At 41.7% G+C, this 112,391-nt stretch overlaps 1 protein-coding gene and 1 long non-coding RNA gene across 6 annotated transcripts; one reads left to right on the forward strand and one right to left on the reverse strand.

Moving 5' to 3' along the window:
* Positions 1-10,191: 10,191 nt before the first annotated feature.
* Positions 10,192-17,120, reverse strand: LOC311518218. Of its 3 annotated transcripts, none has more exons than XR_014710924.1 (3): positions 17,073-17,120; positions 11,677-11,756; positions 10,192-10,753 (listed from the first exon to the last, which is right to left on the reverse strand). It is a non-coding gene; the product is annotated as an uncharacterized lncRNA (long non-coding RNA). The 3 variants fall into 3 exon arrangements; XR_014710925.1 differs by having other exon boundaries at positions 17,058-17,109; XR_014710926.1 differs by lacking the exon at positions 17,073-17,120 and adding an exon at positions 16,814-17,051.
* Positions 17,121-17,219: 99 nt separating this feature from the next.
* Positions 17,220-104,209, forward strand: PPP3R1 (protein phosphatase 3 regulatory subunit B, alpha). 3 transcript variants are annotated; one of them, XM_084623824.1, is made up of 7 exons: positions 17,224-17,371; positions 19,786-19,821; positions 66,740-66,779; positions 92,574-92,750; positions 97,168-97,227; positions 98,453-98,637; positions 102,032-104,209. In XM_084623824.1, the coding sequence occupies exons 1-7, from the start codon at positions 17,369-17,371 to the stop codon at positions 102,077-102,079; spliced, it is 549 nt and encodes a 182-aa protein (XP_084479950.1). In that variant the 5' UTR covers positions 17,224-17,368; the 3' UTR covers positions 102,080-104,209. The 3 variants fall into 3 exon arrangements, with proteins under 3 accessions (XP_084479952.1, XP_084479950.1, XP_084479951.1); XM_084623826.1 differs by lacking the exon at positions 19,786-19,821 and having other exon boundaries at positions 17,220-17,371; XM_084623825.1 differs by lacking the exons at positions 17,224-17,371; positions 19,786-19,821 and adding an exon at positions 64,762-64,803.
* The last annotated feature ends 8,182 nt before the right edge of the window (positions 104,210-112,391 follow it).

Here is a 112,391-nt window from a genome sequence, read left to right on the forward strand (position 1 = left end):
TGCCCTTTTCTGTACTGTTCCCAATGCTAATATATCTTTTTTGAGCTGGGGTGACCAGAACTGCATGTAGTATTCAAGGTGTGAGCATACCATGGATTTATAAAGTAGCATTATGATATTTTCTCTCTCATCTGTTTGCTAATGGTTCCTAACATTCAGTTATTTTTTTTGACTGCCACTGCACATTGAGTGGATGTTTTCAGAGAACTATCCACAATGACTCCAAAATCTTTTTCTTGAATGGTAACAGCTAAGTTAGTCTCCATCATTTTGTATGCATAGTTGAGATGTTTTCCGATGTGTATTACTTTGCATTTATCAACACTGAATTTTATCTGACATTCTGTTGCCCATTCACCCCGTTTTGTGAGATCCCTTTGTAACTCTTCGCAGTCTACTTTAGACTTAACTAGCTGAGTGATTTATTATCTGCAAATTTTGCAACCTGTTTACCCCTTTTTCCAGCTCATTTATGAATATGTTGAACAGCATTGGTCCCAGTACAGATCCCTGGGGGGATACCATTATTTACCTCTCTCCATTCTGAAAACTGAGCACTTACTCCTACCCTTATTTTTTCTTTTAACCAGTTACTGATCCATGACAGATCCATCCCTCTTATCCCATGACTAATACTTTGCTTCACAGTCTTTGGTGAGGGACCTTGTCAAAGGCTTTCTGAAGTCCAAGTACACTATATGCACTGGATCACCCTGGTCCACATTTGTTGACCCCCCTCAAAGAATTTTAATAGATTTGTGAGGCATGATTTCCCTTTACAAAAGCCATGTTGACTCTTGCCCAATAAGTTCATCTATGTGTCTGATAACTGTGTTCTTTACAATAGTTTCAACCAATTTGCCTGCTACTGAAGTTAGGTTTCCTGGCCTGTAATTGCCAAGATCGCCTCTGTAGCCTTTTAAAAAAAAATTGTGTCACATTAGCTATCCTCCAGTCGCCTGGTACAGAGGCTGATTTAAATGATAAGTTACATACCACAATTAGTAGTTCTGTAATTTCTTATTTGAGTTCCTTCAGAACTCTTGGGTGAATACACCTGGTCCTGGTGACAATTTGTTCCAAAACCACCTCTATTGACACCTCAATATTGGACAGTTCCTCAGATTTGTTACCTAAGAATGGCTCAGGTGTGGGAATCTCCCTCACATCCTCTTCAGTGAAGACCAGTGCAAAGAATTCATTTATCTTCTCTGCAATGACCTTATCTTCCTTGAGTGCTCTTTTAGCATCTTGATCGTCTAGCTGCCCCACTGATTGTTTGGCAGGCTTCCTGCTTCTGATGTACTTAAAAAAACTGCGTTAGTTTTTGATTCTTTGGCTAGTTGCTCTTCAAATATTTTTTGGTCTGCCTAATTATATTTTTACACTTCACTTCCCAGCCTTTATGCTCCTTTCTATTTTCCTCAGTAGGATTTAACTACCAATTTTTAAAGGATGTCTTTTTGCCTCTAGCTACTTTTTACTTTGTTTAGCTATGGTGGCGCATTTTTTGGTCCTCTATGTTTTTTTTAATTTGGGGAACATATTTAATCTGAGACTCTGTTACGGTGTTTTAAAAAAAGTTTCCATGCAGTTTGGAGGTATTTCACTTTTGGGAGTGTACCTTTCAATTTCCGTTTAACTAGCTTCCTCATTTTTGTGTAGTTCCCCTTTCTGAAGTTAAATGCTACTGTGGTGGACTTCTTTGGTATTTCCCTCCCCCCACACAGGATGTTTAATTTAATTATGTTATGGTTGCTATTACCAAGCAGTTGAAGTGGCTGAAATTTAGTATTTGTTTATGCACTTCAGTTCCATTATGGCCCATAGAGCCTCTTTTCTTGTGGGTACCAGGAAGAAACAAATGTAAACCCTTAACCCCTTCCTGCTCTGGGATTTCCCCTGTGGCTCCTATGTGAAGGAGAGACACAACTTCAGCCTCTAGCAATGTTTCATAAGAGGGATCCCTGAAAAGGATTAAGTGACAGAATGGACTTGGTTCCACAGAAAAACTCTTCTCTATAATCTAAAAGCTGTTGGTCCCCAGTAATTCCATTTTATGCCAGTAGGGAAAAGGAAAGGTAGTTGCCAAAAGGGAAAGAAGAGGGAAAAGCATTCACAGGAAGAGTTAGTTTGAGGCTCCCAAACCTCAGATATGGTGCAACCCATCAGATTTGGTGAATTTCTCCAGACATTGTGGAAGCTGAACAAGCTGAGGCACAGCCCATCCTGTAATAAAACCTGCTCTTTTGTTCAACTATGTCTGCTTCCAAGTAGAATCCAAGAGCTGTCTAAAGAGTCCCGGCCTTTGGGAATGGAAGATGGTAGAACATCTCTTAGCAGAGAAAGTATATAGTTGCAGAAATCTTAAAGGAGCCCTAGAATCCTTCTCTTTTTTGGAGTGAGTTGTCAGTTTTTCCACTAAATAGGTCTGGGTCTTAAAAATGCAGATCTTCAATGATAGTCGCTACCTCTGTAGGAAGAGAAGACTTCAGGAATTAAAAATCTTATCATGATCACAGCCTTTGCCTCTGATTTTGGAAACATTTAAGTGTCCCTAAGTAAATGTTTTGCTTGCCCCTTGTTACAGAAAATAGCCTTGGCCTTCTAGTTGGGTTTAGTGTATACAAGGTTGGGTTGACAAAAGTTGCCTTGTGTCAACCTATGTGTGCATGGTCTACTCTTGAACTTGTCTCCTGCCAGCATAAATGCCCCACAGACAGTGACACAGTAATACCACCTCGCCAAATGGTGTTAAGCCGTGGTCTACATAGTGTGGTTGATGCAGTTGGAGGTGACCGATGACAACCCTAACAATCCTTTTGCAGCTATCCCATAATGACAGTGACTGTTCTGGTTATGCTCGTAAACTCCACTGCCCAGGAGATACATAGACTAGAAGCCATCACCCCTTTTCAAGCCCTTGCATATTTTTGAAATGCTTTTTACTGATTGCCCACCTTGGCAAACCACACCAAGGCGCTCTCTCCCTTGTTGTATGCAACTGCCCAACCGACTATGCCAGCTCTATGCTCTAAATACACTCCTGTCTGGAGTAGAGATGTGGTATTGGATCTCCTGGGCTGGTGGGGAGAAAAGGCTGTGCAAACACAGCTATGGATCAGCCATAGAAAGGTGAACATTTATAAAAAATATTGCACAGGGGATGCAGGCGAAGGGGTATGACAGGGATCAGCAGCAGTGCCACGTGAAAGCGAAGGAACTGCAGCAGGTATATCTGAAGGGCAAGAAGGACAACAGTCAATCTGGTGCTGACCTGCAGATCTGCCACTTTTACAATGAGCTGCATACCATACTTGGTGGAGACCCCACCCTCCTCTCAGGAACCCAAGACACAGATCCTTGCTGTGAACAGTGAGGAGGAGGAGGAGGGACAGGTGCTGGTGGGGGTCCAGCTGTGCCACAAGCCAGGATCTTTTTTGAGACTCCACCATAGTCTAGACAATCCCGCCACCTGAGCACAGACGAGCCCAATCCAAGGGAAGGAACCTCAGGTAAGTGTGTGCAGCAGTCTCTTTAGATGTGTAAATGTAAAGATGGCGCCCAGCCCAATCCCAAATTAGCAGGATACAAGTATCTACTTTTCATTGCTTTAATCACAGAAGAAGAGGTAGTGGTCCAAGAAACAGACGCAGACTTATGTGCTCTTCATTTCCATGTAGGGTCAGGCAGTTTATGTACAGAGTGATGTCCCTTGTATTCTCCTGAGAGATCTTGATGAAATCTTCGAGGTACCCTGTAATCATCTCCCAAAGGCTTCTAGGGATGGCAGCCTTATTTCTTCCTCCATAGTAGGACACTTTCACATGCTCCTCCACAATGACTTCAGCAGGCAACATGGCAGCAAAGGGGCTAATGGTTTGGGTAGCTTTGGGACGCCAGCAGCAGCTGTGTTCTCTGTGCCTTTGTGACCCTCAGGAGAGAGAGACCAGCTAAAAACACCACCACCTCGGGAAAACGGTGCCAGTCCTCAGTGCTACTGCCTTGTTCTCAGATTCAGGGAAACCGTGGCCTAAATTTTATTGTTCTATGCAACTGAACAATCCCCCCATTTCCCTGCCCCTCAGCAGGCCATACACACTGTGGCTGTCGCTGGAGAGTGGTGCTGTGTAGAAATACACCAAAACCGAAGTGTCAATGAGCGTGCCTTATTAAAAGCTTTGAGGGAAATAAGGTAATCCTGAAACTTATGTTTCGCTTTCCATTGTGACTGTAAACACAATACATCTGTCTGTTTTAGCTGTAGCTGGTGCTGTTTCAGCTTAGAGGGGTGCCCCTCCACACCTGCAGAACACCTGACCCTGATGAGGAAAAAGAAGCCGACTGGGGGGATATGCTCACAAAGATCCTGCAAGCCACATCAGACTGAACAAAGGGCCCGGGAAGAGTTGGAATCCATACAAACAAAGTTCAAAGAACAATGCATATTATTTTCTTACCACTCATTTTGGCCTCAAAAGTGAGATGCAAATATTATCTTTGAATATTTGCATGGTAATCACAGAAATAAGCAAGGTCATGTTGTCACTTCGTTGTTGTAATGCTTTCAAAGAAAGTGAAATACTGCATTTTTTAAATGGAAAAGATAAGAATGCTGGCACTATGAATGGAGACTTGTAAACTATATGAGTGTTGAGGCCTTAGCAATCAAAGTAATGAGGAAATGGAAGACTAGCATAGATTCACAAAACAGGCATGCAAATACAGGATATTTACTATACTATATAATAGATGACATTCATTAATGGGCATTCTAATATATTTGCTAATGAGGATTGCTACTATATTACACCAAAATGCCTTTTAATACTTCTCTATTTAAGTCAATGCAGTACTTATTTTTCATTGATTTCCAATTAAGTTGCCTGCTGGTGTATCTTTATTGAAGTCAATGGGCTTCCATCAACTCAAATGTATTTTTACTAATTTCCATTATTTTGAATCAGTACTAATCAACTGCTATTCTGGGCATCATCTACAACTGCCTCTTCTCTATTTTATATTTAGAAGCATCTTTGTGAGATTGTCTATTCACTGGGTTCAGCAACTGATCACTCTGCATTATTTCACTTCAAATGGTTTACAACCTCTCTTCCATTCCCTAGAAAGCAAAAGAAAGGTTTTCAGTTTGTTTGCAGTCTTAATTTTCCCCTTTTGGAATAGCTTCAACTCAGCTTCCACAATAAACAAAAACTAAATGGTTGGTATTTGTCTCACTATCTCCTCAAAACTTTGGACTGTCTGGAACTTAATCAGTCAGCTGATACAAGTAGCAGTGGCCAGATCCTAAGAAACAAGATGTAAAATGCCATTTTAAAACTCAAATTGTTTGTTTGGGGAGGGGGGCAAGACTGGTGAGGAGCATATATTGAAAGTCCACTAGTGGTTTGCAGTGCAAGAGGCCTACCTCTACTGTGTGGTCAGTTGTTGTAGGCTAAGATTTAGCATCTTCTGACTTAAACCCAAGATAAATGGTTTATCACAACCAGAGTCCAAACACAACCACAAAATAAGAAAAATAAGATGAGCCTCTGCAGGTAACACGTAAGAGCCTGGCTGCACTAGCCAAGCACATTGGTGAAAGGACAAAGAGTGAACTTCTGAGTACAACATTTGTCCTATCAATTTTAGAAAAGTGCTTGTGTTCCGTTCCTCTGCGATAGTACTAGGGTATTGAGAAACTCCCACAGTTCTTGGCACAGCTCTCCAGAAGAGGTGCTTTTTGAAAATCAGCAAATTATAACTGGCTGCCCACCAAAGATGTGCAAACAATCACCTATTATTATAAGCTGGTAGGCAATTGAAGCGGTCACAATATCAAGCCATTATGCCACCAACAACCCAGCCTCAAGTTTAATTGAAAAACTCAATGGTTTCTCCAAAGCATTGTTTCCACTTGTTTGTTCTGTGGAACCAGCTCTATATCTTGAGGTGCTATACCCACACACAGCTGTGGGGACAGGAGTGGAGGGTGGGAGGAGTACTTTTCTCACCCAATTGATTTTAGGCAATTCTGAAGCTGTGTTTAGGTTAGATACCTGAAACAGAAGCTGGTCAAAGGTTCTAAATAAAGAGTCTTAAAATTAGGACAGGAAAAGGAGGAAGTGGGGGGCAGGTAGAGATAGCAGGATGGATTTAGTGAAAACCCTGTGCAGCTAAGCCAAGTAATAGTTTTGTTAATATACCCCCATATATTTGGAACACCTATGCTCCCAACATCCATTATGAATGAATCTGGAAGGGAAACAGTGTTTCCCCATTTTAAAAAAAGCCATTTTAACAATGACCCTGACAACAAAACTGGGATACATACCAACAGTTTATTAGCAGGCAACCTGTTGTAGATTAGGGTTGTCTCATCCTTCCTCTTCCCGAACTCTGGATAGAATTTACACAACCCAAAGACATTCACAGAGCAACCAGCAAAATATTAGGACTACATTTTTATTTCTCTCTGCCAAAAAGAACAGATAAAAGCTGATATTTGAGATAAATTTGAGCAACCTTTTATTTTCAAGTCCATTTGTGAATGCATTTCAGTCAGCATTTATACTGTATATTTATATTTGTTTTATAATCTATTAATTTCATTTACCTAAATTGGATTTGTAGAAAAATGGTTTGTCAGTTTTGATGACTGAATGCATGGGAGCTACTTTCTAAATGCACTGAGCTGTGGCTAACAAGCCAGCACCAATGTTTATACTTTAACAATGGTGCCATTTCTCACTTCAATTAGTAAATGCTCTTTCCCTGGGAAAATGCTGCCTTATATTTTAGCTGGTAGATAAAGAACAATTTCCTTCAAAGCTGTTTGCAGTAAGATGACTAATTGATTCTTATACAAGGGTAAAGGAGAACAGTAATGCTTACTAAAAATAACTATAACAAGCCTTAAAAGCCAGTTACTGAGAACATGTATATTTTTCAAAATGATAGACATTTTAGAACCTAACTGCAATGCCTCAAGAGTTCACCTGCTTTGCTGAGGAAAGCTTCTTATAGGCCTTTAAGGGTCGGAAGTGAAAATTATTTAATTAGATGGAGTCCCAGGCCCTGGGTTAACTGACAACTGAATGATCCATGAGAGGCAGTTTAGTGACAGTTGTGAATGAGGTGTGAAGAGACAAAATACAGGGTAAGATAGATGCCCTATTTTTATCCTGATTTTTGGTTTTTAACTGATAATCAATAAAACACCACAAATACCAAAAAACCCAAAACAATAAATCAGAAATTGGTGTTTAACCAATAAACACAAAAACACTGAAAATATTTACTTGTGTCTAACTGCTTGTCTACACGGAGCCACAATGCCAACTATGGGGGTGCAATTTCTAACGTGCACTAACATATTGTGCATTAATTTGTTTGTGTAAACTCTCCTGGTGTGCACTAAACGTTCCCTAGTGCGCTTTAATGTGGTGCTGTTTGAAACATTACATTGGGAACATTACAAATATTGCTCCATTACAGCGGTGTATACCATAATGAGTAATGTATAATATACTATACATTACTCATTACACTACAAAGAGAAAGCCAAAAAACCCTGATTTTTGACATTACATAAAATGTAAAAATTGCTAAAAATAACCCCTCAAAAATGAAATACACATCAAGAAAATAGAAGCCCAAGATAAAAAGGATCTGCTCAGAACACAGAGGGACCAGTGTAAACATTGGACTTTATTCAAAAAAGTTCAAAATTTATATACTGAAAAAACACCCCAAAGTAAGTTAATTAAGGAAAAAAATTCAGTTATGTAAGGAAAAAAATAGAGCTAGATTCTAGTTAGATAAGCAGTCAGGAAGATTTATAGGGTAGTTTTAATTAAAATGGATATCCATGTTTTTCTGTTGTATAATTTATTAAGTTAAATTTAGTAGGCAACCTTTCTGCAAACTGCACCTTTACTATTAATGTTGCTGAGGAGCCCCAATAAGCACAGAGTTAACTTTAATTTTATCTGTGTGGATAGACATTTTGGTTAGAGGATAAAATACATACTTATTCTAGTTTGAACTGAAGTAATTATGCTGCAAAGAAAACTTACTCAAGAGCCAAACAGGAAGTGTTAAGCAATGAAATTTTCTGAAGCTTGTTCTAAAAAAATATTTTAAAATAAATACATTTGCAAAAATACTACGCCAGACTGACATTCAGGCACAAAGGAACAAATGCAGTGAAGAATATTAATGAGTACTATTCAGTGTTTAGTACACAGTGTTACAAGCATGTGCACCACCAGTAAACACTGGTATTGTATTTTTAACATCTTATAAAAGAATGGTAAGTACACCAGAGAAAAGCAAACCACTAAAAGAACTGTAGGAAATAAGCAGGTAAAAATAGCTAGTATGGCTCAACACACAATAGCATAATAGAGAGATGGTACTTCACAATTAGTTCATTTTAGTGTGTCCTCCCATTTGTCTTTGGGTATGTCTACACTATGAAATTAGGTCAATTTTGTAGAAGTCAATTTTTAGAAATCGATTTTATACAGTTGATTGTGTATGTCCCCATTAAGGGCATTAAGTCGGTGGAGTATGTCCTCAATACTGTGGCTGGCATCGACTTATGGAGCGGTGCACTGTGGGTAGCAATCCCACAGTTCCCGCAGTCTCTGCTGCCCATTGGAATTCTGGGTAAAGCTCCCAATGCCTGATGGGGCAAAACATTGTTGAGGGTGATTTTGGGTACATGTCGTCAGTTGCCTCTCCCTCCCTCCATGAAAGCAACGGCAGACAATTGTTTCATGCCTTTTTTCCTGGGTTACCCGTGCAGACGTCATACCATGGCAAGCATGGAGCACGCTCAGCTCACCGCTGTTGTTGTGAGCATTGTAAACACCTCACACTTTATCCTGGAGTATGTGCAAAACCGGGCTAAGAGGACGATTGTGATGAGGACACGGACACAGATGTTCCTCAAGCACGGGCTGTGGCAATTGGGAGATTGTGTCAGCAGTGGGGCTGGTTGATACAGTGGAACGCTGATTCTGTGCCCAGCAAACAAGCACAGACTGGTGGGACCACATAGTGTTGCAGGTATTGGATGATTCACAGTGGCTGCAAAACTTTTGTATGCGTAAGGCCACTTTCCTCAAACTTTGTGAGTTGCTATCCCCTTCCCTGAAGTACAGGAATACTAAGATGAGAGCTGCGCTAATAGTTGAGAAGCGAGTGGCAATAGCCCTGTGGTAGCTTGCAACGCCTGACGGCTACCAGTCAGTCGGGAATCAATTTGGAGTGGGCAAGTCTACTGTGCGGACTGCTGTGATCCAAGTAGCCAATGCAATCACTGACGTTCTGCTATCAAGGGTAGTGACTCTGGGAAATGTACAGGTGATACTGGATGGCTTTGGTGCAATGGGGTTCCCTAACTGTGGTGGGGCGACAGATGGAACATATATCCCTATCTTGGCACCGGACCACCTTGCCAACCAGTGCGTAAACTGCATGGGATACTTCTCTTTGGTGCTGCACGAACTGGTGGATCACAAGGGATGTTTCACCGACATCAACGTGGGATGGCCGGGAAAGGTGCATGACGCTCACATCTTTAGGAACTCCAAACTGTTCGAGCAGTTGCAAGAAGGGACTTACTTCCCAGACCAGAAAATTACCGTTGGAGATGTTGAAATGCCTACAATTATCCTTGGGGACCCAGCCTACCCCTTGCTCCCATGGCTCATGAAGCCGTACACAGGCAGCCTGGACAACAGTAAGGAGCAGTTCAACTATAGGCTGAGCAAGTGCAGAAAGGTAGTAGAATGTGCCTTTGGACGTTTAAAAGCTTGCCGGCACTCTTTGCTGACTAGGTTAGACCTCAGCGCAACCAACATTCCCATTGTTATTGCTGCGTGCTCCATAATATCTGTGAGAGTAAGGGGGAAATGTTTATGGCGGGGTGGGAGGTTGAAGCAAATTGCCTGGAGGCCGATTTTGAGCAGCCAGACACCAGGGCGATTAGAAGAGCACAGCTAGGCACGCTGCACATCAGAGAGGCTTTAAAAACCAGTTTCATGACTGGCCAGGCTACAGTGTGAGAGTTGTGTGTGTTTCTGCTTGCTGCAAACCCACCCCTCTTGTTGATTTTAATTCCCTGTAAGCCAACCACCCGCCCCACTTCGATCACAGCTGGCAAAGGAAATAAAGTAACTATTGTTTTGAAACCATGCATTCTTTCTTTATTAATTAAAAAAAGTGAGATAACTGACAAGGTAGCCTGGGTGGGGTGGAGTGAGGGAGGAGGGAAGGACAAGGCCACATTGCTTATTGTAGCCACACTACAAATCAAAACTGTTTGAATGACAGCCTTCTGTTGATTGGGCCATCTTCTGGAGTGGAGTGGCTGGGTGCCCAGAGCCTCCCCCCGCACTGTGTTCTTGGGCGTCTGGGTGAGGAGGATATGGAACTTGGGGAGGAGCGCAGGCAGTTATACAATGGATGCAGCAGGGGTTTGTGCTCTTGTTGGCTTTCCTGCAGCTCCAATAGATGCTTCATCATGTCCCTTTGCTCCCCCTTTAGCCTCAGCATCACCTCCTGCCTCTGCTCTTCATGGTCACTTAATGCTTTCCTGGCCTCTGCCACTGAATGCCCCCGTCAGTGCAGGAGGACTGCACGAGCTCAGAAAACGTGTCATTGCGAGTGCGTTTTTTTCGCCTTCTAATCTGTGATAACCTCAGGGATGGAGATGATAGGGGGAGCATAGAAACATTAGCTCCTGGAGTGGGGGGGGGGGAGATAAAAAGGGAGAGTAAAATTTAAGAAGATACATTTCTGAGAACCAAAGGGAGACTCTTTCACAGTGAATCAAGCAATTCACAGCAGACAGCACATGTGCTTTAGGTACAAGGTCACATTTTGCCTTTTATAATGAGCGCCTGCCGGCATGGTGACATATCACAAACGGCTGGTCAACAGAATTCAGTTTCCAGGCAGCCATGGTAAGCCTTTTGGTACGCGGGTTTGGCTTCTTACGCCTTCAACACATGTGGGAATGGTTTAAAACTGCAGCACCATCCTTTCCCATAGCAAGCAATGCCGGTTGGGTTTCACGTTTAAAAAGAGGGGATGCGGCACAGACCTCTCCCCACCCCACCGCGTGGCTATTCTCTGGGATGATCCCTTCACCCCTCCCCCCGCCGCATAGCTATTCTCCGGGATGATCCCTTTTTGCCAAGGGCAAATAACCCAGCATGAACGGGGTCTTTTTACTGTTCCCTTACAAAAATCCCCCTATTTCAACCAGGTGACCATGAATGATATCACTCTCCTGAGGCTAACACAGAAAGATAAAAGACTTAATGTTGCTTGAATGCTACCAAAACCCAGGACCATTCGCTGCCATGCTTTGTGCTGCAATGATTCCAGACTACTTGTTACTGGCTTGGCATGGTAAAGTACCATGGTAAAGTACTGTGGAGGGCACAATAAGGAAGCCCTCCCCAGAAATCTTCTGCAAAGGCTTTCAGAGTACCTCCAGGACAGCTTCATGGAGATGTCCCTGGAGGATTCCTGCTCCATCTCCAGACACTTTTCCAGTAGCTGTACTGGCCACGAATGCATCCCAATTCTTCAGGGCAAATCAAACATTAAACACTATTGCTTTTAAACCCTGTACTGTAGTTACAAACGTGCACTCACCAGAGCTGCCTTCTCCAGCTTCAAGGTCGGAGATCCCGCCTTGGGAGGGTATTGGCTCCAGGGTGATGAAAAGGTCCTGGCTGCCAGGAAGAACAGATTTACCACTTGTCTGCTGAGCATCCCCCTCCCTGTTGTGTGAGACTCCACCCTTTCAGGTGTCCATGGACAGTGGTAGCATAGTGGTGTGATCCCCCCCAGAATGCCATGCAGCTGATCATAGAAGCTGCATGTATGGGACTCTGACCCGGAGTGACTGTTTGCCTTCTTTGTCTTTTGGTAGGCTTGCCTGAGCTCCTTGACTTTCACGCAGCACTGCTGTGTCCCCCTGTTTAGCCTCTCTCTACCATGCCCTGTGCGATTTTGGCATATATATTAGCATTTCTTCGTTTTGATCGGAGTTCAGCCTGCACAGATTCTTCTCCCCATACAGCAATCAGATCCAGTGTCTCCCTTTCGGTCCATGCTGGAGCTCGTTTGCGATTCTGGGGGGACTGCATGGTCACCTGTGCTGCTGAGCTCACCATGCTGACCAAACAGGAAATGAAATTCAAAATTTCCTGGGGCTTTTCCTGTGTACCTGGCTAGTACATCAGAGTTGAAAGTGCTGTCCAGAGCGGTCATATTGGAGCACTCTGCGATAGCTCCCAGAGGCCAATACCATAGAATTGCATCTGCACTACCCCAAATTTGACCCAGCAAGGGCTATATTAGCGCTACTCCCCTCGCTGGATTTTAAGAGCCCTTTAGGTCGACAGAAAGGGGTTGGTTGTGTAGATGCATTCATTTTAAAATCGATCTAAGGTGACTAAATTCAACCTAACCCCATAGTGTAGACCAGGGCTTTGTGTTGAAGAGCTTCTGAACTATTAGCTATTGTACTACAGGATAAAAATGATGTATTTGGGGGAAAAAAAGTTGAGCTGTTTCGTTAGCCTTACATGAATAAGGTTAAGAATTTTAAAGTTAGTGCATTCTTTCTCGTTAATGCCATTTGCTTCTCTCTCATTTCATTCAGGTTGGGCAATAAAATTAGACTAGTCAGATTCATTTTCAGTTACAGTCAACATCTAGTCAATTTCACTTCCTGGTTCTCATATACTCAGTAGGGTTGCAGCCTTAGGGATGCAAACACAGCAGAATTTTAAATTGAAGCTATTTTTTTCCTTTGGAATTTTAAGAGTCATGGAAACATTTCGGTTGATCTTAGGTTTTGTAAAACAAGTCTGGGGCCTAAATGTACATGGCAATGCTGCCCCTGAGAAAGCTGTATTTTGAGTAATAGCATCACTAGTAAAAGTTAAGACTGTTTTATTAGCATCTGTGTTATAGAGTTTGGATTAATTTACAAGAGCACAGTTACACAAGCATACAGTATCTATTATCATGGCAATGAATGTGTGACAAAATATGAATACAGTAACTCCCATACCAGAGCAGACTAGTGATCCACCTCGTCTAGTACTGATCTTTGACAGTGGCAGGGCCAAGATTCTTTAGTCATTAAGGTACTTCTTGATTGTTTGCTGTTAATTTAGCATTCAGAAATATGTGACTTTTTAAAAATTGTTTCTTCCACTGTGCATTATCTTGCATTTATCAACAGTGAACTGTGTGTGTCACCATACTGTTCATTCACCGTTGTTAGGTCTTTGTCAATTTCTCCAAGTCAACTCAAACTCAGACTAACCTCCAGAACTGAGTCATCTACATTTTGTCACCTCACAGTTCACCATATTTCTCAGATATTTCTAACAAATACTAAACATCATGCCTACTATGGAACCTACAGTACTCCACTCTTCATCTTTTGCCATGTTGAAAACTGTCCATTTTTTCTTACCCTGTCTTTTAGCCAGAAGTTTCTAATCTGTGATAAAACTTCACGTTTCACCCAGTGATCTAGTTTCCTCAAAAATGTTAATAGCCTCTTTCAGGGGATAGCTGACCCTTAGTTCCTCTTTTACTGCCTTTGCTCACTAACACCTGATTTCAAGAGTCTAGTTACTTCTTAGAGAGTTGACAAGTTGGCCCCAGGCACAAGCAGAAAGAGTGACCACGCAGGGACCACTGTTCTTGTACTAAGAAAAGGAGTACTTGTGGCACCTTAGAGACTAACCAATTTATTTGAGCATAAGCTTTCGTGAGCTACAGCTCACTTCATCGGATGCATACTGTGGAAACTGCAGAAGACATTATATACACAGAGACCATGAAACAATACCTCCTCCCACCCCACTCTCCTGCTGGTAATAGCTTATCTAAAGTGATCACTCTCCTTACAATGTGTATGATAATCAAGTTGGGCCATTTCCAGCACAAATCCAGGTTTTCTCACCCTCCGCCCCCCCCCCCCAAACTCACTCTCCTGCTGGTTATAGCCCAGATAAGCTATTACCAGCAGGAGAGTGGGGTGGGAGGAGGTATTGTTTCATGGTCTCTGTGTATATAATGTCTTCTGCAGTTTCCGCAGTATGCATCCAATGAAGTGAGCTGTAGCTCACGAAAGCTTATGCTCAAATAAATTTGTTTGTCTCTAAGGTGCCACAAGTACTCCTTTTCTTTTTGCGAATACAGACTAACACGGCTGTTACTCTGAAACCTGTTCTTGCACTGAGTCATCAAGTCGTAAGCCAGCTCCGTCTCCCACTCAGATAGCAAGACAAGAGTGGGGGGACAATTCACTCCTTTGATAACAGGCTAGAAAGGGATGAAATTCACAGTCCAGTTTGGGGACCTTTGTTCTCAATGATAAAGCTGGAAACGATTAGCTTAGTGCTAAATTAAATGATTTCCCCTACTCCTCCCCCCAAAAAGCTATCATCCTGAATTTGGTAGGATTGATTTGTCAATAAAATGTCATTAAAAAATCAAATGCCTGCAAAATGACATCAGTGTAACTGTTTCTGCATGATTATTCTTAAGGGATATCAACATGGTAATATTTTATATTTATTTTCATCTCTCTACCTCATTTATCAGAACCGTGTCATATTGTATTGATAGTCAACACAAAAAGTTCTGATCTGCACAGTAAATGCCATAAGGTGGCAGTTGTAACCTACAGCCGCTAAAGGAATGCAAAGTAAAACCACTTTTACTTAATATTTCACTTTACCCTTCATAAAGTCTTTCCTAATAAAGCATCTGCTGGCCTACTTACCACCTTACAGTATAAATAGGTCATTTTCTGAAGGCCGATCTTACTCATGCCAGCAATTACTGTCCTAAAAGCTAGCCCTGAAAAGGTACTCAGGCTCCATTCCCTATATTATTTGCACTTATATAGCACCACTTCTTATAACTAATTTGTAAGCGCTTCAGGGCAGGGAATGTCACTTTGTAAAATGCCATATATATGTTAGTGCTATATAAGCACTTTTAGGCAGAATGCCACTATCCAGTAGCTCAATAATATTGTCTACAGCCTAGCTCTACAATACAACCGCATTTGCTCCAACCCCTCAGACAGAAACAAACACCTACAAGATCTCTATCAGGCATTCTTACAACTACAATACCCACCTGCTGAAGTGAAGAAACAGATTGACAGAGCCAGAAGAGTACCCAGAAGTTACCTACTACAGGACAGGCCCAACAAAGAAAATAACAGAACGCCACTAGACATCACCTTCAGCCCCCAACTAAAACCTCTCCAACGCATCTTCAAGGATCTACAACCTATCTTGAAGGACAACCCATCACTCTCACAGATCTTGGGAGACAGGCCAGTCCCTGCTTACAGACAGCCCCCCAACCTGAAGCAAATACTCACCAGCAACCACACACCACACAATAGAACCACTAACCCAGGAACCTATCCTTGCAACAAAGCCCGTTGCCAACTGTGTCCACATATCTATTCAGGGCACACCATCATAGGGCCTAAATCACATCAGCCACACTATCAGAGGCTCGTTCACCTGCACATCTACCAATGTGATATATGCCATCATGTGCCAGCAATGCCTCTCTGCCATGTACGTTGGCCAAACCGGACAGTCTCTATGTAAAAGAATAAATGGACACAAATCAGACATCAAGAATTATAACATTCAAAAACCAGTCGGAGAACACTTCAATCTCTCTGGTCACTCGATTACAGACCTAAAAGTGGCAATTCTTCAACAAAAAAACTTCAAAACCAGACTCCAACAAGAGACTGCTGAATTGGAATTAATTTGCAAACTGGACACAATTAACTTAGGCTTGAATAAAGACTGGGAGTGGATGTGTCATTACACAAAGTAAAACTATTTCCCCATGTTTATTCCCCCTGCCCTCACTGTTCCTCACATGTTCTTGTCAACTGCTGGAAATGGCCTATCTTGATTATCACTACAAAAGGTCTTTTTTCTCTCCTGCTGGTAATAGCTCACCTTACCTGATCACTCTCGTTACAGTGTGTATGGTAACACCCATTGTTTAATTTTCTCTGTGTATATAGATCTTCCCACTATATTTTTCACTGAATGCATCCAGTGAAGTGAGCTCTAGCTCACAAAAGCTTATGCTCAAAAAATTTGTTCGTCTCTAAGGTGCCACAAGTCCTCCTTTTCTTTTTGCGGATACAGACTAACATGACTGCTACTCTGAAACCTGTCAATAATCTTAGTTTTGCATAATTAATTGCATTAACATCAAAGACACACTGAAAGCACTTGGCTAGAAATGATAGAGGTAAAATATTATTTGGGGGCATTTCAGCATGAAGACTCCAGTGAAGTGATACCACAACTGGTGGAGGGTAGCAGCCAGTAACACAGGATCGGCTCATCCTACCCAGATCCACACACAGAAGGTAACCGCCACAATCAGATCCCTCCCCATGTGCACTTAAGCGTGTGGTGGGGTAGCCACCTCTGCAGCCCTCTCTGGGGGAATCCAATGAACAAAAAGGCTGAGGAGGCAAGATAAATCATCAAGGGGGCAGGTGGTGATGGTTGTAGAGAACATCACTTTGTGCGAAACACGGATTATTCCTTCCCTCCCCCACGTTAACCAGGGCATAAGACAACCCAAAAGGAAACAGCTTTAGCCCCAGTGTCTCTAAAGGGCCCCAGGCAGACGGTTTGGGCAGGGACAGGAAAGCCTCCCCCCAGGGCAAAGAGAGAAAAGGAGGCAACACAGTGGCACAGACCTCCCTGCCTGTAGGGGGCTCCTGCCCCCCAGCCGAGGGAGAAACGAAGCTTGGGAGAGGGAGCTGAGGGTGGAAGTCGACGGGGGTCCGGAGAGGGGCCCCATGTGGGGCAACAGGCCCAGGAGAACCAGCCCCCAGCGGAAACTCCCTCCACGAGCTACAGGAAGCAGGGGCCGAGGGGACCCACTTCCCGCTCCGCGCGAGGGCTAACCCAGATCCGGCCGGCAGCCGCCATTTTACACACCCCTATGTGACCAACCTCCAGCCTCCCCCGGCTGAAACGACAGAACGTCCCGCGCGGTCTCCCCCGCCCCCCGCACGTATGCAAATTAGCCCCTGGTGGCGGGGGTGCCCGGATGTTGGCTGCTCCGCCCTGTGCTGCCGCTCTTCGCTCGCTCTTCTTCCCTCCCTCTCGGTGAGGTTGCGGGTCAGCGCGAGCCACTGCAGCGAAACCGTCAGCGGCAGCGCGGCGGGACTGAGCGGGCGCGGGCGGCTACTGAGACCGGCACTCGGCGGATCCAGCTGCGGGGAGGCTCCCAACACCCACCCGCCACCATGGTGAGCAGCCCCCGCTTCCCCTCCCCCGCCCGCCCGCCGAGCCCCCTGCACCGGGCCCGGCAGAAAATTCCAGACCCAGCCTGGTCCTGCGGGTCTGGGGCAGAGATCGGGAGGGAGCGGGGACGGCAACGGCCCTTAGGAGCCGCCCCCGTCCTGCTTCCCGCGGGCCCGGGCCCTCCCCTCCGCCATGCCCGGGCCGCCTCCAGATATCCTCGTCCCCTCCCCACCCCCGTGTCCCGGCCGCAACCCCAGCTACCTCCGTGCCTGGGTCGCCTCCAGATACCCCGGTCCCCTCCCCTGGGCCGCCTCCAGCTGACCTCCCGCCCCCCGGCGGCCTTCAGCTACCCGTGTCCCCGTCCCCGCCACGCCGAGGCCAGCTCCAGATACCCCCTGTCTCGTCCGCCTCCGGATTGTCCCGCCCTCCAGGCCCGCGCCGCCTCCGGGTACCCCCGCTGCGCCCCCCAGGCCGCTTCCAGATATCTCCTGTCTCCTCCCACATGACCCCCTACAGTCTTTTCCTGCCACCCTGTCAGTAACAGCCCATCCCCCCGTCCTCAGACCCCGTCATCCCCCTCACCTACCCTTCCCCTCGCTATCGTGTATCCCCACGCCGCTGCTCCTCTGCCTTTATGCCCTCCCCTCCCCTGCCCCCAACCTCAGCGTCCCCGGGCCCCCTCCCATCTCTGAAACAGGATTGAATCCTAGGCTGCTCTTCATCTGTTTCCCAGATGTAGTCCTGCGTTTCTCTGCCATTGCTCAGTGGTGCTGTTCCGTGGTGGTTATTTTGCAGTCTTGCAGGTTTTTTTTTTTTTTTTTTTTGCGCTTTGGTGCAGCAGCGTTTGCTTCTCATGTGCAGACCCGGAAGGCTACAATGTACGTCGCCCATGGCAGACTTTATTGCTCAGAGTTTGTAAATCTTACAGTAACTGTGATCTGTATGTAGATTTTTGGATGTTGTAAGAAGGTTTGCAGTATATCACGGTGTGCATGAAGGGGTTGTCTTTTTAAAATCATAGCGATTTAAATTTCCCTTTTACTGCCGTAAAATTAATCCAGACATATGGTATTCTATGCTGTAGTATTTTACGTCGACACTAGGGGTATCTCCTGCTTACCACTCGTGCCAAGAAATCAACGCCCTTTTTAATAAACATTTATTTTATGCTAAATTATCCGATACCCCTGGCTGCAGGGTGACTTCTGTCAAAGTTTCAGTTTTGGAATTGGGAAATGTATACAATTGGAGCTATTCATTCCCAGCTCTTCTTCCCTTATGTGCAAAACCAGCTGTTTATCACCATTACATGTTAAGTCTAGCAGTGCGTGTGAACCAAAAATGGATTTCCTTTTGTTTTTATTTTTAAAAACACAATTGCCAACTTTCCTTTTTACTGTGCAGCAAAGCTATGGTAAAATATTATGCTGCATGTTTTGACTGATCTTGTAATTGTACCTTTACTTTCTGTTAGAAATATTTTGTTAGGGAAACATTTTAGAGGCTTGCTTTGTTTTGAATTGTGGTTCTGGAAAGCTACTGCCAAACATTTGAAATACATAGAAAACACTAAGGCTATCAAATCCCTTCCCTGTTCTGAAAAAGTGGTAATAAAATCAGGACTTAAAAACAAAACAAACCTTTACTATTTGAAGCCATGTTACCACTGCAGTGCTTCCAGTTGTTGTATGTACATCTAATAACTGAACGATATGTAGCTTTCATTACATTATAATTACATTAATGCAGTCATTAGCCAAGGTTATATGAGAAGAATTTCTTGAAGGTTTCTCTGATGCTTATTAATGTGCACAAATTACAAGAAAGAGTTCCTGAACGGTGAGATGTATTTTTGTGTGTCTGTGAAAGGTCTTTATACTCACCCTAATTTTTCACTGCCTTGTGAGAAACTTTTGCCAGCATAGTCATATTGGGTGAAGGTGTCTTTTTTACAACATTTCTATACCAGCAAAAACCTTAGTGTATACACAGCTATGCTGTTAAAAATACTTTTGTTGGTATAGTTTATTTTGCTGGGGGAACTAATATAATACGCTATACTGGGCAAAAGCGTTTTTATTATTTATTTATTTATTGCCAGGATAAGCTGCGTCTACACTAGCAGTCTCTGAAAACCTTTTCTGATGTAGACCTGACCTTTAAGTCTGAAATTTGGATAAAATTTAAGAATAGATTAATTTGAGAAATTAAGATCAGCATAATTTAAGCTGCCTTTCATTTTTAGGAAAAATTGAATATACTTTGTGCTAATTTGGATGCTTTCACTGCAAGAGACCAGTCTCAATGTGTATAAACTAAGATCAAATCTTATTTTTCAGTTCTAACTTTTACTTTTTTGTTTTGTAATAGGATGATGGTTTTCGGAGTTTGAAGTAACATTTCTCTTGTGTTCCTGCAGGACCAAAGTACTGGCAGTTATAGTAAACGAGCTGAGGTGAATGTATTGTAGTGTGCATGATAGGTAGATTTATTCTAAGATTTCATAGATAGTAAGGCCAGAAGGGACTGAGGTGATCATTTAGTCTGATCTCCTGCATAACACAGGCCATTGGATTTCTGTGAATTAATTCACATTTGAACTAGACTATATTTTTAGGGGGAAAAAATCCAGTTGTGATTTGAGATGTATTCTGAATATAAACATTAGTGAGAGTGAAAATAGAACCACAATTCTGAGGTACATTGAACTTGTTAGTATACTTATTTAAATATTTTTCTAATGGGCACCTAAATACTAAGGTGATGGGTGCATTACAGATTACTTGAAGCAGTGTACACACTTTATTTATCAGAGTTTGATCTAGACAATATGGTCTAAGGGAAAAATTACTTTAATCAGAGGGAAACTTACTGGGGAGTTCTATAAAAATAAACTATGTTGGTTTTGGGCAAACATGTTGTTGGGACAAATTATTTTTGATAGCTTCTTTCCCACTGGGACATGGTTTTTCTAGCTAGTTTTGAACTTTATACCTGGAGAAAAGGAAATATAAGAATTCAGCAAGAAATCTTTTAACTGGACGTAACATAATATATATGTGCTTTTAGTGGGGGGAAAAATTCAGGGCATTGCAGCAGATTATTAATTTAACTCTTGCTTTCTGTAAAATCGGGACCTCATGATTGTCTACTCGGAGATTATGCCTACCTTTACTCTGGAGGTGATGTGTCTACTATAGACCATCGCTTGAATATGCTGGCTAGTAATAGAAGAGACTCAATCGGGAGGGGGGTCCTAGAGTACATACAGTGAAAAATGGTAAGTTTAAGGTTATTTTGCTTAATAACTTAGACTTGTGTGAAGGCATTTGCACTTTTTATCAAAGGATTCTTATTTTGAAGATTACATTTAAAGGGCATATTGTCTCAGTTTTGTGACTAGAAATTAAATTTTGCAAAGGAAAGAAAATGAGGATTATGCTCTTTACATCATGATGTCCAAAGAAGGTATGAAGACTTGACATTAAAAGAAAAAAAGTCAACTTTTTTTTTATATTAGAAATATGGGTCCTGTCTAGGCTGGAACATTTTAATGACTGTAGAGCTAACAAAATGGTATCATCACAAAACCGAGGAGAGTAAAAGCTGAGCAATTGCGGGAGAGGGATTTTAAGTCAGTGTTTGAACCTGTTAACTTTTAACACTTATTTAACTTCGATGGCTGATAAAACATTTTTAAGTCTGTGATTTAAAACCCTCCTTCAGTTAAGGTGTTAGCAGGTACAGTAAACATCCATAAGTTCTGCAGCAAAATCAGGGGAGGACAGACTTGACACTCCAGATATTTCTAAGGCTCAACGGGGAGCTATTCAAATCAGGGAAGCTTTAAAGGAGTATTTTGACAATGAACCACAGTAATGTATGTTTCTGTAATGCACTGAGCCAGGCATTGTTTTCTTGCACTGTGGTATGAACCCTCTCATGATCGCTGTGTGTGCAGTAACAATGCAAATGCACCTATTTGGCATTGTCAACTTAAGTTACATCAACGTTCATCCACCACTATAATTAAACTGCAGTTGCATGTCCACACAATGCTCCTTGTGACGGTGGAGCGTGTCCACAGTAGTTACTCTTGCATTGACAGAGAGCAGTGTGCCGTGGGTAGCTATCCCACTGTGCAACTTGCAACCATCTTCCCCTGGATGTTCTGGGAAAGGGTTTGCAGTGTCTCACGGGGGCGGGCTGAGCGTCCCATGATGCAGTTTTCTCCCTCCCATGAATCCACGGGTTTCCTAGTACATTTCACGCCACTTGTCAACAGATCCTGTAAACACATGCCTGCCATCTGTCAGAAAGCATGGATCCTGCAGTGCTCTCCAGTATTTTGGTGAGCGTTATGAACGCAACACAGTGGTGACTCTGATCATGACACCATGGTATCTGCCCTGTTGTGTGTGCCATGGACAGAAACAATTCAAGATTGCCGTTGGCATTCATGGAGGAGCTGCACGTAGTGGACTGTTCGTTCCGGGCCCAAGAAACAAGCATTGAGTGATAAGATCGCATTGTTATGCAGAACTTTTGGATGCGTAAATCCACCTTCCTGGAAGCGTATGTGGTGCTCATCCCTGCTCCCTATCACAAGGACACCAAAATGAGAGCTGCCCTAATGGTGGAGAAGCAATTGGCAATTGCAGTGTGGAAGCTGATCATTTGCTAATCAGTTTAGAGTGGGGAAGCCCACCATGGGGGTTGCAGTGATGCTTGCAAGTGTGCATGGCCATTAATCACCTCCTGCTGTGAAGGACTGACACTCTGGGCAATGTGCGTGAAATAGTGGATGGGTTTGAGGCAATGGGTTTCACTTACTGCGGAGGGGCAGTGGTGATATGCGTGCTATCTTGCGATGGAGTACATCAACAGAAAGGGCTACTTTTCTATGGTATTGCAAGTGCTGGTATATCATTGGGGTTGTTTCATTGATATCAACACGTGCTGGTCAGGGAAGGTGCATAACAAGTGCATCTTCAGGAACACTGGACTGTACAGAAAGTTGCAGGCAGGGACTTTCTTTCCAGACCAGAAGATTTCCATTGGAGATGTTGAAATGCCAGTAGTGATTCTGGGAGATTCAGCCTATGCCTTGCTCCCATGGCTCAGGAAGTCTTACATCAGCAACTTTGACTGCAGCAGTGAGTGCTTCAACAACAGGCTCAGCAGGTACAGAATGACTGTTGAATGTGTCTTTGGCCGCTTAAAAGGTTGCTGGTGCTGCCTCTTTGGCAGGTTAGACCTCAGTAAGGAAAATATTCCCATGGTCATAGCAACCTACATTGTGAAGCTAAGGAGGAGAAGTTTCTGTAGGGGTGGAGTGTTGAGGTGGATCAGCTGGCTTTTGAGCATCCGATACCAGGGCTATTATAGGGGCTCAATGTGGCTTTGGTTGAATCAGGGAGGCTTTGAAGGAGTATTTTGATAATGAGCCACAGTTATGTATGTTTCTGTAATGCATTGAGCCAGGCATTGTATTCTTGCACTGTAGTATGAACCTTGTAATGATTGCTATGCATGCAAGAATGCAACAAAGCAAATGCACCTTTTGGCACTGTCTTAGAATTTTAGCAGCAACCACCGTATGTAAGAGACAAATAAAGATTCATTTACTTTCTATAAGTACATTTTTATTCAACAGTCATGCAAACATTTCTATCTTCTGGAAGGAACACATTTGCCAATGAGGCTCTCACAGCTGGGTGTATGTCCAGCTGTCATTGTAAACATCCCTTGGGGTGGAGTGCCTGGGGTACTGCGACGACCCTGGAATATGTGAGGAATGTGTGGGGAGAGCCTGGAAGGCAGTTCTGCATGGGCTGCAGGGGTAGGTGAGCACGGATGTGTTCCGCCTGAAGTTCAGTCAGGGACCTCAATATCTCAGCTCCCTGAGCTCCTGCCTGTGTTTCCTATCCTGACTATCCATCCGCAGTTTGCTTTTGATAGCCTCTCTCCATGCTCTCTACTTGCAATACAAAGCACCAGAGGATTGCAGCGCTTCCTGGAACATGTCTTCCTTACTCCTCTTGTTTTGTCTCCTTATGAGCCTGACTCACTCAGCTGGTGTGCAGGAGGATATCCTCAAGGGCATGTCGGCAGATGGTAAAGAAACAATAGACAGAGGCATTATTGTGAGTGCAGTCACACTCTTGATCCAAACAAGTTAGCAATACAACTTTCTCACTTTCCCTTGGCAGGCATACATCACGGTGGGAGCCCCAGCCCTGGTGAGTTTGGCCTGGAGGGTAGGGGGTTTAAGTGGGGTACTTCAAGCTGGAGTGATGGGACTAGCTATATCCCTCCAGAGTCAAAAAGTGTTCCTGGCTTGCCACACCACTGGATATCCCTGTTACCTGTCCCCCATCCTCCTCCACCAATTCCACATCCTCATCCACCACGTCGTTCTTGGGGTTCACTCCGCTGGCCACTGTCTACGAACCCCCCTGAACTATCCACAGGACTTGTGGAGGTGGGGTCACTGCCAAGGATGGTGTGAAGCTTCATATAGAAGTAGCATGTCTTTGGCGCCACACAAGAATGACTGTTGGCCTCCCTTGTCTTTTGGTACGCCTGTCTCAGCTCCTTGATTTTTTTGCACAGCACTGCTGCATGTCCCTATCATACCCCTTCTCCTCCATGCCACAAGCAGTCGGCCTGTAGATATCAAAGTTCCGGCAGTTGGAGCGGAGCTGTGACTGCACAGTCTCCTTTCCTCCACAGACCCAACAGATCTACCACCTCCGGTGTACTCCAGGCAGGAGTGCATTTGCTGCGGGGAGCCAGCATGGTCAGTTGGGCAGATGATATGTGAGCTCTGCACGCTGAGCAAACGGGGAAAGCAATTTCAAAAATTCCTACGGCTTTGAAAAGGGAGGAGTGCATACCTGTGTACAAGGCTCCAAGGCAGCAGAGTTCAAACCAATGACCAGAGCAGTCATGATAGACATTTTGGGATACCACCTGGAGGCCACTTAAGGAACATAAACAATGCAGTGTCTACGCCGACACTGTGTCGCTCTAACTATGGTTCCCTAAGTGCTATGCATCTCGTTGAGGTGATTTTATTATGTTGGTGTAGCAGGAGAGTTAAACTGATGGGAGGAGCATTGCAGTGCATACACTTCCATAGTTAGGTCCACGAGGGAAGCTGCCTTACATTGACTTAACTTTGTAATGTAGACAAGCTGTTAGAGTAAAAAAAAAAAAGGGGGGGGCACAGAAAAATAGCTACTTGTAATTCCTTCTCCTCACTCCTGCTTTTCTAATCTTGATCTATCATGAAGAATCTTACAAAAAGGGTGTGGGGGGAGACGTATCCAGTTGTTCAAAAATCCTTTGCAGGTCACCTTCAATTTATGTAGTGCAAATTTTAAAAGGAACTAACTTGTAAAGATGAAAGTTTTGTAGCTTCCATCTAACTTCAGACTTAATTGGATGTTTGAGCAACACTTGTCTGGAAGGATTGTAGAAATGAGAGGATTTTTTTGGTTGTTTGCTTTTTATTCAAGGGCTGATTTATATTATGGTGACTAGCGTCCACGAAGCACAGGATTTTGTAACTCTGGCGTGATTCACTATTAGTAAGTAATTTTTTTCCTGTGGTTTCCTCCTATGATTTGTTGAGTGTTGCTAAAGAAAATAGTAAGAGAATAGTGACTTAATGCAGATATTAAGCATAGGTGATAGGCAAGCTTTTGATCCATTAATCAAAGTGCTTACAGGTTTCCTTTCCAGTGAAATAAAGCAAAACTTTTGCCCATAGTTTAAATTAATTTTTTTTTTAAAGCACTGTCCACAATTCTAATTTCAGGTTGGGGAGTCTTGCATTCTTGATTCTCCTGACCCCTTTCTCTCCTTGACCCTACTTCTTGTGATCCCATTTTGTGAATTTCTTGTGTAGGAGAGTTAGCATAATTGATCTCTATGATCACGCTGTTCTTTGTTATTTAGCAACCAGTTCACTTAGTGGTATGCTTCCCCATTTTTCCACCCTTTCTCTTGTTGGTTTATACGCATTTACCAGCCCCCCCCCCCGACGCCTATTTATCTATTTATTTCTGTGTGTTAGCTCTCCCCACAGAAAGACCCCAGAAGCAGAGGTGGTTGATTGTGCTTTGCTTCCTACACACTAATCCTTCCTCAAAAGCATCAGCAGGCGCAGGGAAAGCATTACTGTGCATGAAGCACAGCCATAATCAAAGTCCTTTGCTTTTGGAGGAGTTCTGGGGGTAGAAGAAAAGACTGAAATTAAGGTTGAGGGATACACTAAGGCAGAGATCTATATGTTAACTAAAAGGAGAGAGAGAAATAGAAGTGTTGCTGCTCATTGGATGTATAGTTGAAAAAGTTCAAGCAAAATTTCTTCATGAAACAAATGTACTGTATTAAATGCGGATTCTTTTCCATCCTTACACCTGTATCATCAAGAAGTATTTTAGTAAATATCACAAAAAGATTTGTACGGAGTATAGTTGTAGCTGTGTTGGTCCCAGGAGATATTACTTCATCTACCTTGTCTCACAAAAATGTTTGACATTTATACCTCTGGAATTTGAGAGATCTGATGCACTAGACTTAACAGCTCTATTTCTTTTCCAACTACCATACAAGCTAATCTCACAACACTCCTCTCAGTTTTGTAAAAATTGTCCTCGTTTTATAAATGAGGAAACTGAGGCAGAGAAGCTAAGTGACTTTTCCAAGTACTTAGAAATAACTGTTGAGATGTGTTGAGATGCATTTCCCAGCTCTGGGGGAAAAATAGCAATGCTAAACCAAATGGCCCAATAAGAATTTGAGGTCTCAGAATTTACAAATCATGAGGGCTAAAAATGCAACTTTTGTACCATTGGAAACCTGTTGTTCTCTGCTTCCCAGTGGCACCAGACATGTGACAGGCTGTCAAATTTTAAAATAATATATTTCGTACTTCATTTTTTTTCATTTTACACCCAACATGGCTACCACATAAAGTGGCCACTTTCTTGAAAGACAAGATATAGAAACTAGTGTTTTACATTGTGTGAAAGCAATTTTGTATCCAAGTTGCCAGTAACCTAAAGAAATGATAACTCTGGCAGTGTAAGAGGTCTGTTTAAAAAAACAACAACAACAAAAAACAAAAACACAAGTGGGGAAGAAACAGAACTAGATGAAAGCCAAAATATGTAAATTTAAGGTCTGATGTCTTGTGACCTCCCATAGCTAGGTATACTTCAGTTGGACCAGTGACCTTTACTGTTGTGGACCTGGAACGATGATTAGAGAATTTAAATTTTCTGTCATAGCAGGATTAGATTTCATGATGTCATGTCTTCCAGTCTTGCACTTGGATCACTGGGTCACACCATATATCGTAGAGAATTTATGGATTATTTTGGTCACCAGAAGAAACAGATATGCATGATAGCAATAGAAATACTGAATATCAAGGCAAATTTAACTGATAAAAATGTATTTGAGCTAAAGTGCAAATATTGTATCTTTGTTCTTACCAGAGTCTGTTAACATACGTAATTTCCTAATGGGACTAAATTTACTTTATTCTGTGTGACAAAGTGGAAACAAGCATTTTTCTAGATTACAGCCAAAAGTGTCTTCATGAACAAATCAATATTGCATTCTAGGCGTGGGCTGTCTGGGAGTTCTTGATGAAGATATAAGGCTAAAATACGTTAAATAGGAATGAAAAAAGCCACCAAAAAAAAGAAAAGAGGAAAATACCTGTGCACCTCAATATTAGTGAATTAAAAATACTTTTAAAAGTGTTAGCTGCCTAGTGTCTAAGTTGAAAAAAAAATCAAAACAAGCAAACGTTATGCATAAGAGAAGAGAATATTTGCAGATTTGAGATATTGCAGTTTTCCTCTCATTCATGCTAACTTTAAGACCATAGAAATTCTCCTATCCAGTTGCCCAGCTTTTTGTCCAGCTTAGCTCCACAGCAGTTTCTCATATCAACTTGCTTCACACAGTTCCTTTTCCTTCAGACAAGAAACATTTAAAATGGTCACCGTGTTCTTAACTGATCTGGAAATGCTGATGTGCATAAAATAAGTATTCTTTCGCTTCTTCTGAATCTCATTTTTCAACCATGTATTTTCTGAAACTTTCACCTATGATTCATTTTTTCTGTTCTTAGTGTTTTGTGTGCATGCACAGTTTAATAAAAATGCTTAATCTGTTTTTGAGTAAGAGTGGAAAAAATATTCCTCCCAGTAGTTTTTTTAACAACTGGACAGTCAAAATGGTTGGGGGTAGAAAGCTAATTTTTGGTGTTTATGCATTTCGCATCAAAGATAACTTTTTGATTTTCATTCAAAAGTTATAACCCATTAAATTTCATATTGTGGATGCGCAATAGAAATTACACTGGACTTTTAATGCACTTTTAGACTATGCAGCTAAGGAAAGCAGTGCTGTGTGTTAACATGGCTAACTTAACTGTGGGTTATTGACAGTTGTTTGACTGTGTGGTTAGTTAAGGCTCTACATTGTGAATAGAGAGGAATCCTCACAATTATAAATAATACTTCAATAACTGATCACCTTAAATAATACTTCTATAGCTGTGTTAAAGAAATCTTGGAAATCCTTTGAATAGGCCAGTATTGCTCCTTAACAGCCAGCAAGAATCTTAGCTCCCAAGCTACAAACGAGCTGTCCTAATTAGTAAATCAAATTTGTGAAGCAGTTTGTGTGGATGGTCGTTTTTAAGCTAAATTATATTAAATGCAGCTAAAAAGCCAGAGACTAAAAACCCAAGTCAAGTAAGCAACGTGACCATTTCTAAAACTTTCAGCACAGTCAAAAGAAAATTTTGAGCCACGTAAGCATTATTGCATTGTGTCAAATAGGTAAATCAAAGGAGTTGAAAAACTCCAATTCCTATAAGCCACTGCCGTAGAATGATAGTTAGCTAAAAATACAGTGGTGAAAGGCCCACCAGCAAGGTCCATGGGCAAATGTCCTGCTGAAAAGCCCAGCTACTGGAAAGGGGATTTTACTGGGATTTCTTGCAGAATATAGTCTTGGGACCCAGTGACCCAGATGCGGAGGTTCATCTTTTACATCTGCCTTTGGTTTGATATGAGTATATCTCATTTAAACTTAAAACTCCACTTCCTCCCCGTCACCCATGTTGGCTAGGAGGGAGGAGACCCTTGTCTCTTCTCCCTGCTTCCAGAATGTCCTAGCTGCTATGAGTGGGGCAGGCCTCTGCTACTGTATCCAGTTTCCATTCTCCCCACTTCCCAATGAATAACGCCACTGAGCACCACTGATGTTTCTCCTGGCATTTCCAGACAGCAGTGGCAGGAAAAGACTGACACAACTCTTGACAGTTTCACTGGTGACTGGATAGCAGCATTGAAACTGAGTCTAGTCGTTTTTTTTTTCTGGTGAGTAAAGTTATGAACAGCAGCAGCAATGTTGAAGTTTTCTTTTTAAGTCTTGCTGCATTCATTTTAACGGAATATATGGGCCCAAGGAGTCAAATATATTAATGTGACCCTGTCATTGTCTAGCATTAAACAATGTTAAACAAGGTTTTGGGTTTGGTATACAGAGTGCCCCTGAGGGAATTGTGTGCCAAAAAAAAAAATTCTGCGCACAATATTTCAAAATTTCTGAAAATTTTATTTATCAGTAAATAAAAGGTGGAGGCTCTAGCATGGCAGTGGGAAGCACAGGGGACTGGCTGCACGGAGGTGGGAGATCACCATGCAGACCCCCCCATGCCCCCAACATAGACTTGGCTGTGAGGCTGAACCTGATCCTGACAGTGCAAGGGCCAGGCCTGCCTCAGAAATACTCTGTGGCCCTGCCCCTCCATACCAGGTGTGAGCAGGTAGGCTCAGCCTGGCAGGATCTTAGTGTGGAGTGAGAGGATTCTGTGTGGGGGAATCTGGGTGCAGGGGGGATCTGGATGCACTGGAGCTTGTTGAGGGGTTCCGGGTGCAGGGGCAATGGGACTCTGAAGGGGGGGGTCTTCACCTAGGTGAAGGTGGTTGAGGCTGGGGGGGAGGTCTGGGTGTGGAGGGATGGGGCTCGGCGGGGGGGTCTGCGTGTGGGGGACTTGATGGGAGGTTCTGGATACTGGGGGAGTGGGGGTGGGTGGAAAGGGGGTCCAGGTGTGTGGGGGCTTATTGGGGTGGCCCACGTGCAAGGGGCGTTGAGTGTGGGTGCTGAGTGGGGGGTGATCTGGGTGTAGGGGTGGGGGTTTGGATGCAGGGGGTGGGGCTCAGCATGGTGGAGGTTCGGGGATGGGGTGGTGAGGGTCGGCAAGGGGTTCTGGGTATGGGGGGGGGTCTAGATGCCTGGTGGTTGGGTGCATAGACGCTGACTTCACGGGTGCTCCAGTGCATCAATGGAAAAAAAAATTAGTGGGTGCTGAGCACCCACTGGCAGCCAGCTCCCCTCTACCCCTGCAGTGCCTCACACCCACTTGCTGCCTCGCTGATCAGCGCCTCCCTCCCTGCCAGCATGTACCACCCGCCACGATCAGCTGTTTCGTGGTGTGCGGGAGGGAAGGGGGAACGCTAGGGGGAGGGAGAGGGACAGAGGTGGGAGCTTGGGGAAAGGGTCGGGTGGGGGTGGGGCCTGAGGTGGAGCAGAGGGTTGAGCACCCCCCGGGCCCGGAGGAAGCCAGTGCTTTTGGTTGGGTGGATGGGGGAGCAGCTACCCATACAGTGACCCCTTCCCTTGTGGCTGAGGAGTGATGGGCTCAGGAAGTGGCGGGAGTGGAGAGCTTCCTGCAGCCAGGGAAGGATTTTGGGGGTGGGTCTTGTGTGGGAAAAGGAAGTCCTGTCCTTCCCTGCCCAGCCGGGACTAGCAGCTGAGCTCAGTGCAATATAGGAGCCATCAGACAGGGTGTCCCCAGCCCCCTTCCCTCCTCCTTCAGTGATTTACCTCTCCACCAGCTGCTCCGGGCACACGAAAGGACGTGGTCATGCTGCTGTGGAGGGGTGCATAACCACTCTTGTGGCTTCCCTTTGCTTCCCTGTCAGAAAGTCATATTTCTGCAGGGAAGCAAAGAAATCTGTGGGGGACATGAATTCCCCCAGGAGTAAAAAGACCTCAGCCACCTTGGTACTGTGGCATACACACCATTAAAATTGTTTTCATCCTTCTATTTAAGATATAGAAAAGATGAGGAAAAACATTAAAGCATTTGCAATATAAAGTATTAAGTAAGGCTTTCATTTTAACAACATCCATTGTTCCTCTTCCGTTAGCTGGAAAGAGGTTTTATTAGGAGCCCCCTTCCCTTGTTTGACAGTCTCCTAGATGATTATAATTGTCCATTTTGGGGAAAAGAATTTAGTTGAGCTGGCCTCTAACTGCTGCTGCTGTTACAGTTAAAAGTCCAATCCTGTTTCATATTGGGTGGGTTTGGGATTTAGCCAAAGCAAGTGGAGATGGTAATGTCGTCTTGGCCTGGTCTGATCCGGACATTTTTAGGATGAGGATGGGAAAGACCAAATGATGTCATGGTAGATCCCACAGTCCCATGTGACAGTGAGGTTGCCGTTCATGACATTGAAGTTTTCTGTAGTCATTGTTGACGGACATCTGCTGAGTGAAAGAAGAAATTGTGTTAGTTTGGTCTCTGTTAGTTTTTACCCCCAGAGTCTTTCTTTGAGGACCCCAAAAGAGGATGGTAGGCAGAGTAGCCCATCTCCTCATTATTTTCTTCTAGGCCTGATTAAACCTAATTTCTGACACACCAATATTGGTTTATTGATTTCTGGTCCCACATTTATCTTGTTTACCAGACATGATCTTAACAGAGTGTCCTTGAATTATATTAGTGGCCTTTTTGTTTGGTTAAACCTAGCCTTTTTGTTTCCTCTTTGCCATTAACATTTATTGTTATTTATTGTTGCCAAGAAGGCCAATGGCATTTTGGGATGTATAAGTAGGGGCATAGCGAGCAGATCGAGGGACGTGATCGTTCCCCTCTATTCGACATTGGTGAGGCCTCATCTGGAGTACTGTGTCCAGTTTTGGGCCCCACACTTCAAGAAGGATGTGGATAAATTGGAGAGAGTCCAGCGAAGGGCAACAAAAATGATTAGGGGACTGGAACACATGAGTTATGAGGAGAGGCTGAGGGAGCTGGGATTGTTTAGCCTGCAGAAGAGAAGAATGAGGGGGGATTTGATAGCTGCTTTCAACTACCTGAAAGGGGGTTCCAAAGAGGATGGCTCTAGACTGTTCTCAATGGTAGCAGATGACAGAACGAGGAGTAATGGTCTCAAGTTGCAGTGGGGGAGGTTTAGATTGGATATTAGGAAAAACTTTTTCACTAAGAGGGTGGTGAAACACTGGAATGCGTTACCTAGGGAGGTGGTAGAATCTCCTTCCTTAGAGGTTTTTAAGGTCAGGCTTGACAAAGCCCTGGCTGGGATGATTTAACTGGGAATTGGTCCTGCTTTGAGCAGGGGGTTGGACTAGATGACCTTCTGGGGTCCTTTCCAACCCTGATATTCTATGATTCTATTGTTAAAAGTTATTGTAATCAGGGTGGATTTGATTTAAATTAAATTGATTTTAAATCATGATTTAAATCACCAGTCAGGAAGACTCGAATTAATCATGGATTTCTACATAAAAGTGCATTCTTGTTGGTGGTTATAACCTTAATACATACTCATCACAACTCAGAGATGGATGTAGATTTCATTTTTAAGTGATTTATTTTGAAAACTTTTCAGATTAGTTTTACAACTATATCAGAAAATGAATGATTGTTTGGTTATTTCATTTACCAAAGATAACTGAAACATATTTATGAAGTCTTTGGGAGGTGAACTCTAATATTTGGAGGATTTTCATGCCATGCTGTATTAGTAGGAGAACATCACCAGACAGATATTAAAATTGTTTTATTTAACTAAAACAACAACGTTGTCTATTCTCGATTCTTTTCTTCAACAGCAAACATATTTTAACAAAACAAGCATATGAATTTTTGAATTTAAACATTTAAGTTTTTTAAAATCAGGTTTGTTTTTGTTAAAATTGTTTTTAACTAAAATTTTAAATGAAATATTAAAAAAAATAGTCGAGTATGTCAGCCAGGTCAACATGAGAAACTTAAAATATTGGCTTCTGCAGCTAACTCAGTCATCACCACCTTCATTTTCCTGTTTGTTCATAATCTGGAAAAGAAAAACAAGCTTTCCTGCTTTTTCACGTCCCAAACGATTTCTCAATTTGGAATGAATTAGTCCAAAGGAAGAAAATATTCTTTCTACGCTGTCAGAAGAAGCTACTGCTGTTAAAAGTGAGATTATCACTTCAACAGTCTCTGAATCCAAGTACTTACATGACTTCCATCAGTTCACTGGTGTGACTTTCTTTAAAACATCATCAGCAAACATATATTTCTTGAATCATTCTTATTCCCAAACTGGTTCTCTTTTACAGTCTGCTGCCATTATAAGTTTTCCCTTCTAGTTAGAGAATGGTATGATAGATCTCAAATCAATGAAGGCTACACTCAGAAAGACCTGAAGACTTCTGGAATATGCTGCTTAAACAGTTTCACTTTTGTTTCTACTGCCTATCCCTCCCTTCTCACATTTATCTCCAGACTTCTTCTCCTTGCCCAGATCTATTTCATCCCAACAATCTTCTGTTCAGAGAACTGTTTTTTAAACTTCTCACTTTTAGAGAGAGATAAGGGATTGACTCTGTGTACAGAAATTTGCAGAGGGACAATAGGGTTGAGGTCTATTGTTTCTCACCTCTCTCTCTATATTTATGTATTTAAAATCATTTTTGCTGTTAACAAGCATGTTATCTCTGGAGACACAAATCTACAGTTTGAGAACTGCAAAACTAAGCATCTCTGATGGTATCTTCTAGACTCAGCACTGAGTCCCATTGGGTAGATAGAAAGATTAACCTAAATAATCTATACAGAAGCCCCTAGAACCCCATAAGATTGGGTCCATAATCCATGAACTATGGGAACTCATTTACAAAATTTTTCTTAAACATTACATTAATATATTGTCTCATACTATAGAATTTATAATCCCTATTCTATGATGAGATATCTTTGAGCTATAATGTATCTTAAAGCTATCTTTAGATAGGTTTTTTCCCTCAAAAAGCATTTGATCAAAAAAATCAGAGTTTAAATAAAAAAAAAATCACCAGCTATCTCTGGTGACTTACTTGACTAGTGACTTATTTGATTGCTACCAAGTGGGTGCAAAAGAGTTAAAAAGTGCTGTTGGGGAAGAGCAGGAGGCACAAGGGGTGTCTGTGTCTGTGATGTAACTGTCTAGGTGGTATGAATGGGTCATTAAAGGACTTGATGAAGCCAACCCGTATCAATGAAGGATTCATAAAAACAATGGGAATTCCAATGGCTGGGATATTCATGCTTTGTAACCAATAGCCCAGAGGAAGATGGTTTTTCCCCACCTCTTCGCAGGGAAGCAGAGCCAAGACCCTGCACTGGGAACAAAGGGAAAAGGTGTCAGGTAGCTATGTTAAGAGCTGGCCTTTGGATAGATACAGCTGCTCACATCTGGGACTGAGACACAAAGGGCATGTCTACATTACAAAATTTAAATTGACTTAAGTTATGTCACCATGCAGCCACTGCAGTAATTAAATCTGTTTTGTATGTCCACGTTAGCTCCTTCTGTCAGTGGTACACGTCCTCATCAGAGGTGCTTGCACCAACTGTCATTGTGGGGCACGGACAGCTAGAGCCCCGCCACTCCAGCTCTGTGATGTGTCTACATTGACACTGCATTGTCTACATTGACACTGCATTGATTTAACTACACTGACCTAAGCATTACACTTCTCTCAGAGGTGGAGTTATTAAACCTGTGTAATGGGTGTCTTACGTTGGTGAGAGCAACGTTATAGGGTAGATGGTTACCAACCTAATTCTGTAGGGTAGACCAGGCCAAAGGGACAGATACAGAGAGGAAACCAAGATGGTTACTACAGCAGCATGGCTCAAGGGAGCCCTGGTTTGGTCAGTGTTGGACTATTCTTAACCCTTGCTTCTCTGTGCTAACCTAAGGACTTCCCAATATTGTATTCCGTTTGACACAGGCCAGATATGTACTTCAAAATGCGATTGACCTTATTGTTCGGGGCTTTGAAAAATTGTGTGCCTTGTCTGATGTAGTTAGGTAGACATAGTAACTGCCTCTTGGAGGTACGGATTAACTACACTGACAGCAAAACTTGTGCTGCTATAGTGTAATATAGACATACTCTAATAAACCCTACTCTGTTTTGAAAATGCTGTTTGCTGTCACTGGAAATACTTGCTGAAGTAGCAATGATCCCTGAAGGGGGCAAAAAGTCTCTGAATAGGCATTTATTTCAGTTAGACTCACTGGGTAGAGGTCACAGTGAAACAGGATTGTTGGAGCCCAGAGGCTCAGTCTTGGAGACGTTGAGGCCACGTGGCCCATCCTTGTCAAAAAGTGGGACCCCTTGGGGGGGTCTTTCACACTGAAGGGGTTCTTCCAAGCAACTGTTTTAGAGCTGGTGGGTAGCTTTTTAATAGCCCTGTTATACAGAGCCACTGAATCGGTGTTATATATAAAATGATACGCTTGAGCAGTTTAATTTAATATTTAGGAGCTATCTAAGTTGCTTATCACTTCGATATCTCAGTGTTTGTGAAGCAGGCTTCACTAGTAAAACTAAAGGGCCACCCATGTGGTTCCTCTGGGATTTCAGAGGTGAACACGAGCTTTTGTGGATCTGTTATTGAATCTAATGTCTTCCACGGTCAGTTCAGTATCTAGTGGCAACTAGAAAAACTATTAGAGTTTGAGTCTCTGTGAATAAATTTGAGGATATTTCGTCAAAAGGAAAATACACAGAGATGAGTTACTAGTGTTTTCCATAGAAAGACTTAAGTACAACCTGAAAAACTTTTGAAATATGTAATTTTGAATACTGCTTTTCTTTTTGACTCAGGAAAGGAAAAGTCATTATCTTACATTCTATGACAACCTCTTATTTGAAGTGGATCCGTTCAAATGTCTTACCAGGACTTGTTCTTATAAATTTCCAGTTGGATCTCAAACAAATGGCTGAAGGAATGTAAAAAGTTATTTACCAATTTATTTTGAAACATAGATGTTCCAGATAATAGTTAAAGAAGTTTGACCCTCTCAAATACTGAAGTGTATCAGAACATTTAATTCTTGCTACCATTTTGAAGTAGACTTAGAATGTGGACAGAGTATTGAAAATTAAATAGGATTAAGTATATGATTTCAGATGGAAGGAAAATAATTTGGGTTAATGGGCAACTTTAATTTTGTAGTAGTCTGGTACATCAAAGTTCTACTGAAACCAGGCACTCATTAGGGTTTCAATAGAGATTCTAGATAAGGCATTTATATTTGATTTTCAATATTAAATATTTAGACCATTGCACCCATAAACAAAAAATAAGTTATAGTAAACGTAGGTTTTAAATTCTTTGGGGCAAGGGACCATCTTCCTGTTTGGGGTCCTGATCCTTGTTTACAAAAACAAACAAACAAAAGCTGAATTTGTTTTAATGGTACAGATTAACTGAGAAAAAATACTGTTTCAAGTCTCAAGGATGGATATCCTTCAGTAGTACATTTTCATATGAAAGCAATCTATTTTTGTGTTGTTTTTCTTTATGTAGTTCTTTGAATTTTAAGACTCTGGTAATTAAAGTAACTAGAGCATTTTAGAACTTTGCAACAAACTCTTTTTCAGTTCATTTAAAAGTAAATTTAAAACATCAGCTTGCTTATGTACAGTTACTGTTAAAAAATTGAGTCCAAGAGTTTCTTCAGAACTGAGGATCTTGTTGAAAGGCTTTTGTAGCATTTTGTTGGTTCCATAGAAAGTTGCAAAGCTCTTGTTTGAAATTTTAGATTTCTATAATCTTGATCCACCTATGCTATCTCACTTAATGTCAGGAACTATTTTCATACCCTGTGACTCATCTTTATCCTTTGCAGACTTAATTCTTCTTGCATCTTCAGCCCGCATTAACTAATCCACAACTTGTTAGAATGACTCAGTTAAAATGGCTGACAGCTTTAGTTCTAATAGATTTATTTTCTCTTTGCAGAAAGGAACTAAGGCCTGCTCAACACCTAAACCTTACATAGCTAGATCAACCTAACTCAGAGCTGTGAAAAATTTCACTCCCTGTGATCTTCTGTCAACCTAGCTACTGCTTCTCGAGCGGGTGGACATACTACAGCAATGGAAAAACCCCTTCTGTCACTGTAGTAAGTGACAGGTTTCAGAGTAGCAGCCATGTTAGTCTGTATTCGCAAAAAGAAAAGGAGGACTTGTGGCACCTTGGAGACTAACAAATTCATTTGAGCATAAGCTTTCGTGAGCTACATCTGATGAAGTGAGCTGTAGCTCACGAAAGCTTATGCTCAAATACATTTTAGTCTCTAAGGTGCCACAAGTCCTCCTTTTATTTTTGTAGTAAGTGCTTACGTTACCCTGATGTAGCTGCAGCTGTGACTCTAATGCTTGTAATCTAGACATACTCTGAGTATCAAGATCTATGTTAGCTGTTATGGAGAGCTTTAGTTAAATAAATGTTAGAATACACACTCAAGCTCTCCTTTGCGTCTTACACAGCTTCACTGTGCATGTCAGCCATTCACGTTTAGGTTCTTTCTGATTTGCTAATTCACATCATGTTCATGTCTACTCATGTGACCTCCCAAAGTCTCTTTCTTGAACTTGTCTATACCAGAAATCTTGTCTCTGACCTGACAGACCTCTGCTGGCTTCCTGTCCGCATAGTTACCCTTTGCAAAATTCTTTGCCATTCTCTGTAGGGCTGTGTTGCTTTTTGTGCTCTGCCTTTTCTGACGTGTGTACCCATTTTGTACCTTCCAGGCATAAGACTCTATAGAGCTTCCCCTTTCAAAGAGAGCTCAAAATCCACTTTTTCTCTGCCTAATGTTAGTAAGCAGTCAACCATTTCCTTAAATAGGCACTCTCCATTATCAGCCCTCCACAACTCTTTCAGTTATCCTCACCTCCTTTTATCCTCTTCTTAAAATGCTTTCATTGTTTTAACTACTGTGCATTGAAATGTATGAATTCCTGAATCTTAATTGTACCATAAATCCTGGGAAACAGCCTATATGAACTGGCAACAGTAGGTACTTGACTCACATGCCTTTAGGAGGAGAAAAAATCATATTTGCTTTAGATTATTGCCTGACAGTTATGTGTAATAGGACTGCATCAATTTCATCTCTTTTCTCTCAGTGGTGCTATTTAGGGTCTGTGAGACACATTGGAAAATATCTATGCTGCCATGTCCACGAAAGCCACAACCCTTGCAATTTAAAGGGATAAAAGTTGCGTACTATATTTAATACCTTGCTAATCAACCTTTTTAAAAATGTAACTACTAGAACTTGTAAATTAGCAGAAAGATCAAATTGGATATATTTGATTAATTTCACTAGTATTATCTAAATCAGTGGTTCCCAAACTTGTTCTGCCGCTTGTGCAGGGAAAGCCCTTGGTGGGCCGGGCCAGTCTGTTTACCTGCTGCGTTCGCAGGTTCAGCCGATCGTGGCTCCCAGTGGCCGCGGTTCGCTGCTCCAGGCCAATCGGAGCCGCTGGAAGCGGCGACCAGTAAGTCCCTCAGTCCACGCTGCTTCCAGCAGCTCCCATTGGCCTAGAGCAGTGAACTGCGGCCACTGGGAGCCGCGATCGACCAAACCTGCGGACGCGGCAGGTAAACAGACCGGCCCAGCCCACCAGGGGCTTTACCTGCACAAGCGGCGGAACAAGTTTGGGAACCACTGGTCTAAATATATTTGTCAAATAGTATTTTACAAATTCTTCAATTTTTTAATATAATCAGTCAGATGTACACATTGATGAATTTTTCAAGTATTCAGAAACAACATAATCAGAGAATAATTGAATGTTATGCAACCAGACCTACTTAGTAGTAGTCTTTCTTTTTTTATACCTTCTTTCCTTTCTTGTCTTCACTCCACTTTTTCTTTCCTAAAAATGGTTGTTCTCAAGTATCTGTTTTTCTCTCTCGCTCCTCCTCTTATATCTAGCTAATGAGCCCTTTTCTTCTCCCACTGCTGTTCCCCTTGCCCCAGAAACAATTCTGCCATACTTGTTTCCAAACTTATTAAATCAACCTTCCTCTCTGTACTTGCACCGGTCAATGCAATACTCTTTCTGCTTGGAAACTTTAACAAATACTAGTCAGAATTAAACATACCTGATTAAGATTCATTTGAAAGATTGGGGCACCACTGTCGAAGGATACCACCTTGGTGATTAGCCTCACTCTTCAGGCATTTAGAAAAGCATGGAGAGTTTGGTAGAGTTCCATTTAGCCTCTGGCTAGTAGGTATCTGATCAGTGTGGAACCTTTTCCCACCCCTCTGAGGCTGCAAGAAAGGAAAAAGAGAATATTTGTTTTGTTCTCCCCACCCAGAGCCTCCTAGCTGCCATGAGTATGATTAGTGCTGATTAGGAGAGATCTACACTTCCTTCTTCGAGTGGTGTCCCTATGGATGCTCCACTGTAGTGCGCTTGCATGCCTGTACTGCTGATCAGAGAACTTTGGTAGCAGTGTCCATTTAGCCTGCATGTGTGCTGTCATTCCTCCTGCCCCACCATGAGGCTAATGGCACCTGCAGGCGAATCCCCCCTCCTCAGTTCCTTCTCAACTGCCACTGGCTAGAGATGGAGCCATTAGCAGTCCACTTGTGATTGTTATCTTTGTTGGCATTTTACTAGCTAGTTAAACTTCCTCTTTCATAGTTGTAGATTTTCTTTTATTTTCTTCATTTTTTCTCTTCAAAAAATCAAACAAAAAAGCCCCCCTTTAATTTCTCCCCTTTGTCAGAGACCCTTTCCCCCAGCAGGGTATGCCTGCCACTGGGATTCAAGAAGTGGCTCTCCTGTGAGGAGGCCATCCTTGTGGAAAATAAACATTCTCGCTGCATACACTGTCTTGGGGAAGGCCATATTCCTCAGAAGTGAGGTCTCATTCAGCAACTGAAACCCATGTCTCAGAAGGACAGGGAACTGAGACAGAAAATCATCCTGATGGAGGCAGCCCTTCAGCCTTCTCTGGATCCACATCAAGAGTCACCCAGGAGGCGCAAATCTTCCCCACAACTCTTGACATCCTGGGACTATGAGTCAAAGAAATTGGTCAGAGACCCTTCATGTAAGGCATCAAAAAAGAGAGCTGTGATTCCTCAGAGTGAGCTGTGAAAAAGGTTGCCAGCATGCTCAGTATTGTCAGTACAGAGACAGTCCAAGTATGGTACCCATGGCTTATGAGAGTCTACGTTGATGCTCCTAAAGACCTGATGGGCCCAGGCACCAAGCCAGTGGTATCGGAGGGGATAAGGACAGGAGCAGGGAGCATACCATTAAGAAGATGCTGCTGGTATGAGTGGGACCTTCGGTGCTGTCAACTGAGAGACACCTTTCACCCGAATGCTTGGTACTGATGAGATCGCAGACTCCCTTTGTACTGCCATTGGCTCTGGGTTGGCCAGCACCACGGGAGTTCTGGCACTCGAGAACTCAGGGTATCGGATATACCAGAGACTCCCCTTCCCGGCACCAGGGCTCCGGTACCGAATCTCTTCCAGACGCAGGAGTCTTCTCCAGCACTGTGCTATGCACCTCCACTTTCTAGTGGTGACTCAGTGAGCCAGAGGAGGTAGTCTCTCACCACTCTTCTCATGCTCCCTATAGTGCCCATTATCAAGGGGCTCCTCAGTCATACCTTCAGGCTGCTTCTCCACCACCATACTACCGCTAGCCATGGGCATGACCACCAGGCTCTATTCAGCTGCCCCAGAGGCCCTATTGGGATCCCTGGGCAGCATATAGACTTCACCCCTCTCAGGCTTCCGGCCTGAGAGATTCTCCCTCAGCCCAGTATCCAGAACCTTTGAACCTCCAGAGGAGATCATGAAGGAACAGGAGGGCAGATTAGAAGAGCAAGTGACACCAAGAACCAACATCTCTTCTTCCTCTCTAGACAAGGCAGTGATGCTGCCCCTCCCCCCCCTTCCCCAGTCCTTGGTTGATGATTTTTGGCTTTTCCAGGACTTGGCTAAAAGGGTAGCAACCACCCTGCAGATACCCTTGGAGGAGGTAGAAGATACCAATCACAAACACCTCAACATGTTACACTCTCCCTCATCCTCCAGGATAGCTCCTTCCCATCACTGAGGCCCTTCTAGACCCAGCCAAGACTATAAGGCAAACCACTTGCTAACGGGCCAATAAAAATATTATGTCCCGGTTAGGGAGACGGAATTCCTTTTTTTTTTTTTTTTTTTTCACCCTCCCCCTTATTCTATTGTCATGGACAAGGTAACGCCCAGGACCAGGACCAAATGAGGTACACCCCATATGATAGGAATTGGAAATGCCTTGACCTCTTTGGGGAAAAAAGGCTTACTCCTCTGCCACATTGCAATTTAGAATTGAAAATTATCAAGTATTAATGGTGAAATATGACTATATCAATTATACAAAGCTCAACAATTTTATTGATCAGCTCCCAGAGTTACATCATGACCAGTTCCGAGCTGTTATCCATGCGGGACAATTAGTGGCCAAAACAGCATTCTAATCAGCCCTTGATGCAGCTGACATAGCAGCCTGGTCCATCACCACTGCGGTGGTTATGTGACAAGCGTCTTGGTTGCACCTATCTTGCTTCCCTAGGGAAGTGCAGATGACTGTAAAAGACCTTCCCTTTTGAAGGCACCAAATTGTTCCCCAAAAAAGACTGACTCGTCCCTCCATATCCTAAAAGATTCTAGGGCCACTTTCCACTCATTAGGAATCTCTACTCCTGGACTAAAAAGAAAGTTTAGTCCACAACCTCAACACAAATCCCATACTTTATAATTCCCAACCCAACATTTGTGTAAGACTCGGAGAAAGAAATCCAGATTCTCCAAATGTAAATCATCAGGCCCACAGCCTTCCACGTCACAACCATCTACCTCAAAACAGTCCCCTCAACCACTTCAGCCCACCAACCTATTACACTTATTTGGTTACCGACTTGCCCCATTTTGCAGCTCCTGGGAATGTATAACATCAGACCGATGGGTTCTGGAAATCATCCGCAGTGGGTACGCCATTCACTCCTCCCTCCCTCCCTCTTCCCATAATATACTTCTGACGAGAGTCTGTTATGACAAAAATAGATCAACTCCTCTGGTTAGGAGCCATAGAACCAGTTTGTCAACTTGTGCAAGGCAATGGTTTTTATTATTATTTTCCTGATACCCAAGAAGAAGGGAGTTTGGAGACCCATACTCCACCTTGGAACTCTGAACAATTTGTCAAAGCTTAAAAATTCAGGATGGTCACACTTTCTCTGGAACAGAGAGATTTGTTTTCAGCCCTCGACCTACAGGATGCCTATTTCCACATATCGATCCTACCTTCACATAGATGTTTTCTCAGAAATATCTGGAGTCAGGACCACTACCATTACAGAGTACACCCCTTTGGCCTCTCATTGGCTCTGAGAGTATTCTCCAAGGTCCTCTCTGTAATGGTGGCTCACCTACGCTCTTGGGATCATGATTTCCCCCTATCTGGACAGTTGGCTCTTCAGAGCCCACTCCTTCAGTGGGGCCATCTGGGTTACCAAAATCAGTGGACTCTTTCATGGAACTGGGTTTACAAATAAACATCCAAAAATCAGCCTTTGCCCTTGTACAGTGCTACAGTTCATAGGGGCAGACTTAGGCTCCTTACAGGCCAAAGTACTCCTTCCACAGCACAGATTCCATACCTTGAGCCATGCTCATATAGACAGTCCAAAACAGTCCTTAAATATCAGCCAGACACTGCCTCCAACTCCTGAGGCATATGGCAGTGGGCACAGCGGTGATGCCTCATGCCAGACTTCACATGCAGTGCCTCCAGATGTGGTTCAGCTTGGTCTACAGATCAAACAGAGACAGATTAGACAAACCTCTGTCACTATCCACTAAGGTCAAAGACTTGCTGGACTGGTGGAAAAATCCAACCAATATTTGCAAGGGGAGTCCCTTTTTGCAAACTTCTCCATTGTTACTTCTCACCACCAGTACATCCCTTATAGGATGGGTACACATCTAAATGACCTTAGAGCACAAGGCAAGTGGCCAACCATGGAGAATGTCCCACCACATCAGCCTCCTCAAGCTCAGGGTGGTCAGGAATGTTTGCACCCAGTTCCTCCCACTGATCAAGGGAACATACACAAGAGTCTTAACAGATAACAGGCAACGTATTTACTACATAAATTGGCAGGGAGGAGCCAGGTTGCCCTTCCTTTGCGCACGAGCACTATAGTTATGGAACTGGTGCATTTTCCACAACTTCACACTGTCAATGACCTACCTTCCAGGAGTACAAAACTCAATAATGAACAGTCCAAGTCACAAGTTCCCACATGACCATGAATGGGAGAAAAACTCAGCAGTGCTTCTTGACCTATTCAGGTGACGGGGGACAACAACCACAGACCTGTTCGCTACTTACCTGAACAGGAGATGTCCACACCACTGCTTTAGGGTAGGCATAGGAAACGCTTCTTGGGCAATGCTCTCCTTCCATGGGACAGGGACCTTCTCTGTGCCTTTCCCTGTTTCCACTACTATCGAAAGTCCTGTTAAAGATAGAGAGAGAGAGAGCAAATGTCATATTCATTGGTCCCTCCTGGCTGAGACAGACGTGATGTCCTTCCCTGGCACAGCTGGTGACCTCCTACTGATCTCTCTGCAACCCGCTCCATTCCTCCTATCCCAGAACAAAGGGGACACTCTCCATCCCAACTTGTGGATATTTTACCTCAAGACCTGACTCCTTCATGGTTCCACCACATAGAAGGATCCTGTGCTCAGGAGGTACAGGAAGAGTTACTGCACAGTAGAAAATCCACTACATGTTGTACTAACCTACAAAAAAGTCCAGGTTTCAGATTTGGTGATTCCCTACAAATTTTGCCAATATCCACTACTCTCTGAATGGTCCTAGATTACATACTGTCTCTCTCAAAAAAAAATCAATTCACTCAGTGTTCACCTAGCAGCTATCGCGGCATTCCGTTGACAAGTAGAGGCATACTCAGTGCTTTCACACCCAACCACAAAACAATTCTGGGTATATTAAACCTTTTTCCCCAACCCAGACACTCCACCCTGTTATGGGACGTAAGCCTTGTGCTAAAGAGTCTGACTAGACCTCCCTTTGAACCCACGGCCACTAGTTTGCTCACACAACTGTCAGTGAAGAGAGCCTTCCTGGTGGCTATCACTTCAGCAAGGAGAAGAGGGGAAATAGCAGCACTGATGGCGCACACACCATACAATATTCTTTCAGGACAAGGTCACCCTCAGACCACACCCGAAGCTCTTCTCCACGGTGACTTCCCTCTTTCACATAAACCAACTGATTCACTACCTGACTTTTTACCCTCACTGCAACAGAGAGGCTATACGACACACATTAGATGTTAGGAGAGCTCTGGCCTTTTATCTGGATAGGATGAAGGTTTTCAGCAAGTCTCCTGGGGTGTTCCTTTCTTTTGCAGAGAGATCCAAAGGCTCAGCTATATTAGCCCAGAGTCTCCAGATGGGTCTCGAACTGCATTAAGTAATGCTATCAGGCTTGCAGCAACACCTCTATCTGGTGTTCACATTCACGCCACGAGGTCGGTTTCCTTCTTTGTTTCTGTCCTCAAGAATGTCCCTATCTCAGAAACCTGTAGAACAGCAACCTGGGCATCTGCGCATATTTGGCAGAGCATTATGCAATTAGTGGAGACTTCTCTTCCAATGCTATCTTTGACTCCACAGTATTGTCATCTGTAACTGACTCGACTCCAAAGCCCTAGCCCTCCAGAGGGGATACTGCTTGGGAGTAACCTACAGTGGAGCATCCATAGTGACACAACTTGAAGAAGATGACGACGACGTTACCTTGTGCAGTAACGATGGTTCTTCGAGATGTGTCCCCCATGGGTGCTCCACAGCTCACCCTCTTCCCCTCCACTTGGGAGTTCTTGTCAGGGACTCTGCAGTAGAGAAGGAACTAAGGGGGGTTCGCCCTTCCATGCGGGTTAGCCTCATGGTGGAGCATGGGGAGAGACAGCACATGTGCAGGCCTAATGGATACTGCTGCCAAAGTTCTCTGATCAGCAGCGCAGGGATGCAAGCACGCTTATAGTGGAGCATCCATAGGGGGACACAACTCGAAGAACCATCATTACTGCGCAAGGTAACTTCTGACCATCTCTTGGAAAAATTCCAGATTATTATACGGGGGGAAAAAAAGGATGAACGTGTTTATATAATGAAAGTGCTTTTCTTTATTGTACAATTTCTCTTACATTGGATCCACTACTCTGAACAAAAATCATAATTAATCAGGATTTCTGTCTCATCTAGAGAAGTAGAGGAGAGTTTTTTTCCTTTTGAAATTGAAAGTTCTTCCTGCTGTTATGTTTGCAGAATCTACCACATCCTCCCACTGTCTCTATTTTCACAGAGGATAGCATATGTTTTCTCTCTTGCTGTCTTAGAGTCTTTTGCAAAAGGTTTGTTTTCCCTGTGAAACAGTTCCCTCCCCCCTCAGGAGCTCTGTATTTGAAATAAAGTGCAGTGTTTGAGCAGACTCTTGTCACCAGAGGTTTTATCCGCCACCATCAGTATTCAATGTCCTGTTTTGTGTTCATATAGCCAAAAGATTGTCACTCCAAGGGGTATAGCAAGACACTTAACACAGACTTCTCTCTGCTTCATCATCATCATCGGCCCTACATTAGTCTTCAGCACTACCAAACTGCTCTCCATGAAGTTGCATAATTCAACAAAGCCTGCAAGCAAGTTCCTTGAGTGGGTTCCTACCCAAGGACCATAGATTTCCATTTGTTCTGAGATCTACATTTTCATAGGTGCTCAACACCCCTAATTGGGGTCAAGTTATTAGGAGACCTAAGATCCCATTTATGCATTAAGTGAATTGGGATTGTTTAGTCTGCAGAAGAGAAGAATGAGAGGGGATTTGATAGCTGCTTTCAACTACCTGAGAGGTGGTTCCAGAGAGGATGATTCTAGACTATTCTCAGTGGTAGAAGAGGACAGGACAAGGAGTAATGGTCTCAAGTTGCAGTGGGGGAGGTTTAGGTTGGATATTAGGAAAAACTTCTTCACTAGGAGGGTGGTGAAACACTGGAATGCATTACCTAGGGAGGTGGTAGAATCTCCTTCCTTAGAAGTTTTTAAGGTCAGGCTTGACAAAGCCCTGGCTGGGATGATTTAATTGGGGATTGGCCCTGCTTTGAGCAGGGGGTTGGACTAGATGACCTCCTGAGATCCCTTCCAACCCTGATATTCTGTGATTCTATGAAGGGGCCAGATTTTTCAAAAGTGCTCATCCCCTGGTAGCCCTCATTGAGCTACTTGATGCTGAGCACTTTTGAAAATCTGGCGCAAAGATTTTAGAATATCATGTTTACACTAATTGGAGTGATTCATGTAATCTGCAAACTGTCATGGCCAGAGTGTGCTGTCATGCTGTCAGATACAACTATTTGCTTTAAACTCAAGTGAAGTCTGAATACTAGTACACTTGCCTCAATAAACAGAATTCAGGTAATCCTTTGAGATTAATAGAGAAACTTGTCAGATCCCTGCTCAAACTTTGAATTATCTTATTGAGTTCAGTAGAAATCTTGAATGTTTTTTGAGAAGGCAGCAGTTGCTTGTACTTAAATTAGTGCTTTAGCATAGGTTTTTTTTCTCCCTCCACCTACTGTTTAGCACTGTTTTTTGGATTGGGATAAAGAAATGTAGCAAATAACTATTCTGTGATTTTGTGTACTGCAAAGAATTGGATACTGTATGTAGACTAAAGATGAATAAACTAGTTTAGGCAAGATTTCAAAAAGCTACCTAAACTGTCTCCAATCATTCAAAACCAAAACTGTTGTTAAGATCTGTTCAGATAATTAATCAGCATTTTTATACCATTTTTCATCTGAGGATTTGCTATATTTCTACCAACACTAATTCTCAGCACTCCAGTAACTCTACTCTTACTCCTTTATCCCTTCTCTCTCTCTAAGGCCTTGTCTACACTACAGGGTAAGTCGACCTAAGCTATACTACTCCAGCTATATGAATAACATAACTGGAGTCAACATAGCTTAGGTCAGCTTACCACAGTGTCTTCATTTTGCTGCGTCGATGGGAGACACCATAGGCACCGGCTCCATGGGTGCTCCGGGGCTGGAGCACCCATGGGGAAAAATTTAGCAGGTGATCCACACCCACCGGCAGCCAAGGTCCCCCTGCCCCACCACCTCCTCTTCCTCCCCCGAGCTCACTGTGTCCGCACTTCTCCCCATCACCTACGCTCTTGGGATCATGATTTTCCCCCTATCTGGACAGTTGGCTCTTCAGAGCCCACTCCTTCAGTGGGGCCATCTGGGTTACCAAAATCAGTGGACTCTTTCATGGAACTGGGTTTACAAATAAACATCCAAAAATCAGCCTTTGCCCTTGTACAGTGCTACAGTTCATAGGGGCAGACTTAGGCTCCTTACAGGCCAAAGTACTCCTTCCACAGCACAGATTCCATACCTTGAGCCATGCTCATATAGACAGTCCAAAACAGTCCTTAAATATCAGCCAGACACTGCCTCCAACTCCTGAGGCATATGGCAGTGGGCACAGCGGTGATGCCTCATGCCAGACTTCACATGCAGTGCCTCCAGATGTGGTTCAGCTTGGTCTACAGATCAAACAGAGACAGATTAGACCAACCTTTGTCACTATCCACTAAGGTCAAAGACTTGCTGGACTGGTGGAAAAATCCAACCAATATTTGCAAGGGGAGTCCCTTTTTGCAAACTTCTCCATTGTTACTTCTCACCACCAGTACATCCCTGCGTAACAGCTGTTTGGCTGCGTTTAGGACTTTCTGGGCGTGAGGGGGAGGAGTGAGGATGTGGTGCCCTTGAGGGGGAGGCAGTAAAGAGGTGGGACGGGGTGGGGACTTGGGGGTCGAGCATCCACGGGGCAGAGGGGAAGTTGGCGCCTATGGGAGACACTCTCTCTGATCGACTTACCTTACATTTCTCGGGGAGCTGGCGTACCAGAGTTGACCGGAGAGCACTCTGCTGTCGATTTAGTGGGTCTTCACTAGACCTGCTAAATCCACACCTGCTGCATCGATTGCAGCTGCATCAATTGCAGCAGCATCTATCTCCCCGGTAGTGAAGACAAGCCCCAATTCTGAAGGTTGAGGGTCCAGTAGAAATGATTACCTCTCAGTTGAGCTCAGGTCATACTCTGCTGCTTTGGGGCTTCCTTATGGCTTCTTAGAATAGCTACTTGACTCAGATGGCCCAAAGCCATTCACATTTCACTTTTGAGTACAAGTAGTTTGGTGGTGGAAGAGACCCCTGAGCAATGTAGGATGTAAATAGAGCGCGGCAGAGACTACTGGCCAGCTGCCAGCCAGCCGGACATGCAGCTTCTCCCTTATGTTGGCTACTAAATCCTAAGCACAGCTATGACTGAACTATGGATAATGACCAGGGAGAGAACTGGAGCCTTTATTTTTGGAAAAATGTTAGGAGGAACCGTCCCTGTAGTAGTGTCACTAGGAGTGAGGAAACCCTAGAGTTTAATAGGTATTCAAAAGGCTAGATTCCTATCAGAACCGCTAACTATTTTGGCACATGCCAATCACTCTTAATAGATACATTAAAACTAATAGTCTAGTGGAGGAAGCAAATAAATAGTCTTGTTCTATGAAACGTGCTAAAACAGCTGTAGCATTTTTTTAGTGCACTTGCAAAGAGCAACAATGCCAGAGTGCTGTAACAGCTTTAACCTGACTTGATCCTGACTATAATCCTAAATCCTGCAATCTCCTTTGCCTTGGTTCATTATCTCTGATGTCTGCAGTTAAATGCTCTGTTCAAGAGATATTAATCTTTAGTTGAATACCTTCAGTACTGAAGGTCACTATTATATTATAGAGAGTATAACAAACAAACTTAGGGTACTCTGAGGATGGTAACCCTTTTACAGCTGAAATCTTTTATTGCTAAGGATCAGTTAAAAACAAGCTTGTCTTTCCTGACAAAGGTTTCCTCTTTGCCCCCAATTTTGTAAGCCTCCTTGATTTTTGCTATTACTCAGTACTAAGAGTTGAGATCCACATTGTCTCATGTGAGAGACCCTTGAAAATAAGTGTCTCCAAAAAAAGGGAAGAAGTGAGTGTCTATATGGAATGCTATCAACAACAAAACTATACTTTAACCCATTTCTTGTAATTTTTTAATTGTTAGCTTGCATCTTTGAGATAAGATTACAGATAAAAGCTATTCAAAACAGCTTAATTTATATTTGGGTATGCTAAGAAGAAACTCAAAGGAAACTAGATTTACAAATATTACAGAAAACGTTATGGCAACAAAGAATTTAGGGTTAAATCTTCATCAGCTCTGTGCATGCATAGAGGAATCTACATGTTCCTGCTTTTCTGTGCTCCAGAATGGTGTCTGTTATCAAAAATTCTGTGGTTATGTGGGCAGGCTGACATTGCAGTCTGTTTTTGGCTCATGCAAATTTTGGATGTGGTCACAGCAGAAGTTAAGATCCTTGGGTGTGTCCTGCTAGTCTGTTTCATCTTCTTGAAATCCCTGGCTGTCCAGATTGCAGCAAAGGCATCCCTTAGCTCTGTTGAAATGCGCCATAAGTAGCTTGGAACAGCCATACATCTTACTGAAGAAAACTTTACTAACAATTTTTTTTAAAAACAATTCGCAAACCAAACTACCCATTTTCTCCCATATCTTCCCCCCAAAAAAGATAAGCAACATCTTGGGTCACACAACTGAAAACGTAAATAGAGGAAAGAACCTTAGTGAATGTTTAAACTAGTGACATTGTAGCTAAATAGATACATTTCATTATGTTAAACTTCCGTCCTCCTACCCCCACTGAAGAAAAAATCCAGTTTACCCTTCTGTGGAGCTTTAAGTACCACTGATTCTGCCTTCTCTGTTTTCTCCAAGGACCTGTGTTGTCCTTTAGAAATTACTGCTACATAAGGAACAGAGAGGATGGGGAAACTGGCTAGGCAAGCACCAGTTCCCTTCACAGTTTGGCTCTAGTCACATCCAAGTCTGGATCCTAGAAGGAAGCAAGAAGAAAACTGTTAATGGTGAGAAAATTCTCACAGTATCCAGCAGCTTCAAACACCCTTGACCTTTTTTTCTGGGTATCGACTTGGTTTGGTAAAAAGACTGTCCCTGTGTGTGTTGATCATCTCCTAGTGATGGCCAAAAAACAAGTGTCCATTCTGATATTACTAGATCTGGTAATTGCTTTCAATACTGTTAATCATAGAATCTCATAGTGGTGTTTACTCCGTTGTGGTCACAGGCAAGAATGGGTCGAGTTGCTTTTGAGTGGTTTTGCTCTTTCGTAGCTGGATGGTCCCAAAGAATTGTATTGGGCCATTGCTTATAAATATCAATCTTGTGGAGTACTTCAGGGTTCCAGTTTATTGTCCTCCTTGTTTCACGTATATATGAGGCATGGGAGCAGGATTCAGTGATGAGACTTGGGCTACAGTGCTTTCAGAATGCTGAGCTCAGCTTTGTCACCATCTTGGCTGCCCAGCAGGAGCCGCTGAAAAGTTTCACCCAAGTTTCACTCTGATAGAGATTGGGTGCTGGCTGAAGCTTAATTCATACAAGACAGGTGATTTTGGTAAACTGGAGAAAACAACCAGAAAATTTGGCAGAAGTTATATTTGCTCCTAGGATTGATGGCATTCAGCTGCTATTGATAATCCAAATTTATACTTTAGAGGGTCTGACTAGACAAACTGCTGCCTTTAGGAGATCAGGTAGCGGCCAGGGTAGAGAAGGTATTTTACCATCTGTGCCTGTCCAGAAGGATACAGCCTTATCTTTTGAATGCAGGTCTTGCTGCTATAATGTATGCCTTTGGGACTTTAAGATTGGACTATTGTGACATCCTCTACTTAGAGCTACATCATGTATGTTTAGAAGGTAGAACTAGTCCAGAAGGTGCTTGGTAAGCAGAGGAATCATGTATAGAGTAAATGACACCTATTTTCTGATATCTGTATTGGTTACCTGGGAGCTTCTGAATATATTTTAAGTTGCTTTATGTAAATATAAAGCACTAAATTGTCTGGATTATCTGAAACTGCTCTTTTCCTGTGATTATACCACCCTATTTTCAGTTAGAGGGGGCACTGACTCTAGATCCTGCTTGAGATAACGGAGAGGGGGCTACTATTCTCGAGAAGGGTCTCGGGCTCTGGAATGTCTTGCTGTCCCTGCTTCAAGATAGTGAATGGAAGGCAAATCTACGCTATCTCGAGCTATTTACAAAATTGTGTATTCCCCAACTTCTCTATGAATTAGGGAAATATAGTTGTCTTTTATTGATGAGAAAATTGAAGTATGTAAGAATGACTTGCCTGTATCACACAGGAAATGAGTTGCAAAGCTGGGAATAAAGATCGGGTCTTCTGATGCCAGTTGTGCTTCATCTGCTCTTAGAGCAAATCTGATGCACTGCTGGTAGCCAGTCTACCCTACCTTCAGCCTCAGTGTGAAGACCTTTCAGGTATCATTCTGAAGCCATGAGTCTGAAGAATAGACTCTAGTGTGAACAGAAGATAGTGTGGCTAGGATTAATTTGTGGTCAAACCTTTTCAATGTCGTGATCCAGATGTTGTGTGGCACCCTCCACATACTGAAATACATGCTCTATAAAATGGCATCCTCTGCATTCCTGTCGAGATTGTCAGCATTGTAGATGGATGATTGCCTGATTTCAGCCCCAGACTTAAATTTTTATGCACTCATGGTATCAACCTGTTCACTTACTTCTGGAGTCTACCACTGAAGTTATGGCTGCATGAGCACTTACTGCACAGCAAGCTAGGGAGTAAACCTAGAACGCTCTGTGTGCTTTGCACTCTGTCCACGTGGACCCTGCAGCTATGCACTAAAAATGGGTCACTGACATTCTGTTATAGTAATGTGCACAGTGTTTTCTTTTAGTGAACAGCAGCAGGGTCCACATGGACACTTAGTGTGTGTCACGCTGGAGTGCTCTAGATTTATACCCCAGCTTCCTGTGCACTGAGTTCTCATATAGAGGAAAAAATATAGTATTACAATATAGAGTACACTCACTAAGTTTGTTACATAATACTGGACTGGAAATGGGATACCGTCTTATTCCAAGGATGATCTCGCAATCATTCTTCACAACTGACAGAAAAGAAAGAAGCAATGTCTTATTAAAGTCCTTCAAAACCATAAAGTTATAAGACTTTGTCAGAGAAGTGTACAAACATTTTTTTCAAGGTTTTTGATGGAAAATTGGAATTGTGGTAGCAAGTTATTCTGCCTTTTGGTGATGGGATATTAAAAATAATATCAATTTTAAAAAAAACCTTCAAACTTTTGTAAAATCCTTTTGTAAAATATGTGGTACATACAAGATAGTGTGGCAGGAATTTTTTATTGGCACTCAGCTGGGGTGACTTCACATGTGGCTGCTTCATCCTGAAATGGTGCTTACACACCATGGGACAGATCCTCAGCCAATGTGTAAATTGTCTAGGTCCACTGAAATCAATTAGCAACTTAAACCAACTGAGGATCTACTCCCCTATGCTTTCTCACTCTGTCATGAGACTATGGACCTTTTGTGCTGACGGTCTGGATGTCTCAACATGCACTATATTTGTAATAGTAAGCAGCACTAAGTGAAATGTTTCTTTAGGGAACATGCAAGTAGTTTATTAATTTAATAATCTAAGATTTTTGCATTCTTGAATATAAAATATACTGCTAGGATGTCTAGAAGAATGGGGGTTTTAAGATGAAGGTCCAGCTATATCCCTAAATTCCTAATAGAAAGGCATGAAAACATGATAGAACTCTGATGTGGGGATCATTCCTCAGCTTCTAGCAACTGAGAGCTGTTTCTTAAATATTTATATTTACTCCTTTTAGAGATACTTGGGCCACACTTACCACAAAGAATCTGCTATTCCAAAGTTATAGCTACTCTGTTAGATCTGCCATGAATTTTGGTGTCTCTATGGCTATAAATAGCATGTCACAAGTATTGCTGTTCAAGTTAAATGCCTCACTCAGCTGTGCAGCTGACTTTCTGCTCATTGCTCCTTGTGGATTTTGACACAAACTACATAAATACAATAAATTTCTTTATTTTAGCAGGCTACTGGGACACTGTAGTGGCTGTAGGTTTCTGTTTCTCTTCTTGCCTCAGCAATCTGCCAGACCACCAGAAGAGAGAGTGGCATTAAGACAGGTTAATTTTGCATTTTCTCAGGCCTGCAACCCAGAGGCTTCAGGGAGGTTTTCAGTTTTGTTTGATGTGTTTGTTCTTGCCTGTCAAGAGACGTCAGTCAAACTGTGAAAGGTTGGGTTTTTTAATGGGTTTATAAAACTGACCTGACTTCCTACAAAGAGCCTGACTTTCAGAAGTTGGGATGTCTGAGGAAACTACAAGGCAGAAATACTTATGTAAAGCAATATTTTTTTAGTGCAGGGCTTCTCTTAGACACTGTAGTGGGGTCTGTTTACAAAACTACCCATCTTTCTTGATGACGAGTGAATTCCTCCTTATTTTTAGGGAGACTGTCAACTAATTTTGGCCTCACATGCAGATTTTGTAAAATCTAGCTTTTGCAAAACATACCTTCTTTAGGTGATATTTCTCTCAGGCAGTTTTCCTGTGTTCTGTTTGGTAATCTATCTTCCACTTGCCTTTCTAACCTGAAAAGTGACTAAAAATGGCATCACCATGGGTGTCATGTTTCAGTGATTTTCAGTTCCAATTTAAACATACAAATATTTTTCAACTAACACTGTAAACTTAACAAAGGATCTGAAAGTCAAGATGTTTCTGTTAGTTCCCACACGCAGTACAAATTGTGCAGGCCAAATTATGCCTTTGTTTACATCCATGTCACATCATTACTCTTCAGTGCAGCTGTACACTGTACTACTGATTTAATTTGAAGGCAGTTCAGCTGGGCTGTACAGATGTTACTAAGGGCATAATTTGGCCTTTGAATATTTTTATGGAAAAAGGAAAGAACACAACTTGGCCTTCAGTTCCCCATGGTGAGTTTGCAAAACTAGTAGCCTGATGAAAACAAGTGTGCTTAAACATAGAACCCTAACAGATAGTAAGCATGCTTAAACCAGTCCTTTTCTTCATTCTCTCAATTTGTACCCTCTCCAAATGATGATATGTCTAAATATTCAAACTGTAGAAGGGGGCCTTTGAGTCGCAGCAGGAATTTTCTTCCTCATTAAACTGACTCTGAGACTGCCTGTTTTCAAGAAGGACACACAGCACTGAGAATTAAGAAAATTAATTCCAAACTGGAGACTCCAATAGGGATCTTTTTTTTGTTTGTTAGTTTTTTAATGAAAAATCTTAAGGGGGAATAACTGCCTAGGATACCGTTGAATATTAGTAGGCTCATAGTAAACGAGTAAATTAGTAGTAAATGAGTCATATTGCAGTTTTTTGTTAGGATTCGTTAAGCATCAGTATTTCAATTTACTAAAGTTATATCAGTGCTCTTAAAAGAAGCATAATCATCTATTACTTTTGATGTAGTTTCTGTGGTAGCAGGATTAATTCATGGATTAATAATTTAGCTTCCAATGGCAAATCCAGATCCAAAGATCATAAATGTACACACATTACTCTAAGATGCCACATATAATAATTCAAACATTCCTTTCCTATGTATTAGTCATATAACACTTATTGTATAACATCTCTCCCCTAGGCCTTGTCATGTAAAGTTCTTCAATAACCTTTTGATGATGTTGAATCTTTAAGGGAGGCCCTTTAATGAAGCTATTACAAAAATTTGACCCTAAGTTCAGATATCCTCTCAGTAAAATAAACAGCCCCCTTTCATTCCTTTTATAACTTTAAACCTAAGAACTGCTTCTCCTTCTAGCCCCATCAAATTGAGTTTGAAGATCAATTTCTCCAACAGTAGGAATAGTTAATTGGTTAGTCTGATGGTTAATGCATCCGAACAATCATAGGTGAAAAACCTGAGACTAATTTTAAAGGTGTAGAATGAAGGAGTTCAAAACAAATTTGCCTTCCAGATTATTTTCAAATGTGCCTGATAATTTACCACAATGCCTCTTAAATCCACTCCTTATCTCTGGGTACACTAGAAACTTGGTTTTTGATACTGCCTTAGAACTGTGGACCATAGATAACATTACTACAATGCTTAATATGTGGTGTAATTTCATCTGAGTATAGGATTACATTTATTATCTGTCTAGGTGTTCATGCTACACCCATCACTGTGGCATCTGCCCACATTTCTTTGGTGGACTAATGAAACAGATGAGGGAGAAACCTCTGTAGTTTAAAAAGTGCCGTGGTCTGACCACTTCCTAACACAGGAACACAGTTAGGTAGTAACTAAAGGCTTGCTATTTGAGTCTTTATTGTCACGTTCGGCATTTTTACTTCTCCCCTTGGGCGCTATCTACTTCTGTCCTCTCTTATTTTCCCCACTATCTTTTCATTATCTCCTTCTTCCCTGATTGTTATAAGGGTATGTCTACACTGCCCAAGTTACAGCACAGCTGTGGTAGCCCTGTGACATGGGCAGTGTAGTCATGGTTTATTGTCCTGCGGGAGCTCTCCCGGTGATTAAAAAATAACCACCCCAAATGAGGGGTGGTAGCTTTATCCCCGGGAGCGATAAAACGACTAAAGTTTTAACACTGAAAGTGGCAGTGTAGACACAGCCTAAGTTGTCTTTGTTCTCTCCTCTGCATTTCCTTCACTGCAGCAATTCTCACCACCTTGAGGGCTTCACATCTCTTCCATCATTTCATCTGCTAAAATGATTAAATAGTTAATGTTGACATTATCATTGGGCTTCTGAGTTGGCACTTTAGGTAGTTCTCCACCCTCAGTGGTATAGTATTGGGCTGTCTGCAGACTCAGGCAGACATCCGTATGTTGGCTTACGCTAATTTTCATGTTTGGAAGACTTTCTTCACAACCATGACAGCTAAAGACTTCAACAAAATCAAAGCTGAGATTTGGGAAAATATGAAAGTCGTGTGAACCACATAAATATCCATCATGTAAGCTGGATCCAGATAATAGGTCATATATTTGATACCCTTGTGCTAACATCTTGGTTTTGGGGATAGAGAGGAAGGGAAACATTTTTGGAAATGTACTTTACAAGACAAGGATCAGGATTTGCTGAGGGCACGTATATAAATAAGAAATACGAAAGGGCACCAAAATTGTGAGGCTGGGTAAAAGGAAGGCTAGGGTAGGTACACCGGTAGAGTGTGAGGAGATGTCTAAATCAATGAGAGTATTGAGTTTGAGGGGATGGTAGATATCCGGGAGATATTAGAGATGGCTTTATTTATTGCTTACAAGTCTAAGATGTACCTTGTCAAGCAGTTTGTTAGCAAATCCCCTTAATTCTCCCCCACAGTATGTAATTTTAGAAGCAAGATTCAGGACAAGGAGGCTTGGAGCCTTCCCTCTGCTTCTACAAATTGGCAGGATAGCAGAGAAAATAAGCTGCTGGAACAGTCTGTGTTTCATAGACCTATATTGACTATGCAGACCATAGTTCTCACTTCATTCATGTCAATATTTAGGGCTAGAAAAATTCACTCTCCAGTCTGGTGGGTGGGTAATTTTTCTGAGAGAGCCTGGAGAACCTGAGACATCCATTTCTGAATGCATCCGATGAAGTGAGCTGTAGCTCACGAAAGCTTATGCTCAAATAAATTTGTTAGTCTCTAAGGTGCCACAAGTCCTCCTTTTCTTTTTGGCAATACAGGCTAACACGGCTGCTACTCTGAAACCTTCAGAATTTAAGCTTCTGTTTTTAAAAAGTGAAGTCTGTAGCCTTTATGGTTGCAAAAGTAATCTTCCAATGTGAACTGAAATTAAATTGATACGGTGTTCTCTTCCAGAATCTCCAGACAGCTCCAGTGCTGCTTAAACTTTGCAAAGCAGCAACAGACCAAAACTAAGAATACTACTATTCAGAACCTTGTGGTCAAGTAGGAAAACTGTCAATGTCAGTCTGATGCTTCTGCAGCTGCTTTGGAAAGACAGTGAGAAACAGCAGAAGCATGTACTAGTTATTGTGGGGGAGGAGGACTCTGGACGGTCTGGAGGAGAGGTGGAATAATGAAGATCCACCCTTCATAGCAAAGGGAAGGCTTTTAATAGTAAGAGAGCAGGCAAAGTTTTTCTCTATTCTAGTAGCTAGAGTGTATGAGGCTTCTCAATCTGCTGGCCAGAAGTTGATACAAAAGATGGAGTCCTTAGGTAGAATCAAGGGTAGCGTTCTACTGGAAATCCCTGTGGCTGGGAGTGGCAAGGTGACTGGGCTTCTTACAAAGGTGTAGCTTCTGGGTCTCATTAATGAAGGGGTCTTCCTGTGTAAACCCTCCCACCCAAAAGATTTCATGTTTTATCTCTGACTAATAGGTGTCCAACCTTTTTGATCCATGTCTTATTCAGTATTCTAACTCTGGATATGTAATAGATGCTCTGAAGACAAACTCTCATTTCTCCTTTGTGTAATAACCAGAAATCAACAGCTGTTTCCATTTTAAATTCCCATGTGATTTCAGAAGGACTGGGATGGACAAGCTTGATTAGCTTTGTTTGACTTCACTCCTGGGGAGACTTTTAGAGATCCAGATATGGTTGAGGTTCATAATATATTGGACTCAGTGTAAAATAGTCAAAACCATGAAATGATTTGGTACATATTTCACCAGAATCAGGAACATAATTTCCTCAATAGTGTCTACAGGATAATAAATAATATGCAAAAGTTAAATGAACATTGCAAGGCAATGCAACACAAAATGTGTGGTAGGAAGGATGGCTGTGTTAATGCATTGGGCTGGGAGATGCTGTTTCCTCCTCTGTTACACAACTCCTGATGTCATTGGCTAATTATATTTAATCTCTCCATGTCTCAGTTACATCATATGAATGTTGTGTGTTTAAATTTATTAACACTGGTATGGTTGAAAAGTGTCAAGTGCAAATGGTTGTTACACTAACATTAATTTACAATTAAAATTGATTTCTTTAAAACCTGTGCTATGGAATGTCTCTCAAAAAACTGGCTCTGCCCACATCTGTGTCCAGAATATAGAAAAACCTTTATCAACCTTCTGATCTGGATATTGCAAACAGCGGATTAAGCATAGATGATCTTTACATAGACATAAATATAAACATAAGGAATGGATGTTTTCAGATATATACAGCCTTGTCTAAGCATTTGTGTAAAACTGTCTCGTGGATCTGATGTCTACAATGTACCTTATGGTAGCCATGATAATGTCAGTATACCAGTTGTAACAGCAGAAATTGAGGACAAACCTAAACTAATTTTGAGCAGATTTTGTTGAATACATTTGTGATACAAATAAAATATATATATAAATGTAACTAGGTGTAGGGCAATATTACCTAATATATGTTGAGAGCATAACTCTGTATCAACTACGGAGTACAGTTATCAAGCTGGAACAGAAAGCCTTGACTCTGATATCTATAGATATAGATATGAAAAAACCCAAAATAGGCCATGCTGACTAGTTAGTAATATTCAACACAAAAACTGAGATGACAGACAAATCAGGGAGTGGATGAGGTGGGAGGAAAATGTCCTGTACACTGCCTGTTTCTCCCCAAATTATAGAAATTACTACACTGCCACTGAATCACCAACAGAAAGCTCTAGAATAAAGCTTTTATAACAAGTGATAAGAAATAGGGAATGTCTCTGCATAAATCAAATGGATTTGTCGGCCTTCCCTTAATTGTACTGAGAGAAAATGCAGAATGAGATAGCATTTGGAGCAGCGTCATTTTTCCCCATGTTTGGAACATTCTTTATGTGCAGGAAGTATTTATAGCCCTTTTGCTTGGAAAGCATAGATACTCTGCTAAAACTCATCACCATATAACATTGACTGAATACACAACTTTTTTTTTTTTTTCTTTTCAAGAAGCGAAGTTTCTAGCCCTTATGGTTGCAGTGGAAAACTTGAAATGTAACCCTAAAGGCATAGAAACTAGAGGACACAAAAAATGAAACCATTTATTATTTTTGAAAAGTCTCGAGATTTTTGGATGCTTGGGGGTTGGCAATACCAAAAATCTTGCATTGGGACTTTCCCTATACAAATGCATTAGCACCCTAGTCGCTCCATCTCCAATACAAGTCTGGTGTATCATGGTAAAAATACATCCATGTTGGTATCCAATATGTCTCTTACATGGTTTGTATTAGGAATAACAGATCTCAGATTAGTGGAAGCATGGATATTTCTAGGAATTATATTCTTATGGATTATTGATTTTATATTGATATCATGTCTCCAACTTTCCTCAGGTCAGACTGTGGCTTCTCTGTACTGAACAGTTTGTAGATGTTGGAAACCATATGATCAGATTTACCTGTGCTATTTCTGGGTTGGGTGGTCAGAAATGTTGCCTAAAGATGTTCATTTCTTTCTTCCTGCAACCTCTTAAGTGCAGATACCTTTACATCTGATGAGCCAGATTCACTGTGTACTTTCTAGAACAGGGGTGGGCAAACTTTTTGGCCTGAGGGCCACATCAGGGTTGCAAAATTGTATGGAGGACTGGGTAGGAAAGGCTGTGCCTCCCCAAAGAGCCTGGCCCCCCGCCCCCATCCACCCCTCCCACTTCCTGCCCCCTGACTGCCCCTGTCAGAACCCCGACCCATCCAACCCCCCCTGCTCCTTGTCCCCAGATCGCCCCCTCCTGGGACACCCCACCCCTTATCCAACCCCCCTGTCCCCTGACTGCCCCACCCCTATCCACACACCCCCTGTTCCCCATCCCCTGACTGTCCCAACCCCTATCCACACCCCCCCCCCCGTCAAGCCCCCCCGGGACTCCCACGCATATCCAACCCTCCCCATCCCGTTCCCTGACCGCCCCCCTCCCAAACTTCCGCCCCATCCAACTGCTCCCTGCCTCCTGACTGCTCCCCGGGAACCCCTGCCCCATATACAACCTCCCTGCTTCCCTCCCCCTTATCATGCTGCTCAGAACAGCAGGAGCTCGCCGCCATGCTGCCTAGCAGGAGTGGTGGGCCAGAGCACTGGCGGCGAGGTGAGGCTGCGGGGGACGGGCCAGTGGCTAGCCTTCCCGGCCGGGAGCTCAGGAGCTGGGCAGGACGGTCCCGCGGGCTGGATGTGACCCGTAGGCCGTAGTTTGCCCATCACTGTTCTAGAATGACTTTACAGGTCCAGACATACTTACTCCCTTTTCTTTTCACTTTTGTGTGAATCATAATTTCCTGTTTTTAACTGTTCCATTAACCCACATGAATGTGTGGGCAAATTACTGTGGATGGGACTTCAGGATATTGATGTTCTTTAACTACTGGGTACTAATTACTACTGGGTTATTTAGGATACACACAGAGTACTGTAAATCAGATTGGCTTTTGTAGATGCTGTTGTAATTTTGCAGATTTTCACTGGTGTCTAGTTCACTTCTTGTCAGTCTGGATATAAATAAGTTTTAAAGTTACCAAATTTTTATTCAAGTTGTGACATGGTTCTCTCCACTCTTCATATTCACACACTATGGTAAACACATGATTCCTAACTATGCATGTGTTTGACTTTGCTTGTTATCAAGGCTCAAATATGAATGTTTTACCAGGCATGTATGGGGCAATAATGTCTTCACAGCAGTAACCAAGTCTAGGCTTTTAAAACCAGCCTGCGACTTCCTGCTTAACCATAGCAAGCCTCATTATGCCACTTCAGTGCATGTTTTGCTGGAGAGTAGAAATCTTGTGCTAGTTATTACTAGACTACTTATCTGAAATGGAGAGATCATGAGCAAGCAAAGAATATCCAAGCGCATCTTGACTTGACAAATCAAAATCTGAAACTGTCAGTATGACCTGGATCAGTATCCCCCATTGCCAAGGAAAAAAGGAGGCAGTCAAAATCTGGTATTGCCATGTACAAGAGAACCAGAGTCCTGGCAACTGCTTGGATCACGTACATTTTTTTACAAAAACAGTAGAAGTTTCACAGCACCAGACTGGCATTTTGGTCCACTTCATAGTTGAAAGCTTTGTGATAACTACAGCATATGGAAGATGAGATCAGAGGAAAAGAAAGAGGACTTTGGCCATGACAGGTAGTGTGTTTAATCTTTAATTTGATGCTGTGGGAAGGGAGTTCAGGAAATAGAATGAGGAGGGGAAAACAAGTATTTTGCATTGGATTTTACATGTTTGTTGATAGGACTACTAAGGGGGACTTGCCTGCAAGACTCGTTGTTGATACTGGGCTGATAACCTCCACTCTCCATGAAATTCTTGTCACTGCCATTGTTATACTGGCAGTGGTGATGGGTGATGTCAAAAAAAATCTGTTTGTTAAATTCACCTGGAACTACAACCCTGCTAATATTGTAAAACAAGATCCCCAGTCCTGATCCCTAAACAGTGACAATGATTTCCTGCCTTACTGATTTGATGCACTTGCCAGCGTTGCCTTTGGGAATTGTGGAGATATATGTAGGATATATTACATTCTGTATGTTGATATAGCCACATGACAACATCCAAACACTACACATGAAAAAAGTACAAACATTGATAGTAATATATTTCATTTATCTGAGTAGCTTCAATACAGTATATAAAAGTAGTAGCCCACACTGCTGTATTGAAGCATCCAGTAATCCCAAGACCATTTGCTGCTTGGTAAAGTAAAGATAAACTCATCTTGCTTTGGATCAGTCTTTAAGCTGTTGCAGAGCCCATACTGAATCTCAGACCTCTACTCTTTAGTTCATGCATCAAACTAATCTTAAAAGCCTGCTTGCCACTGGTAGAGGTAATTCACTGCTCTGGCCCATCAGTCTTAGGGCATGAACAGTTGTCAAAGCATTTAGTAGGGTGCCAGGTTGTACATATAATCTCTCACACTTAACAGCATTTTGGGGACAGAGAAATTTGGGATGGGGGCAGCCATAAAACTTGCCAGGATGGTTATCCTGGGTTGCCAGCATTAAAAGGCATTAAGGTCAGAATACCTTTCATGATAGCATTTGTAAAAGGAGAAAACTAGTTGAAAAATACCAGTCCATTAATGTTTTATTTCAGCTTCTGAATAGGTTACACAGAAACTTGATGGTGCACACAGTACAGCACAGTAGGATGCAATAAAATATACTTAGAACATTTTTTACAACATATGTTCTCTTGAAAGATATGTCATACACAACATTTTGAGATAATCTTTCCTAGTTAGGAGACTAGATAACTGCCTATTGTCTTGGGCATTTATTTTTCCTATTGTACCCGCCAGCTGTAAAATTTTGTGGATTTTTTTTTTTACAAGTAACAAACTCTCCTTGCTTCTCTCTCTTGCTGTATGGGCAAAGTCTTTTCGACAAGTCATGCATCCGATGAAGTGAGCTGTAGCTCACGAAAGCTTATGCTCAAATATATTTGTTAGTCTCTAAGGTGCCACAAGTACTCCTTTTTCTTTTTGTGAATACAGACTAACACGGCTGCTACTCTGAAACCTGTAGATATATTGAGCCGTATCCGTTGTCAGTCAGGCTGGCATATTAGAACCCAGTTACACAAAACATGGTTCTAATGTGGATGAGACTCATTTTAAGCTAAATATTCACATTTTTGCTAAACTGGAAAATCTTGTGCTGTTCTGTACTGTAAGCATTGTCCCTTGTACTTGGTGGCACATTAAACTCTAACTGTGGTAAGATCTCCCAATTTATATAGCAGTGTGTATGAAACAAATTAAGTGTATTAATAGAGCAGTCAGAGGAAGTTTGCTCAATACCTACCTGCCCTTTTTTATTTGCATCGTTTTTAATTATCACCACTTTAAGCAGCCTCCTCCAAATACCCAATTTTGATGGCAGTGGACCTAACTCTGGTAAATGATGTAGAAGAAGCTCCACAAGTTAGGGTACTAGATGACTTGAGAAAATGGCAAAGAATTTCAAGCCTTTTCCTCTTAGCTTGATTACAGAACAATAGTGGAACAGCTGTTCGTTTGCTGATGTGAAATAAGTTGGTGGTCTAACTTCTAGTGGCCAGGTATCCACATAACAATGTGTAATGTTTGTTGGTAGTCTTAACATGAATAATTCAATTTTGTATTAAAAAATATAGAGAATTATACTTTGAACAATAACAAGCTAACTATTAAGAATACTGACAGTATGAATGTCTGATTTGACTGTTAAAAATATCAGACACTAAAAGTAGACGTAGCAAATTTGCCCAAGGGACATGGATGCCCATTAGAATTATAAACCTGTGAATTAGCAAATGAAGAAAAGAATGCTTACCACATTTTATTTAGATTTTATAGTTCAGAATATTCTAATAGGGCAGTATATTTTATAAATATAGAAGTCATAGTAATATTAAATCTTACTCTAGCATCTGCCATTAACTCTTTGAGATGGGAGAGAGCGCCTTCTTTATACAACGCATAACAGTGTGTAGATTAGCAAGGTTCCAATGAAACTGTTCCCTCAAGAAGAAAATATAATACCACGTGAAAAAAGCTCTACATTAATCTAATTTTAATTGTCAAAGGTGCTCTGTAGTATAGTATCTCATTCCAACTGTGAGGATGCCTTGCCTGTTGCCAATACCATCACACTTGGAAATTACTCACAGCAGGGATTGAGAGAGTGAGTGAATTTATACCCTCCATCAATGGACTAAAAAGCATCAACTTCATAATTCACTTTGCACTATCTATGACTCTACAATGCTAAGTCTTACTTCACCTGCACCTCTGCATATTATTGCTGTGTTGTTGGATGGACAAAACAGAATTTCTTATGTTGTTGGTAGGCCACTTAATAAAAATATATTTTAAAACCATTTCCTTTTGCATTTCAATATCAAAACCAGCAGCTAAATTTGTCTTCCTTTTTGGGTTGGGAGAGAGAATGTTAAAAAGTTTGTCTTGTTCAAGCCCTAATAATGAGTCAGATTTAATATTTAGATTCTTGTAAGGTAATCCATGGTTAATAAGCACTGAAATCATATCTTCTGGACCGAAATTTCCGTCCTCCCCCCACCCCCCAGTCATGAAGGAAGAAGTATGCACCTCAGCATCTGTTACACACAAGTTGGTTTGAAGAATAGGGTATAAGGGAATATTTGACTGACCAAATTCCAAATGTAGCAGAAAGACCATTTTACTGGAGCTGGTCAAAAAATGCCAGTTTTTCACAGGAAATTTTGTGAATATATGAATTGAATTGTATTTGCACATCGGATATTAGCAACAATTCATGTTTAAATGATTACTAGTAAGAATTAAGCAATTAATTTTGCTGTACAGTTAAAACCAGATTGACTGACTAAAAAGGTCTGCTCCCAAGAGGAGAGAATTAATTTTCATTGTTTAGGCATCCGGTATTCTGGATTGGGGACCCCCCAACTCCTTTGAATTTGTCCAAGTCACAGGTTTACTGGCAAGAATGGTATGAATAGCTTTTGCACTTACTCCTGAAAGCCAAGATGAAGGTTTAAGATCTTTTTAAGAATGCACTAGACTTTTGGATTCTCTCAGGGAATCAACACTCAACACAGCACTAACAGATAAGTGATTAATTTTTAACTACCATATATTTTATGATGATTAGCAAATATTAGATATAAACTTTATATTATGATTTATAATGTCTGTTGTCTTCTTTCTAGATACAAAAGTTCCAGTTCAGGATAGGTAAGCACTCTTCTCTTTTCTCAATAGCAGTACCAGTTTCACAGAACATAACTTTGCTTAGTTGCTCAGGTCTTCCACCCCCACGGTCCCTCCAAAGTTTACTATACTCCTTCATGCAAATAATTAGTAAATATTTTTCATTGCAATGAGAATATGCCATCTATATTATATTTGAATTAATAAATTGAGTAAATATCTCAGCACATTAAGTTCCTTTATAATATCTCTCTCTCATGTCTCAGAAACGTTTTATGTTTCTGTTGACAGACTGATTTCTGTTGTAGATACCAGGAATGAGTTTTGTCCTCATCCATAACGGGTTCAGAACAGTCTTTTAATGCATGGGTATGTTGTACCTAAAAGTCCACTGTTTTTTTTAATGCAACTTTCTCCTTTAATTTGCAGCCTTCCGGTCTGATGTTTTCTTACCACTTCATGCCTCATCCTGTAAGAGTAGCCTATCCGGATCCTTTGGTTCCTGTTTCTGCCTGTGTCAAGATTTTCTTTGGTTCTGTTTCCCCACATTCCCAAAGATCTCTTCTGCATCTTTTAGGTTTTGACTACTTATATTTTGCTCTTCACTTGTTTTCCCAAGTTTTATTGTGGCTCCATCAATGGTCTCCCATGTAGCACAGGCAGTTCTGATGTTCCTTTGCAGTGAAAAATTTTCCTTCATGGAAGCTTCCCTGGAGTACGAGTCGCACTTCTTAAATTGTTTTCCTGGACCTAATTATCCCTATTTAAATTTTTATTCCAGTTCTTTACAGTATAAACTGTAAATAGACATTTAGGGAGAAAACGAAGGGTACATGTTTAACTGTTCTATAAAAATTAGATGGGCACAGAATACTTTCTAAGAAGACAGAGTAGGGATAAATAGCAAATATATTGCTATAAAAAGGATTTCTCTTAAAGGAGGAAACTTAGTATTTGTGGGATGTTTTGATTTACCCCTTCCTCCTATTATTGACATGCAGTCACATTCCCAAGCCATTTGTAGGATTTCTTTTTCATGAAGCAATTTTTTTTAGCCTGTGAGTGATCTTAAGTAGCCATTCTCTGCCAGAGTGCTGAACTGGTTGACCCTTCCCAATCTACGGTATTAAAGAAGCACTGTCATCTTAAATTTTTTAAGTAAACTAACTTTACATTTATTCCCTTTTCTGGTAGAGAGTTCTTTAAAAACGCTGTCCTGAAATTATTTTTTACAATCCCTTAAGTTTTTGTATAGGGTTTTGTGGTTTTTTTTTTTGTTCCCTAGTTTTTGTTAAAGCTCTTTACAGTTATCCAGATTCTCTCCTGTTAACTGACTACTGAAAAACACTGCACATGAGTGCTCAAATGCATGAAGTATACAAACTGAAAAAAAGTAACTTTTGATTTAGTAATCTTTTGTGTTCTTGTTACAGTAGTTACATAATTTGTAAAAAGAAAAGGAGTACTTGTGGCACCTTTGAGACTAACCAATTTATCTGAGCATAAGCTTTCGTGAGCTACAGCTCACTTCATCGGATGCATCACAAAAGCTCACGAAAGCTTATGCTCAAATAAATTGGTTAGTCTCTAAGGTGCCACAAGTACTCTTTTCTTTTTGCGAATACAGACTAACACGGCTGTTACTCTGAAACCTATAATTTGTAAATATTTTTAAGTTGAACATTTCTAAGATTGTTATAGCAGATTTAATTTTTTTAAAATTCTTAGTTTTGTATTCCAGTCTCTCACTCTGGTGTTACATAAGTAGTAATACTTTGATGTGTTTAAATCCCAGTATTTTAAGACATTTCCAAACTTCTAGAGAAGAGAATAACAATTTGTGTGCGTTATTTCTCCTATGAATGGATTTTTTGTGTGTATGTGGAGGATGTGGGTGGGGCCTGTTCTGGTACTATCCCATTGTTCAGCAATGTAAGGTTCTTCATGTTAATACATTATAAGGACATGTATTCCTTTTTGTGAATCGAAAATAAAATTATAAAGCACCTATTGTGTGAAATTTGAATCATTTTAATTTATTTTAATATAACCTGTCATAAGCACTTACACAAGTAGCATGTAAAATGTGACTTAATGTTTAGGATATAGGTTTGGGGTTACTAGTCGCTACAAACCTCTTCTTCATGGCTGATATTTTCCTGGAAATAATGTTGCTATCCTTAACTGTTAAAAGTTCTTCTCTGCTGCATGGTAAACTTAATTTTTGTACCTGTTGGTAATGCAGAATTATGTATATAATAGTACACTGACAGTAATCTGTAATTTAAAAAAAAAAAACAACAAAACACACTATACTGTTTATGGTCTCATATTTAAACTTAAACATTGTTAAAAGTAGCTTTTGCTAAGCTTACTTTATCACTAATAAAACTTTTTTATATTGCAGGGAAATGAGGCAAGCTATCCTTTGGAAATGTGCTCACACTGTAAGTCGATTCTTTTTTTAAGTTTCAGCTCGGTGTGTGTGTGTGTGTGTGTGAGAGAGAGAGAGAGTCTGACTGAAGTATAGTAGTGTCAGTCCCAGGATATTAGAGAGACAAGGGGGTGAGGTAATATCTTTTATGCTCCTTTTCTCACCAACAGAATTTGGTGCAATAAAAGATATTACCTCACCCACCTTGACTGACTGATTTTTCCCTTGTGTGGAAAGCTTGATAAAGCCTTTCCTTCTGATTCTTTGTTTGCTCATATTTTGTCTTAAAAATAGGTTGTAAGCTATTCAGGGCGGGTACTCTGTGCTTGTACAGTGCCAATTGTAATAGAACGCCTATCGTGACCATAATACACATGCTAAATAATAATAATTTGGCTGGTCAAGATAACCAAGCATAGAGAAATTATTTTCCAAATACATTTTGCACTAAGTGAAAAATGACTTTAAAAAAAGGCCTATATGCTAGTGTCTTTAACATGTTACAAGAAATACTTCAAGTGGTAGTACTCATATCTTCCACTCAGGCTTGTGTCCCCCAGCCTAGCAATACCCATAGGGGCTGTGCTCACGCCCTCTGGCCTCTTAGCCACACCCATGCTTATTTAAGGGCATGGCTGCCCAACCCCATCAGTTGCTTCTCATTGCCCATGGCTTGAGTTGGAGTGCTCAGTGCAGTTTTTATGTAATGTTTTGTTTCACAGTGTCATCTGTGATATTTATTTTTCCTGCGTAGAGGAGTTAGTTGCAGTTGATTTAGGTTTAGTTAGTTAGGATTTGCCTGGTGTGATGCCCCCACTGGTGTTTAAACACTGCCGGTCGTGTGGAGTAATTATCCCGAGTAGTGATCCCCACACTCTCACTGTTTGTTTGTCTCTTTGGGAAGGGCACATTAAAGAAAGGTGCTTCAACTGCACGTTGTTCAAGAAGAGAATTTGGTGGCCAGAGACTTGCACTTGAAGCAGTATCTACTGAAGCAGGCCATGAGGTCTTTTGTTGGCACTGGGGACCTCCATAGATCATCAGGCCCCTCAGAAGGCATCTGAGCCAGCAAAGGTGGTGGTTTGGGTAGTTTTGGATTCCTCTTCTAGGAGGAAGAGAGACAGTTCTCCTTCCTCTGGTCCTTCTAGGAAAAAGGTCTCCTACAATGGACTGGGGCCATTCCCAAGCTAAGAGAGATTCCTCCTCTCCTTCTAAGGTGAGTGCAGACCAGCACTGTGATTGATCTGATACATGAGCTAGAATAGGGCCAGTGAGTGAGTGAGGTGAGAGTAAGTGGGCTCAGTATCGTTCCCTCTTGTACCACTTGTGGGACTTCTGTTGAGTTTGGAACCAACGACATTGGTGTGGGCACCAACTGTTCCCATGCAAGTAGCATATCGGGCAGCATTGGACGTGCTTCCCTATCTGTTCCTGACTCTGCACTAGTTCAGGAATGTTCAGTTATGGTGGTTTCTTCTGTGTACCTGGCACTGTCTGGATTGGTTGCAGACTTGTTATTGTTGGCACTGTCTTCTGTGCCTTTTCCAGTTCAGGGTGCAGAGTTGATGTCTCATGCATTTTTGGTACTGAGGGGCTTGTAAGTGCAGGTACTATCTTTGGTGCTGTGATGACTCTGGTGCGTGCTCCATCTGTGGGACTGATGCCGGCTTTGATTTCAGTACCAACATCTGCTCTGGTACCAAATGTAAGTGAGGCCGCTCCCTGTAAGTACTTAAAGTATTAACTGCTTTACCTTTGTTGGCACTGATACATCCTGCGTTCTGGACTTAAGATGAGGCTGGATACTTACTGGCCCTTCCAGGGGGAGGCTCCTCCATTGCCTGTGGACTACTTGGAAGGTTCTTCAGGGTTGGGCACAGAGATGTCTTCCTCCTCTGTCACCTTCTCGTTATCAGTTTTGAAAGTTATCAAGACCTTGTGGGGATCACCATTAGTACTCAGATCAGTACTGCTCCTATAGCAGGCCTGGGATGTTGTGCAATGGGTGAGGTCCTGATCCTCTCCTCAGTCCAGAATGAAGTCTCTTATTCTGCTGATAGCCTCTCCTCCTGAACCCTCCCACACTGCAGCCACAGACGGGGGTTGTTGCTCTTGCTGAACTGGTTCAGCCTGAACCAGTGTTACAGGCACCACAGGAGATGCAATTGGCTCAGCTTCCTTCCTCCTCTTCATCACCGGACAACTCTGTGGTGCCAGATTTCTTCCTCCCCTGTACCTGAGAATTTTGAAAGGTGTCAGGACCTCCTAAGGTGCATGGCTTCAGCCTTGAGTGTATAGGGTGTTTGTTCAGGAGAACACTTAAAAGTTGCTGGATATTCTCCAGTCTTCAGCTTCAGGGAGAGTGGTTCTCTCCATAAATGAAGTGATCTTGGAACCTGGAATCTTGGAAGATGCTATGGAACACCCAGCATCCTTACCACCTACAGCGAGGTGTACTGATAAGACATACTGTGTGCCTATGCACCGTTTTGAGAGCTTGTTCTTGCATCCAGTGCCTTACTCTTGCCATAAAGGCAGTTAATGAGAGGTTAAGACAAGGGGGATATAAGGACACCAAAGGACAAGGACTCTAAAAAATTGGACTTTTGGGGAGGAAAAATTATTCAACCTCATCCTTACAAATCCGCATTACCAAAGTATGACTCTGTAAATTGGGACACTGTGGCAAAAATTACAGATCATTTGCCAGAATCTTCCAGGGAAGAGTTTAAGGTTTTTGTTGCAGAAGGCCATCTAGTGGTAAAGATGTCACAACAGTCAGCTTTGCACATGGTGGATGCTTCTAGAGTTATGGCCTCTGTTGTACCAGTGAGAAGGTCTTCATGACTGAAGAACTCCGATATAGCTCCCAATTTCCAACAGACCGTTGAGGACTGACTTACCTATTGATGGTAGATTTTGGTTTTTGGACAAAACTTACGAAATGCTACATTCCTTTAAGGACTTTTGAGCTACATTGCATTCATTTGATGTTTTTAACCTGGCAGTAAAGAGTCATCATTTCACGGGGCAACAGCAGCAATATGACTCTCAACAGCTCTTTCAGTTGAATTATCCCTCTAAACAGCAGGATTTCTCCAGAAAGGGAGACAAGTCATGTAGGAGAAGGTCTTGTGGTCCCAATTTCAACCAGTCAGCCGGTCCTTCATTAGTGTCATGCAAGCAGTGAACTGGATGGTCTCTCCGAGGTAGACATTCCAGTCATCAAGCTTTAAGTCATTTTCCTCTTGTTTGCGGACAAGCTGTCCCATTTCTACAGGGTTAGAGTCATTAACGACAGACAAGTGTTAATCGCTATTGGACTGGATTATGTCATTCAATTCCTGTTCGGTCCCCCTTCCCACCCTCCTACCCTCTCCCTTTCCAGAATCCACTCTCATGAGTCTCAGTGCCTACAGCAGGTTCAGGCTCTCTAGGCTTCGGGAACCATAGAGTAGGTTGTCTCCATTGTTTTAACAAGTACATCAAAAACAAGATTCTGCATGGTTACCCTAGCTCAGTGATACTCAGACCTCAGTGGTTCAGGAGCCAAATTAGCAATCAACATTACCCAAAGGAGCCACAGTAGTGTGAATTCATTGTTTCATTTACTATAGTACTATATTATTCTCACAGCAAATAAGTTAATAACTTAGTGCAAGTTGATAACTTAATTGGTTAATAACGTAGCAAAAGCATCCTGATTGGTTAATAAATCAGTGTTTTAATATCATGTACTGCAAAGAACCACTTGTGGCTCATGAGCCTTAGTCCCTATCACTGCCTTCCCTGCATTGAATCACAATGACGGGTTTGCCACCAACTGTCTTCAGGACGCTTGCTTCTGTGTGTCGATTTTATCAAGGCACAAGAGGTTTCTGAGATTCGTGGTGACAGGTCACAATTATCAGTACATAGTACTTCCCTTTGCCCTGTCCTTTGTCTGTTTACCAAATGCATGATAATAGTAGCAGTGTGCTTCAGAAAAAGAGGACTTCATGTCTTTCCATACCTGAACAATTTGTTAGTGAGGGACAAGTACAGAGACCAAGTAATCTGTCATGTCCAGTACACATTGCATCTCTTTTGATTGTCTGGGTCTAATTTTTGAACAAAGGGAGATCAGCATTAATACCAACATGTAAAATTAAGTTCATTGGGACCCGATTAGACTCTACACATTTGAGGCTGTTTCTGCTGAACAAACTATTTCAAGCAGTTCGTCGCCTGTGCTTGTCTCCATTCCCACCCTTCAACTACAATATGTGTATGCCTGAGATTGCTAGGCTACATGAGGGCCTGCATTTATGTGGTGCAGCACGCGACTGGTTTGTCTCCCTCAATCTTCAGGACACTTACTCCCATGTGGCGATTTTCACAAGGCACAATAGGTTTCTGGACTGCTTGAAGTTGGTATATCAGCTGAACTGTTAGTCACTGAATGGCCTAGTGGGAGTGCTACCGCCCATCTTTGAGTCCTTAGAGAGGTAGACAGATCAGATCTATATGGGTCAGGGTGTTCCCTTTCCCCATCCTTCTCCAGTCAGGACCATAGGTACTCATGCCTCCATGATAGTTGGGAAGTGAATCTGAGGACACTGAAGGTTCAAGGTTTGTGGACAGAACAGGAAGCTTCCCTTTGTATCAATATCCTGAAGCTTTGAGCCATTTATAATGTGTGCAGAGCTTTTCAGGCACAGATAAATGACACAGTGGTACATATATTCACCAACATCATCTCCACAATGTATTATATGTAGGGCCCTACCAAATTCCCGGCCATTAAAAATATGTCAGACAGTGAAATCTGGTCTTTTGTGTACTTTTACCCTGTACTATACAGATTTCACAGGGGAGACCAGCATTTCTCAAATTGGGGATCCTGACCCAAAGGGGGGTTACATGGAGGCCACAAGGTTATTTTAAGGGGGTTACCACCCTGACTTATGCACTGCCTTCAGCGCTGGGTGGCTGGAGAGCAGCAGCTGTTGGCCAGGCACCCAGCTCTGAAGGTGGCACCCCGCCAGCAGCAGCGCAGATGTAAAGGTGGCAATACCAAACCGTGCCACCCTTACTTCTGCACTGCTGCCTTCAGAACTGGGTGGCTGGAGAGTGGTGGCTGCTGACTGGGGGCTCAGCTCTGCAGGCAGCAGCGCACACGTAAAGGTGGCAATACCAGACCAGGCCATCCTTACTTTTGCGCTACTGCTGGTGGTGGCTCTTGCTTCAGAGCTGGGCTCCCATTCAGCAGCTGTCACACTGTGCCTGCCCAGCTCTGAAGGCAGCTGATGCAAGTAGCAGCACAGAAGTAAGGGTAGCAGTGCTATAACCCCCGCACCCCCCATGACCCTCCCACGACTCCTTTTTGGGTCAGGATCCCTACAATTGCAACACCATGAAATTTCAGATTTAAATAGCCAAAATCATGAAATTTACGATTTTAAAATGTCTATGACCATGAAGTTGATCAAAATGGACCATAGGGTCCCAATTATATGAACATGCAGGGAGGAGCCTGCTCCAACCAGCTTTGTCAGGAGGCAATAAAATATTGTCACTTTGGCATCAAGGAGAGCATCATTCCCACAACTGTTCACTTATCAGAGGTTCAACATCACTTGGACAATCACCTCAACAGGAGTTTCTCCCAGTATTACAAATCGTGTCTGAAAACCAGTGTGCTGATGTCTGTCTTTGCAGAATAGGGAATCTCAGCTATTGACCTGTTTGTAGTGAAAGATAACAAGAAGTGCCATCAGTTTTGTTCTTAAGTGGGTCTGAGTCCAGGCTCCTTAACTGACACCTTCCAGCTGACTTGGGAATGGGCACTGATGTATACCGTTCCTCTGATCCTACACATTCCTCAGCTTATTCTCAAACTAACGTCAAACTAATTTTCGTTGCACCAGCATGGCCAAGACAGTGTTGGTTCTCCAACCTCCTCAGTCTATTGGTTCGACCCTCCGTCACAAATATCTGTTCCTCTTTATCCTGACCTACTAACTGAGCACTGGTTTCAAGTTTGGCATCCAGTGCTGAGCAGTCTGCACTTCACAGCTGCTTGGCTAGATGTGGAGAAATGCTGTTAGACAAGTGCTACTCTACAGTAGAAAAAACTCCACTAAAGCTACGAATATAAGCTCTCTTCAATTTAATCACTAGCTCAATGGATTCGACTAATGCTAACCTGCATTCAGGACATTTTGGAGTATATGTTACACCTTCAGTCCTCTGGGCTATGCTTCAGCTCCTTCAAGATCCTCTTTGCTGCGATCTGTGTTCCATCCTCCATTCCAAGGGAAGTCAATTTTCTCAAACGCCATAGTATTGATATTTCTAAGATAAATCGTTCATCTTTTTCCAGTGGTGAAAGCTGTGGTTCCTTTGTGTGACATTAATACTGCGCTGGCTGCCCTTATGGGTCCTCTGTTTGAGCCCCTGGCAATTTATTCTCTGTTCCTCCTGTGCCAAGATAGCTTTTCTTGTTGCTATCACATCTGCAATAAGAGTAAATGAGCTGCAGTTTTAATAGCAGAGCCCAAGTATACTCAGTTTTTCAAAGACCAAGGGGCCCTAAGACCTCATCCAAAATTTTTGCCTAAACTAGTTTCATGGTTTCACCTTCACCAAATAATATATTTACCAGTATTCTGTCCTGAGCCACATTCAAATGGAGATGAGCAGTGGCCTCATGCATTGAATGTGAGACCTTGCTTGATGTTTTATTTGGAGAGGACTAAATCATTTCATTTATCACTTCAGCTTTTTATCTCCTGTGCGGATTGAGCGAAGGGTCAGGCTGTTTCTGCATGGACGATTTCCAGATGGATAACTTCCTATTTCACAGTGGCATTTGGAGTAGCTCAGGTCACACCTCCACAAAAGCTATGGGCTCATTCAACTAGGGCCCAAGCAACGTTGATCTAATTTCTCAACGATGTTTCAATATTGAACATTTTCAAGGTGGCCACTGGGTCTTCCATACATACTTTTACCAAATGTTATGCTATTATAGCTGTGTCTAGATCAGCTGCAAGCTTTGGGAATGCAGTTCTGCAGTCATTCTTTAAGTGGACTCTGAGCCTACCTCCTGCTGAGCTGCCACAGTTGAATACACATCTGCAACTACTCGAAATAAAAACTGTTACCTACCTGTATGGTAACTGTTATTCTTCAAGATGTGGGTGCAGACACGAATTCCACAGCCCACCTTTAGTCCCTTCTGTATTGGAGTCTCAACTCTTGACATTTCCTGTGAAGGAAGTGGGGGCTGGGGCAGCAGTACCCTTAAATAAGCAGGGGAGGGGCTAATGTGACCAAAAAGGGCACAAGTGCTGCCCCTACTGGTACTGCTAGACAAAGTTCTCTGGTTTTGGTGCACTGGGTGTTCACACACCTGAGTGTAATATGCATCTGCATGCACATCTCAGAGAACAATAGTTATATAGTGTAGTTCTAGCCTTGTCAGTCCCAGATATTAAAAAGACAAGGTGGGTGAGGTAATATTTTTTTATTGGACCAGCTTCTGTTGATGAGGGCTTGTCTTCACGTACAGCACTACAGTGTTGCAGCTGCACTCCTATGCCGACGGGCGAGGTTCTCCCATTAGCATAGTTAATCCACCTCCTTGAGAGGTTGTAGTTACGTCGGCGGGAGAAGCTCTCCCGTCAACACAGCACTGTCCACTCAAGAGTTTAGGTCGGTATAATTGTTGCTTAAGGGTGTTGATTTTTCACTCCACCTGCCAGTCCTCTCTGACCCCTTTCTTACAAACGACCAGGTGCTGCTTTAATTCCTTTTGTGGAACTTCCAGTTCTTGTTCTGGGTCTTGTTTTAAATCCACCTGGCCATTTTTGTTTACTGCAAGTACCTCAATTATTCTACTTTGGGTCATCAAGAATACCAGCTCCCAGTCTGTCCTTGGGAATGGGATCCAGTTTCAACATCAGTGTTGCCTCTTTTCAACCTGAGCAGCTAGTCAATTTGTGGAGCCCTGAAGCCATTCCAGTTGGAAGTAGAAACTGAGGGAGTCTTGTATTCACTTTGAAGCAGTCTTAATTATATGCAAGACATGTACAAAGACCTTCTCCAAACACAGGAGGAACTAAGAATAAAAAGAGCAGTTTCTTAGCTTACCGCTCCAAGCCTCTTTAGCCAACACCAAGCCCATAGGTGCTCTCTCTAGTTTTTCTCTCTGTCACACTGTGCTCACACGGCTCCTGCTTGGCTTTCTTGCTTTTTGCCTCTGCCTCTCTGTTGTTGTCTGTTCTTTGTGCTCCCACCCCAGTCCCACACAAAGCACAAACAATCCTCAGCAAAAGCTCCTGGGAAAGTTTACCAATCCCCTTTTGTCTTTGATGGGGGGCTTCTAATTAACTCATCTTGACAGTTATGTTAACTGAATGGTGTGTTCACACCCAATCTCAGATGATTGTGAACCAAGCAATCCCCACTACATTTCAGCATAACAGTATGTATGAAAAACAACAAAAAACCCCCCAGCTCATCTAGGGTATAGGTCAAAGGATGGCAAGCATTAACTAGTCGAGAAGGATTCATTTAATTCTACCTTCCATTTTGAAATATTGGTATTTTCAGTTGGTAAATGAGCATAGGATATAACCAGGTTCCTAATATTCCACCTTTATTCAAAATTGAGATTTTTCTGCCTGAGAGGAAGCTACTAAAGCTTATACTTTTGTACCATACATTTTATTTCAGTATCTGAGCCTAACATCTATTTTCTGTACTTAAAAATTGTAAATGGCACATCTGAAACCATGAAAAGGATTAAACCAGCTGTGTGTAAGCATATGCAAGCAAGTGGTTGAATGCATTCTCAAGGGCATCGGTTTTTTTGACATTTGACCTCAGACTGAAATAGAGGCTGTCTTAGTTGCTCACTCTGAAACATTATATTTGTGCATCAGACAAGATTTTGAGGTGAGAGCTTTGATTGAAGGTCTCCTTTATTTTGAGATCTCTGCAGTCCATTCTAATGAGAAACTTTTATCTTAAATAACTTATTTTTAAAATGAATTTCAGGGTATAGCTTTGCTGAGAACAAAATATCTTCTAGCAGTGTTTTTGGTAAGATCCATGTTCACAAATTGGAAAACTACAAAAATTAAGATTTTTTGCAAAACTGCCACCTTATAGACCATTTACTGTCATGTTTATGCTGATATTTAAGAATGCCTGAAATTTAGGCTTCTAAATCCTTATTTAGGTACCTTAAGTGTCTGGATTTTTGAGTATAGATCTTCAGTGAAGAAGTGCAGGGTGTTCAGCACGTTTGAAAATCCAGACTCTCTCATATAAGGTGCCTACGTAAAGACTTAAGGCATGATCCAAAGCTCATTAAAGTTAGTGGGAGACTTTCTAAAACCTGATTTCAGTTAGATTTGGACCAAGGCCTTAGTAACCTCACTTCAGGGCACATTTTTTTTTTTAACATTGGCCTTACCATTTATGAAACAATGGCATGTAATTACTGGTACTATCGATGTCTAGCAAAATATCATTAACACAAGTTTTTTGAGAGACTTTATTTTTAAAAATATACAGATGTAAATTTCTTTGTGTGTCTGCATTTCTGAAGCACCTATCACTGCTTGGCATATGTGGACAGACTGCCAGCTATAAAATTGCATCTTTAAAAAAATCATGGATTGGAGAATTGATTTTCCTCTCCTCACCATGGTGTTAAGGCCAGACTACATGGCAAGTTACTGCACAGCAAGCCAAGATGTGAATCTGCAGCACACCAGCTTGCCACACAGTAATGTCTTTTGTGGACACTGCTACAGCACCCTGAGAACGCCAGAGTGCAGTGTTTTGTAGCAGTGTCCAGACAGGACAGTACTGTGTGGCTGTAGATTCACATCATGGTTTGCCATGCAGTAACTTGCAGTCTAGACAAGCATTTAGTTGTCAATGTTTTTCGAGGCACTATTCAGGATGGCCACTAAGGGGGTAAGAGACCACTGTGTCCTGGGCCTCCGTAATCTCTACACTCCCTATCGCCATTTTAGAGGAGGGGAACCCATGTATTCTGCAGTACTTGCTAAATATCTGAAAAGAGTATCAACTCAAGTGTCTACTACACTTAAATGGAACTAGATAATTCAAATATTTTTGAAAAAAAATCTTTAGATAGCCCTAGAACGAATACCATGAATATCTTTAATTTTAATATCAATCCAAGAACATGCATTCCATTGCATTTCCATGGATTTATGTAAGAGCTTAGAATTCCCTTCAGCATTACTAGTAAGACCTGTTTAATAGTTGCCTCTGGAATTTAACAAAACAGCTGCTTGGATGAATGAGGAAGCATTTAGTAATAGTCTTTCTGTTAAGAAATACTTAAATTTGGAACTCTATTAAAAAAATGTAGATGGTTTTCTCAATGGCATATGAATATAAACAGAACTGAATTAATTTTTTTCTTTACCAGCAGACTGTCTTTTCAAGATATCCATTTAAAATGCCAATATCTCTATATGTGCAATTGCATCTCTTGCAACCTCAGAGTAGCAATTTACAACTGATGGGTGGTACCCTTTCAGTGATGACTAGCAGTTAGTGGAGTCAGTTAAAGTTCATAGGTTTGGCATCAGCTGTACCTCCCCTCTTCACATGACATTCCTACTCTTCACCAGTTTTCAATGCCTCTTGATGACATTTGTATCCAAAATGTTTTTTACCTACTCCAGATTATTTCAAAAGAAAAAAATACTACTGTTAAACCTAAAAAGCAGAAAATGAGGGTTAAGTGGATCTTCAGCTATCTAAGGAAATCTGGAACAACAAAGGTTACCTCTCCAGTGTGTGAGGTTAGAAGAATGCTGGCCCCAATCAGCACTCAAGGATACTCAGATCAATTCACTGAGGTACAGGCAAACTCTGCTTCAACAAATGTAGATCAAGTTAATTTCTCCTTTACTGTTTCAGTGATCTGTGGCCCAGCGTACTATTGTGGACCTTGGGCCTATGTGCAATAACAGTGCTTGGAGCTGGGTATTGTTTGCTTGTCCTTAGTTCAGTCAGCAGCCTCACTGGCAGCTACTGACCCTATAAATCTTCATAGGTCAGAGTATCTTTTTCGCTGTCACTGAAATGGCCCACGATTTATACTTTATCCACAGATTTATGTTCTATGTGGTTGAAATAGATGACCTTTCTGAGTTAACTTCTAGGGATCTCGAAAACAGATGGTAAAGATTCCGTTCAGGCTCTGATTTCCTCCACTTAAAGGAGTCAAAAATGAACCTTACTGGCGGGGCAGATTGCTATCAGGTATATAGAGAGTTTTTTTTATAGGAAGGAGCAGAATGGTGATGGGTGAGAACAGAGATACCTGTGTATCTGTGGAGGAAGTCCAGGTAAATGAATCTACCCACATGGTTTCAAGAAGAATGGAGAAGAACATGCCTTCATCAAAAGAATGAATAAGAATATGAGTAAGAATATCATCTCAACTTTGTGGAGAGTGCTTTAGTGTCTACTGCTTATGCAAAACAGGGTACCCCACTTAAAATCTGATATAAAATCTGTTCTATGACATTTTCTTTTATGTAAATGGCAAAAATATGAAGTTAAACTGCTGGGCAGAGAATACTGTAACAAGCAGATGGCACCAAAAATTAAAGACAGACAGACATGAAAATAGACAAAAACACACTTGATTTAGAACAAGTCTTACACTCTGCATTTTTTTTACCCTTCTGTTTATTTTTTAAAAGGAGGCCTTGTTTAAAAATATTTTTTAGAATGTGAAAGCATTTCCAAGACAATTCATGAAGATTAAATATACCATTGGAATTTTTTATCACAGTGTTTAGAACACTGACTGGAGAGGTATTAACAAGCCAGTTCACCTTGAATGGTCCCCTGAAATGTATTAGCTACTTATGCTAAACAGTCTGCTCCACCTTCTATTAGCTGTGAAGAGTACATTTCCCAGACCTGAAGAAGAGCTCTGTGTAAGCTGGATAGCTGGTCTCTCTCATCAACAGATTTTATTGGACCAACTTCTGTTACCTCACCCACCTTTGAATTTTTCTGGCAGTTTAAGCATTTTTTGTCAAATTTGAGCATGTGGAATAGAATTTTTTTATTTTTAAAAAATACTTGCCGAGACATGCAGTGTATAATTAACTTATGAACTTGCTCTGGGATATATATTATAGATGCAAATAGCTAGTAATTAAAATGATTAGACACTTACATGAATAAGAATAGTATGTGCAGTTATGCTAACTGGGAATGGCAGTTATAAGAGTTTTATGCTTGAGGGCATAGGCTGATCAACAGTTAGGATAATGAAGAAATTTTTCCACTCATATGGTTTAGTATTGCTCAATTGCCATGAACAAGTATGTCATCCTCCCCATGCTTTCCTCTGAAGAATCCAGTATAAGCCGACGCCAAACTAGACTGAATGCTGGTCTGGTTCTGATATAGCAGTTAATGTATTCAACATGGACCTTCAATCTATCTGCATTTATTGATCATTTTTTTCAAAATATAGCTTGAAACGTTTTTCAGTTTAGGTTATAACACCTTTGCTTCACAACTTCAAGATAATTGTTTTGGAACTGAGATTTTAGTAGCTATTTCTGGCACAAGACCTATTGTTCAGCATCTGTAATTTAACCTGAATCCCAATTGAACTGAAATTTACCATACAATCAAACAACCTGAATAGAAAAGGAAGTGGTTTTAAGGGGTTGTCCCCCTTTGTTTAGCCACACAAATGTCAAATATGTTTTTTCTTACTTTCAAGTTTTAAAAACTTAAAAAAAAAAAAAAAAGTCCTATAAATCATTGCATCATTACAGACTGAGTAGAAACCTTTTCTGTTAAAATAATAGTTAACAGAACTCCTGGTATTTGAAATGGGGTTGAGAGCCCTTTGCTTCTAGATTTCCAGTTCAAAGTTGAACCTGGGAAATAGTGGCCATCTTTTTGAACTTTAAGAGTTCAGATGGTTCATCTGACCACTGTTTTGTGGTGTGGAAGTTATCTTCTGACTGGCTTTGCTTCCTATGTTTCAGCTAAAAGTCTAAGGCCAAAGTGCTTCTCTTGGGCTAAAGGAATATTCTCAAATTCTATTCCATCTCCTCCTTCCCCTTCTTATCTTAGATTCCTGTCTCCACTGTCCATAATCTTGCCATCACCTTGGAATGTGACATTTTCTTCTTTGGAAATTTGCCCCCTCTTTCTAGTCAGCATTGCGCCAGCATGTTCTTAGAAAACTTGTCATTGGTGTGGGTAACTAAAGATTCAAGACTGGTTGACTTAATACTGGTCGCCTTGTATTACCATTTTTGATAAGAATGAAGAACATATTTTCAAATGGACACAACTGGTCAATGACAAACTCTTTAGAAGGGCTCGTCACTCAGTAATAATAAATACATTTTTCAGAATGCTTCCAGGAAAGATGCTCCTGCTCCTCATTTTTTTCATCAGAGGTTCATGGTATGTATAAACTGTCCAAAAGAAAAACAGGTTCTGTCTGGTCACTCTCAGAAAATTTTTGGATACTATTTCCTTTGACAATAAGTTCAATCCCTTTATTTGATTATGGAAAGCAGACATCCTTTTTATGCAGGATTTCCCAAGGTACCCATCAGACATCTTGCTGGCTGAAGTTGTTTAGCTGTTTCACACAATTGTTGTAAACTGGATTACATGCTTCATTTAGCATCATCTGATAGAATTTCCTTTAGTTTTTTTCCTCTTGTTTAAAAAAGTAATTTTTTTTTTTGCTTTACCCTTTTTTTCTCTTAAACTGGGGATTTCCCCCAGTAAAGGGCATGCCCAGTTCACTCGGGTTTAAGAGGTGCCTTTCCTGCAAGGAGTCCATTCCGATTACGGGCAGGCATTCGTGCTGTGTCCGTTCCCTCAGGGAGGGCCACATTCCACAGAAGTATACCTTCTGTCATGAGCTAAACACCAGATCCCGAACAAAAAGGGAACTGAAACTAAAGCTGCTCCTCATGGAGGGAGCTCTGCAGCCTACGTCTGACCCGCAACATGAGTCTTCTCCTCAGCCTTCCCTCTCCAGGCCAGTAAACCGAGGAAGAAATCCGTAGACTCTCCATGCAAGACCTCTTAAAAAAAAAAAAAAAAAAAAAGAGCTTCAAGGTGAGTCCTGAATCAGCCAGAGGAGGTTAGGTCTCTTCGATATCAATTGCACCGAAGGCATCTAAGCACAGTACCTACAGATGGCCAGGATCTGTGAGACAGATACCACTGGTATGTCTAAGGACCCCCTGGGCACACGTATCGAAGCAGCAGTACTGCTGGTCAGGGACAGGTTTGGAGACCGTGCCGCATCTGGGAAGATGGTGTGGGTATGGATGCCCTCAGTACCGACAACTGTAAGGCAACCAACATAGGACCGTTTAGTGTGGTGAAGGTTGCCTGCTCCCTTGGTACCATTGTCTCAGTACCAGCAATCACTGACTACCAATTACTGTGGCACCAGAGGAATTTAGGTTCTCTAAGGACCTCATGGTATCTGAGGAACCAGAGTCTCCTCTAATCGATACCAGGGCTCTGGTACTGGGTACATCTCAAGCCCCGGAATAACCACCAACACCAAGCCATGTACCTCCAGTTTCTGTATCGGCTCCATGTTTTCCAGTGAAGAGTCAGACAGTGACCAGGAGGAGGTCCTGTCCCATCACTCTCACTGTGCTTCCTCCTGCTACCAACTCAGGCCTTCCCAGTCATACCCTCAGTCTGGACTTCAGCCCACCTAGTATGACCAACCATGGGTTCAGCCACCCATGCCTTTTCTACCACCCTACCAAATTCACAGCCATAAAAACACATCACAGACCGTGAAATTTGGTCTCCCCCTGTGAAATCTGTTCTTTTGTGTGCTTTTACCCTATGCTAAACAGATTTCACAGGGGAGAACAGTGTTTCTCAAATTAGGGGTCTTGACTCAAAAGGGAGTTGCAGGGGGTTGCAAGGTTATTTTAGGGGGTTGCGGTATTGCCACCTTTTATGTCTGCGCTGCCTTCAGAGCTGCGTGGCTGGAAAGGGGGCGGCTGTTGGCCAGGCGCCCGGCTCTGAAGGCAGTGTCCTGCCAGCAGCAGCGCAGAAGTAAGAATGACAATACTATACCATACCACCCTTACTTCTGCACTGCTGTCTTCAGAGCTGGGTGGCTGGAGAATGCTGGCTGCTGACTGAGGGCCCAGCTCTGCAGGCAGCAGTGCATATGTAAGGGTGGCAATACCATGCCATGCTTTCACACCTCAGCAATCTCATAACTCAGGGCAAATGGTTGCCTGCAAAGGCAACCCTCCACATCAACCTCCTTCAACTCAGAACAGTCAGGAATGCTTGCGTTCACTTTCTCCCATGGCTCAGAGGTATTCACACAAAGGTTGTGACAGACATCACATGCATGTACTACATAAATTGTCAGGGAGGTGCCGGATCATCCTCTCTCTGCGCAGAAACACTAAAGCTCTGGAACTATTGCATTTGCCACAATGTTCTGATAGCAGCGGCCTACCTACACAACAGCGGACAGTCTCAGTTGCAAGTTCTCACAAGACCATGAGTGGGAACTTGACCCAGCAGTACTTCATAATACTCCACATTCTGTCAATGGGGGACACAGACAATAGATTTGTTCGCTACTTACATGAACAGGAAATGCCCACACTACTGCTCCAGGGGTGGCTTCAGACAGCACTCATTAGATGATGCTCTCCTACTTCCATGGGACAAGGGCCTTCTTTACACCTTTCCCCCATTCCCTCTGTTGTTGAAGGTCTTGTTAAATAAAAAGAGGAAAAAGCAAACATCATACTGAGTGCGCTCACCTGGCCGAGATAAATGTGGTACCTGTACCTGTCAAAGCTAGCAGCGTGTCCACCAATCGCTCTCCTTACTTCCTCTTGCAGAACAAAGGACACACTCTCCATCCTAACCTGCAGATAGTCGGACTCAAGGCTTGGCTACTTCATGGGTCCAACACAGAGCACCTGCTCCGAGGAGGTACAGGAAGTGTTACTATACAGTAGGGAATTGGCTACCCATCATACTTAACTACAAAAGTGGACCAGGTTTTAGGTTTGATGCAATTCCAGACACATTATCCTGACATCTGCTACTCTCCCTGTGATGTTAGCTCTCAGAAGAGAGGGCTATCCTTCAGTTTGCTCAAAGTACACCTGGCAGCCATAGCAACTTTCCATCAGCAAATAGAGGGATACTCAGTTTTCTCACACCCAACTATAAAGAGATTCCTCAAGGGTATAATGAACCTCTTTCCTCAATCTGGATGCCCCCCTTCAACATGGGACCTAAATCTAGTTTTAAAGAGCCTGGCTAGACTACTGTTTGAGCCGATGGCCACTTGTTCACTTACACATCTGTCAGTGAAGACATTTCTGGTGGCCATGGCCTCAGTGAGGAAAATAAGGGAAATAGCAGCACTTACAGCACACACACCCTTTATAGTCTTCTTTCACACAAGGTTACTCTCAGGCCACGCCCAAAGTTTATTCCTAAAATGTACTCCTCTTTTCACATGAACCAACCAATTCACCTCCCAACCTTTTATCCTAAGCCTCATTGTGAAAACAGTGAGGCCATATTGCACACGCTAGATGCCAGGAGAGCCCTGGCCTTCTACCTGGACAGGACAAAGACTTTTAGGAAATGCCCTACGCTCTTTCTTTCCATTGTGGAAACGTCTAAAGGCACAGAAGTATCGTCCCAGAGACACTTCAAATGGGTCTCAAACTGTGTTAAGCACTGTTTATCATGTTTGCAATGCAGTGTCTTCATCTGGAATTCTCACACATTCCATGAGGTTGGTTTCCTTGTCTGTCACTTTCCTCAGGAATGTCCCCTATCTCAGAAATCTGCAGAGTAGCCATCTGGGCATCTGTACAAAGCTTCACAGAACACTCTGATCACTGGGGACTCTACTTCCAATGCTAGCTTCGGCTCCACAGTATTATTATCCATAACAGACTCAACTCCGAAGCCCCAACCTTTCATTAAGGATACTGCTCCGGAGTCATCTGCAGTGGAGAACCCATAGGGACACTACTCGAAGAAGAAGAAGTAGTTACCTTGTGCAGGAATGATGGTTCTTTGAGATGTGTCCCCCATGGGTGCTCCACAACCCACCTTCCTTCCCTCTACTCCTGAGTTCTTATCAGGGACTCTGCAGTAGAGAAGTAACTGAGGGTGGTTTGCCCGCTCTGTGCTAATTAGCCTTGAGACAGAGCACGAGGAGGGGAGAGCGCATGTGTGGGCCGAACGGACAAGGCTACTGAAGATCTCCAATCTGAAGCACAGGGATGCACATACATCTACAATGGAGCACCCATAGGAGGACACCTCTTGATGAACCATCGTTACTGCACAAGGTAACTTCCTCTTCTCATTTCTAGGCCCTCTGAGAGGATGACTACACTGGAACTACAATTTCAAAGAAGCTAGACTGTTTGGAGTGATCTTACCCTTTAGGTACATCTCCTATCAGAAGATCTTGGGATGCTTCACTGGAGCAAGGCAAACTTGTGGAATGACCATTCCTATCATTCTTTATTTGTGACTTAGTTCTACACTTTATTATTGATTACTGATTATGTCGCTATAACTATCCTGCTACTATAACTGATAACTATTCCATCTCCAGAATTATGCTGATATTCTGGATCAGACTATTTGCAGTTTTCCCCTACATCTTTGAAGGTAGGCGGGGACATTGTTGTGTAGACTCAACTTTCTGTCTTGAAATTTCAGTATATGTTCAAGTTAAATATATCAATTTCTCTCACCAATTACAGTATATATTTAAGGGAACATGGGATATGCAACACTAGTTGCATTTGATATTTTCCTACAGTTATAAAATCATGCTATTGTAATGATTGCTGCTTGTGGTAGTTGGTTCACTGATGCTCTCACACCTATTTGCAGCCTGGCTTGGTAGTCTCTTCCTTATTTTTCACGTCTGTCTTAGATTTGCTCTTTGAAGGAGAACTCACTCAAGCATTTAACTTTCCAAGAAGGGGGATTTATTGCAACTATTACAGATAAGTAATTGCCTTTTCTCCAGAAAGAAACTGTTCTCTCAAGGTACAGGTTTCAGTAGATCCACACTTTCCAATGTTTCACAGAGTTTGGGTAACGTCTGTATTGGTTAATGCTTTGTGGCTTTCAGTTGAAAAAGGAACTGAAAATTATGGGCCCTAGAGGTTGTTGCAGCCCTTCTTTAGAAGTAAAATGTGCCACTTCTTGGGAGGGAGGTAATAGCTTGGAAAACTTCATAGTAACCCTTGGAGAGTTCTTGCTTGGTTTAGACTGGAAGCATGGATTTTAAGCATGGGGATTTACTACCACTTGCACCTCTGGTGAGCAATTATATGCAAGTAATTACCTCTTCTCCCTTGACTGTACTTTTTAAGTTGTGTTATATAGGAGGTCATATTAGTTAATCGTGGTCTCTTTTGGCTCTAAAATCTGTGAATTTCTCTTCCATTGAAATACAGTATATTGTATTTCATTAGTGCACTGCCCATTTTTCTTAGAAAAGCTCCATGATAATCTTCTCTGTTAAGAAATTTTGAAACAAGTCGCCAAGCATGAATGATGATTTTTTACTTTTAAAATAGACCTTCTAAACTGAGTGGGGAAAACTGTCTTGATGCTACAATAGTTAAATACTTATAATTTTGTGGAGGAGAGAGAAATGGTTAGGTGGTGTCTGTATCTGTCAGAATTTTAAGAAAGCATGGAAATAAATGTTATCAGATAGACGAAGCATTTCTTTGCACACTTTCTTCCCACCTTTAAATGGACTTTCATAATACAACTGTTTTACTTTCACCCCTTCCCACTGTAAAAAAACTGTTCCTAACCTCTGCCACTTTAAGGCAAGTTTTTTTTGTTTTTAAAGAAAGGTAAAAGGCATTAGTTGTTTGTCACTTTTTCATTAACTTTTCTTATTCTTCAGATATTGTTTTTAATTTAAAATTGTGTATCACCCTTTTGGTCTGTATATTTTTTCTGGAGTTTCAAGGTTGTATTTACACTTTCCACAGTTTCTTTTTCTGCACTTACTTTTTTTCATTGATTTAAAATCCCAGTTCTTCTATTTAGCCCTTTACCTGTAGCTCAGCGTATTTTAATGTTGCCAGTCTTCATATACAGTGGTTTCTTATGGGATTCTCTCTTGTGCTTTGTCAAGTATTTTATTTGGCTTGGAGGAATTTTACAGTTTGAATCAAGAATAGGGTGTGCGCTTGTATGCTCATATACTTTTTGTTATGAGTCAGTTGGTGTAAAATGTTTAAATGTTCTTTCATGCTTCTTTTTTCGTTCTGGGGTGGCCCTTGCAGCACTTCAGAGAAGGTTGAGCCAAGCTTTCTGTCTGGAGTCAGTTTTTCAAAATGCTCTAAATACATTCTCAGATTGACCTGAAAGTGGCTATGCCAGTTGAAGTCCTGGGATAGAGTTAGTGGTACAAATTTAGAGTCAGTTGGTCAAGGGGTCCCAAGATACAGCTGCCCCCCAACCCAAAAGGCTTATTTTTAAACTGTGCTCGTTCTTATAACACTTTATTGCCCACAGATGTGGGGCGGGAGGAAGAGGTCGGAACTATAAGCAGGAGTTCAATAAAATATGTATTGCTGTCTGCCCCTGAGCTCAACTAGTGACTGACATTCCAAATAATTGAGATATTGGTATATACAACATAGTTTTCATTATTTTCTCTGAAAACCTAGCGCAACTTCTGTTGCTAGAAGCAAAAGGTTAGGGCTAATTTTCACTACTGCGCTACATCAGTGCAGCTGCACCACTGTAGTGCCCGTCTGGTGAAGATGCGCTATGCTGACTCTCTCCCGTTGGCATAATTACTCCACCTCAATGAGAGGTGGAAGCTATGTCAGAGGAAAAGCATCTCCCACTGACATAGCGTGATGTGGACAGCGCTTTAAGTTTCTATGTAACTTGCATAGCTCAGGGGGTGGCTTTTTCACACCCCTGAGCAATATAAGTGGCAATGTAGAGAAGCCCACTGTGAACAAAATCTTCGATATACTGATAAGGAGTGGGAACATACAGTCATACCTTATCTGTGGATTTTATCAGAAGAATTGTTTTCTGTAACTTGGCCAATTGCTGGGAGTATCTTGCTTCCCCTTCCTAATCTGTTAAGCACTTTCTGCATAAGGGTTAGTATAAAGTGATCCAGGCTATTTGAGGCCCAGAGGGGTTTCAGAGTAGCTCTGCCAGCGTTGTTTGCACTGTAGAGCTGATGAATAACATAGTCTTGGCACTACTGTGAGATGCTATATTGTGCAGGCACACATCCTAGATAGTGTTCATTCTAAGCAGAAGATCATTGGCAAGGGGGAATGCAGCATGTTAACAATCCAAAGCATAATTAAATGAACAGGTGCTCAGAGCTGCTTTATTTACCTTGTATCTCTTTCCAGCTCCATGTGCAGGCAGCTGAGGAAGCAATATTCAGCATAGACAAGTACATAGATGCTACAGTGGGTATTTAGCATGCTTGGGTGTTCAGCATGCCTTGGCAGCCCTGGAGGCAGAATCAGAACTGTCAGTAACTGACAGCAGGGGAAAAATTCTATTCTTGAAGATCCTGCCTTTTTTTTTTTTTTCCTGTCTCCATAGTTGCAAGCAGTTATCCAGACTTACTGCTGCAGAACTTTACGATAAACTGTTAAACAAAGAAAAAAATCTTCGGTAAAATTCTGATCTGGCCAAGTTGGTAGGGACACCAGGTTGCCTCTCTGGATCTTGTTCTTTTCCCCCACCTTGGTTCAGAGGTACTGCAGCTGTGTCTACCCCAGCTACTACTTTTCTCTTCCAGGACTCATAGTGCTGCTGACGTAGTGACGCACCTGGCTAGGTTGTCTGTGAAGATTTAAATGGATCTCTGGCTCTGAGAGTATGGGCCTTTACTGCCTGAGCAAAAGGACTATATCTCTTGGCTTGGACGTAGTAGTAGACTCAAACCTCTACAACTGGCCCAGCCAATGGGGACAGAGTGCTACACTGTGTTAGTGTATGGTACAAACTCCTTCTGGCCAGGGAAGCATGTCCTGAGTTTCATACTTGCTCAGCAGTTCAAATCCCCGTACAGGCCACCACTTTTAATGACACTGCTGCTTGGATTGTCTTTATGGATTAAACCCAAGACCTCGATCTAAAAGCAAGAGCTTGTGCTACCGGAAACTAGAAATTAGCAGACTCACAAGTCCTTTACATGGTCCAGTCTCTAGATGGGACAAAGAGCCATATTTATTGTGGGTTACGCTGACAGGGCAGACAGGCTGGTAGATTGGAAGTTTTGCCTATTCTGCAGACGGGAGAAACCATATCTGTGTGGATTCAGAAGGAAGCTGTAGTGTGCCTGACTTGGGGGAAAAAGAAATCATACATCTCAAAATTCTGCATAAAAGAAGAGAGCTCAGTAGGGTAGATAGATCATTTTGGCAGAATGAAACCTGAATATGGAAGTATTCTCCATGATAGTCTGAACAAATCTGACAGTGGCAGTCTTTGCATTATGATAAAACTGTGAGATCCCTGAGCTCTTTGCCAAGAGACAAGAACAGGGTATGCTAGTGACAGATGCACTATCACAGAAGCAGCCAAAGACCCTTTTCTCTCCATTTCCACTTATGTCCAAAGAAGGGAAAATATGTGGATGTCCCTAGGCGCTGGCTCCCTACTGGTTGAGAAAGCAGTTGTCCTTGAGACTGGGCAACATGACAATAGACACACACAGCCCCTACCAAATAGAGCAGATACCACCACTGATATAAAACTGATCATTTTAAGAGGAAAATATCAGGCATACCACTCTCCTATGATCAGCTTAGAAGAATAAGATTTCAAGGCATTCAGATGCAAAAAGTATTGAGGACAGCATCACTACTGCATCCAGCTTTGTTGCATAATGCATCTCCACCGAGATTTCAGTCTGCTTCTGGTCAGTTTTACTTGCTGTATTTTGATGAATTACTGAAGAAAGATCAATCTTTTTCTCCATCAAGGTACTATTTTTAAAAATGATGACTTTGGACAGACAGACAGAGCAGAATTGGATACTTGCTCTGCAAGCCACAGTTCTACATTTTCTACAACAAAGCAACATTGATCACAAATCAATCTTTTATTCCCAAAGTCATCCCCAGTTTTCTGTCAGTCTCAAGAGATCATGTTGTCATCATTCAGTCCTAAAGCTTTTCCCAGTAAGGAAAGGGAATGCCATGCAATGGCTGTCAAAAAGGCACTTACAATATTGGATGTTCTAAATAAATTTAAGTCTGTTCCATGAGTCTAAAGTGCTCTTTGTTTTAAAAAGAAAAGGAGTACTTGTGGCACCTTAGAGACTAACCAATTTATTTGAGCATGAGCTTTCGTGAGCTACAGCTCACTTCATCAGATGCATACTGTAGCTCACGAAAGCTCATGCTCAAATAAATTGGTTAGTCTCTAAGGTGCCACAAGTACTCCTTTTCTTTTTGCGAATACAGACTAACACGGCTGTTACTCTGAAACCTGTCTTTGTTTTAAGTTACTGTTTTTAAAGGCAAGAAGGTATCAAAATCTATGATCACCAAATGAGTCAGCTGGAGCAAATCTGAGGTACAGAAAGCAAGGAGAATGCCATCTCCTGCTATTGTACGTTTGCTGAGCATAGCCGTGATACGAGGAAATATGTAGGATAACCTGCACATTTTAATGAAATTCTATAGGCTATGTCTATGCTATAGTCTATGTTGGCATAACTTACGTTGCACAGGGGTGTTAAAAAAAAACTACCCCTCGGAGCAACATACATTACACCAACATAAGCACTTGTGTGCCCAGTGCTGTGTTGGCAGGAGAGCTCTCTCCCATTGGCTTAGAGCGTTCACCCGATGCGCTGCAGTAGCACAGCTGCATCGGTACACCTGTGCTGCTGTACATATGTGCTGCTGCCGCGCTGTACGTACAGACATGGCCTAAGAGACGTGTGCAATCCAGACCAGTAAATGTCTCTGTCACCCCTGCTTTTCCACCTGGGGAGCCTCACAATGCTTTGCTGCTGTAGCTCGCAACATGGGCTCCTCACAAGCAGCATACAGGTTTCACCCTGAGTGTCTGTGTATAGCCACAGCCCTGGTCCAGCAACTCGGCCACAGTAGCCAGTTAGTAAACACCAGCCACACACTGGCTTCCAGCAGCCTTGGTTACTACTTGAAGGGTGACCCCAACACACTCTCAGTCCTTGATTTTTCTCCCCCTCCCTCCAAAGTGTGTTCTGCACTGTCCAGCCCTGTCCAGATATATTAGATCTATTGCCCCTTGAAGGGGATCTGTATACAACAGTTTGATACCATAAATGGAGTTACCAACACAGTTCAGTTTAAAGACAACAGTGGATTAATTTTATTTAAAGAATAAAACAAGTTTATTTAACTACAAAGAGAGTTTAAGTGAGTACAAGTATAAGGCATTACAGGCAGAAATGGTTAAAAGAAAAATAAAGATAACGCTTTCTAAACTTAACAAACTTGTTTCAAGGTGCACTTGTTACCATATGCTTCCAGCAACAGGGGTGACCAAATTTCAGTTCAGGGTCTGCTCCCAAAGTTCATAGGCTGTTTCTTTTGTTGTCTTAGATGAAAGAGAGAGAGATGGCTAGGGAGAGAGCACTTGTGTTTTTGCCCCTCACTTTTGTAGCAGTCACCCTTTGAAATTACATTTTTCTGAAGAAAAGGAGTACTTGTGGCACCTTAGAGACTAACCAATTTATTTGAGCATGAGCTTTCGTGAGCTACAGCTCACTTCATCAGATGTATGCCGTGGAAACTGCAGCAGACTTTATATATACACAGATGATGTCTGTCTGTATCTGTACAAGTTTTTTCATGCAGTTGATAGATTTCCACTCCATACGGCTAAATGCAGTGCCTTGCATAATGACAGGTTTCAGAGTAACAGCCGTGTTAGTCTGTATTCGCAAAAAGAAAAGGAGTACTTGTGGCACCTGTGATAAATTTCATTCCCACTGTGAGCACAGAGACAGTCATTGTGAGAGACGTTTCATGCTGTGCTTTGCTAAAATACAGATTTGTCTGGTCTCTCTCTTGCTTTCTCAAGGACCTTGTTTACTACTTATGTCAATTGATATAAACACACATTCCTTTAAGACCTGCTTGACGAGTCCTGCCTAATAGGGGCTACCTGGGTTTGAATATATGCTACCAACATCAGTCAGGAGGAATTCATAACTTTACACATAAGGTTGTTACGCACATTTGATCATGATATTATTGACCAGTGAGTTATTAGCTTTCAAATGATACTTCACAAGGCATATGTTGTACAAAGATTATTAAAATAGTGTTTAGGGTGTGAATACAGGGGTACGTTTGATCACAGTAATTTTCCGCCTGCACAACTAGCAGAGCACTTGGTGGTATTTCCAATAAACTAACTTTTTAAAGGAAGCACAGATAACTGTTCCTGTTATAACAACATGTTGGTATTTTTTTTTTTAAAAAAAAGATCAGATTGACAACTCTTGTGAAGAATATTTATGCAAAATATATTGTTGAAAAATCTCAGCTAGCATCAAATGTCAAATATTGCATAAAGTGAGGTTTTTTTACATTTTGGGTATAGCTAATTTAATGAAAGGACATATTTGTACAAAAGGTCTGTTGTTTTTATTTTATTAAAGCTATTTCTGTGACAATCACCATATTATCTGAAGAGTTGTTACCAAAGTCTGTCCGTCTCTACTAACTTTGTTTTAAATTTGATCATAATTGTGATAAAGTGGGCTCTGTACCTATGTAGGTTACTCTGTTCTTCCACTGACAGGCTGCTGGGTGGGTGGATGGGAGAGGTTCTGGTTTTGAGGTTGATAAAGAAATTTTACCCTGAGTCTCTTAAAAGTCTGTTGCAAGATTTTTAGGTGGCAAAATTGCAGTGGCCTTGCTGTGGCCATCAGTCTTTTTAACTTTCTGTGGTGAAACCACCAAACAGGTTTCCAGTATGGTGTAGTAAAATACGACGAGTATGTTTTTTTGGCATAACCAAGTAGCATTACTACTTTCTGTTTTACATAAACTAAAAAAAGCATAATTGCCTTTCTTTAAATATTACCATTAATGCTTAGTTTAATGGTAAGTCTAATAGTTTACTACTACTTATTAAAAATCATCCATGATTTTTTCAGCTGTTTAAGCTGTTTAAGGTTTAACTATAAATGACAGAAAGGACTGTGCTTTTAGATGAACCAGTGAACATCCTGCTGAAACCCCCTCCTCGAAGGTTCCTTGGTGCCAGATTCTGATTGGGAGTGCATCAGGCAGGCCCAGGCTGGGGGTTTCAGTGCTAGGAAGCTACACAGCCAACTGCAGTCATTGGTGCCAGAACATACCATGTGACCATAAATAAGAATTAGCTTAACATGATCAATCCTTTAAAATCTTGAGTCAGCATACAGTAGTTATAGTGAGTCACAAGGTTGTGTGCTATGGCTGGTGCAGGGGAAAAAATTGGTAAGTGGCTTTTGATAGAAAACCTGGCTTCCCATAAAAGCTTTTCAATATAAAAAGTGTCTGCGATCATGGCTGTAGTATACAAGATTTGCAGAAATGTGGCACAATTGTGATACCGGAAGAGAAACATGGAATTAAATACATCAGAGCAAACATTATAATTAAGTAGCAAATTTGTGTCATGAAATCTTTCTGAAAGCAGTTTTTTTTTTCCCCTTTAGTTGACGCAGATGAGATTAAACGGCTAGGAAAGAGATTTAAGAAGCTTGATTTAGACAACTCTGGTTCTTTGAGCGTGGAGGAGTTCATGTCTTTGCCTGAGTTACAACAGAACCCGTTAGTACAGCGAGTAATAGATATATTTGACACAGATGGGAATGGAGAAGTGGACTTCAAAGGTAAGATACAGTGCTCTATCATTCATGATGTTGGCATTTTCTTAGAAGATCTAACTCCTGGAAACTGTTGATTTCAGCTCTGACACAAAATTTATTCTTTTTTTTTTTACAAGAACAAAATAGTGTGAAATCCACTTAAGGGTGAAATATGCTTATAAAGATACTTTTATATATTAGAAATAGATACTAACAATTTCTGTGAACATGTATATAAAATAGACTTAAATGTATTTATTCCCTAATGCATAACCCAATATAACAGTTTCTGTTGGTTTAACTGTTTTGTTTAATAATCTTTCTTACTGTTCATATTCTTAACTTCACTTTCATGCTTGATGTCCATTTTAGAGTATGTTCGTGAAACGATCTAAATCTAGGCATTCTAAAAACTATTTTCCTCATTAACATGAAAAAGACACGATGGGTGGGAGAGAGTTGCAAATGTGTGGGTTCTGTTTTACTTAACTAAACTTTTAAGAGAGACATGGAACTAGCTGTAGCAATCTCAGAACCATTAGCAAGAGTCATGGAAGATGGGTAAGGTCCCAGAGGACTGGAGAAGGGCAAACAAAGAGGACCCGAGCAATTATAAACCAGCTAAGCTAACTTAAATACTTGGAATACGGGAACAGATTGTTAGACAATCAGTTTGTAAGCACCATGAGGATAATAGGTGAAGAGGAACAGCCAACGTGGATTGGCAAGAACAAATCATGCCAAATCTAATTTCCTTCTTTGTCAGTGTTACTGTATGAGTGGAGTGGGGCAAACAGTAAACGTGATATATCATGATTTTAGTAAGGATTTTGACAGTCTAACATGACATTCTCATAAGCAAATGAGGGAAATAGTCTTGATGAAATTACTATAAGGTGGTTGCACAGCTGGTTTGAAAAAACATACTCAACAAGTAGTTATCAATGGTTTGCTGTCAAACTAGGAGGGAGTATCGAGTGGGATTTCTGAAGGGGGTCAGTCCTGGATTTGGAACTATTCAATATTTTCATTAATAACTTGGATAATGGAGTGGAGAGTATGCTTATAAGCCTTTCAGATTACACCAACCCAGGAGAGGTTGCAAGTACTTTTGGAGGACTGGATTGGAATTCAAAAAGACCTTGACAAGTTGGAGAATTGGTCTGAATTCAATGAGATAAAATTCAATAAAGATCAAATGCAAAGTACTTCACTTAGGAAGCAAAAATCAAATGCACACGTACAAAATGGGAAATAACTGGGTAGGTGGTAGTACTGCTGAAAAGGATCTGGGCATTTTAGTGCATCACAAATTGAATGATAGTCGTCAAAGTGATGCTGTTGCAAAACAGGCTAATAGCATTCCAGGGTGCATTAACAGGAGTGTTGTATGTAAGACCTGGCAGGTAATTGTCTCGGTCTACTCAGCACTGGTGAGGCCTCAGCTGGAGTACTGAGTCCAGTTCTGGGCTCCACACTTTAGGAAAAATATGGGCAAATTGGAGAAAGTTCAGAGGAAAGCATCAAAAATGAAGGAAGGCTTAGGAAACCTGACCTATAAGGAAAGGTTACAAAACTGCGGACATTGAGTCTTGAGAAAAGAAGACTGAGGGGGGACCTGATAAGTCTTCAAATACATTAAGGGCTGTTATAAAGAGGACTGTGATCAATTGTTCTCCATGTCCACTGAAGGTAAGACAAGAAGTCATGGGCTAAAATCTGCAGCAAGAGAGATTTAGGTTAGCTATTAGAAAAAACTTTCTAACTGTAAGGGTAGTTAAGTTCTGGAATAGGCTTCTAAGGGAAGTTGTGGAATCCCCATCACTGGAGGTTTTTAAGAACACGTTGGATAAACACCTATTATGCATGATTGAGGTGCTGCCTCAGTGCAGGTGGCTGGACTAGATGACTTCTCATGGTCCTTTCCAGCCCTACGTTCATTTCTATGATTCTGTAAATATTTGGATCTAAATAGTTCATTTTTTATGAGAAATAAGTTCCAATTTTTATAGCCTCTTATCACGATTTTTTTCTTGGAATATTTCCTAAGGATTAAGGTATTACACAATTACTAAGATTAAGATTCTGTCACGGGTATTTTTAGTAAGTCAGGGACAGGTCGTGGGCAATAAAAAAAAAAATCATGGAAGCCCACGACTTGTCCCTGACTTTTACCAAAAATATCCTGTGGTGGGGCAAAAAAGCGCTGTTGGGGCTTGCAGCTGCTCCAGCCTTGCCCCAGGGGACTGATCGGGACTGGGATCAGGACCATCACTCCGGCAGGCCTGGGACCACTGGCAAGCTGTTCCAGGGGCCCCTGCTCTGGGGCTGGATGCTGCTTTGGTCAGCTGCTTCGGTCCTGTCCCAGAAGAAGTCATGAAAGTTCCATAAAATAATAGAATCCATGACAGACTCATATCTTGTGTGTACATTACATCAGGATTAGACCAGGTTGCCTAGACTGGTGTGGGAATCTTTCCAGGATAATTTGCAACACTTTTGTGTTTCATACAAAATGCTCTTCTGTGACTAAAATATTCTGTATGTGATATTTTTCTATGACAGTTTAGATTGAAAATTGTTTCTCTGTAAATTACAAAAATTATAGAAGTACTGGTTTTTCTATTTAATGGTCTTTTTTTACCCGTAGTTATAGTTTGCCACTTTTTCAAACAAAAAAGAGAGAAAGCTGATATGACTAGAATTCAGTTGAAACTTATTTTGCTTTTAAAGTAAGTATTGGAAAGCTACATTATTTAAAATGTTGCTCATTTAGAGGATCAGAGGCTGAGTTTTTCCACTGCCAAATTATCAAATTTAATATTTCTTTAATTTAGGATCAGATCCTCAGAGTGGCAAGTTTTCTTTAACTCCCATTGAAATTAATGTAGGATTTTTTTTCAGGATTAGGAAAAAATTAGAAACAGACTTTTTAGTCTATCTGATTAGAATTTACCAAATTTTCAATTATATAGATATTTTGATCAATAAAATTTGAAGAAAACTATAAACATGAAGTACATTCAAGCTGTTCTAGCACAACAGCAAAAAACAAAACCCAACTAAATTGGAATGTTTGAATTTTAAGACTATATTTTCCTCAACAATGTCATCCTCTAAAACGATATAAACAATGCACGTAATAATTGTCAAAATACACTTGTTAAAATGACATCGTGGGTGGGGGAGCGAGTGTACTATATTGTTCATGAGATTATGAACTCAAATAATGTGATTACGAAAAGCTGTAACAGACGATTTAGCACTAGTCTGTTTTTGTATCATAAAATGATGCAGTCATAATGTGTTTTGTGGCAGTGAATCTACTGTTGCCATCTGGCCATGTTTGGTGACTTACATAAATGAATGGTAGTCTCAATCCAGTTTTTGCTGAACTGGTGGCTCCCTCAAAAAAAAAAAAAAAATCACTGCTGGCACTCTGTGTAGACACTGCAGGGAAGTGTGGGGAAACCTGCATTGTTTCTCCTGTGTTCTACCTATATTTTTTTCTAGAGAAACTCATTTTCTGGTATCCATCTAACATCTTTCACAAACACAAGAAAAATGTCACCTAAATCACATTAGTACAGCTGTATTAGATCTTCTCTTCATTCTACCTATATGTTTATAAAAATATTTTATTAAACCAGTTTGATTTTATTGTTAAAATGAAAACTGTTTGGGATTTTTGGCAACAAATGGTATTTAGTATTTCCAGTCTAATGGTAGCCTTTGTACTTTTTTCTTTACTGTATTTTATACTACGAAATTCTTATTAGGTCAGCATCTTACCTTCCAGGACTTCAGAAAGTCCTGCTCTGGAGTCTGATCCTATGTACCTTGTATCAGTAGTTCTTTTGATTCTTTGCTGTTACACATGTGAGTAAAGACTGCAAGATCTGGCTCTGGGAATTACATGGTTTTGGAGTTTGTTATAGTTTAAGAGTTTCATTTTGTTAATATTCACATTTATTTATAACACCCTTTTAAAAATACTATTTATGTGTCTGTTTCATTAAAAATATGGTCACGTTAATGTAATCCAATATGAAATTTAGGCCTTGATTTGAGATGAACTGAACACAACACAACTCCAATTCAAGTCAATACAGTTGGTGTTTCAAGTCCTTATTTATATAAATTTTGATTATTTTAAGTAAATTTTGATATGTATTAGTACATTGGGCATGGTGTTTGGTTTGAGATGCTTCCTGCTGAAAGGAGCTAGAAATGCCTTCATAAGGATGTGGAGACACTATTTCTTCTTGAGGTAAGCTGTGTTCTAAGGACAGTCCCAATAATACAGACTTTTAAAAAAAATTCTTCTTTTTTTTTTTTTTTAATTACTGAATATTCTGGTTTCTGTTTGCAATAAACAGGGCTTTGAAAATATATTTACACTACTGATTTGTAAATGCTTTTCCTGCCCTATATTCTTCAGAATTTATAGAAGGAGTCTCCCAGTTCAGTGTCAAAGGGGATAAGGAACAGAAGTTGAGGTGTAAGTACTTCGATTTTTATGACAGCTTTTCTGATATTTTTCAAATGTAGTTTGCTTTTAACAAAACATTGGGAATCACTTTTTCCTCCTGGGGTGCATGTTCTCTGACAGAAGTCTACATCAGGCAGGACAGGTGGAGACTATCTTGAAGGAGTTGGGACTCCGTACCTGTTGAGGTCACTGGCACCTTCACAAAAAGGCCTGACCATGCTGCTTCTGTAGCATTGTTCCATTCCCTACTGAATGAGCAAAACTAAGTCCACATCCTTTTTAGATTAAAGGAATTATGAGTAAGGCACATCATTTTGCTTTTGACAGTATGGAAATCATTTGATTTTTGCTTATACAATAAAACAAAGAAATACTAAACTGTTCCTGCAAAATTTTGACAATGTATCTTTCAGAAGCATAATGTGGTCAACCCTTTGCTTTTTCTTTCTATCCTTATTGCAATAACTGAGATATAATATGAATGTAGAAAGGAAAGTTGTTACCACGAAATATTAAAAAACATTTCCCCCATCCCAGATTTAGACTATTTTCAAATGGCTTGCTGTAAACTGACCAGTTGGGGTGTTGATTAGCCATGCCACAGAAGGCCATAGTTTTGTCTCTAATGTGAGTGGCCCAGCTTATGATGCACTTCTTGTTTGCTGAATTTTTTGTTGTTTACTTAATGTTGTCAGTGTTAATGGAATACTTTTACACTCAGGGCTTGTCTGCATTTCAAACATTGCACTTCAGTGTAGACACTACCTATTCTGACAGGAGGGATGCTCCCATCGGCTTAGGTAATCCACTCCCCTGAGAGGCGGTAGCTAGGTCGACAGGAGAATTCTTCTGGTGACCTAGCATTGTCTACACAGGGACTTAGGTTGGCTTAGCCACACTGGTCAGAAGAGTGACTTTTTCACACCCCTGACCAACATAGTTAAACCAACCTAATTTTGTTAAAAATCTCTCATACTAAAGGGTTAAATAAATTATAGTAGAATTGTTGACTGTTCTGTGTCTGATATAGTAGAATCCTTGTCTCCCAGGATTTATAAATTCATGACTTAAAAATCAATGTGACTACAGAAAACAATGCAAAACCTTTTTTCTCAGTTGTGCATATAAAATACATAGTTATGTATCTGTCCTCTGAGAAGTGTTCAGTCTAGTTAAATTTTTTGTTGGCAGGTCATATTTACTATTGAATTTTCCTTTAACTCATTTTCTGCAGTTGCTTTCCGGATTTATGATATGGACAAAGATGGCTATATCTCCAATGGGGAGCTCTTCCAAGTGCTGAAGATGATGGTTGGGAACAATCTCAAAGACACTCAGTTACAGCAAATTGTAGACAAAACCATAATTAATGCAGATAAGGATGGTGATGGAAGAATATCCTTTGAAGAGTTCTGTGCTGTAAGTATTCTTTAGGGAAAGATGTTGATATTTAGATTTACTAAAATTATATCTAAAATACAGTTTGACCTAGAGACTGGTTTTGCCACAATTACATTTAAAATAAGACCGTTGTTGTCTTACAGTAAGTAAAATTAATAATAAAATAACTGACTACATTATTCAGGATTCAGATGTTTCAATTTGACCTGCCTATAGAAAAAATTATCAAAATATTGTGCTGCAAATACAGTGGATTAATTTTTGCATCCTTTTTGTTGAGATGTATAAAAACAATTGAAAACTACCCAGGCCTGTAATTGCTGTATGGCAAAAGTGAACTTCTAGATCAGCAGTTCTCAAACTGGGTTGGGACCCTAAAGTTGGTCATGACCCCATTTTAATGGAGTTGCCAGGGCTGGCTTAGACTTGCTGGGGTACAGAGCTGAAGCCTGAGGGCTTCAGGGCTCAGGTTAAAGCCCCCCTGCCTGGGGCTGATGTCTTTGGGCTTCAGCTTTGGCCCCCCTGCCTGAAGTGGTGGGGCTCGGGCTTTGACCCCTCCTCCCCGCAGGGCAGCAGGGCTTGGGTAGGCTCAGGCTTCTGTCCCCCCTCCTGCGGTCATGTAGTGCATCCAGGGAAGTGAGCTGTAGCTCACGAAAGCTTATGCTCAAATAAATTTTAGTCTCTAAGGTGCCACAAGTCCTCCTTTTCTTTTTGCGGATACAGACTAACACGGCTGCTACTCTGAAACCTGTAATAATTTTTGTTGTCAGAAGTGGGTCGTGGTGCAATAACGTTTGAGAACCCCTGTTATAGATTGAGGAACCAGAAACAGGAGCCTTGGATTCCAGGCTTTCAAATGGTAGAAAATAGTGGTTCCTAAACCATATTTGCAGACCATTAATGGTCCATGGAAATAGACTGTCCTTGTTTTGAGCAGCAAAATTCATTAAAAGTAAATTTAAAATACCCAATACATTTCTATAATTGCTTTTTCATCTAAACAGTTGTTTTAGTAGCCACAGAGACAGTCCGTGATCATGGATGGGAAGGGTATGTGTTGGATGTGGTGTATATGTTGAGTGGAGATCTTTACAAAAACGAATGAATGGAAGAGGTACTTCGACATCTTTGAGAGTCTCTTTCATGGAGTTTAAGGCCAGAAGGGACTACCAGATGATCTAGTCTGGCCTTCTGTATATCCCAGGCCATGACCCACAGACTAAACACCACAGCCAAAATAAGATCAAAGTAATACATCCCACAGGAGACTAGAGTGTTATGTGCTACAGGCTGAGAAGAGGAGGGACCAAGATGCAACAGTGCTCAAGGCCTCTGCAATGTCAGGGAAATGATCAAGTGAGATATATCCAGATAATCCTGGCAAGTGCCACACCCATATCCTGCAAAGGTGAAAAACCCATAAGGTCACTGCCAATCTGACACGGGGTGAAATTTCTTCACATCCCCTTAGTTAGACTCTGAGTATGTGAACGAGAATCAGCCAGCCAAGCACCTGAGGGAGAGAATGCTTTTGTTAAAAATGTCACAATTGAAGGGGTGGATGGAAATAATCATCAGAATAACATGATTTTGTGGGATAGATACTTCATGTCCTGCAAGAGCTGGCAGTGTTATCTGTTTACTTGGTTGGACCAATATAAATGCATTGAGGACCAATAAACTATTCTAAGCACTGGTCCTATAAAGTGATAAAAAGAAAAATAATTAATAGACGTTAGAATTTTAAAATTGATTTAATATAAAGCTGCAGTGTATTTGAATTATCGTGTGTCTGATAATCATACATTTGTAATTGGGGATTTTTATGCATATAACATGCTCAACCACGAGATTGACTTAACATGAGAATTTATATTTTTCTTAAAAGGAAAGTAGCAAATGATGCATTGAAATACAAGTGCTTTTTATAAAATATCAAATGATCACACATGATGGTAAATATGTATGTGTATCTTGATTTTATTATATTTAAATTGATGAGTATGGAGGCATGTAAATCTGAATAGCTTGATATACAATGAAAAAAGTATTAAGCACATATATGCTCTTTGTATGAGGTTATAGCTTCAGTTCAATACAAACCATTCATTCTTCATTAAGTGTGGTGTACGTGTTGAGTGCAGATTTTGAAAAAAACATCCTTTTCTCTTATAGCACTTGGAAACTTTCTTAAAGGATTAAAATCTCAATTTTTCATGCTCCTTTAATTAAGAAATGGCCACATGGAATTTTTACCAAACTTAAAATATACAATTTTTGTGTTCTGACTAGGACCAGCATTGGAAATATAAGGAGTACATTTTCTGGTCATTTATATGCATTAGTAAACAAGAGCTTAGAATGAATTTCCTTCTCAAGCGTGACTACAGCGGTACTGACAGTACACGTTTAAATAGGTGATGTCTTTGTTGTCCCCTAACCTTTTTCACACTTTTATCCTCTCGTTCTCTGCTCTCCCATTGTCTGTCCATTGTCCTCAGCATTTCTTTTACAGTGTTTCTGCCCAGTTCCCCTCTTTTTGTTCTCTCTCTCCTTTCGTTAGTTTCCAGTATGTGTGGGTTTCTTCCACGTTTGTTTGTTCTGCTCCATACCTCACCCATTCACCTCTCTCCATCTCTGCCTCCCCTTATGCCGTTGTTTTTTGATTTCCCCTCATTGATTTTTTTCTCTCACGTTTTGTTGATTTTGATGCATCCTTTACCTCCATGATCCTTTTTCTTTGAATGTCTTTCCCTTGTTTCAGCTGCACACCTTTCCCCACTTTTCCTTTGCACACCCATTCCTCCCCTGCCTCCTTGTTTTTGCATCTTCCCTTAGTTTTCTGAACATGTGTATCCTGCTGTTTTTGGAAGTTCCCAAACACTTTTTGGATGCTCCCCATATTTTTTGTGCACGCCCTTTCTTTTACCAGGGATGTGGGTGGGCTTCCCCAAGCTCCTGGTTCCTCATGTTGACTTCACAGGTTTAATTTTCAGGCCATGAGAGTTTTCCTATTCGAGGAGGCTTATGTGTTTGAAAATCATAGCTGATAAATTAATTCAGAGGTCAGTATAAGCGGATCTAAGAGAGAATAAGCTGGTATGATTTATTCTCTCTTCTGGCTCCCTCACTGTGTGAGTTGCACTAACCTAGATTCTGTTACATGTAACCTACTTGCCATAACTTACACCCCATTATATGTTACTTGTGAATTTGGCCTATTCAGTCTATGGGAGTGTAAGCTGGCGTGGAAAGGCCAGAAAAGAGGCGCGCAGCAGAAAAAGCAACTGACTGGAGGTAGCAAGTTGCTAAGAGGATGCAAGTAGAAGTATGTTTATGTGGTGTGCTATTTAATGTCATTTTACTGATTCTCAGTTCTCTTAACTTTAAATGTTTTTCATTCCCATTTCAGGTTGTAGGGGGCCTAGATATCCACAAAAAGATGGTGGTAGATGTGTGACTCTTTTTAGGGCACCACCCAACACTTTTGCTTTCTTCTCCATCTCTGAAGATCTGCTCAAGACGTCCAGCAACGCTCTCTGTGTATTTAAATGGAAGTATTTTTCTCTGTGAAGCCACATTTTCCAACATGAGCCTCATGAAGCCAACTAAGTGTTATTGAACTTTATTCTCTCAATAACTCAGTGTAGCACTTTAAAGTCTGAAGGACAGCAAGATGGAAAGAGCATATCAGTGTGGTGGAGAAAGGGAAGGGGTTGGCTTTTTAATTTATTTTTCTTCATCTTTTATAACAAGGAAATATCTATCTATATATATATGTGTGTCTATTTATATATAGATATATATGTAGCTTTCTATATGTAGTAGTTAGATGGGCTTTAATTTAATATACTTGATTCAGAAACAAAACTAGAGTACAAAGTGCCAAGCAGAACATTAACAGTTCAATATATGGATATACATCCTTACTTTTATTTCACACAGTTTTATATATATATAATAGAAGAATGTAAAAATTTAACAGGGTGTTAGGTCAACTGTTTTCCTTTTCCTGTGGCTGTTCAGATGTTTCTATATATTGACTGGCTGACAAAGCATTGCTTCCTGTTAATTAACCTTAATTACATTTTTGTAACACAGGAGACTAAGTTTATTTATACCTGTTAATATATTACCAGGGACTGTCTCTCTTTGCTAAATAACTTGTAGTACAGCTCTGCTTAATAGTATGAGAAAATATAGTTTAATGCTAATGCCAAGAACTAGTCCTTCTATGCATATAGTACTTGCAGCATGCTTATATGGTCACTTCATTCTGTCACCTACTAACTGGGAGCAGTTGCATCTATTAAATAGCCCTAAGAATATATAAATCAGCTGTGAGATTCATTTCAGATACAACAGCTGAAGATGTTTGCATTCATGATTTCTCTTGCACTTAGCGTAATGAAATTTAGGATTGATATAATTGTGCAGGATTCCCATTTACTCATTTTATACATTGCTTAGTGAGATTATAAAATGTTTCTTGCCACTAAATTCGTTTCAACCATAACAGCTTCCCCTCTGCATTTAAAAAAGTACTACAGGTAGCATAAATAACTGGTCATATTTTATATATCTCTCTATATTTATAGAGATATATATGTATATAGGATTCATACGGGGGGGAATCTTGTTAACCTATGCCATAGAGAAGGAGGAAAACTTCACATTATCTAAATTTATATCTCTTCCTCTTCTCCAGTCCTTCAATTGGAGAATTCTTTTTTTTCCCCCCTAGATTTGTCCATATCATGATTTCTAATGGATGGTAACTTGATATATTTGTGTGATATAAAAGTAGCGAGCCATGTTTTACAACTTTATATCATCCCTTCCCTTTTCTGCAATGGTACTATTGGCTGGAAGAAAAACACATTTACTAGATTTTTAGGATAGTACATCTTTGCTGTATAGCAGTTTTTCTATTAAAAATGTTTTATAATCAACAGTGGAAAGGACAGGTTGTATGAACCTACTTAAATGGAGCACCTGTCTGCCATAGCTGTTCCTTCAACTGAGTGCTGCACATCATGGGCTCTGTCTGTGAGAGAGAAATCCAGGTGCTTGGTGTCCTTGCATGACATGAAGTTTTGCATGTAGAGCGAATTGAAATGTTCCTCTTGTTTACATAATTTGCATAATTTAAAAAGATAATGTTGCCAAACTTTGGTAAATGTTAATGTTCAAACAGAAAATCTCCACTACATGTAACTTTCTTCCTCTGGATCAGTACGTGGCTTATAATCCCAGCCAGTGGTTGTATCTGTTCCATTGTCAACTGCCATGTGCTCTGCTTCAAGGGGAAACTAGTCTTTTGTGAATTTTTTGTACATAAGTATTTGTTACAAACATTTTAGCAAATGCTTTCTATTTCTCTTACTTGCTTGTGCATATCTTGGCTGGCGTTCTAGCAAATAGTGCTGTTGTTATTTCCTTATCGGGGGGATAAGGGTTTTTTTAGTTTGTGTGGGGAAAACGGTTTATGTTGAATGTTTAGTTTTTCCTCTGCATGCTACATCATATGTTGTGGGAACTATAGAACCTTCATACTATATGAATAAAAAAATAAAATATTTGAACCTTGCCATCGGGTCCTAAATGTTTCTGTTGAGCTTCATGTCAGGCAGCATTACTTTACACTTTTAAAAATGAATGTTGCAGAACTAATTCCATAGTTGCTGTTAGTTTAAAGAAATTGGGTACTCGCGCTATAAAATTCCTATTGAAAGTTGTGTGCGTTAGAAGATGCCAGCTGTTAGTGGGGACATTGCCAGTCTCCCATTTGCAGTGTTTCAGAGCCACCTTCTCTTTGTTACTGGGGCACATGATTTTATAAAGGTTATTTTTCTCCTATATGCTCATCTGCCAATCCAGAGGACATGAGAGAGACAAGGTGGGTGAGGTAACATCTTTTATTGGACCAACTTCTGTTGGGGAGAGAGAAGCTTTCGAGCCACACAGAACTCTGTCTCATAGGACCCACCTGCCGTCATGGAGACAGCTCAACTAGCTCAAACGTTTTTTTGGCGGTAAAAGGAAGCTCTAACTTAAATGCAAGGATGACAGGCATTTTGGAATGATCTTTGTCCTCGGAGGCAGGTGCACTATCCTCTGAAGAAAGCAGAGGGAAAACACAATTGTCTGGTTTCTAAGTACTGAAAAACACTCCTAGTCTGGAAGCCCTTTTATTTCAACCAAAGCCTGTTTATTTCATTGCTTTTGATGTCCCACTTGGCTAGCCCAGTGTGGGGGGAGGAGGAGCGTTTTGTCCTTCAGTGTAGCACCCAATGCTAGCTTTACAGTAGCTTCCATTCAGTGCACAGTTACCTCAGGAAAACTCCTGTGCAACGTAGCTATTCTTTCTGCTGCTCTCAAAGTTGGTGTGTAAAATGGCAGGACTAAATTAGTCTATCATAATGCTTTCTTCCCATTTAACTAGCCCTCATTAGTTTGGGGCAAAGATGTCTGAGCCCTTCGCAAAAAAGCAGTACCGGTACTAATGCATATACAAGACAAAGTTCCAGGACAGACAGGATTGGGATGAAGTTTGACAACACAAGCCAATCTTCCGACTAACTTTAAATCACAACTCACCTAGATATTCTATTAGTAGAGGGGGGGAACCCTTAGTACGAGTTTGGTAGTGTTTTGGGCACGTGATAAATGGGAGCAGGTGCCTGAAGTGCAAGAATGTGCCTTTACAGAGGTGCACACATATGCTACTAAACTATTCAACAGGTTACAGCGGTTCATTTCTCTAAACATGCAGCCGTATTAACACCCCTGCAGAAGGTTTCATATGATTGAAAACTGCCCCTCTAGTTGAAATTTTTGAGGGGACATCTGCTGCTGTATTGATGTTGATGTGCTGAGCACCAGCAACTCTGCATATGCTCCGTACCACGTCAAGCAGCATTTACTGAACTAGAACCTTGTCCAGTAGATAGGTTCACTGCTTTACTTAAATTGAGCTGGTTCAATAGTACAAGATTCAGGCAGGTACATATCTCGCGCTGTCCTTGCATTCAGAAGGATGGTATAGGCCTGAAATTCCATTTTAAAATGTGTAAACTTGAACATGGAAGTGGGGTCTTTTTAGGATGCTCCATTTAATAGAAATCTCCCTTCATAACAAGTGACCTGTTTACATTAGGAAAGTATTTAGTATGCTTAAAGTGGAGGAATTTGGCTGGTTCATTGTTACTGGTAGCACTACGTTTGAAGTTTGCCTGACATCTTCCCCATATAAGACTGTAGCTTCTGTTGTTTATATCTTTTCAGCCCAAACAGCTGAAGTTTGGCAAATTGCAATGGAATCATTTTGGAAGGTTTCGTGCAAAATGGTTCTGCTGGTTTTGAGAACAAATTTAGGGAAAAATACATTTCTCCCATATTTAAAATGGTTTTAGAATTTCTTTGAGAAGCTCTTGTACCCCCCCATACCTTGAGAATGGAACTGAAATTTGACCAAGTTCTAAGCCTCTGAAAAATCTGTTTTCACATGGTCAGAGTGAAGCAGCTAAAATCTTACCTGCACCCAGCATGCTCTATTTCACTGCTCCAACTGCTGACTACACTAGGCTGCAGTGGGGAAGCCACTTGCTTGGCAGCTGTGGACTAGGGTAGTTCACAAACTTTTTGTATGGGTGACCCCTTTGACACCTCCCCATCTAAATTAAACCACTATTTTATATTTAACACTACTTTAAATGCTAAATTAATAACCCTATTTAAAATGAATGTATCTTTTCTCACAGCTTTTAAATTAAAGATTGAATTATTAGCAGAAAAGTTATATTTTTAAATATTTACTGCTTAATACCAGGAGGTATGTGAAGAAACTGTCTATCGCTTTTCACAGCAGAATTGCTCGCTAGCTGGGAGGCAGTGAAAAGTGGTATTAACATACAAATATCACTTCACAGTAGACTGACTAGCACCCCATTGCCACTCTTACTTCTGTGGTGATGCTGGCAGCATGCGCTGCCTCCAGAGTTGAGTGACCGCACAGTGCTGGCTGCTGGTCAGGCACCCAGCTCTGAAGGCAGCACCGTTGCAGCAACAGCCAAAACTGCAGAAGGTATTTAAATGATATATTTTATAGCAGATGCTCTGTTTCATGCATGTACTTGCAACCCGTGTAAAACCTCCATGACCCCTGAGCTAAGGAATGTAACAGGGAACCCCCTATCCAATGCTCTCAGTGATGCCCCTACTGGTGTCCAGGTAGGGTAGCAGAGGAAGCCACCTTATGCAAATACAGAAGGGACGAGTCAAGCCAGGGGGAAGGAAAGGACTGGGCTGGGGTGAAAAGCTAGGAGTGGGTGATCTATCTAAAGGTTCCAACCCGGTTGATGGCCTGGTGTAGGAGTTAATATACTGCCTTTAAAAAAAAATTAAAATTGTATTAAACACGAGTTAAAGCCAAGCACTCAAGTTAGGAAATTCAATAATTAAGCTTACTACCACATATGTCCTGGTGGTCCCAGGGAGGAGGAGCTTTCCTGCACTGTTGTGAGTCCCAGGAGATTGCTGGGCCCAACTGTGCCCCATTTTACCCCACTGCCTCTATTGTAGTAGCTGGAATTTCCCCCCACATCTTAAACCAAGCTCCTAAACTTAATCATCAGAAGGGTCTACTCTTGCTGCCTTAGTCCTTAATCTGTATTATGGGTATAGAGCCCCCTCACCGTTGTGAAAATAAGTTGTTTGTGAAGCACTCAATACTATAGCAAAAAGCTGATGACAAAATTGTCTTTGGAGCCAGGATTGAATAGGATGCAGTAAATAAGGCTGGGGGTCCTACAGTGAAGAAACAAGTTATTGAAGAGCTGCTCAATCAGACCCATTCATCATGTGCATTGAGGAAGGAGTTCTGTGAAAAAAAAAATTGTGATGTAATTGAAGGTGCGATGTCATGCTTACTCACCCAAAGGGGGCAAATTAAGGTAAGTAAACAATCTCATTCTATTCAGTCATGAGTTTTTCTGTGCCCTTTATTTTAATTCTTCCCTAAACACACCCCAATTCTGCTTTATTGTACAGGTGTATTTTCCATCCTCTTCCTTAAATCACCTTTTCTTTGACTGCAACTGCACACTGGGGTCTTCATTATGTCTACATCACCTGCATTGCTTTCCTGCATTGATAGTTTAGCATTCTGGAAGGTTCATGAGTAGTTTGTTTTCCCTGCAATGTATATTACTTTGCATTTACTGACACTGAACTTCATCCATCATTACATTTTCACCTAGCTTGGTCAAATGGCTCAACTTCTTCTGGTCCTGACTAATTTAAATAACATCTAAACTTTGCTTCTTCACTACTTAGTTCACTGTATAAATAATTGTTTGGAAACATAAGTACATAGAGAACCACGGTGTCAAGGTTCCTCCCCCACTCTGAACTCTAGGGTACAGATGTGGGGACCTGCATGAAAAACCTCCTAAGCTTATCTTTACCAGCTTAGGTCAAAACTTCCCCAAGGTACAAAATATTACCCCCGTTATCCTTGGAATGGCCGCTACCACCACCAAACTAATACTGGTTACTGGGGAAGAGCTGTTTGGACGCGTCCTTCCCCCCAAAATACTTCCCAAAACCTTGCACCCCACTTCCTGGACAAGGTTTGGTAAAAAGCCTCACCAATTTGCCTAGGTGACTACAGACCCAGACCCTTGGATCTTAAGAACAATGAACAATCCTCCCAACACTTGCACCCCCCCTTTCCTGGGAAATGTTGGATAAAAAGCCTCACCAATTTGCATAGGTGACCACAAACCCAAACCCTTGGATCTGAGAACAATGAAAAAGCATTCAGTGTTTTACAAGAAGACTTTTAATAAAAAATAGAAGTAAATAGAAATAAAGAAATCCCCCCTGTAAAATCAGGATGGTATATATCTTACAGGGTAATTAGATTAAAAAACATAGAGAACCCCTCTAGGCAAAACCTTAAGTTACAAAAAAGATACACAGACAGAAATAGTTATTCTATTCAGCACAATTCTTTTCTCAGCCATTTAAAGAAATCATAATCTAACACATACCTAGCTAGATTACTTACTAAAAGTTCTAAGACTCCATTCCTGTTCTGTCCCCGGCCAAGACGACTACAGACAGACCCTTTGTTTCTCTCCCTCCTCCCAGCTTTTGAAAGTATCTTGTCTCCTCATTGGTCATTTTGGTCAGGTGCCAGCGAGGTTACCTTTAGCTTCTTAACCCTTTACAGGTGAGAGGAGCTTTCCCCTGGCCAGGAGGGATTTCAAAGGGGTTTACCCTTCCCTTTATATTTATGACACGCCCCCCAAATCTCAGCTAGGGTGAAACACTGGCTGGGATTTCTTCCTGGAGCTCTAGGAAAACAGAGTTAATAAGACACATGCATCTCTAAATATACTACCAAGTACATAAAGACTAACAATATTTTCCACATCTCAAGGACGATTTTAACCAGTTGATTCTGGGAAACTTTCACGGGAGAGTGCATCAGCCACTTTGTTAGAAGCTCCTGAGATGTGTTGGATGTCGAAATCAAAATCTTGGAGAGCTAAACTCCACCGAAGAAGTTTTTTGTTAGTTTCTTTGACGGTGTGAAGCCACTTTAGTGCAGCATGGTCGGTTTGCAGGTGGAAACGCCGTCCCCAAACATATGGGCGTAGCTTTTCCAGAGCGTAGACAATGGCATAACATTCTTTTTCAGTGACTGACCAGTGGCTTTCCCTCTCAGACAGTTTTTTGCTGAGAAACACTACAGGGTGGAATTCTTGATCAGGTCCTTTCTGCATTAAAACTGCTCCCACACCACGCTCGGATGCATCTGTGGTTACTAGGAACGGTTTGTCAAAGTCTGGGGCCCTTAGTATAGGGTCAGACATGAGTGTCGCTTTAAGCTTGTTAAAGGCCTTCTGACACTTTCCGGTCCACTGAACAGCATTTGGCTGTTTCTTTTTGGTTAGGTCTGTCAGTGGGGCAGCAATTTGGCTGTAGTGCGGTACAAATCGTCTGTAATAACCGGCCAAGCCTAAGAAGGATTGAACCTGTTTCTTTGACCTTGGGACAGGCCACTTTTGGATAGCATCCACTTTGGCCTGTAGGGGGCTGATAGTTCCTTGACCCACCTGGTGTCCAAGGTAAGTCACTCTGTTTAGGCCTATTTGACACTTCTTAGCCTTAACAGTTAGTCCTGCCTCCCTTATGCGCTCAAGGACTTTTTGTAGATGTTCCAGGTGGTCTGCCCAGGAATCCGAAAATATGGCCACATCGTCAAGGTAGGCAACTGCATATTCTCCTAATCCCGCTAGGAGACTATCTACAAGTCTTTGGAAAGTGGCGGGTGCATTTCGCAGCCCGAAAGGGAGTACATTAAATTCATACAGCCCGAGATGTGTGATGAAGGCTGACCTTTCCTTGGCAGATTCATCTAGCGGTACCTGCCAGTACCCCTTGGTTAAGTCCAAGGTAGAGATGAACGGGGCCCGTCCCAGTTTCTCTAATAGTTCATCAGTGCGTGGCATTGGATAGTTGTCTGGGCGAGTTACAGCATTTAGCTTATGGTAGTCCACGCAAAAACGTATTTCCCCATCTGGTTTGGGAACTAGAACCACTGGAGATGCCCATGCACTTTCAGAGGGGCGGATTACACCCATCTGTAACATATCCTGGATCTCCCGTTCTATAGCAGTTTTAGCTTGAGGAGACACCCGGTAAGGTTGGACCCTAATTGGGTGAGCATTACCTGTGTCAATGGAGTGGTATGCCCGTTCAGTCAGTCCTGGGGTGGCTGAGAACGTTGGCGCGTAGCTAGTGCACAGCTCCTGGATCTGCTGTCGCTGCATACGCCCAAGGGTCATGGAGAGGTTCACCTCTTCCACACCACCAGCACATTTCCCTTCGTAGTAGACACCTTCAGGCCACTCAGCGTCGTCTCCTCCCTGGGCTGTAAACTGACAAACCTTTAATTCTCTGGAATAAAAGGGCTTTAGAGAATTAATATGATACACCTTAGGCTTTCGGTTGGAGGTGGGGAATGCTATGAGATAATTAACAGCTCCCAGGTGCTCCTGGACCACGAATGGCCCTTCCCACGATGCTTCCATTTTATGGGCCTGGAGCGCCTTTAAGACCATGACCTGGTCTCCTACTTTGAAGGAACGCTCTCTGGCATGTTTATCATACCAGGCTTTTTGCTCTTTTTGAGCATCCTGTAAGTTTTCTCTAGCAAGGGCTGAAGAGGTTCGGAGGGTGGTTTGTAGGTTGGTTACAAAGTCCAGAATGTTAGTTCCTGGAGAAGGTGTAAATCCCTCCCATTGCTGCTTCACCAACTGCAATGGCCCCTTAACCTCACGGCCATATACAAGTTCAAATGGGGAAAACCCTAAACTGGGATGTGGTACAGCTCTGTAGGCAAAGAGCAACTGCTGCAATACTAGGTCCCAATCATTGGAGTGCTCATTTACGAATTTACGTATCATGGCCCCCAAAGTTCCATTAAACTTCTCCACCATGCCATTTGTTTGATGATGGTAAGGAGTGGCAACCAAGTGATTTACCCCATGAGCTTCCCAAAGGTTTTCCATAGTTCCTGCCAGGAAATTAGTCCCTGCATCTGTGAGGATGTCGGAGGGCCAACCTACCCTGGCAAAAATGTCTGCTAGTGCCTGGCACACACTTTTAGCCCTGGTGTTGCTTAGAGCTACTGCTTCCGGCCATCGGGTGGCAAAATCCATGAAAGTCAGTATGTACTGCTTTCCTCTGGGTGTCTTTTTCGGAAAAGGACCCAGAATATCCACAGCTACTCGCTGAAATGGAACTTCAATGATGGGGAGTGGCTGGAGAGGAGCTTTGACCTGGTCTTGGGGTTTTCCCACTCTTTGGCACACCTCACAAGACTGGACATAGGTAGAAACATCCTTGCCCATTCCCTCCCAGTGGAATGACCCCCCCAAACGGTCTTTGGTCCTGTTCACCCCAGCATGGCCACTAGGGTGATCATGGGCTAAGCTCAAGAGCTTGGCCCGGTATTTAGTTGGAACTACCAACTGTCTCTGAGGATGCCAGTCTTCCTGGTGTCCCCCAGAAAGAGTTTCCTTGTATAAAAGTCCTCTTTCTACAACAAACCTGGATCGATTAGAAGAGCTGAGAGGCGGTGGGTTGCTCCGTGCCGCCGTCCAAGCTCTCTGGAGGCTTTCATCTGCTTCCTGTTCGGTCTGGAACTGTTCCCTTGATGCTGGAGACATCAGTTCCTCATGGGATTGTGGACCTAGGCTTGGTCCCTCTGGAAGCGATATAGGGGATGGAGCTGTTTCTGTTGACTATGAACCGCTCTCCGCTGGTGCACTATGTTGGGATTCAGGCTCCGGCTGAGCCTCTTGGGTCGGGTTATCGGCTGCTGCCAGTTCAGGTTCGGTGGGGCCCTCTGGTGTTGAGGTTGCAAGTACTGGATTCAGTGCTGACACGGGGTCTGGTGTTGGTTGTTCGGCTGGTTCCGGTTCTGGGACTGGATCCACTACTGCTGTTGCAGACATTGGCCTGGGGTCCAGGTCCATCACCTCTGACTGGGTCCTGATAGAAGTTTCCGGAACAGAGCTAGGCCTCACGGCTTGTTTAGCCTGGCTGCGGGTGACCATTCCCACCCTCTTGGCCTGCTTCACATGATTGGCCAAGTCTTCCCCCAACAGCATGGGGATGGGATAATCATCATAGACTGCAAAAGTCCACATTCCTGACCAGCCCTTGTACTGGACAGGCAACTTGGCTGTAGGCAA

This window comes from Lepidochelys olivacea, assembly GCF_965140295.1.
Source record: "Lepidochelys olivacea isolate rLepOli2 genome assembly, chromosome: 3".
Taxonomy (NCBI): Eukaryota; Metazoa; Chordata; order Testudines; family Cheloniidae; genus Lepidochelys; species Lepidochelys olivacea.

What these genes read in the sequence shown, in the direction of transcription:
- PPP3R1 (XM_084623824.1), top strand. An exon ending in TGGAGAAGTGGACTTCAAAG is followed by an intron (nt 92,751 to 97,167) that starts GTAAGATACAGT and finishes TATATTCTTCAG; the next exon opens with AATTTATAGAAGGAGTCTCC. An exon ending in TAAGGAACAGAAGTTGAGGT is followed by an intron (nt 97,228 to 98,452) that starts GTAAGTACTTCG and finishes CATTTTCTGCAG; the next exon opens with TTGCTTTCCGGATTTATGAT.